Consider the following 139,137-nt stretch of genomic DNA (forward strand, 5'->3'; position numbering starts at 1 on the left):
GAAAACCTGCAGACCCCAGCCCAGCCAGGCCTGCCGAGGGTCCCTCTTTCCTTTCTTACCCTCGATGCTACATAATCCAGCTCATAAGAGTACTCTTTCTGGGGTTTACTTGTGAGGGTAAGTAGATAACATGTATATACAAATTCAGAAGTGTGCATCAGTGAGAAAGTGACAGGGAGTGCCTCAGTCAGGCTTTCCCTCAGGAAGGAGGCCGCAGGCCTTGGGGTCAGGAATGGGGTTTGAGGAACGCCTCAAGATGGCCAAAGGCTTTGATAGCAGAGGCGTTGGGCGGCGGTGTGACCAAAGGCACAGGGGTGGGGATGTGCCAGGCTTGTTTGGGAGAGAGTGAGGAGGCTGTCCAGGGATCGGGCTGTGGGGCTGCATGGAGCAGAAGCATGTGAGCTGAGGATGGGAAGGTGGACAAGACAGGCTAAAGAGCTGGGGTTTCGTTCAGGGAAAAAGTTCTGTTCCTGATCAGGGCCCAACACTGGTCATTGGGCCTCGCTGAACCACATCAACCTCCTAGGGCAGGGCCTCCAGGCCACTTGTGGCCCTCTAGGTCCTCAAGTGTGGCCCTTTGACTGAATTCAAACTAAACAGAACAAATCCCCTTAATCAAAGGATTTGTTCTGTAAAACTTGGGCTTTAGCAAAAGGCTGCACTTAAGGACCTAGAGGGCCACATGTGACCTCGAGGCCACAGGTTCCCTACCCCTGCTCTAGAGATTCCAGTTCCCTGAACTTAACTAGGGGACCTTGTCATCTGGCCCCAGGGCTTTCTCTTTTCATTGCTTTAGAAATATTCACCTGTCACTGAGTCTGTCCCCTGACCTTACAGGTCCCAAGCAGACTCAGTTTCTTGGGCTCAGGGATCTCTACCCCTTCTCTGGTTAACCTTGCCCTTTCCCCTGCTGCCACCCCTGGAACAAGGTGCCCTGGTCCAGCCTCCACTCCTTTCCTCTTACTACCTACCCCTGTCTCTACACAAGGCATACCACAAGGACTTGGTTGTTTGTTTTTGTTTTTTTTTAAGATTTATTTACAAGGGAAATTAGAGAACATACAAATTCAGAAATAATACACTGGGATAGGTGATTAGGAATGTACATAATGGAAAATGACCTAGTTCCAGGCTGGGTGGTGCCGAAACTTTCCTATCTATTGTATCGAGCTCAAGTTCCCCAAGTCTGGTATGGCCTGTGGTTCTCTCTAAGCCTGAATTCTCTAGTAGCCCTCCAGAGAACGGTGTTTTCCACCCCTGAATTGGGGATTCACCCCCCGGGCAGTCCTGGAGCTACTCTCAGCCAGTCAGGAAGCCTCCTGACGGAAGCCACTGGCTCAGGGCTTTCTGCTCATGTTCCTCTCTAATCTGATCACTGTCTATCTCCCTCATTCCCTTCCCTCTGAGCAAGACAGAGAAAGGAGCCTATTCCCATCACTTAAAAAAGTCAGAATAATGGGGCCCAGTACATAGTGAGAGGCAGTTTGGTCCAGTGGCTAGAACAGAGTTAGGGCTCTGATATAGAATGGCTCTGCTACCCTGAGCAGGTCACTCGTCCTTAGAGCCCCAGGCAGCTAAGACTTAAATTGTAGACAAGGTGCTGACCTTCAATTAGATCTTCCTTGTCCATTCTTTGTCTTTGGATCCCTCATACTTAGCACGGTACCTGGCTCATAGCAAGTGTTTAATAAATGCTTACCTGTTCCACATTGGTAGAGGGAGTTCCTGTCTTGCCATACTCATGCATCCAGGTCTCTTTAAAAAAATGCATGGGTCATCTGCAGGGCTCCCAAATGACAATCTTGTTTAAGAGGCTGTGTGGTATTGGAAGAGGCTGGGAAAAAAACAAACCAGAGACCTGGCTTTGAGTAAGCGTGTGACCCTGGGCTAATCACTCGAGCTCCTTGTGACTCTGTTTCCTCCCCTGTAAAATGAGGGGAGAAACTGATTCATTATCAACCTATCGGTATTGTGGGGAAAACCCCTTGTAAGCCACAAAGCGCCATAGAAATGTGAGCTCTTACTGTTATTACAAGTGGGACATGATTAGGCCTGTGCATTATTAGGAAGATTACTCTGGCATCAGTGTGAAGGATGGGTCTGAGCAGGGAGAGGCTGGAGGCAAGGAGACCAGTGAAGAGTCTATTGTAATAGTCCAGGGGAGAGGTAAGGAGGGCCCATGTTAGGGTGGGGGCCGTGAGAATGGAGGGGAGGGATGGAAAAGATACTGCAGAGATAGAATCAGTGGGACTTGGCAAGTGCTTGGCTGTGGGAGGTGAGAGAGGAGGGGTCAGACCCTGAAGTTTCAGGCCTGGGTAGCTAAGAGGAGGTACAATGGACAAAAAGAAGGAGGGGAGCTACCACGTTTATCTGGGAAGATAAATTTGGTTTTGAACCTGTTGAGTTTGTGGTACTAGGGACATCCAGTGTCTTTCAGACAGAACAGAGCTCAGAGAAAGGTAGGGCAGGTGCTACAAATTTGACTGGCATCTGGGTAGAAGTGATAGTTGAAGCCATAGGAGTGGATGAAATCACCAAGGGAGAAAGTGTTGGGAGAGAAATAAAGATGCCTGAAGGCAGCACCCAGGAAAAATGCTTGGGAATTAAGAGAATGAGGAAAGACTGGAGAGACAGTGGAAGAAAGGTGAGCCAGGTGGAGGCCACAGGAAACCCAGGGTCAGAGGGAATGTGGGACAATCCAGCAGCCCCCAGGGTTGAACAGGGTTAGTCTCCTAGGCCCTGATTCCCCCTGCTAGGACCTAGAAGGAGGTGTCCTCCCTCCCTGGCTCACCAGATCTTGCCTCTTGCAGCCTGGGGCCCCATTTCCCAGCCCCCTGGCCAAAATTCCTGCTCTGAATCACAGGAGATCAGAGTGGGAAGGGGCCATAGAGACCAAGCCATCCCTGGACAAGTATTCTGTTTACAGCATCCCCAGAAATGGTCATCATACTTTGAAGACTTCTGAGGAGCAGGCTGCTCCCTCTTAAGGTATCCTTAGGAGCTTTCCCTTCCCCCAGACGCCTTCTGCCTGGTGTTCTCGTTATGCCCTCTGGAACTACTCTTATCTGCCTTTCACATGATGGCACTTCCACTGGCCTCTCCCCTGAGTCTCCTCCAGGCTAAATCCCTCCAGGTCCTCCCCTCCAGACGACTCTTAGGTCTTTCTCTGGAATGTATTTTTAGGGACTTTTAAATCCCAGGCAAGAAATCAGAGCATTTGAAGGGACACTTGTAGAATTTCTTTTCCACCAGGTGAAGGTTGGGACTTTGGAAGGAAAAGAAAGACATAAGAATTGAAAAGTTGAAGATATCTATCTATCTTCATATCTATATATGGTGACAAATGATGTATGTGTGTATACATATATACAAAAATGAATATGTGTGTGTGTGTGCGCGTGCACGTGCGCGCACATGTCTATGTATGGTGGCAAATGAGATTAATTTTTCTGGACCATGGCTTAGGATACCAGAATGATGGGCTCTTCTTGACCAAGAATGTATTTGGCTGGAGACTTGCCAATACTCAGGTAAAAGTGTAAACTTGATTCCTATGAAGGACACCAGATAGGGCACGGGAAGAAGATTGGAGGCAGACAAGGTGCCTCATGAGGAAATAACTCAAGAGAGTTGAGAGCAAGGCCGCAGATGTCTATTCCTTAAGGACACCAGTTATGAAGTTTCCAAATATCAAAAGATGATGATTTAATCAGTGTGAACACACTGCACTGTCACCAACCTCTCAACCCACCATACCTTGGAAAAACATTTCAAGGGTTGCCATGGTCAAAAGAGGCCATTATCTATCTAGATGGAAATATAGATAGATAACTATAGATACAAAGATATTTAAATTTGTATATATAATCTATATAGTATATCTGTGTGTGTATATTTATACATGTACAGTCATACAAAATATTTCCATACTAGCCATATTGCAAAAGAACACAGACCAAAAAAATAAATAAAGTTAAATAAGTTTGTTCCGATCTGCATTCAGACTCCATCAGTTCTTTCTCTGGAGGTGGACAACATTTTTCATCATCCTTTGGAATTGTCTTGGATCACTATTTTTTGCTGAAAATAGCTAAGACTTAAAACATTTTTATCCTGGCAGGACCCACAAAAGCTTGTGGTCCATGGCCACAGCCTTCAGGAATCAGCATTCCTACTCCTTTACCAGGCACTGGAGGGAGAACCTTAATGGAAAAAAGGTTTAACACAAGGCTGTAAATCTGATCTCAGTACCACCAAGTCTTGGTGGGATGGAGTCATGAGTCTGGAGCACCGTGGAAGGGTATTCCTTATTCAAAAGAAACATCTAATTGAGGGTACCCGAGAGTAGCACTGTATATCAGGACCGACACCCAAGTGGAAATCTATAAACCTGCCAGGAGAAATGCAATGGAGAGAGTGCAGGTGAGGTTCAAGAAAACAGGTGATGTCACTTTTGGAGTGTACACAGAAGAGGAGGGATGGGATGGTCTCCAAGAATGAAATTCTGTTGACACAAAATTGTGTCAACAGTGCTATGAAGAAGAGAGAATGATCTAAAGACACCAATGGGGCTCTTCAGAGAATGCTTGTTAGCTTTCAACGAGTGTGTACAGGGGATAGAAGGGAGCACAGTTAATTTCAGTGGAATACCAAAGCATGAAGGAGTTCTGTGCAAATACCTTCCTGAAGGTTAAAGCCTAAGAGGAGTGGAGGCTTATTGCTGAGCACACCAATTATCGTGGTGGGAACAATAAGGAAATAAAGGCCGATTCTTGGAGTGGATGGCGTAATGTTCACAAGTGAGAGAGGACAACCAACCAACCATTCAGTTCAGTCCAACTGAAGGACTAGGAGGGAGGCTATGATTTCTTGAATTTGGGGAACCTCCTCCAGCTTACACAGCATGCATGGCTCAGTAGATGAAGGAAGGAAATAAGCTTTTATTAAACACCTACTATGTACTAGGCACTATGCTAAATGCTTTATAGATACCTCATTTGATCCTCACAATACCCCTGGGAGTTAGGTGCTATGATTATCCCCATTTTACAGCCGAAGAAACTGAGACAAATAAGTGACTTGCCCAGGGTGACACAGCTAGTAAGTTTCTGAGGTTGACTTTGAACTCGGGACTCTTCTGATTCCAGGCCTGGTGCTCTGCCCATTGTACCACCAGATGCCCCATATGAGCCCTAGGTAATGTCTCCTGAACAGATGTGGAGTGACTTCTCAAGGGTCACATAGCTAGCAAATGTCTGAGGAAGGGTCTGATGTGGGTCTTCTCTTCCTAATTCCAAGTCCCACATCCTATCCCGTATGCCACAAGCATTTGTGTGACTTTTATGCGCATTATTATCCATTTGATTCTGGGCAAGTCACTTCTGTGCTTCACTTTATTCATCTGTAAAATGAAGAGGTTGGACAGACAGTCTCTAAGGTCCCTTCTAGCTCCTAGGATGCCGTGATAGGAAAACAATGAAAAACAATCCCTACCCTCAAGGAGCTTACATTCTCCTGAGCTTTACAACCTGTAAAGCGATGAGCAAATGGGATAGTTTGGGTAAGGACAGAGTGCTAGCGATTAGAAGCAGAGAAGGTTTGGTGATCACTGGGAGCCAGCACAGATTCATCCAGACCATGTCGTGCAACTGATCTAATTTCCTTTTTTGATAGGTACTAGGTTGGTAGAATTGGAGAATGAGGTAGACACAATGTATCTTGATTTTCACAAGGCATTTGGCTGTGTCATAGTATCCTTGTGGGTAAATACAAAGTAGGTTGGATGTGTGCTATTAGTGAGAGTACCAATGGGTTGAACTGGTCCTAAGGGGCATTGCTTAGTGAATTAGTGCTGACTCTCATAGAAGGAGGTGTCTGATGGTGTATTACAGGGCTATTTCCTTGTGGCCCTGTCTTGTGCAATATTGGATCACAGATTTAAAGCTCAGAGGTCATCAAATCCAACTTTTGCCACACGACACCCTTTTAGAGCTTCTTAAACTGTGGGTCTTGAATCCACCCCTTTCACTTTACAGGTAAGGAAACTGAGGCTCTGAAAGCTTAATTATCTTGCTCAGGGTTGTACAAATAGTATTTGGCAGAAATGAGATTCAAACCCAGCTGCTGTGACTTCAAATCCACTCTTTCCGCTATGCCATTATGGGAATGCTAAGGATAGTTGGGTGAACTCCCTATGAAGTAGCTTCCCTGATAATTCAGTGTTCAGGATTTGGTGCTTTCCTTGGACAGGACAGACTCTCCCTTTAGCAACTGTCAAAGCATGTAGAAGGCTCCCTCCATAGATGTTTCCTCCAAGCCAGTTACAGGATCAGTGAAATAGGGAAAGGCACCCAGACAGAAGAAAGAGGTACCTGCACCAGCCATTCCTGGCCTACAATCTTGTATCCAAAAGAGAGATCTATCTATGCTTTATAAGGTTATCTGGACACTGAGCAAATAGAAATGAACAAAATGGAATATCCTTAAACACCGTTCTTGGCTGCTATAAGTTTCTCCCCACTTTAAGCACTGTAACTGTCTGAGATTCCTTGTGGATCTAGAATTCAGGTTTAGAGATTAGAAGAAAAAGCCTTGTTCGAAGGTATAGATGGCTCCTAATATCCCTCCCATCATATGATAATAGATTTTGAGCTGGAAGGAAACTTAGAGACCACCTCATACAGTTCCTTCACTTTACAGATCAGTACCTGAAGTCCAGAAAAGTTGTGACTTGCCCAAGGTCACATAGTCTGCAATAGTAAAGGACAAAGCCAGGAATTAAATTCATGAATTGTGATTCTGAATCCAGTGTACCGTCCAGGACATCTTCAGATTTTCAGATGATGCAAAACCAGGAGGGACAGCTATTATTTTAGACATCAGATTCAGGATCCAGAGATATCTTAACACCTCCAAGCCTCAGTCTCTCCTCTTTAAAAGAGGGATTACAAGATTGAGAGGTAGCTGATAGCACCCATGCTACATTGGTACTCTTGAGGTGTCTGGAGAATTTAAGGAAGGCCCCTTGCATTTTGGCAGATACCCTCTGTCATACTTATGAGAGGACATGCATAAGATTAGAGGACTAGATGAATTTCAATCTACATCAAGCGAGAGAATACCCACATTGGTGAGATCACAGATCCGTGAGGAAAGCCCTTTGCAGACCTTAAAAGGCTTTATATAATGTGGGCTGGAATGATGAGCCTGTAACAGGATGAAATTACACAAGTTGGGAGGGGGGAAAGGAGATGTAGAGAGAAAACAGTTCATGTCAAAAGGACATGAGGCTATCAGTGGGCTGGAAGCACAAGATGAGCTGATGAAATGATATCCAGAAAAGCCAAATTCAATTAAGGATGTTGAGTCCAGAACAGAGAAGCTTTAGTTTTCTCTGTGATTATGGGACAGACTACAGAAGGAGTACTCTGTCGAGTTTTTGCTGCTACATTTTAGGAAGGATGTGACAAATTGGAGAGGGACCAGGAGAGGGAAGTGAGGAGACTCAAAGCCTTATCATGTGAAGACCACTTAGAAAATGTGGGTGGGGAAAGAAAAGACTCAGAGTGGTGTGGACATAGGAGCAAAGTATGATCAATAGCTTCAGATATTCAAAAGTCTCAGATTTGATATCTGGGTGCGGAGACTAGCACCAGGACTAATAGATGTGAATTCTAGATGAGGCAGACATCAATATAAAAAACTGTAAAACAGCTATCTAACAATGAACTAGGGCTAGGCTGTCCTTATCAATAATAAGCTCTTATTTTACTGCAGCTGTTCAAGCCAAGGCTGGATGTTGTGGAGGGGATTCCTGAATTAAATGAAAAGCTGACCTAGATGGCCATTACAATCCCACCTCCAAGAGTATGACTCTAGGACCAGAGTTAATGGCCATTGGGGGATTCCCGTATTTGAGTGAGGAAAGGAGAACCAGGACAGTGTGGTGTCTCAAAAAAAAAAAAAAGGGTGGGGGGACAGATGAGGACAGAAAAGATTCGGATTCCGAAAATTTGGAGGGAATATTTTGATGGGAACAGAACCCAGAATTCTGAGGGTTTCAGAAGCACATACTTCTGTACTTTCCAGCAATTTGGAAATTCAAGCCCATTTGGGAGACATTGAATGACAAAGACTCAGAAAACAGTCCCTGCCCTCAAGGAGATTACATTTTTCATGTAAACAGATGAGTATATAGTTGGTAATTGGCGGGGGATGGGGGGAGGGGAATCATGAAAGGCATCCAATAGCACACTAAATAAGTTTTATTCAGCTGGAATGTAGCAGAATCAAGGGAAGTTTGTTGGTTTGTTTTTTTTTTTTTTTTTTTGGCTAAGGGATACTGGGTATGTTGGTAGACTGAGGAGCCAGAGGGGAGGGAGACACTAATGATGCTAGAGAGAAAGGTCCCTGAGGATGCTTGAGTAGTTGGGATCACAGGTGGTAGGGGGGAGTTAATTCTGGCCATGAGAAGGGATGGATACCTTTTCCTTAGGGACAGGAAGGAAGGAGAAGTGGATGGTGAAAACACAGGAAGACTTTCATGTGTGGGAAAGGGAACTCGGGAGAGATGACCAGGACCTTTGTATTGTATGCAGTTCAGTTTCCTAATGGGGCAAAGGGTGGGTTGGAGATTTGAGGAAGGAAGGTTTGGAATGACCACCATGAGAATACCTGATGGAATTTATTAGTTGAGTAAAAGACTTGCTGAACAACCAGCCAGCCCTCCTCCCCTCTCTTGGGCCATAGGACTCCCTGCCTGTTCCATGTCTGTAAGGGAGTCTTTTTTGGATGGGTCAGGGAAAGCTATAGCCTCAGTGGGAGGGACAGAACCCATTAGGGGCCAGGGGAATTCTGGGAGCATGGATCAGAGCAGTAATTTCTAAGGCCAGACTGGAATCCTGAGGACAAACTAATCCGCTTAACTGGGCTATGGTCCAGAATGGTGGCAATGGCTTTGGAGGAAGGTGGAGGGCCCCCTCCAAATCCCCCTTAGGAATGATGTAGGGAGGGGAGAATGGAGGCTCTCCCCTCCAAATCCCCTTGGGAAATGGAGTGTGGGGGTGAAGGTAGAGCCCCACTCCCTTTAAAATCCTAGGGAATGGTGCTGGTGGGAGATGGAGGCCTTCCTCTTAAGCTCTCCCTTCTAAACGGTATGGAGGGAGAGAAGCCCGAGCATCAAGCACGCACTCCAAATTCACCCTTCCCTCATTGTCTGAGAGTCTGTATTGTTAAGAATTTGTGTAACACTTTATTATTACAAAGCATTTTCACAGACATTACTTCATTTGATCCCAACAGCATTCCTCTGGGGTAGACAGTAGAAGTGTTTATTGCCCCCATTTCACAGTTTAAAAAAAAAAAACCCTAAAGGTCAGGGCAGACTTGTCCATACTTGGGGTGGGCAGTTGGTGGCAGAAGTAGAATCAAACTCAGATCTCTTGCCTCTAAGTCCAATGATCGTTCCACTGCTCCCCATGACTCTAAAGGGATTCTGATATTTCTACTCCCCTGAGACCCCGGGGCCCTCCCAGATGCTGGTAGCTGGGTCTCAGTCGTTAATGACTGGGGCTAGTTAACCAACACCCATTTAATTAGACCTGGAAATTCTCCATTGTCAACCAGGCTCAAGGTGCCATGCACTTGGGTCTTATTTAGGGGATAATGATGTACAAGAAGGGGAAGGGGCTGCAGGCACTCTCATGGGGGAGATAAGTTCAGGAAGACTGAGATTTTGGGGGCCTGGGTCCTGAGGGAGAAAAGCAAGACCTACAAGAAGGTCAATTAGGGCTTAGATACCTGGGTCCCCCCTCCCCACAGCCCAGAGGAGCTGGGGGAGCCAGGCTGTCTGGGGGAGCTGCCCAGGCCTGTGGGGCCTGCCCTGTCCCAGGGAACAAGCCCCCGGGGGAGGGTTGGGGCTTCAATTAACTGGGCATCATGGGTGGAACCCCAGCAGGAGGCACCCAGCTGCCCTGCCATGCAGCCTAGCTCTGGGCTGGGTGTACCAGTCAGGTTAGTGTGGGGGTTGGAGGTCTGAGTGCTTGGGTCCTGGGAAGGGAGCAGTTCCAGGGTGGGGGGTAAGCACTTAGGTCCTTTTCTCTTTCACATAAAGATACACCCCTCTGGCTCTACTCAATCCTGTTCCCCCAGCTTTGTCCACAAGATCCAACTGCTAGATTGCAGCCATTAATGTCAGCATTAGGAAGAAAGCCCACAAGGGGAGGCTGGGGGTGGGGGAGCCAAGAGGCAGGACTCCACTAAGGGAGAAGACGCCATCTCGATTTCCTGTTGTTCATAGAATCACAGACCCAGAGTTGGAAGGGACCTTAGAGGTCATCTGGTCCAACCTCTCCATTTTGGAGATAAGGAACTGAGGCCAAGAGAGATTAAGTGACTTGTCCACAGTCACAAAGTGAACACGTGAGCTGAAATTTGAACTGCAAGTCCAACATTATCCACTATATTCAGGGCTTCTTAAGCTCTTTCCACTCTTGACCCCTTCAGTTTAAGAAGCACTGAACCACTGCCTCTAGGGATTTGAACCTGGGTCTTCTGGACTCTACCACTTTATCCACCATAACAGACTGCTTCTAGGGAAAAGCTCCTTAAGAAACAGCACCATTTGTAGGTCCTGGGCCCATGACTCTTGGGTGGTTTTCAGCAGAGCCACCTGGGGCTGGGAACAGGATTCTGGGACTCCCGGATTTCAGAAGCTCTTCCTTAAGGCAGGCTTTTCCACTCTTCCCCCCAGAGCTGTCTCCACTGGGCTCCCAGCCAGATTGAATTCTCCCTAGGTCATAAGGGACTGAATCCAGTAGCTGTCTAGGAAGCCCCTACACCTGAGTCTGGAGCATCTGAATATGTGTATCTGAAGCTACGTGTCCATGAAGATATTTACACGTGTCACAAACATGTGGATATACAGATTTGCGGTTTTATGAGATGCTATGTTCATACATGTACTGGTGCCTAGGCATCAGTTTGTCCTTTGTTGCTGAAAAGGGCATGGGAATCATTGTTGGTCTTCACGTGAAAAATGAGCACATAGGTGTGACTACTGGCAGCTACACACCAACCTGGCTCCAGTATATACACAGACAGGTAGAGGCCTGGCAGACAACTCCATTTAACTCCCCACAGTCCACTTCAACATGGATTTGCCTGACACACAGATTCAGAGCCCTGGAAAGGGTCAAGGACCACGAGTCCAAACTCCTTGTTTTACAGATGAAGAATCTTCCCGAGAGGCAGAGGGAATGGACTTGTTCAAGGTCACTGAGCAAGTTACAATCCGACCTAGACTAGAAGCCAGGCCTTCAGACTTTCATCCCAGACCTCCTTGAATTACAAACCCATCTACACACAAACACATCTCCCATGAACGGAGATACAACACAGGAGCCCTCCCCTACACATAGACACACCCCTTCCATGCACACAGGTCTCCCTCCCAAATTCACTCGGAGCCAGGCATACACCCTTTTCACGTACACACATACAGACCCACGCCCGGGTCTCATCTGTGTCCACACCCGCCTCCCCACACAGACACATCCACACGCTGGAACAACGCAAGCCCCAACACACCCCGATTTCCATCCCCACCTGCCTGCCTGCCGAGCACCCACCCACGAAAAGGCGGCCGGGCGCAGACCCAGCGGACAGACAGGCCTTCTTTGTGTGCGGAGTTCAGGTGCGCCCAGGAGCTGCACAATGGAGGCCTGTCTGTCAGTCTGTCTGAGGCTTAACCGCCGGGGGGTGGGGGTGGGGGCAAGAAGGCGGTGCCTCTCGGGGGTGTCCGGGAACCAGAAAGAACCACCCCTCATCCACACCCCCCTCTCCCCGCCACCGCTACACTGCACCCCAAGACGAGGGGAGACCCAGAGGATTCCCCTCTTAGACACGCCCCCCCATCAGACACCGATTAGGACACCCCGGGGAGCCTCTGCGCCCCGCGTCGGTCAATGAACTCGGCACCTACATCCGGGTGGCCTAGGTCTCCTCGGGATCTGGAAAGAGGGGGCTCGGCCGCCTGGGTCCTGGAGAGGGCGCGGGCGGGGGGCGGGGCGTACCTGAGGCCCGGCCCCCGGGGCGGGGCGGCGGCGGCCGCGGCGGGGCGGAGAGGGGGAGGGTTGTGGGGGGACGCTGCTGCACCTGGAGCCCGAAGCCCGGCAGCTGCGGCGGCGGCGGCAGCGGCGGCGGCAAAGGTGGCAGCGGCGGCTTGGCCCGGTGCTAGCCCAGCCTAGGGGAGCCGAGGCCGGTCCGGCGTGGCCGGGCCAGACCCGACAGCGCATCCCCGGCGCCGTCATGGTGGAGGCGGCGCCCGCCGGCTCCGGGCCGCTGCGGAAAACCTTCCTGGTGCCCGAGATCAAGCCCCTGGATCAGTATGACTTCCCGCGGGCCAAGACGGCCGCCAGCCTGGCCTGGGTGCTGCGGGCCGCCTTCGGGGGCGCAGGTAGCGCGGGCCGCCGGGGCTGGGGGGAGACGGCCGGGCCGGGGCCGGGGCGCGGCAGGTGCGGGGGGCGGGGCTCGGGCTCCGGACCCCGCGGGGAAGCGCCGGGGCCCCCGGGGAACAATGGCCGGCCTGGGGAGGGGGATGCGGGGCAGCTGCCGGCTCCCAGCAGCCGCCGCCGCCGCCCGCTTTGTGCGCTCTGGCCGCCGCCTCTGCTCGGGGGGAGGGGCAGGGGACTCCTGGGTTCCCGGGGGCTCGGGGGCTCCTTCTCCGCCTCTTCGTCCTCCTCTCCCTTCCCTGTCCCCGGCTGCGTCCCCTCCCCCTGCTCCCTCTCTATCTGCTTGGACTTTGCCTCCCCCGCCTGCGGCTGGAGCTGGGGCCAGGGAGGGGTTGGGGTGGAGGGAACCGGCCGTCCACCCTCCCAGGATCCAGGTGTTCGAGCCCCTGCCTCCTTACCCAGGACCCAGGTCTTATAATCCTGGTCACCCTACTTAGCATCTAGGCTTCTGAGTACCCCTTCCCACGCCACCCAACCCAACCCCACCCTTCCCTAAGCCATCCTCCCCAGGCCCTAGCCTTGGGAGAGTGAGGCCAAGATTCTGGTCTTTTTGCCTCCCCTGGTCTGTTCTGTCTTGTCCCCCTTTTATTTAAGTCTGATGTGGGGCTCTCTGACTCCTAGTGTGGGAATGTTCCCAACCAGGTGGCCTAGCAAGGACTGGACTTGGTACCCTCTGGGCTTGCTTAACTAGTCAGGGGCCTAGCCTTTCATCTCAACATGCTGACCCACATGGGACCCAGACCCTTACTCATTCACCCAGCTGCCCCCAGCCTCTCAGAAGGCAGGCCTGGTTTCCTTAGCTGAAGCCTTAACTCCTCCCCAGCCTCAGCTGCCCCTGGGAATACCCTCCCCTCTGAGGGTGGAGCTGGGAGCCCAATATCCTCACCTCCTCATGGCTGCCTGGGAGGGGAGGTGACCGGGGTTAATTAAACTTAGGCCTTTAAGAGCTCCACGGATGGGAGAGAGCCCGTGATCAGAGCAGGCATCATCCTTCCCATCAAAGCCAAGGGATATTCCCCCCCTCAAAGAGCTGCCCCAGCCCAGACCAACCTGTTCTGTGGGCGTTTGGGAGAGAGACAGACATAGTCGGTATGGATGGGATGGAATCCCAGCCCTTGTGTCCTCTCTCATCTTTCTCCCTCCACAGCTTCTGTTACCCATAAATCCCTTTGCCCCTTGCCTGCCTAGGCTCTCTTCAAAGGAAGAGGAAGTACCTTACAGGGACCCCAGAGTCTGGACTCCTAGGTTAGGCTCTTTCCTGGTTATCTGACCTCTAGCCAGGTCCGTTCTGCTCAAAGGAGTGAGGAGAGCCTCCTAATCTGAGTAGACAGCTAAGGTGGAATTGGAAACAGCCCTGAAATGAGAGTCAGGGACCTGGGGTCTAGTCCAGCCTGTGTCTCTAATTTGCTGTGTGACCTTGGACTGGTCCCTGACCCTCTCTGTACCTCATTCTCTCTATTGGTAAAAATGAGGGGATTAGTCTCTAAGACCTCTGGGTGCCCTTCCCTCTCTGACAGTCTGTGGTTCTGTGGCAGTTCTGAGACAGTGAAGTAGCTACAGTGGGGTAGGAGTCAGGAGACCTGCATTCAAGTTCACATTGTTCTCTGGATCAAATGAAAGAAAGCACATAATGCCTTTTGGGTTTGTAAGTTTTCACTGTCTCCAGAGACTGTGTGAGCAGGGGCCAGAGATGGGCAGGCAAGGAAACCCAGGTTCTGTTGATCCTTGGAAACAGAGACCGAATGACCAGAGTCCCTGAGGGCTGCAGAGCCGGGAGTAACATGGGTTTCAACCCTGCCTCTGACACTATGTGACCATGGGCAAGTCACTCAGCTTCTCTGAACCTTGGTTTCCTGATCTGTAAAAGGGGGGGGGGTGGTATAATTATACCTCTAGTTCTTAGCTTACAGAATTGTTGTGAAGATTGAATGAGATAATGTGTGGATTCCCAGAGGCTTCTCTCCAGCCAGTCTCTTTCCTCTCACCTCTCCCCCAGATATAAAAGCATCACCCATCTATCTGTCCTGGGCGTTAGCTTCTATGACCACTTCTCCCCAAGTGACCCCCAAATCTCCATGTCCAGCTGTCCCCCCTCTTCTGAGATCCCAACCCCAATCTCCATTTGCTTCCAGGCCATTCCTGCTTGGTTGTCCAAGAGACTGTTGAGAAATCTTAATCTCATCGTGCCCCAAAGGAGCTGTATCATCTTGACTTCACTGTTTCTGGCAGTGGCAACAACATTTACCCAGTCACCCATGTTCCAAACCTTAGGATGATTTTTTACTTTTTTCTTCCCCCTACCCCTTCAGTTAGTTACCAGAAACACGGCTCACTATTAATACTGACTTGAGGAAATATTGTCAAAGCCTGCTTGGTCTTTTTGCCTCTAGTGTCTCCCTTCTGCTATTCTTGCTCCACACAACCGCCAAAGTAGTTTTCCTATAAGCACAAAGCTTATAATGTCATTCCTCTGCTCCCAGATCCTAAGAGGGTCCCTATTACCTTCAGAAAAAAACATGCGTTCCCTTGCCTGGCATTCAAAGCTCCCCACAATCTGGCTTCAATCGACCTTTCTTGTTGTATTTCCTACTATACCCCTTCCTGTTTTCTGGGTCTCTGCCAGATTGGATGGCTGCTAGCAGTTCCTCAATCTCATCTCCCTCTCTTTTTTCTTTGTGTATGCCTGGAATACACTCCATCTTTATTTCTTCTTCTGGAAGTTCTACAAAACCTATCTTCCTGCCTCCTCAAACTTCTACCCCAGCCAAGCTCAAAGGGTTCTCTTTCTCCTCTAATTTTCCTAGAACACTTTCTCTAAATCTCCCTGCTTTGTCCCTGTTGTAGTTCAGTCCGTTCCATCATGTCTGACTTTCTCTGATGCCATTTGGGGTTTTCTTGGCAAAGATATTGGTTTGCTATTTCCTTCTCCAGCTCATTTGACAGATGAGGAAACTGAGGCAAACATGGTGAAGTGACTTGCCTGGGGTCATACAGCTAGTAAGTGCCTGAGGCCAGATTTGATGTTTTCTTGGCAAAGATACTGGAGTGGTTTGCCATTTCCTTCTTCAGCTCATTTGACAGGTGAGGAAACTGAGGCAAACAGGGTGAAATGACTTGCCCAGGGTCACACAGTAAGTCTCTGAGGATGGATTTGAACTCCTGACTCCAGGCCTGGTACACTGCGCCACTAGCTGCCATACCCTTATCCTAAGAGGTATACCTTAGAGGTTTCCAAAACCCTTTGCACATGTTCATATTTGTGCCTCACAACAAACTTGGAAGGCAGAAACAACAGGCACTTTCTTCCCTATTTTATATGAGAGGAGGCTGGGACTCAGAGAGGCTGGTGTGAGAGGCATGGTCAGACCCTGATGTATAAGATCTAATGTTGTTTCCAGTGCACTCCTCTCCTTCAGCAGTTTATTGTCCTGAGGAGAATGTAGACTCCTTGAGGCCTGGGGCCAGAGCACAGACCTTTGGCATCTCTAGCACCAAGCACAGGGTCTGGTACAGAGTACGTGCTTTTAAAAAGTTTGAACTGAATGTGGATAGCTTTTTGGTGTCCATAAAAATGCTCTGTAAACTCGATTCCATCGACAAATGCTTCTTAAGCACCTACTATGTGCCCAACATACAGCCAGACATTGGGGATGTGCCAGTGAAAGCCAATTCCTGCTCCCACAGAGTTTAAATCCAGCCTCAGACACTCAGTAACTGGGCAAATCATTTAGCCTGCACCTCAGTTTCCTTATCTGTAAAATGGGAATGATAATAACCCCTACCTCCCAGGGTTGTTGAGGCTCAAATGAGATAATATTTGTAAAGCATCTTGCAGACCTCAAGGTGCTGCATGAAAGCTAACCATCATTACAGGGGTTAAGAGCAAATGTCTAATTCAACAAGTCAAGTCAACAAGCATTTTAAAAGTACTTACTGTGTGTTATGTACAGTACTATGCTAAGCTCTGGAGATACAAAGAAAGGAAAAACAGTGCCTTCCCTCAAGGAGCTCACAGTCTAATGGGGGAGACAATATGGACATGACCCTTTACTTACAAGATATCTACAGAGTAGATTAAAAGTATATTAGAGGGGAAGGCACTGGGAAGTCAGGGGGATAGGACTAGGAAAGGCAGCTTGCAAAAGGTGGGATTTAATCTGTCTTAACAGAAGCTGGGGAGGCTAGGTGTCAGAGGTGAGGAGAATACTCCAGACAAGAGGGATTGTCAGTGAAAAGGAGCAGAGTTGGAATATGGCGGTGTTGCCCATGAGGAATGGTGAGGGTTCAAGGTGGCTAGATCTGAGGGTCTGTGGAGGGGAGTAAAATGTAAGAAGATTAGAAAGTTAGAAAGGGCCCAGGTGGTGTTAAATGGATGTTAAATGTCAGAAGGTTTTATTAAAGTCAGAGGACTGCATGAGTATTGTGGAAGGGTTATACATAATGATACATGTGTGGCCTAGGTTGAATTGCTCGACTTCTTAGGGAGGGTGGGTGGGAAGGGAAGAGGGGAGAGAATTTGGAACTCAAAGTTTTAAAATCAGATGTTCAAAAACAAAAAAAGTTTTTGCATGCAACTAAAAAATAATATACACAGGCAATGGGGCGTAGAAATTTATCTTGACCTACAAGAAAGGAAGGGAAAAGGGGATGAGAGGGGAGGGGAGTGATAGAGGGGAGGGCTGACTGGGGAACAGGGCAACCAGAATATAAGCCATCTTGGAGTGGGGGGGAGGGTAGAAATGGGGAGAAAATTTGTAATTCAAACTGTTGTGAAAATCAATGCTGAAAACCAAATATGTTAAATAAATAAATTTAAATTAAAGTCAGAGGACTTCATTGGGTGGGTTGGCTTGGGGTGATGTGTTCAGTTTGCTCTTTAGAGAGACCAATTTGACAGCCCAGTGGAGGATGGACTGGAATGGATAGAGGCTTGAGGGAGGGACACCAAGAAAGCAGGCTACCTCAATAGTCCAGGCTGGAGGTGATCAGGGCCAGTACCAGGGTGGTGAGAGCGTCAGAGGAGAGAGGCAAGCATAGGTGAGACGTTACAAAGGTGAAATCGATAGATTGGCCGTGGAGGGCAAGGAAGAGTGAGGAGTCATGCAGGACACCGAGGTTAGGAGCCTGGGGCTCTGGGAAGATGGGGGAAGGGCTTAGGGAGAAAGAGAATAAGTGCAACTTTAGACAACAAGAAAGTGGAATGTGTCTGTGTATGTGTTTTCCCCCCTTTGACAGGACATAAGCTCCTTGTGGGCAGGACCTGTTTTTTTATTTGGTCGTCCACAGTAGACAATAAATGTTTTTCGAATTCAGTTGAGGTTAGAAGAGGGAGGCCCTCTGACGTGGGAGGAACCTGGGACAGCTGCATGAAGGAGGTGGTATCTGAGCTGGGCCTTGAAGGACCAGTAGGATTTCAACAGGTGGAGATGAGCAGGGCAGGGTAAGGCAGAGTCCTTGGCAAGGGAGACAGTTTGAACAAAGATTTAGAAGCATTGAGGCCAATAGAGAGTTGGACCTGGAGCCGGGAAGACCTGAGTTCAAATCATACCTCAGATACTTACTAGCTGTGTGGCCTTGAACTTCTTAAAGAGGCCTATTCACTGAATGGGCATTACCTCACTCAAAGTGAGAACCTGAAAAGGCCTTAGCCTGAAAGGGCCAGGGTCTCCCAATGCATCCTGGACCGTCTCAAATCAAAGTCAACTGCAAGTCACATCATCATCTCCCTGATGTCATGGCTGTCTTTCAGAACAAAGGACAAACACAAGATGAGCCATTTAACCTCTCTTTGCCTCAGCCTTCTTATCTGTAAAATGGGGATGATAATGGCACCTACCTCCTAGGGTGGTTGTGAGGTTCAAGTGAGACAGCATATGAAAAGTGCTTTATGAACCTCAAAGTATTATTGTTTATGTTAGCTAGTATTAAGCAGGGCGTATTGGGGTATGTTCAGGGGAGGCAGGCATCCTGTCCCGTTTATCTGGAGTATATATAGAGTAAGTCAAGTCAACAGACATTTATTAAACACTGACTCTGTGCAGGGCACTATGCTAGGGATGCAAAGAAAGGCAGAAGACAGTCCCTGTCCTCAGCGCTCTCACAGTCTGATGGGGGTGACAGTACACAAACAGCTGTGTACAGACAGGACCAACTGGCCATAATCTCTGAGGGAAGGTGCTGGGCTTAAGGGGCTGGGGCTGGGAAAGGCTTCCCGATGAATGTGGGGTTTTAGCTGGGACTTTAAAGGAAGCCAGGAGGTGGGGATGAGGAGGGAGCGAATCCAAAGCATGGCGGACAGCCAGAGAAAATGCCCAGATTGGGGAGCTGGAACATCTTGTAAGAGTCGTGGAGAGAGGATATCAGTCACTGATCAAAGAGTACGTGGCAGGGGGTGGGGGAGGAGGCGTGTGGTATGAGGCAGGAGAAGACTAGAAAGGTAGGAGTGGGTCAGGTTATTAAGGGCTTTAAGAGCCAATCAGAGGTTTTAGATTGGATTCTGGAGGTCATTTAGGGAGCCGCTGGAGTTTTATCAAGTATGGGGGTGACATGGTTGAACTGGGTCTTTGGCAGACGTCTTAAATTCAACATGTCCAAAACTGAACTTGAGTTAATGATGTCTTCTCCCCAAACCTTGCCCACCCCTCTTTTCTAAACGTCCCTACTACTGTCAAAGGCAACCACCATCTTCTCGGTCTCAGCTCCATACTCTGTCGAAGTCCCCACATCCAATCTGTTGCCAAATTGTGTCCCTTTGACCTCTGTGACATCTCTCCTGTATCCCTCCTGTGACACTGCCACCAGTCTGGTGCAGACCCCCATTGCCTTATGCCCTCTGGGGTCTCCCTGCCTCAACCGTCTCCCCACTCCAGTCCTTGGAGCTACATGACGGCTGGAGACATTTCTTAAACAAACTCTGCGTCTTCCTCCGCTCTGAGTGAGGTACCTGGCATACATACAGTCAGTGTTTGTTGTGTGAATAATAATCCACACTTTTACAGGGCTTTCCAAAGCATATCCTTCACAACCACCTTTTGAGGCTGTAGTAGTATTTCCCTCGTTTCATAGATGGGGAAACCGAGGCAGACAGACATAGTGAGGGCAACGAGTCATGCTTGAGTTCACGTAGCCTAACTTTATGAGGAGGGTTATTTCCACCCCTGTTTTTACATAAAAGGAAACTTAACCCCGGTTCACACAGCTAGTGTCAGAGTCTGGATTTGAACTCAGATCTTCCCTATTCCAAATCCAGCTGTCTCCCCACTCTCCATGTTGTATACATGAGCAAATATTGAAGCTGGGATTCCTTTCTCCAGTGACAAGAATACATGAAGGGTCTGATGATTCTAGGCCGTAGAAATGAGGCTTTGAAGAGTTTGGGCTTTATCTTTTGCCTATAATAATAATAATAATTTGGCTCTCACAACAACCCTGGGAGGTAGGTGCTATTAATTTTACAGATGAGGAAACTGAGGCAGACAGTTAAGCGATTACTCCTCCCAATGGTTAAGATCTGGGTTCAAATCCAGGCTCTGACACTTGTTGTGTAAGGAGCAGTACAGGGCCAGGATCTCATCTGATTCTTACAACAGCCCTTTGAGGGAGAGAAATGAGGCCTACGAGGGCAAGTGGTTTCCCTAAGGTTATATGGTAGAGCTAAGCAGTTTCACTCACACACGCATACACACGTCAATTCAAGATTTTCTCTACCACCACCCCGCCCCCAGTCTCCTCTTGTGTCCAGACTTCATCCACCTCTGCCAGGGTTATTAATTATTGCAACAGTCTCTTAACCAAACCCTCTACCATTTGTTCTTCCTGGGTCCTTCTCGGGCTCAGCATAGGGCCACAACCTACTTCCCTCTTCCCTGCTTAGAGCAGCTTCAGTGCCCTGACTTGGGTTTGGCCCAGATACCAAAGGAGTGAGATCTCAAAGGCTGGGGAAACCTGTCCTTGCTCCCTGCCCTATCTTCTCCTACCACACCTAGGCTCAACCTGCAGCCCTCGTTCCTCCAGTCCTCTCCTTGGGGATTCTCATTTCCAGATTCCTGCTCCAGGAAGTCCTCCAAGACTGACCATGCCACTGGGCAGGCCTCTGAGAAGCCCGTTGTGCACGGGACAGGAGAGGGGGTTCTGGGTCAAGGCTACGGTCACAGATTGTGTCTTTTTCCACAGAACATGTGCCTCCGGAGTTGTGGGAGCCTTTCTACACAGATCAGTATGCCCAGGAGCATGTGAAGCCTCCGGTGACGCGGCTGCTTCTCTCGGCCGAGCTGTACTGCCGGGCCTGGCGACTTGCACTGCCCCAGCTAGAGGCCCCACCTGGCCCTGCTGCCCTCTTAACGATGTTGGCCCGACGGGGTCTGACCCCGACACTGCCTGATCGGCCTGTTCGGGAGGCTGACCTGCGACACCAGCCCATCCTGATGGTGAGGCCCTGAATGCTTCCCCTTGTCATTCGATTTGTTCCCTGCTATCTCCTGTGAGCTGCTGGGAGGGGGCAGCAGCTGCTTCTTCCCGAAGCCCCACTGGTCTCTTTTTTCTGCAGAGTGCCCACTTGGCTGTGATTGATGCCCTCATGACAGCCTTCGCCTCAGAGTGGACTGCATCCCTGCCTGTCCCTACAGCCCCGGGCAGCTGGGAGCACAAGCTGCTTCTCTGGGTGGACTCGGTAGGCAGAGAAAGCTGTGGGAATGGGGGCAGGGGGATTACTGGAATGACTTGAAGAGCCTGCTGGGGTGACCCCAGCCTGAGGTCTGAGAGTCCCTTGTTGATCCTCCCAGGACCAAGGTCTAGACTTTCTGCCAGGCCCCTTAAAAGATCCTCCTTAGAGCCAAAGCCTAGACAGCCTCTCACTGCCCTTTCTTGCCCCTCCCAGACCATGCGTCGACTCCAGGAGATGACAGAACGGGAAGCAGCTCAGAGAACCCCTGTACCCCCAGCGGACAGTGCTGCCCAGCCCTCGGTGAGGCCTGGCAGGTGGGGTGGGAGTAGGTGGCTGGGGCCTGGGCAACCTGTACCCCGACATCCTGGGGCCAGGCTGTCCCTCTGCCTCCTCTTTGGGGCTAGGGCTGGGGCAAGGCAGGGCTGGGCTGTGACTTTCTCTGTATCTCTCTGTCTCTGTCCCTGCACTGCCGCATTCTCCTCCTCTCTGTCCCTCTCTGCGCCTCAGTGTCCCACCCGCTGGTACTGGAAGCTCGTTCCCGTAAGTGGGTGCGCCTGGCCCCCAGCTCCATCCTATCCCTGCACCCTGACCTGTGAACAGAGGATCTGCGGCCCTGGGGAAGGTGGAAGGGGCGCATCCTCTGGTGGGGAGGGGGGTCAGGGTAGGGAAACCTGGAAACTCATCCCCCAAGAAAGAAGTCAGGGTGTCTCAGATCCTCTGTTCACATTGGCCTCCGCAGCCCTGAGGGCCCCCTGGGGGAGGTGTCCTGCTGCATGCTCTTGCTGCCCTGCCTGCTTCTCCTGGGCTCCCTCCGTCTCCACCCCAAGATGCCAGAGCTGGGGGGGTCAACAGGTCTCACTGAGGCCCAGACCTTGCAAACGGCTCAGGGCTGACCAGAGGACAAGCCTCTTGCTTGTCTCTAAGGTCTGAGCCGGGGGCTGAGGGAAGCCCAGAGAAGAGGGGGAGAGGCCAGAAAGCCCTAAGGCAGAGTAAGGAATGGGGCTCCCCTCCTAGGAATGACCATGGTGATCTGCTAATGAGCCCTCAAGGATGTCCCAGGGAGTGGGGCTGGTTTGGGGGTGGGGGAGCCCTCGGCAGACAGGATGAGGTCAGGACCCCCTTTCCCCTCTGGCCTGGAGCCTGTGTCCCGCTGCGGCCCCCCGCGCTGACGCCCCCTCCTCTCCGCCCCCTCAGCACGCCGTTGCCTTCTGTTTGAAGGAGTCAGGGAGCAAACCCCCTGTGGTAACGTATCTCCCACCTCTGTCCTTCCTGCTTTTTGCTCCCCCTGTCACTGCTCTTGTTCCCCCCAGGCCAGGCTGGGCTGGCTCCCACCAGCTGTCCAGAGCTTGAGGGCCCCTCCTGCTCTGTGCTCGCTCCTCCTTGCTCTCGGGGCCCCTCAGTCCTCCTTTCGGCTGCATGTTGCTCCCTCTCCCCATAGCCTCAAGGACTCACGCACCTGGCCTCCCTGCACCGGCTGCATGCTCTCCAACTCTAGCTGATCTGGGACCACTGACCTCTGACCTCTTCCTTTTGCCCCACAGATCCGGTACCGGAAGGACCGGGCCGTGGCCCGCAGGGCCCCCTGTTTCCCTGTGGTGTCAGGTCTGCAGGACCTGGCCAGCGGAGCTGCCCTAGCTGCCATCATCCACTGCTACTGCCCCCAGCTGCTGAGGCTTGAGGGTGAGTGGGCAGAGCACCATGCCCTGGACTCAGACTGGGAGAGGGCCCAGGCAGGACTCTCCAGACCCAGGCATCTCTGTCCCTGGCTAACCTCAGAACCCAAACAATCAGCAAGAATTTATTAAGTGCCTCCTTGGGGTGGCTAGGTGGTACCATAGTGCATAGAGCACTGGACCTGGAGTTGGGAAGACTCCTCTTCCTAAGTTCAAATCCATCCTCAGACACTTAACTAGCTGTGTCACCCTGGCCAAGTCACTTTACCCTGTTTGCCTCAGTTTCCTCATCTGTCAAATGAACTGGAGAAGGGAAATGGCAAACCACTCCAGTGTCTCTGCCAAGAAAACCCCTAATGGGGTCACAAAAAGTTGGACACGACTGAAACAATTGAACAAAACAAGTACCTCCTATGTGCCAGGCATAGTATGGGAGATACAAAGAAAAAAATAAGTAGTCCCTGGCCTTGAGGAGCTTACGTTCTAATGGGGAGACAATGCGTGTGTGTATGTGTGTGTGTGTGTGTGTGTGTGTGTGTGTGTGTGTACACACACACACACACACACACACACACACACATCTATATTAGCAGAGAGAGAGAGAGAGAGAGAATGAACAGATACCAGCTAAAGAGAAGGCACTTGTGAGGGGCTGGGGGTGGGGGACAGAAGGCAAACTCTCTGTCTGGGCCCCCTCTCCCAGGTATCTTGGCAATCAGGTGCTCCTTCCTATCTTCCTGCAGACGTATGCCTGAAGGACACCATGTCTGTGGCAGACAGTCTATACAACCTACAACTGGTCCAGGACTTCTGTGCTGCCCGCTTGCCAGGGGGCTGCCCCTTGGCTCTGGAGGACTTGCTCTATGTGCCCCCCCTCCTCAAGGTGACCCTGGTGTTCAGGACCCCACCGGAGCCCGAAGGCTAAGCTGGGGCCAGGGGAAGAGGGATAAGGATTCCTGGGTCCCCAGGGGATCCACAGAGGGACAGCAACAGCAGCATCATGACCCCTCCCCCTCTCAGCCTGTATCTCCCTGCCTTTCCCCACTCCAAGAACATCCAGAACAGCCACTAGGCTGTAAAGGGCCTGGAGATCATGTCATATGAGGTTGATGGAATTGGAGATATTTATCCTAGAGACTAGATGGCTGGTCCCTGGGGGTGTGGGAGAGGGGGAGGATGGACATGAGAGCTGTCTTTAGTATCAAAGGGCTCGAAAAGGATGTGGTTTTTTTATGCCTGGCCCCCGAAGGCAGAACTAGGAGGAAATGGTAGAAGGCTGCATTGAGACTCAGAAGGAAAACCTTTGTAAGAATGAGAGTCATCCTTAAGTGGAGCAATGGTGGTCTTGGGAGGTAGTGAGCTCCCCCTCACAGGAGTTTCTCACGTAAACGCTGATTGGTTACTTGCTGGGCTTGTTGCGGAGGGATTTTTGTTGCCCCTTCCAAATTCTCGACTTTGGTGTCTCTCGGTCCCTAGACTAACGTGGCTGTGCTGCTAGCTGAGCTGTTTCTTTGCTTTGAAGTGTTGAAGCCAGATTTCGTGAGGCCCAAGGAGCTGCCAGATGGACGAGGTGAGGCTGGAGCGGGGACTGGGACAGGGAGGCAGAGTGGGGAGGTGGGGGAGGGCCTAAGAGCTGCTGTGATGTAGCTGGGTGGTGCAGTGGCTACAGCATTGGACCTGGAGTCAGGAAGCCTGAATTTGAGTCCTGTCCCAAATACCCCGTAGCTGTATGATCCCTGAGCAAGTTACTGAGTCTCTTTGCCTGTTTCCCCGTGTGTAAAGTGGGGATAGTAACAGCACCTACTTCTCAGGGTTGTCGGGAAGATAAAGTGAAGCACTTTGCAAACCTTACGTACTACCTAAACACTGGCTGTTGCTGTTGCTTTTGGTGGCGGTGGTAGGTGAGGCCAGGGAACTGAGGCATCTGAGTAGGGTGAACTGTGTGGGAGTACTCCGTAGAGTGAGGCTAGGGCTCAGGCTGAGGCTGGCTGTCCTCTTCAGGCTGTGGCCCCACATTCCCTTCATCTTTGTCTCAGGTTCCTCTCCTGGGGTCAGTGAAGCTTCTACCCCACCGAGTGGCAATGGAGCCAGGTACGGCCTCCTCCCCACACCAGATCCCCTGGTGGCTCCTCAGGTCCATCTGTCCCCTCCTACCTGTCCTTCCCTCTGTTCTGTTCCCCTCCCCCTTGGCCACTGGATGCCCCTTGGAGGCTTGGGATGGAGCCCGTAGGTCCTGTTGCTCTGGGTTTTGGGGGATGGTGGGGGCAGGGAATGCAGTGCATGGGTTGATTGCATTTCCTTCCTACCTGCAGCTCCCCTGTTTTCAATTTCCGGCACCCACTTCTGTCTCCAGGAGGGCCACAGTCCCCACTCCGTAGCTCATCAGGTGAGAAGGAGCTAGGTGGGGGTGGGAGGAGAGGGTCAACCTGCTTTCTGTTTCCCTGCCCCTCCCGTGTTGTTTCTTAGTCCTAAGGAAGTAGCTGGAGCTGACCTCTGACTCCCCACAGGTTCCTTACAGTCATCACCCTCCATGACTCACATAGAGGCTTTTGGGAAGGCCTGGAACCGGCAGCTCAGGTGAGGAGTCCGGGCCAAGAGGCCTGGGGGTGGGGTCATGGCAGCTTAGGGCTGGAGGGGAGAGGGTGTGGAGGAACAGAGCTCAGGTGCCTAGTTCTCTAGCCCCTTGGTCCTTTTCTCTCTAGGGCCCCAATTTTCCTTCTCCATCTATTGGTGGTCAGTGGGCCACTGCCTCCCTCAGCCCCATCAGGTCCCTCGGTTCATTGGCCAGACTGTGATGATAGTCACTTGGTCTTAATGAATAATGGGCCTTTTGGGAAGTCCACTGGTTGTGGCAAGGCCTCATTCTGTCCCATGTTTGTGGGCTCTTAGCTGCCCCTGCCCCTTAGCTGGGCTGATTTTCTTGAGGGTCCAGTAGTGTTTAATGCCTGTCTCTTGGTCAGTTTCTGGTGCTCTAGTAGCTCTACCTGGCAGCTCTGACCCCAGCACTCAAAGGAAAGGTGTAGGCTTCAGGCCTGCCACTGATTCCTGAGAGCCTCCAAGAGCAGGGTTGGGGGAGGTTCCCTAGCCAAGGGCCAGAGCCAAACATTGGAGAGGGAGTGACTGGGGGGCCGTGGGGTGGGCCAGGGGTTCAAGGCTAGAGTCTTAGCCCCCGTCTGGCCCTCCCCAGCCGCCCCCTGTCCCAGGCTGTATCCTTCAGCACTCCCTTTGGCCTGGACAGCGACGTGGATGTGGTCATGGGTGACCCAGTACTGTTACGCTCTGCCAGTTCTGATAGCCTGGGTCCCCCAAGGGCTTCAGCGTCGCAGCCTCCCCCAGAGCCAGCCCCGGAGCCTGGGGACCTCCCTACCATAGAAGAAGCCCTGCAGATCATCCATAGTGCTGAGCCCCGCCTGCTCCCGGATGGTGCCGCTGATGGAGGCTTCTATCTCCATTCCCCCGAGGGACCCTCAAAACCTACCCTGTCTTCATCCTACCCATCTGAGACCCCAAAACCTCCTGCTTACTACCCCCATCCAGAGGGGGCCCCCAAAGCCTCAAAACCACCCTTGGCTTCACCCTACCCACCTGGAGAGGCCTCTAAAACAGTCCCACCTGAGGGGCCCCCAGCCACACCTACCCAGTCTGAAGTGCGCATGACAAGCTTTGCAGAAAGGAAGAAGCAGCTGGTGAAGCCGGAAGGTCGGGGTGGGGAGGAGGCTGGGGCAGGGGGCCTTCCTGAGGCCCCTCCAGAGGCTCTGAGCACAGAGATGAGTGAACTGGGGGCAAGACTGGAGGAAAAACGCCGAGCTATTGAGGCTCAGAAACGGCGCATTGAGGCCATCTTTGCCAAGCACCGGCAGAGGCTGGGCAAGAGCGCCTTCCTACAGGTGCAGAGGCGAGAGGCTGGCATTGAGAGCGATGGGGACGGTGTCGATGGGGACAATGGCTCTGGTGCACAAGTGGCCGAAGGCTCCCCAGGCTCAGGGCCTGGTGAGAGGCCAGCCGGTGAGGGCCGTGGAGAGCCTTCCGAAAGGCCCAAGATGGTGACCTTTTCCCCGGAGGTGGGGTCTGGCCGACTTTCAGAGGAGGGCCTGGGGGACTATAACCGGGCGGTCAGTAAGCTGAGTGCGGCCCTGAGCTCTTTGCAGAGGGATATGCAGCGGCTCACGGACCAGCAGCAGCGGCTCCTGCGGGAGCCTGAGCACCCTGGGCCTGGCCCACCTGCCGCTGCTTGGATCATTCCTGGACCTGCTGGGCCTCGGGCTCCCTCCCCAGCCCCGGCTCGCCGCGCCCCACCCCCTCGGTCACCCCAGCCACCCCCACGCCGAGCCTCTGTCCCTGCTTCGACCCCAGCTCCCCGTAGCCCCAAACACGCCCGGCCCGCAGAGCTGCGGCTGGCACCCTTGACTCGGGTACTGACTCCACCGCATGATGTGGACACTCTTCCCCACCTGCGCAAGTTTTCACCATCCCAGGTGCCTGTTCAGACCCGTTCATCTATCCTCTTTGATGAGGATCAGCCTGGCCCTGGGCCTTCAAAGCCAGAGCCCGAGCCCGGACCCAAGCCAGGAGAGGTTCCTGCTGAGCCCCTCGGAGGGGCTGCCACCCCATCTGGCCGGCCAGGGCTCATTGAGATCCCACTGGGGAGTCTGGACAGTGATGGGGATGGGAGCCCCCCTGGAGGGGAAGACTCTCTGGAGGAGGCTGTGAATGGAGAGCCACGGACTGGCCTGGGTTTCTTCTATAAGGTGAGATGGAGGGAGCTCAGGGGTTGGTGCCTGGCCCAGGGTAAGAGTGGTTGGGAAGATGGATGGATGTTTTCTACAGGATGAGGAGAAGCCAGAAGATGAGATGGCACAGAAGCGGGCTAGTCTGTTAGAGCGGCAGCAGCGGCGGGCAGATGAGGCGCGGAGGCGGAAACAGTGGCTTGAGGTGGAGAAGGAGCAGAAGAAGGAGGAAGCCGCCCGGTGAGCCTTGACTGGGTTACTGGCCTATCTCAGCCCACTCTGGAAAGGAACCTGCCCTGGGGGTCAGGCTGCAGGGAACCTAGTCAGCTCCCTGACTTGGCCGCTGGCCCTGGGCCTTTCTTCCTTCCCCCTTTTCAGTTCTCTGATTCTCCAGCCCCCACTTGGGGACTCATTTTGCCTCCGGGCCCTCTCTGAGCTTGGCTGGGTCCTGTGTCACCAGTCCCTCCTGTCCCTTCTCTGCTTGTCTGCCCCTTTCCACCTCTTGTTGCTTATTTCTAGAATCTGTCTTCCCATCCTCTGGACCCCATAAGTCCATTTTCCAGGGCTTATTCAAAAGAAAAAAAGTTCAGTATGTAGTTTCAGAAATAACTTACCCAGGAGAAGGGGCTAGATGTATATACTAAAGAAATCTACTGTCTCAGGTGAGGCGATTCTAAGCCTTCTAAGCTATTCTGCATAGCCAGGTTGCAATGGCTTCTCATAATTCTAATTCACCCTTGCCCAGCTGGGAACCCTTATCTCTCAGTGATGTGTAAGAGCCCTGGATTTGGAGTCTCAGGACCTGGATTCAAATCCTGACTCTGACACTTAGTTGTCTGTGGGACCTTGGGTGAATCACTTAACTATTCTGAGCCTTGGTTTCCTCATATGGCTGAGTTAGACTAGGGGATAGGAAAAACTTCCTAACAAGCGGTGCTATTCAAAAGTGATTGGATTCCTCTTGCTTGCTTTGAGTCTCCAGGCAGAGTCAAGATGACTGCTTTTAGGATATGTTGTGGAGGTATCCTTGTTCATTAGCTAAGTGGCTCAGTGCTGGTCCCAGAGTCAGGAAGACCTGAATTCAAAACCAGCTTCAGATAACTCAATAACTGTGTGACCCTGGGCAAGTCACTTGACCTTTATCTTAGTTTCTTCACCTCTAAAATGGGGATGATAAGAGCACCTGCCTCCCAGCGTGGCTGGGAGGATCAAACAAGACATTTGTAAGTGCTTAGCACAGTACCTGGCACATAGTAAGTGTATATAAATGCTAGCTACCTTTGTTACTGTTAGCTGTTATTATAGCTAAATAAATGGACCCTGAGGTCCTTTCCTACTGTGTGACCGACATGTAAGATTCCTTTCAGCTTTAATCTTACAGCTCTTTCGTCATTGCCTGACCCTATCAAATCAGTTGGGGACTGGCCTTCTTGGGGTGCACTGGATCAAGCTCATTGGTCCATTCCACACATTCATAGCTCCCTTCTGGCCAATCTGGAAGCCTCTTCGTGGTGTGGTGGGCTTAGGGGTGCTTTGCCCACACCCCTACCTAATTTTCGATCCACTGCTCCTCAAAGGGGACACAGACGGTATAAATTTCCTGGGTTACTCCTCTCAAATGAGAATCATTTAGTTTGACATGCACATGCTCACCAAGGACAGGTCCATTCTTTACGCCCACCTCTCATTTCTTGCTCTGGGCTGCTGTGTTTTCCCTCAGGTTGGCCCAGGAGGAGAGGGCCCGAGTTGGGGCTGGGGCCAGCCTTGAAGAAGAGGGCCCAGCCCGGAGAGGGGACTTTACAAGACAAGAATATGAGAGGCGGGCACAGCTAAAGTTGATGGATGACCTGGACAAAGTACTCCGACCTCGAGGGGCAGGGGGAGGGCCTGGAAGAGGGGGTGCCCGTCGGCCGCCTCGACCTCGATCTGGCTGCTGCGATGACTCGGCTCTAGGCCGCAGTCCCCGAGGTCTCTTGGGTAAGGGGGAGCATGGACAAGTCAGTGATGGTGGTGGGGGTTGCCAAGGGAAGAAAATAAGACTGAGGATCATACTTCTTATTTCTCCCACCAGGGTCCCGACTTAGCAAAGTTTACTCCCAGTCCACCCTGTCCCTTTCTACTGTGGCCAATGATTCTTCCAACAACCTTGGGGTAAAAAGGCCCACATCCAGGTAAATTTACACTCCTCCCCCACTGCTCCCCACCCAAACCTACCCAATCTGAGTCTGTGTATCACTGTGTCTGGTTGTCCGTGTATATGTTTCAAGTGTGACTGTGTGTGTGTATCCCAGCAGGCAGGTGGTCTGCTCACTGGTTGGGTTAGCATCCTTACAGACAAAAGAGTTCAACCTTGGGAAAGCTAAATTCACACTGGGGTTTTGTTTTTAAACCAGTTATTCTCTGTACAATTGGGGCAAATTCACACAATTCTAGAATGGGTTATTCAAAGGATGGTTTATGAGCATTTAGAAATAGAAGCACGGGCTCATCATGAACAAGTCATGCTAGATGACCCCTCCCCCCCAGCCCCCATTTCTTTGACCAGACTGATAGATCAGGGAAACGTGATGCCATTCCTGAGGACAAAATGGAAACACTGGGCAGGATAATAGTAAAGTTAACACTATTCACAGCTGTTGAATTTCTAGATGTAAAGGGTAGTGATTAATGTGTCGATGTCCACTTGGAGGGCAGACAAGAAGTGGGGAGATGTGCACATGCTCTTGGCATCCCTATTGTCTGGCTCAGAGTAGGCAGTTAATGAATGTCTGTTTGGTTGAATTGATGACCATACCTTTCAAGGATCATTTGAAGGAGCTAGGGGTGTTTAGCCTCGAGAAAAGAAAACTTAGTGGGGAAAGGATTATGGTCCTCAAGTAATTGTAGGGACATCAGAGGGTAGAACTATAAGCAAAGAGAGGCTGAGGGATAAATTTAGGCTTAATATAAGTAAGAACTTGCCAACTATGTCAAAGGACTTCTATTTCAAGAGGTCTTTGAGCAGAGGCTGAATGAACAACACGCGTTGAGAATTCGATAGGGCAGTTGGACGAGATGGCTTCTAAGGTTCCTTCTAAATCTGGGATTCTGTGAATCAAGGAGACTAGAGAAGGGACCATATGCCAGGCTTCCCAGGAGTAAGAGGCATCTGGAAGACCTCCTTCCCCACTGAAGTGACATCCCTTTCTCTTCAGGGCCCCTTCTCCATCAGGCCTGATGTCCCCCAGTCGCCTGTTGGGTAACCGAGATCGAGACTGGGAAAATGGGAGTACTGCCTCATCACCGGCCTCTGTCCCAGAATACACAGGTAAGGCCTTGGCTGGGCCCTCATGGGAAAAGGGAATGAATGGAGACAGGATGGTGGCAAGGGTGGGGTCCCGAAGGGGCAGGCTAGGAACCTCTAGCTCTCCAGGGCGTGTAGCACATGTGTAGTGGGAAGAATCACTGGACCCTCAGAATCAGGCGACCTGTCTGGGTTTGAATCCTGATTCAGATCCTTCTCTGGCCTCCGTTTCTTCATGTGTAGAATGAGGGTAAGGATGTTGTTGGGTAGTTACACTACTTACCTCACAGGTCTGCTTTGCTGGCATTTTCCAAAGGTGAGTTTGAGCTGCTCATGCTCTTTTTCTGATTATAACTTCCTTCTCCCCCTCACGCCCCAGGCCCCAAGCTGTACAAGGAACCCAGCGCCAAGTCCAACAAGTACATCATCCACAATGCATTGGCCCACTGTTGCCTTGCTGGCAAGGTCAATGAATCTCACAAGAACCGCATCCTGGAGGTGAGGCCAGGGCTGGGCCCATGGTATCCCTATAGAAATCTCCATCCAGTCTGCTTTAAGCCCAGTTCCCCTCTTCTCGCCCAACTCATTGCTCCTCCCAAGGTTCCACTTCTCTTGTTTATAAGGCTCCAATATCCCTGATTCCTCCCCTCCCTCTCTCCCCACCCCCACCATCAGCCTTGTCCTAACAACTCATCCTGATCCCAGGAAATCGAGAAGAGCAAAGCCAACCACTTCCTGATCCTCTTCCGGGACTCAAGCTGCCAGTTTCGGGCCCTGTACACGTTCTCTGGGGAGACAGAAGAGATGTCACGCTTGGCTGGCTATGGCCCCCGAACCATCACCAAGTCCATGGTTGAAGGGATCTACAAGTACAACTCAGACCGGAAACGCTTCACACAGATTCCCGCCAAGACCATGTCCATGAGCGTGGATGCCATCACCATCCAGGGCCACTTCTGGCAGACCAAGAAGCCCAGTACCCCAAAGAAGCCCAGCACCCCTAAATAGCCCAGACTTTTCCTGCCTGGCACTATAAGGCCTGGACTCTAAGGCCCCAGAGCGAGCCAGGGGGCTTCTATCCCCAAGGGCAGCGCTCTAGAGGGATGGGGGAGGCCCTCTACTGAGGTGAGGGGGTGCTTTATACCACCCTATCCCAACCTGGGCTCTTCTCTCCTCCCTGGTTAGGAGACTGAGGGCAGGAAGGGGGTTTCAGCTCTTGCCTCAGCCCCCTCCTCAGCCCTCTCCCCATCTGCATGTTTCTTCTATCCCAGCGCCTCTTGGAGGCAATGTCTTTGTTCCCTGTTACCCCACCCCAGCCACCTCTTGCCTGGACAGATCTTAGTCCCCACTGTTGGGGGGCTCCCAATTTCCAAGCCTTTGGAAAGCCAGTTTCTAAATTCTGGCATGAGCCAGGGTTGGATTCCAAAGGGGACTGGACCTGCATTCGACTTTTTTTTTTGGAGGGGGTATTGGGGATTGGTTTCCTTACTCCCCAGGCCCCGAGGTTCTCTTCTTCCCTGGAAGACTCTGAAGGGAGTCTCTTCATCTTTGTCCTGTCCTGCTGTGGGGAGGGGGAAGCTGGGAGCTTCAGGGACTCAGGGCTCAGCTCAACAACCCCCTGCCCCTGTCTGTCCTCCCCACCTTGAATAAAATAATTTAAAGAGATGTTCTTGACCCCTTCCTCCTCTAGGAAGGGGTGGTTGGAAGCTGAGGGAGGGAGGCTGGGAGGAAGGGCAGGCTCAGGGCTCCCAAGCTGAGCATCTGGACCAGAACCTATATAGGAATCCCTCCAGCCTCCATACTAAGGCCCTCCAGTTATGGGGAACCTCCAATATTTCCATGGCAGCTTATTCCTAAATCTTTCCTTATATTGAGCCAGAATTTCCTCTCCTTGCTTCTCCCAGCTCTTCCTTCTGAGGTCTTCTGATCAAAGTGAGCAAGTCTCTCAAAGTGACAGTTCTTCTAATCCCTGGAGGGGCTGTCAGAGCCCCAAGTCAGTTTTCTCCAGGTCAGAGGTCCCCAGTTCCTCCGAGGGTTTCTCATATCATGGTCTCTAGGCCCCTGGCCACCATTCACTTCAGAATCTTCTCCACTTTGTCAGTATCCATCCTAAAACAGGGTACCCAGGGATGCTCCTACCTGCATTCCTAAGGGCAGTAGTCCAGCCATCTCTCTGGTTCTGGACCCCACCCTCTCTTCTAACACAGCCTCTCCATTGGCTCTGTCTCAGATCCCAACTCATACTGACCTCGAAGTGCCCTAAAGCTCCCAGATCTTCAAACCAACTCTTGTCAAGCCACACCTCCCCTGTCCTGTTTTTGCCATTGATTTTTTGAACCCAGAGGACTTACTCAATTTTTATCTAATTAGATCCAGTCCATTGTAGCCCATTAAGTTATTTTTAGGTCCTGTCAGCTAATGTGTTAGCTGTGTCTCTGTCCTTGAGTTGGTCTGAGCTGGGACGCTTCCTGCCCACCCCTCTTCCCTCTAGCTGGCTATTTGCACAGTAAGATAGCTATTACCCATGGAGAAGTGATAGAGTGGGAGGGCCTCTAAAGAGAAGGGTTTGGCTATCCAAGAAATGCTTTCTGGAGAAGGTCGCTACAGAGTAGTGAAATATCTTGAGCCAATGAGGGAACAAACTATCATGAGGAATGAGGACAGAGAAAGTGACTGGACCTAGGCTACAGTCCAAAGAGCCTTGAATGCCAGCTTGGGTTAGACCTTGATCTTGTAGGCCATGGAAAACCTAGGAGAGATGGCCAGAACTGGGAGTGCTTATTGCGCAGGAAGGACTGGAAAAGGACAAGTCTGGAGGACAGTTGAGATTATTACAATAGACCAGACCAGTGAATGAAACCTGGCTTGGAGTAGAGTTGGCTTCAGCTGACCCTTGGGGCAGCTGAAGCGCCTGGCCTAGCCTCCAAAGGAGGCCCCATTTTTTTTGTGGGGCAGATGGTCTGGGTTTACCCTACAGAGGACTCATGTATGTAGTGTGCTCAGGCACTGGCCCAGGGGGAGTATTGGGGCGGGGGGGGGGGGGGGGGGGGGAAGCTGTCTGCTTCCTGCTCCCTAGCGCTCAGGGCCAGGAACCGGCTCTACAAGGTGGGGGGTTGGGCCATGTACTTTGGCCGCTGTTCTGCTACGTAGCCCAATCCCAGCTGGGAGGAGGTGGGCCTGGGCCCTGGCCAGCAAGCACTGCCACATGGCTGGTAACTCCCAGCATGCCCCAGCTAGGCAGGTGGATGTGTCATAAGGACCTCTCTCCAGAAAGCAAGAATTGGATGTGTTTACATGTGTTTGCATATAACAGGACAGCTGCCAGAAGTACAAACATAAAGAATTTATTGTGGGTGATTGGGCTCAGTCTTCTTTCAGGCTTCCGAAGACGGTGGCTGGCACGCTCTGCTGCTCCAGGGGCACCTCTGGGGAAGGAAGGGGGGAAGGTGAAACTCGGTCATTCCCAGGGACAGGGCTCCGTGCGTTGATCAGCCTCCTCCCCTCCGCCACTCACCATTGGGCTGCAGCTCCTCCTCCTCTTCCTCCTCCTCCTCCCCTATCTCAATCTCCTCGGGGTTGGCCTGCTGGGCCAGTTCAGCCAGCTCAGTGCGGGACGCGTCACTCCTGGGGAAATGAGAAGCTGGCCTTCAGCTCCTTGCCCCACCCTAAGGCTGACATTCCTGAGGGCCATAAATACTGCCCTAGCTAGACCCAGCTCACCCTCCCAGACTCAAGGTGCCCTGGTGCCCACCTGACAAAGAGGATCTTGCCCTGTGAGCGGGAAGGCTGGTCCCGCTCTGCCTCTGCTGCCAGCTGCTCTGCTCGGTGCTCCAGCAGCTTCATGTCGTCCATCCCACTCTGTCCAGGGGCAAGGTCAGACACTAGGGCCAAGGGGAGAGAGGCGAGTCAGGCCCTGGGAAGGGGACCAGTTCAGACCCCTGGTGGTGAACACCAGCCATGGAGTCTGCAGGCTGGACTCACCGGTGCCTGTGGCATTGCTGTACACCTTCAGCATCTGCGAGGCCATGAAGTTGACTTGTGTGTTGTATGTGGCTTGAACGCTTCGCCGGATCCGAAGCATCTCACGGATGGTGTCTTCATTCCCATGGCGGATCTCAAAGTCCTTCCACGTTTGCCAGAATGTTCCTGTTGTCTGAGTGTTAGCAAAGGGAAGATGGTTAGGGAGAGCTCTTTACACCCCAGCATGCTTGTCCTGTCCCCATCCTCAGCTGAGCCTTGGGCCCCATACCCGAGGATCGCAGATCTGAGAGCAGAAGCTATAGATGGCGCGGGCTCGGTCAATCTCCCCCAGTTTACATTCCATGTCAGCAAAACGAAGACACATTTCTCGTGCATGCTCATCTGACAGCACCTGAAATCCAGAGAAGAGAGTGGAGTCTGAAGGGACTACTGAGATACTTATTCCAACCCAACCCCATGCCCCAAAGCTCCCTTTGCAAGGCATATTACACTAAGTACTGCATCCCTCGGTCACTTTCATGTCCTCCCACGAGCCACCCAAGCTTTCAACCTCTTCCCAAAATTGCAGATGGAAAGAGCTGTTTCTTCTTGCCAAGGATGCCAGCTATAGGACGCCTTGTACAGTCTGAGCCCAACGCCCAACTGGGGGCTGGCTTGAGCACAAGGCCCAGTTAACATGCCACTGACCAGCCTGGGCTCTACTGCTTTTAACAACTTCATCATTCCACTTCCCCCTCTCGGAGGTGTGCACATCCCCTAAAACCTGTGGCTAGACTCGGTGGGGCCTGGGCAATAGGAAGCGGGTCAATGTTTGGCCACTGGGCTGAGCAGAGAGAGGAAAGGGTGGGCTCAGAGGACGAGGCAGGAGCTGTGCCTGCTTGCAGGACTGATCAGTCTGCAGTGTGAGCAGGGGGAAAAAGCAGCATCATAGAATCCTCGGATTGGAACCTGGATAGGACTTTAGAGATGACGCAGTGCAAGCCTCTCATTCTGTAGATGGGGAAAGTGAGCAAGCAGAGGAGGGGATGGAGAGGACCCGATGGAGAGGCCCCAGGGAAGGACACCAAGAGCAAGGTGTGGCCCAGGTGTTCCTTCATGGCTCCCCTGCTCCGATTGCTCTCTCCTGGGTTGGCGCCCCACTCTGCCTGACTCCAATCTTCACCCTCTAGCCCCTGCCCAATCTGTCACCTCGATGGCTTTCTGGTAGATGCTGCGGGTGTGGGTGACACCGTAGATCTCGGCGGCACGTTTGATGTAGATGTTGAACATTTCATGCTGCTGGGAGGGCTCCACAGCACGGGTGGCACGCTCATACACGGCCATGGCATGGCGGGCCAGCCCCCACTCTTCCTCTAGCCGGGCATACAACAGGTAGAGAGCTGGGGGGAAGGGGGGAGGGTAACGAGACTGTCATGGCCCAGAACTGCTCAGAGAACACTTTTGTTGCCCCTTCCCACAAACCTACACTGCCCCCATCTCCATCTTGGCCTCCCCTCACCTGGAGCCCCTCCCCCAGTCCTGAAGGGCTCTCTCACTTTTGGCATATTTGGGGGGGCAGCCATCCAGTGCCTGCTCGAACAGGTCCCGGGCCCGCTCCAGCTTGCGGCCTCCATAACGGGCGATAAACTTGGTCAGGTATGTGCTCCAGATATCTGACACATTGGGCCACTTAAACAGTGAGATGCCCCGCTCATAGGCCTAGAATGGAAGGGGAGACATGGAGCTTGCCCCCAGAACATGCTGGCACACATGTGACAGAAGCCAGTGGACTGAGTGCCTCACACCCCCATTCCCAGCTTTCCTGGTTCTTTGCTCACCACACCCTGTCAGGCACTGAAGAAAAAGGCTCAGGGAGGAGAAGCCTGCCTGGGTCCCCAAGCACTCAGGGTGAGCTGGGGGCCTGCAATCAAACCCGGGTTCTTGTGACACCAAATTCTGTGCTCCCTGCCTCAGCTTTCTCATCTGTAAAATGGCCATAATCCTTCTCTCTCTCATGCAATGTCAGAAATCTTGGAGTCCATCTAGTCTAACCCATACCTGAATGAGGACATCCCTTCTGACACATCTGACTGAAGTATGCCTTGCCTCTCCTTGAAGACCTCTGGGGAGGAAGACCTCTGAGGAAGCCCATTTTGTATAGTTCTAATTGCTGAGAAATTTGTCTTTCTGTCAGGCCTAAATCTGCCTCTTTGTACCTCCCCCCACTGCTCCTCATTCCACCTCTGGGACCAAAGAGAACACGTCTAATCTGTTTTCCACATGACAGCCCTCACATGCAGATTGCTATCACATCCCCTGAGGGACTCTCCAGGCTGGTGACACATCCCAAATTCTTCCCTCCGCCTCCTTCATCGGGGTGTCTCCAGGGCCTAGAGCTGTACCCGGTCCATCAGAGACACTGAACACGTTGCTTCTTGAACTGAAGTGACTGTGACATGACCAGGAGGTTCCTCCCCTCCTCCCGGCCTCTTTCCTGTGAGGGAAGCCCTTTGCGAACTTGTCTAGAAATGGGAGCTATCCACCCCCACCCCGTGAACTTTCCAAGGGGCCCAGACTCACCTTGAAGCTTTCCTCAAAGTAGCTGTGCTCCTCCAGGAACATGGCATAATTGATGACGATCTGCGGGGTGGCGATGCGTAGGTCCAGGATCCGCTCATACACGGCCTTGGTGGACTGCACACAGGAATGGGGACGAAATCATGGTTAAGGCTCATTGAGGCACATGGGATGGGGGGGAAGGAGGCACCATCTCTCCTAATGCAGGCCCAACCCATTGCCTGGACCCCTCCTCTGCTCTTCCCATTTGGAGGTACGGTACTCTGGGTGTGCCTCATCTCCCTATGGGCAGGGACTGGCTGGGATTGATTTCACCTCATGGGGACCAGCACAAAGTAGGTGCTTGATCAATGATCTAACAGTCATTAAGAGTCCACTGGGTGACAGCCCTGCACTTGAACTGGGAGAGCAACCAGGCTGTGAGAGGACACTACCCATGCCCTCGCTGAGCGACCTAGGTGGGGCGGGGGAAGGGAGCTAAGGCTCACAAAGATACCCAGAACCCAGTTTCAGAGCTTCCCAAATGCTGTGGTCTCTGAGACCTCTCGTCCTGTGGCCCTCACATCCCTGACATGCACTCCTCCAGGTTCCACCACTGAAGTGGAATTGCTGCTTTGGGATGGCTGTTCTTACCTGGACCTCAAACCTGCAGCTCTGAGCCTTACTCAAGGCTCCTAGTTCTGTCTCTTGGCGGACACAAGTGCACCTGAAGGGTGCAAACGAGGTGCGGTGTGAGGTCTAAAAGTTGTTACAAACTGGGGCTCAGGGAAGGTCTGGGAGCAAACTGGGGGCAGGGAGACTCACAAGGTGAGGGAAGGAAGGGAGGCCATTCCTGTTTGCTGAAGAAAAAATGCAGTGAATCCGGAGCCTGTGTCAGGGGGTTTTTGGAGGCTCCCTGGGGCCTGGCTGGGGAGAAGGCTGGGGGCAGGGGAGCACTCACCTGGAAGGTACCCAGACTTTCCTCAAGGTCAGCCAGCATAGACCACACCTTCAAGGACTTGTAGACACGATTCTGCACAGGCTCAGATCCATCAAAGTACTCGGCCCGGCGGGCAGGCAGGGCAGTTGCCTTCTGCAGGGGACAAGAGGACACATTCTGTGTCACTATCAGCCCCCGGCACTCCTTTGGCCACCCCCACAACGTGAGGGATCCTGCCCTCCCTGTCCCCGGGGCCTTTACTCGGCCCTGTACACACACCCGCAGCAGCCGCAGGGCCTGGTCATAGTTGTCATGTCTCAGCTCCATCTCGCCGTACTCACACCACACGCTGGCCAAATCCTCCACCTGTTTGAAGTTCACTTTGGTGGCCTTCTCTAGGATGGTGCGGGCCTAGGAAGGCAAGAAGAGTCACCCAGAGGCTTCAGACTGGACCCAGGCTACCCCATAGCCTCCCCAGCCTTCCCCCTCCTCCCCCCACGGCTCACATCATCCAGCTGCCCGTTATCCTCATAGAACTTGGCAAAGGCGACCCACAGTGTGTGGGGTTTGCCTGTGGCCTTGAAGGGATCCACGGTCTGCACAGCCTCTGTGTATGTGTTGATGACCTGCAAGAGGCAGAAGACAGGCCTTGGCTACATGCCTGGGGAGGCAGGCTTGTGTGGAACAAGGAGGTTGGGGGTGCTGAGGAGGGACTGGCAGGGAGGAAGAGAGGAAGGGGAGAGGCTCTGGGTTGGGAAGGACACGGCAGGGGTGTGTGTGTGGGGGGGGAGTGGGGACAGGCAGGGGGAGAGGAAAGGGAGAGGCTCCGGGTTGGTAAGGCTGGGGGGGTGGGGTAGGCAGGCAGAAGGGTTTGCCTCACACCTCTCTGGGCCGGCCCTGATGTAGTGCCACTCGCTTGTGCCACTCATGGACGTGGTGGGGGTTCTGGCGCAGCAGAACGCTATTGAGGAGGAGAGGCCGGCGGCTGATGAGTTGCTCAAAGCGTGCCAAACGTAGCTCCAGGTCCACGTCATCTGAGGCAGAAGCAGCAACAGTTATGGACCCATGGGAAGACGAAGAGTCCCTCCAAGGTGTCCCCACCACAGACCGCACAGCCTGGCCCCTCCAAAGTGCCCCCACTCCCCTGAATGCACAGACTGGCTCCTACGAGGTACCCCTACTCCAGACTGCACAGCCTGGCCCCCTGAGGTGCCCCCACTCCAGATTGCACAGCCTGGCCCCTCTGAAGTGCCCCCACTCCAGACTGCATAGCCTAGCCCCTCCAAGGTACCCCCACTCTATACTGCAGCCTTGCCCCTCTGAGGTGCCCCCCCCCCAACTGCACAGCCTGGCCCCTCCGAGGTGCCCCTACTCCCCAGACCGCATGGTCCAGCTCCTCCAGGATGTCTCTACCCCATCCCCTCCCCACGGACTGCACAGCTCAGCCTCTGGCTCCACACATCTCCCCCACCCTCACCTTCTTCCTCCCTCCCTAGCTCTGAAGTTGTCTCCATCTTGGCCGCAATCATGCTCTCCTCAAACTGGGCATAGCTGTCAAAGACCTGCGTGAAGTCTCGTACAGTCATTACCGTCTGGATCGCCTCCTCATACACATCACGGGCCTGAGACACAGAGAATCATGAGGAGCACAGCCCTCACAACTGGCCCCTCCTTGGACATCCTCTGCTCATCTTGGGCAGTGCCCATCTCCGATAGTGCCCAGTGCTGGGACAGGGAGGGGCCAGTGAAGAGCCTTGTTTCTAACACTGACACATTTTGTGACCCTGAGGAAGTCATCTTCCACATCTGTACAACATGGATAATATTATATCTCCTAGGGCTTTTGTGAAGGGAATACTACAGAAAACTTGAAAGTTAAATAAATGTTTAATAATTGGAAAAGTTAATTGACAAAATGCTATTCAATCCTATCAGCATTCATTAAGTGCCTGTGTACAAGGCACAAAAGACTTAAAGGCAAAGTGAAAACCAGTTCCTGCCCTCGAAGAGCTAGCATTTTATCGGAGAAGGGAGATACAACATGGAAGTAGACAAAAGCCTACATGACCACTGGAGGTAAAGGAGGGAGAGAACACCAACCAATGGCGCCAGGAAGGCCTTCCCCTGAAAGGTGGTCCGTGAGCCCCTGAGAGGAAGAAGCCAGGAAGGGGGATACCCAGGTAGGGGGCACAGATGCAAGAAGCATGGGATCTCAAAGGTGGGCAACAGCACATGGGCCAGTCTGGCTGAACAAACAGTAGGATGGGGAGAGGTGTGAAATAGGCCTGGAAAGGCAGGCCTGGAGTGGACTAGGAAGGCTTTAAAAGCCAAGCTAAAGCTCAGTTTATTTTGGAGACAACAGGGAGCCACAGGAGCTAGAGGGCGCTATGGTGCACAGAATGCTAGGCCGGGAGTCAGGAAGACCTGAGTTCGAATACAGCCTCAGATTCTTCCTAGTTGAGTAACCCTGAGCAAATCATTTAACCTATTTGCTGGAATTTCCTTGTCTGTAAAATGGGGATAATAGCACCTACCTACCTGCCAGGGCTGATGTGAGGATCGATGAGATAATAAATATTACGCACTCAGCATAGTGCCTGGCACACAGTAGGTGCTTAACTAACGTAAGCTATTCTCATTATTGAAGGTTCATGGGTAGAAGTGGCACGGTCAGACCTGTGCTTTAGGAAGATGACTCTGGCAGCCCATGAGCTCTTGGTGCAGAAGGGCACGTGTATGTCCCGGCCCAGTCCCAGTACCTTCTCGAAATGTCCACTTCGGATGTAGTAGTCGGCCAGCGAGCACCAGAGCTTGCCAAGCTGGTCAGTGAAGCGGGTGAGGCCTCCTCGGATGATGGCGCCCACATTTAAGGACTGCACTTTGTCAGGATTTTGGGAGATCAGGTCGCACAGTTCATGCCACAGCTGGAGAAAAAGAGGGGGAGGGGCTAAGCTCCATGGCCCCTGTAGCTCCCTTGGCCCTTGCTTGGAACTTGGGAGGGGCTTGCGTGTCGGTGACTGTGAAGTGATGTCAGTGTACGTGACTGCAGAACCAAGAAGGCAGCAGGGTGTCATGGAAAGATCACCAGATCTGGAATCACAGGAGGACCTGGATTCAAAGCCTGGCTCTGCTACTTATTACCTAGGTGATCGCAGACTGCCTCTTCTCTTCTCTGGGCCTCAGTTTCCCCATCTGCAAAGTGAGGGGTTGAACCAGATGACCAGCTCTGGATCACGGCAATCCCATGACCATGTGTGACTGTGTGGCTGTGTAAGCAAATGTGTGGTGAGGGCAAGGTTCAGGTCGTTGGGGCCTCCTGGGAGCTCTGAAGGGGCTGGGGGCTGGGGAGGGCTGGAGCCTGACCTGGTAGTTTGACTTTCCTTCCTTGGAGACAAATCTTTCATCATTGACTACAGTTGCCAGGCGCTGAGCTGCCTCATCCAGCCGGTCGATGGAGCGCAGGTACTCAATGTACTCCTCTGCGCTCTCAGGGCTCAGCTGGGGAACCCCCAACAAAGAAAGCGGTCAGTGCTCCCCCATCCTCAAGATGCCCTTGTACTTTCCCTCTCTAGTGCCCATTTTGTGCCAGGGAGCTTCGCCTGGGGGCCAGGGGGCACAGGGCAGGAAATCTTATAGCTGCATGATCTGCTGTCCACTCCCCTGGAACCCCGTGCGTGGCTCACCTTGAGGAAGCGGCGGTACACACGAACTGCGGTCTCAGGCAGAGGGTGGGAACGTACGAAGCGAAGATAGAGGGGCCAGATGCGTGAGTGCTGAGTGATGGGCAGAGCCCTCAGGGCACGGTCAAAGGTGCGCCGGGTCCGAGTGATGCGTCCCTGCTCCATCAAGAACTGGCAGTAATCCAACCACAGACGCGGCATCTGGAGCAGGGAGAAGGCAGAAGTCCCTTTGTGCTCCACCTCCCTACCCCTGGATGCCTCAGATCCCTTCTGCCCGAGCCTGGTCACCAAGTGCTCACCTTGTGCATGAAGACCAAGGCCCGCTCGTGGCAGTTGTTGACATCCTCGTAGGCAGGGTCGGTCACGCAGCGACGCTTCACCTGGGCCCGACGGGCTTTCAGGTAGTGGTACCATAGCTTGTAACTGGGCAATAGGAGAGGAAACATGCTTGTGAAAATGTCACAGCCTTTTCCTTTTCTTTGCCCAAGCTCCACTTTCCCGTAATGAGGTGCCCCATGGGGGAAGGAGAGGGAGGGGAAGCTGGAGACTGGGAGAGCCCCTCACCTCCCAGGCAGCTCCTTGAGGGCTCGCTCATACAGCAGATTGAGTACTGCCTGCGAGGCACTCTGCTTGAACTCGATGTACCGAAACCAACACTTGACAGAGAAAGGGTTGCGAAGGATTTCCTCCTCATACTGCAAATCCTCCTCTTCCTAGGGAGACAAGGGGCCAGAGTGTCTCAAGCAAGCCAGGCCTCCTCCTTTCCAATCCCATCACTTTGAATCCCCCAAATCTCCCCCACCCCACCCTGATTCCCACCCCCAGAAGGCTGGTCTCCCTCTCACTGAGGCAACTGTGCCACAGTGGAGTCAGGAGACCCGGGGTAAAATCCTACCTTTTACACTTCTTATGTGACCCTAGGCAAACCACTTCTTGTTTCTGGGCCTCAGGGGATCAGACGTGTGTCTTCCCATTTCAGAGCCGCATTTCAAGCACCCAAGTGGTTTACTCCTCTCTGAGCAAGCACCCAGCTTACAGGTCATTGGCAAAAGTGGCACACTCAGGTTTGATGGCAGGAAAAACTTTCTAATAACTGGGACTATCTCAAAGCGGAACGAGCCACCCCTGAAGGGAGTGGGTCCCCCCTTATTTGAAGTCTTCATGCAATGGCTAGGTGATCACCCATTAAGCCTGATGTAGAAGGAATTCTTGTTCAGGTACGGGTTGGATTAGAAAGCCATTCAAGTCCCTTCCAACTCTGAGACAGTTTGTTTGTGTCTTTGGACAGAAGCTCTTGTATGCCTGGTTCTGGGGTCTGTATGGTAAAGCAATCTTCCGATTCTAAATCCAGCAATACCTCGCTTCCCCATGTTACCCAGTCTCTGCATCTGGCTCAGTGTCCCTTAGAAACACCCCCAACATCCTCTCTTTTCTCTCCATCCTCACTTGTCATAGCAACAGCCTTTTCCTTGGCTCCACCTCCCACTGTTCTGCCAGACTGCCAAGGGCTTGCATTCCAGAGCCATCTCTGATCCAATCCAATTCACCCCATGTTTATTAAATACCTACTAGAGCCACTGACACAAAGTTTAAGTAATCACAGAATCTTATAGCAGGAAGGACCTCAAAGGGCATCCAGTCCACGTACTTACAATAACAGCTAACATTTCTAAAGCATTTGCTATGTGCCAGGTACCATGCTATAATGATAACGGTAACAATAATAGATAACATTCATAGAACACTTACTATGTGCCAGGAACTGTGCCAAGCACTCTACAACTGTTATGTCTTTTTTTTGATTCTCACAACAATTGGGAAGTAGATGCTATTATCACCCCTATTTACAGATGAGCAAACTGAGGCAAACAGAATTTAAGTGATTTGCCCAGAATCACACAACTAGAAGTGTCTGAGGTTGGATTTGAACTCAGGCCTTCCTGACTCCACCTTCAGAGCTCTATCCCCCCAAATGACCATGCTGCCTCCACCTGAAGATGTCCAATGATGGGGAACTAAGAAGCTCCCGGGACAGCTCTAACTGTAAGTTATTAAGTTTCTAACCTCAAAACTACATCCACTTCTTTTAAATCCACTTTTAAATACATCCACTGCTCTTTATTCTACCTCCTGGGTCCAAACAGGAAAAAAAACCTGAATCTTTCTCTACAAGTTTTTCACATAGTTACCATGATATAACTTTGTCCTAGCCCTTGCGTTGTTTACAATTTAAGAGAAAGGCATGAACCCAGTACATTACAGTAGATAATATTACTGAGTAAGTGCAGCAGAGAGAGTACAAGGCCCTGCAAAGTCTGGAAGGGTGTCACTGGCTCAAGGACAGGAGACTTAGGAAAGCTTCCCGAAGGAGAGGGCAGACGCACTGGGCTTTAAAGGGAAGCCAGAAATTCAACAGGTGAAGAAGGGGACACAGAGCATCGCAGGCACCGGGAGCAGGAGGTGGCACAAAGGCAGAACATGGGTCATACCCAAGGCACAGACCCTGGTCTAGTTTGGCAGCCCCATGTTTCAAAACGGGAATAATATGTTTGGAAAGAGGCTAGATCGTGGCAAGGCTGGAATGCCAAGCAAAGGAGTCTAGTTTTACTGGGGAGGCCACAGACGTAAGATTTCTGAGCAAATCTCAGCATCTGCGTAAGAAATAGAGTACCCTGGAGATGGGAAGCGCATTGAGGGGCTGATCCTTTTCTCTGCTCCGCTCAAGAACCTGCAATGGCTCGCTACGGCTCACCCTGAATCTGAACCACTCCCTTTGCCCCCCGACTATGTCTCTCACGAATAGCGCAAGGAGAAGAGCATCCAGGCTGATCCCAGGGAACACAGCCTCCACCTTCGCCCACTCCCAGGTTAGCGGAGGCTCTTTCCTGCGCCTGCGCACTCTCCCAGGCTCCCGAGTCGCGCCTGCGCACTCCTCGCCTCTGTCGGGATGGCGTCTTCCCATCCCAGGTTTCGGAGCCCTCCCGCCACGCCGTGGAGCCCACCGCATCTGTACGCTCCTCCGGCTCGTACTCACAAAGAAGAGGTCGGGCCTCTCAGGCCGAGCCTTCAGCTTTGCCTCCGCTGGGGCTGCATCCCCAATCTCCGGCATCCCCCCGTCTTCTACCGCCGCATTCACCAGCCCTTACACTGTGATCCCGCCTCCATCCGTCCTAGAGCCGTTCCTCATTGGCCAGATGCAGCCCACTTCCGTGCCCTCCCTCAGAACAACTTCCGCCTGTTCAGGCCTGGGGAAGAGGCGGAACACCCTCTCCATAGCTCGCTTCCGCTTTGAGCCGCTCCGGCCAATAGGCTCCAGCATCCAGGCTCGAGCTTTAGCCAATGAATGTGCGTGTTGCTGCGGAGTCTGGCTTTGGGCGGATGTGGCTTCAGAGACTGGCGGAAGCAACCGTCGGACCCAACAGGATGGGGGTGAAGCTGGAGGTCTTTCGGGTCAGTGCTGGGAGCCGGGGCCGTGTGGGACAGTCTTTGTCGGGGTCCGTGTCGGGGGCAGGTAGGGGCCTTTGGGGACGGAATTTAGAGGCTGAACAAGAATCCCCTGTTGACACCTCCCAAACACACACCCCCATTCTTTGACTGCCCCTTCCCCGTCTCCTGGTTAGGCAGCGTTGCGCGATGTGGACCTTAAAGCTGCCTCTTCAGAATCCTTCCGAGGCTCTTTAGTTTGCCACTGGGGCTTTTCGCGTGACAGCCCTTCGCACACTTGAACCCAGCAGCCCTCTTCTCTCCCCAATCTACTTCTGCTCTCCCCAGCTTTCTCTTCTCCCGGCTAAACACCCCGAGTTCCTTCAACCAACCTTCGAGTGATAGGAACTCAGGAACCTTCACCTTGGGGTCACCTTCCTCTTGTCACTCCGTGATCTTAAACTGTGGTGCCCAGAGCTGAACAGACTCCAAATTGACAACTGATCTATGGTGATGATGACGACGACCACGATGATGTATTTATATAGTGCTTTAACGGTTTGCAAAGTACATTACAAGTATCTTATTTTATTCTTACGAGGAAGGGAGCAAGCATCTATTAAGCGCCTAATATGTGCTAAGTGCTTTGCAAATAGTAGCTCATTTAATCAACAATTCTGGGGTGCAGGTGCTGTTTTTTACCCTCTTTTTACAGATGAAGAAACAGACTTAGGGAGGTTAAGCGACTTGCCCAGGGTCATAGTAAGTGTCTGAGGTGGGATTTGTGCCCTGAGTCCACTCTAAAGACTGCACTAGGAGACAGTGGTATTATCACCTCCTTATTTTGGAAACTAAGATGGGGATTGTGCTAGATCTGTGATTTCATAGGTATAGGAAGCCCCCAGGAGGGGCTCCTATCATTGCTGGTCAGCACCTTCTCATTGATCTGTGATCACAGAGAGTGGCATTGCATGGACAGATTAAATGATTTACCCAGGGTCACTCAGTCAGCATGTGTTAAAGGCTGAACTTGAATCCACATCTTCCCAGCTCCAAAGCTAACTTTCTGTCCACTGTACCTCACTCTCTCTCACCTTATTTCTTTAACTCTCTTAACATCTTCCCAGGATGGTATTAGTTTTTTTTTTTTTTGATGACTACATCCTACTACTAACTTATATTAAGTTCACTAAACACATCTAGTTTTTTTTCCTCAAACTTCCATTGAGTTCAACCTCATCCTATGCTTGTGAAGCTGAATATTTTTTTAACCCAAGTCTAAGACTTTACATTTGTCCATATTGAATTTTATCTTATGAGGCTTAGCTCAGTGTTCTTGCATGTCAAGATCTTTTTGGATCCTAACCTTGTCATATAGTATTTTAACTATTCTTATCTAGTTCTCAGTTATGTGTCATCTACAAACTTGATGAGCATGCTATCTGTTCCTTTATTCAAGTATTTAGTTAAAAATGCTGACTAGCCCAGAGTGTAGCATAGGTCCTTGGGCCACTCAGGCCACTTCACCGAGACCTTGTTTATTGACATTGAACCCCTAATGACTACTCTTTGAGTCTAGTCTTTCAACTAGTTTTAAATCTATCTGAGTGTATTATAGGGCAGCTAAATGGCACAGTGGTTGGAATGCTGGACCTAGACTTAGGAAGACTCCTCTTCCTGAGTTCAAATCTGGCCTCGGACACATACTAGCTATGTGACCCTGGGCAAGTCATTTAACTCTGGTTGCCTCAGTTTCTTTATCTGTTAAATGAGCTGGAGAAGGAAATGGCAAACCACTCCATTATTTTTGCCAAGAAAACCCCAAATATGGTCGCAAGGAGTTGGATATAACTGATCAACAACATATTGTATTATAGTCTAGTCCATGTCTTCCCATGTTTTCCACAAGAATAGGATAAGATACTTTATGAGATACTTTGTTAAGATCCAAGTTAACTATATTTACAATTTAAGCTATTAATAACTCTTTCAGAAAAGAAAATAAAGTTAGTCTGGTCTGACCTGTCCTTGATGAAACTGAATTGGCTCTTTTTAATCACTGCTTCCTTTTCTGGGTGGTTCCTAACCATCCTTTCACCGTTGCATTTTAGAATTTCCCCAAGAATTGAAGTCAAGCTTAGCAGCTTATAATTTACAGGTTTTCTTCTCTTCCTTGATGAAAAGTGGCTTTTTGAACTTGTTAGGGGATGTTATGTAGGGGAATCCTGTTAAGGTATGAGCTGAGCTGGATTTATTCTGAGGTTCTTGCCAGCTCCAAGATTCTTGGTTTTGAATAGTCTAGAAGTCTGGAAGGGAGTAAATAAGATAAGTTTGGAAAGGCAGAATGACCCAAGAGCGGAGAGGGTCTTTCTTGTCAAGCAGAGTAGTTTGAGCTTTACTTGGTATCTTCGGTAGCAGATCTGTGTGGAAGGAGGATTATTCCAAAAGTGTTGTGAAGGATAGTTTAGAGGCAGGGAAAGAATGGAATCTGAAATTCAATTCAGTTCTACAAGTATTTACTGAATACCTGCTGAGTACATGCTAGTTGGTGCTAGGATACAAAGACAAGGATAATCCAGTGCCTGCCTTCAAGCAGGGAGCAGGATAGATAAGGAAATACAAAATGTGTACAGTAACAATGGGCAGCATTAATAATTGGAGGAAGCAGGAAAGTTCTGGAGGTGGTGACGCTTGAGCCAAGCACTGAAGGAAGATGGGGATGTTGAGGTACAGAGGAGATGGCAGAATCTTCCAGGTGTGGGAGATGTGGAAAGAGGAGACAGAATTTCATTCGTGGGGAGCATCAACTAGACCAGGATGGCTGGAGGGTAAAGTGGGTGAGGGGGAATAATGTGAAAGGTTATAATATGGACATTTGAAGGGAGACATTAGAGCCAGATTGGGGAGAGCTTCAAATGCCAAACAGAAGAGTTAGGATTTTATCCCAGGAACAATAGGGAGCCACTCACGCTTTTTCAGCTTGGGGAGTTTCAGTGGTTCCCTGTTGATTCTGAAACAATATGGTATAGTGCATAAAGAGCTAGATTCAGAGATAGGCAGACCTGGGTTCAAGTCTAGCCTCAGTTACTAGCTGTATGGCGTGGGGCAAATCACTTCTCTGGGTGGGTGCCCTATGCTTTAAGAATATGAAGCTGGTAACTACGTGGAGGATGGATTGTAGGGGAGGAGATTGGAGGCAAGGAGGCCAATTAGGAGGCTATTGCAGTAGTTCAGCAGAAGGCAATGAAGGACTTGCCAGGGTGGTGGAAGTGTGAGCAGAAAGAAAGGAATAATATTAACAATAATAATAATGATAACTGACACTAACATAGGGCTTACTACGTGCAAGGCACTGTGCTAAGTGCTTTTCAGTTATTATCTCAATGTATCCTCACAGCAATCCTGAGAGGTAGGTGCTGTTATCCCCATTTTACAGTTGAGGAAACTGAGGCTGAGAGTACATGACTTGCCCAGGATCACACAGCTAAGAAGTGTTTGAGGTCAAATTTGAACTCAGGTCTTTCTGACTCCAGCCCTGGCACTGTGTTCCCTGTATCAGGTAGCTGCCTCATGTTGCAATCAACAGGAAGTGGTGAGGTAAATAGTTAAATGTAATCCCAAAGAAATTTATATTCTATTAAGGTTACTTTGTATCTATCCTCTATATGGATCTTGTATATATCTCTTTATGCACATGTTTTCCCCTTACATGACATTAGAAGGTAAGCTTCATGAGGGCAGGGGCGATTTTCACTTTGTTTTTATTCCCAGTACTTAGTACAGTGCTGGCGCATAGTGGGTGTTTAATAAAGGCTGGTGGATTGATGCAGTGGAAAAGGCACTCAACTCACAGATAAAAAACACCCAAGCTCAGATCCTAGCTCTGTCACCATCTTTCTGACCTTGGGCAATGATGATTGACAAATTTCACTTTAGTCTTTGCCAAGTGCTGTTGGGACACTTGCCCTGTGAGGTGAGTAATGTGATTATCATTGTGCGTATTTTTCAGAGGAGGAGATCGAGGTTCTGACAGCCTTCGTGACTTTGCCTGTGATGAGCCACAAAACCTTAGTTTCCTCCTCTGTAAAATTCAGCTAATTTGCACCACGGGGTTATTGTGATCAAGGGCTTGATAGGCTTTAATTTGTTGTTGTTCAGTTGTTTCAGTTGTGTCTGACTGAAGTTTGGAGTTTTCTTGGCAAAGGTACCAGGGTGGTTTACCATCTCCTTCTCCAGCTTATTTTACAGATGAGGAAACTGAGGCAAACAGGGTGAAGTGACTTGCTCTGGGTCATACAGCTAGTGAGTGTCTGAGATCAGATTTGAACTCAGGTCTTCCTGACTCCAGGCCTGGTGCTCTATCTACTGCACCACTTCACTGCTTTTGGTAGACTTTAAAACGCTGTAGAAGTATGAGCTTCTGTCGTCATTAAGGAAGATTGTTCTGGCAATGGTAGAAAGGTCTTTCTCGGGAGAATGAGAGTGATAAGAGCTGTTTGGTTATTGTAGTTGTTCAGGTGGGACTGGGCTGGAGCAGTGTCAGTGAGACCAGAAAAGGGAGGAGGAAGATTCTTTCTAAGTGTATGGCAGAGATGGAATCAATAGGACTTGGGATCTGATTGTATATTTGAGGTAAGTGAAAGGAAGGGTCAGAGAGAGCCCCCAGGTTATGGACTTGAGAAACTGAGAGAATAGCTAATACTGGCCAGTGCCCCAGAGAAGTAATGAAGTCCCAAAAAAAGGTGGGAGGGAAGATAGTAAGGTAAATTTTAAACATGTCAAATTTGGTGTGCCGGCTGGACATGCAGGTGGCAATGTCCTTAAGGCAGCTGGAAAGGTGGGTCTGGAGCTCAGAGCTAGAGTTGCAGATTTAGGGATCATCTGCATAGGGGAAGTAGTTGAAGTCTTGGAGTGAATGAGATTGCCAAAGAAGAAAGCCCAGGACGGATCCTTGGGAGAAACCCCATTAAGAGGTTTTGTAAAGTGAAGAGAAAGAAAAAAGTGATCAAAGAGGCAGGAGAATCCAGAGGGTGTAGAGTTGTCCCAGCCCTGCTGGACCTCAATTTCCCCATGTGTAAAATAAAGGAGGTTGGACCAGGTGGCCTCTGAAGTCTTCCAGCTCTAAAGCTGGGACCCTGGGGTCTCTGGAGCAGCCAAAGCTCTGTAACCTGGGGTCCCGGATAGATTTCTGGGTGTGGTGAATTTGGACCCCCCTGACATTTTTATTTTTGCTATTTTCCCTCCCCACTATTTTAATTTCCTTCAGTGATTTAAATGCATTGTTCTGAGAAGGGCTTCATATGTTTCACTAGACTGCTAGAAGGCATCATGGCACAAAATGGTTAAGACCTCTTGGTGTATAGGTCAAAAACACCACCTAGAGAAGACAAGGAGGAAAGGGACTGAGAAGAGTCCATTGGTGACTGTGGAGAGGGCCATTTCAGGAGAGTGGTGGGGGTCACACTGAACTGCATAGGGGTTCACTTCACCACATTTGAGGTGCCTGTTGTGTGCTAGGCTCTGAGCACAGCCCTGGGGATAAAAAGGCAAAAACAATGTCCCTGCCCTCTTGAGGTGTGTGTGTGTGTGTGTGTGTGTGTGTGTGTGTGTGTGTGTGTGTGTGTGTGTGTGTGTCTTCTACACAGATAATTAGAGAGGGAGAGGGAGTCAAGAAAGGCTGCAGGGAGAGATGGTAAAGACTTGGAGGAACTCAGCCTAGGTATATTCCAAAGGGCTTTTATTTCTCAAAATATATTTGTGGCTGAAGATATATTTTTAAAAACTAGTAAGAACAAGAAATTTCATAAGCATAGTCCAACATGGCTTTAAAAGGCTAAAGATAAATTTCAATTACGTGGAAAATAATGTAGCAAACTGATTTCTAAAGTGAAAAATGGTGATTTAAGATTTTACTTTCCAAAATAGGAAAATCCATGTTTCAGTCTGAAATTCTTCAAAATGAGCATGGTTTTATATACAGTTGTTCATTAATCTTGAGAAGTGATGTCTAAGCTAGCTGTGTGCTTCCTAGTTGGCGTGCCATGGAGGCAAGTCCAGGGCCACTCAATCTCCCCCGCCATGGGGGAATGATTATTATTATCATTTTTAAAAATTTCATTCTCGTTTGAATGAAAGACTTCTGTAGGTGACTTTGAAGCAGTGAGGAGACGTGCCCTTCATTCTCTGTCCCTTTATAGATGATGCTGTATCTCACCTTCCCAGTGGCCATGTTCTGGGTCTCTAACCAGGCTGAATATTTTGAGGAATACGTCATCCAGCGCAAGGTATTCCAGGGGCTCAGGAAAGAGATGTGCCCCACTGGGGAGAGAATATACCTCGCTGTCCACATTCTGTGGCCTCAGAAGCCAAGGCTTCCCCAGATGATGGTTGTACCTAGTGGGGCATTGAGGTCCCCTTGGATTGGGAGTCTGGCTCTGCTTTTTACTTACCGTATGGCTTTCCCACTCTTGCCATTTCTACAACGAGAGGGCTGATTCCTTGATGTCTGAGGTCCTTTCTAGCTTTGATATTCAGTGCCAATCACACCCTCCACCATGTTCATCTAAGTAGCAGTAAGGACCAGAGGCAAGATGTAGCAAGAGCTCCCCATGGGAGGGTTGGGGGTCCTGAGAGGGCTCCTTTGCCTAGACGGGGACGCTGTTCTTCCTTTCTCTCCTCGCTCTGCAGGGGTAGGAGTGGGGGATGCCAAGCCTGTTCCTGGTTCTCTCCCTCTTCTCCAGTAACAACTTCTCTTTTTGCAGCGGGAGATCTTCCCTCCGGAGCGAGAAGACCAGGTGAAGCCTTGACTCTCCCCCATCATATGTGGGGAGAGGAATGATTGGATTGGGATGGCAGTGGGAAATATCTCTAGGGTCTGTCTCTGCCCTCACTTGGGGTAGGTGAAAGCCTAGTTTCAGGTAAGAATTCCTGCACTCAGACTCCTACTGTGGGCTCAGGAAAAGCTGGAGTACCCTTAGGAAGGAACAGGTGAGAGACAGGTTCTGGGTATGGAAGGCCATAGCCTAGGAAGGAGCACCCAGCCCATGGGGGTTGGAGGGGTTTGGCTGGGGGTTCTACTCTTCTCCCCCCCTGCCAAATATTCCACATTGGAGTTGGGCTGGGTTCTAGGGATTCTGGGCCAAGGATATAACTGTGTATTGTCTTCTGACATTCTGCCCCAACCCGCATTAGCGTCAGGAGCTAGAAGACTTCAAGGAGCGAATGCGGAAGCAGCGTGAGGAGAGGTTACTCCGAACTGCTGAGCAGTGACTTGGGATTTATCTGGAAATCAGTGCGCCCCTGTCTCTCCCCTCAAAGCCTGGCTGCTGCACAGCAGATGTAGAGGGTTGGGAGGTAGGACTCTTCCAAGGGGCCTCCTTCCATCCCTGCCTTCTGATGAGGAACTCTGGAGGCCACATCCCCCCCTGCTCAGCCGCTGGTTCCCCCATGGACCTGGAGAAGTTTTATGGCCTCGAGATCTCTCTTGCCCTGGACTGGCTTGTCAAATGCATGACTCAGACTCACAGTAACCCCATGCCCTTCCCCATTTTGGTCCCTGCCTTTCAGGATCTACCCGGGAGCCATTCAGGGATCAGTATCTGATTCCAGAGAGAGTTGAGAGTGAGCCATATAGTCTTCCACCCTAATTCTTTAATCCAATGACAATAACAACTCAGTCTGACCCCTCACTCAGTGTATGTGAAAGCCTTTTATTTGGTGATGTGGGACTGGTAGGGTGCGGGAGCCAAGTCAGGCTCTAGCCCTCAGGGGCCAGTGGTTTGGGGATGGGGGCTGCTATTCCTTCGGAAGCTGAGGGCAGACGGGTCTTGAGGAACCAGTAGGGGATGGTGGCTGCGATTCCCAGCTCCTTGCTGTACCCCATCCTGTAGGGACAAGGAGAAGGACCAGTTTAAGGGGTGCTCCTCTGGGAAGCAGAGGCACGTCTGATCTGGCAGGGGCCATAGAGAGTCTAGTCCCCTCATTTTACATGTTGGGAAATTGATGCCTACAGAGAAATGAGGACTTGCCCAAGGTTATGTATTTGGGTCGTGACTTCCAGAGCTCTTTCTGCTCTGCCATCCTGCCTCCCAGGCCCACTTTCCTCCTGGTCCAGCCTCAGTAAAAGCAGAAACAAGCAGGAACCTTTCCTCCTAGAACAGGACTTTGCTATTGTGTCTGCATGATTGAGGAAGGCAGTGAAGCCTCTTCCTTGCCCCTCCGGGTCTTCTGAACCTGAGAGAAACCCCCAGCTTGGAAATTGATTAATGGCTTCATGGGAAGGAGGGATAAGGGCGTGGGGACTGAAGTAGAGGCTAATGAATGGAGTTGAGGGAAATGTCTTGGTTCTTGGGGTCCAGGATGTCTGGTTTCTGTCCCCAGAGAGTCCCCTTCTGTGGGACTGGGATGCCCATGGTTAAGAGTGGGAAGACCAGAGATTAAGAGGTGGAGGAGAGGAAGTAGAGTCCCCCAGCACCCCCCCCAAACCAAACCAAATGCCTTTCCCATTCTTCCTTCCCAGAGTTCAGGGGCTGAACTGCTGAATGCATTTAGGACCTGGGCAGTCTGCTTCCCAGCTTTCCCCCTGCCAACTCAAGAACATGCTTTCCCTTCCCAGTCGCCCTCATGGGGTAGCCCTGTACCTTAGGGGCCACAGACTGGAAACCAGGCAGGTAGTTGATGCTGACACGTTGGTCATCCATACGACGTCCCTGGGTGTGGGCCACCATGTCCATCAGGTTATCCATCTCCGGAGGAGCAATGGGGCTAGGGCTGGGGCTACGGCTTCGGCTACTCTCTGGGGGAAGAGGACAAAAGGGGGGCAGGATAGAGACTTTGGGTTCAGGTGTGAGTGCTCTGTGGGATGTTGGGACCAGCTGCAACAGCTCCAGCTGTGGAGGGAGTCTGGGAAGGCAGATGCCTGGGGTGGGCTGGGAGAAGGAGACCAAAAGCCTGTTGAGGTGCCCAGAGCACCCCAGTCATGCAGGAAATAAACCTGGAGCCTTGGAGAAACACACAAGAACCTTATTCTAATTATAAGAGGGCTCCCTGGGCACACAGTTACACAAATTCACACTCATAGGAATGGACACAGATACATTTGCATGCATCCAAGTTCATGTGATACAGACTTTCACCCTTCTGGATCCACTCACTGTTGGGAGGCCCCTGGCCTGGCTCAGTCTGCAGGGGGCAGCGCTGCTCCTCCATCCGAGCACCCTGGACGTGGCTTAGCAGGTTGAAGAATCCATCCTCCTCTGGGGTCCCTGCCTGAGGCAGTGAGGACTGAGGTTAGCCCTGGCACCAGCATCCTCCAGTCCTGAGAGCCTTCTCTCCACTAGGGCTCCTAGATCTAGTGCCAGAAGGGGCCTCAGAGGCCATTGGGTTCAACCCCCTCATTTTTCAGATGAGGAAACTCAGGCACAGAGAGGTTAGGTGATATCCAAGGTCCCAGTAGTGTCTGAGTCAAGATTTGACCCTATGTCTCCCTGATCCTTCCTGGCTGTTTTTATTCCACCTCCCTGCCAAACCTCTTGACTTCTGACATTACGTGGGATCACATGGGGAGATGGAGCTGAGAGCTCTTCTTGTGTCCTCCTCCCCCCATTAGACCAGAGGAGTCTCTGGTGCTTCTCCTACTGCCCCCTGCCCCAGCTTTGCTTACTTTCCCTGCTACCCTCCGCCCAAAATGAGGAGGGTTTCAGAGCACCTCCGTCACACCCACCATGCTCCACAGGTCTTGGCCTAGCCCCCAGCCCCTTTCTCTGCGTTCCAGGTTCTGGGCTCTTGCTCTTCATTCCTTTCCCAAGTCTAGGTTTCTAGTTCTCTCCCAGGTCTATGAGGGAGGGCAGGGATACCTTTTTGCCTCCACCTCCATAAACAAGAAAGAAAACGCTTTTTTCCTCCCCTACCCTAGTGATGATGGTTGGTGACCCTCTGCCACCCTGCCCATCTTACCATGCTCTGAAGCTTCACTGCCTGCTCTCTGGCATGAGAATCCGGTGTGAATGATATAAATGGCCTGCCATCCTGCACTGTCCCCACTCCTACCTCTGCCCCCAGGGACCCCCAAATCAGGATAGTTCTGGCTACAGCCATGTGGCTGCAGCTGGCTCTGGGGAGAGGCATCTGTTTAGAGCTAACTCCAATGGCCTAGTTCAGGCTGAAGGAAGTGTTTGGGAACAAGTTACTCCCTTGGAAGAGTCAAACTCTACCCCCTCCCCTGTTCCTGGATTGCCTCTGCACCCCCTCCCCATGACTTTGTGGCCCTTTCACCTTAACTAGGGCCTTGCACCCAGGTATTCCTTTCCATCCTCCTCCCTCCCCCTCAAACTGGAAACTGGGTCATTGGCCTCCTTTTTGGCTCTGAGCCTTTGGAGACGCTAGCCTTGTTAATGAGATACCTGCTAATTAGAGTTATGTTAGTACAATGGGAGATCTGAGATGTGTCAGGACTTGGAGATCACGAGGGAGCCAGGTGGGGTGGGAAAATGGGGGAGCTGCTCTGGTGTCTGCCTCCTAGGCTACGAATCCCCCAGACCCTCCTGACCAGAATGGGGTCCCCTGTTTACCTCACTGGGAGGACTTGAATCTGCTTCTTTCTCCTCTTTGTCCTCCAGCTCAGCCATCAGACTGGATCCCTAGGTGATCCCTCACTAGACCCCTTTCTCCCTGTAGTGTATTCCCGCTTCTGCTGAGTTCTGCCTCCAGACCCACTGCAGATGCCTGATTCCAGCTCCTACTGTTGCTCTTGGCATCTGGAATAGGACTTTTAAAGGGTGGGGGAACACCCACGATCCTCCACCAAGCCCCAAATCCTAGACTCCATCTGGGAGTCCCCCCCTCTCCATCTGCTCCCACCCAGACTAAGCCCCATAAAGATCATCCAGATAATTGTTTTCGTGGAACTACACTGGGTGCTGGGTGGGGGTGGGGTGCCCAGGCCTCCTCCCTCTCCCCCAACTTCATCTCACTCCCAGGGTTCTGGCCCTCCCTTGATCACAACATATGATTTCCACATTCTTGACCTGTAGCTCTCCTCCCAATCTCACCTGTGCCATGCACACTGCAGAGTCATAGGATCCATACCCTTCCCCCTACCCCAACAACTCTCACCTGGGCCAGCTGGGTCTGGGAGCAGGCATACTGAAGGTTCAAGGTAGGGTCTCCCAGACAACTGGGGGGCAGGGCTCCATAGGGAGAGGCCAAGCGGCAGAGAGCACGGAGAAGGCAGAGACCACGGAGCCCACGGCTTTGGCCCCTTGGGCGGTACTCATAACCTGTCTGTAGGGGAGAGGGGCTAGAGACCATGCTCCTCACTTCACCAGAGGCCTCCCCAGCCTCAGCTCTCCTAACTGGTACCTGGGAATTCATCCTTTCTGGATAGCTAGGGATCAGGACCTTCTCACAAAGCGCCTTTTTTGTTGTGTGAGGAGATTTGGGAGTCAAGGCATCCTCCCTTGCTTCATGGCTCCCCACTCACCACCCCAAACAATGTCTCCTCTCTCTTCTGTCCACTTGTCCAAAGATGTGGATGGACCTGTCTGGCCAGACTGGTATTGGTTGGCTCAGTCAGTCTCCTTGGTAATGTTTCCTCAGGGAATGGGATTATTGTCCTCCCAGGAGGGGTCTTTACCTCCTTACATACCCACAAGGGCCTTATTACCAGCTCTACATAGCCTTTGGGTCCAGGCTTTGGGGTGGTTACTACAGTAACACTCTCCATCTGGGGCCAGATTTGGCTAGGGGAGGAGCAGGAGCTGGAGGTTTTATTCTCCCCAAGATCCCCACCCCTGGTCTTCAAAATCTCATTCCCCAAATTCCCCCATTTAGAACTGGAGTCGGGGTGGGGAGTGAAGTCTTGGATCAGATCCCTCCATAGAAAAAGGGGTTCATGAATGATGTCTTAGAGTGTTGGAGGTGATGTTAGGGAAGAGCAGTACGTCGTGACCCTTTCATTGTCTACATCATTTTTTGACACAAGTTTCCTGGGGATGGAGAAACATGATACATAATCATGGCCTGCCCCCAATACACACACACTCCTCCCAGGTGACAAATTCCTCCATCTCCCCCCATTCTGGTGATACCATGGCAGGTGTCTGGAGTTCTGACCACACTGATCCCTCCTCAGGAGAGAGGAGGTTTTGGAGCCCCCACCGTAAGGGGGTTAGAATGTGTGACTGTGTTTCTATATGTGTCATAAACTAGGAGGGACCTGAATATCTTATTCAATCCCCTCATTTTAAGGAGGAGGAAACAGCCCCAGAGAGTGGCAAGGGGCTTATCTGTGCATATAATACATGCATCCCTGTGTTCTTTGCCTATGTAAGCATTCACTAGTGAATGTAGAACTGTGCCACTGTGTCTGTCCTTGAGCCAGTGTGGCCTCAAGAGGCAGTAGAACTAATGAAGCTTGCTATCTGCTTCCTAACAGAGAGATAATCGACTCGGGGCAGAATGAGAATTTTTTTGGATGTGGCCAACGAGCGAATTAGTTTTGCTTGGCTGCATATTTGTTACAAGGGTTTTGTTTTGTTTTTCCCAATGGGAAGGTGGTGGTGGAGGGTGAAGAAATGAGTTTGTTAATTGAAAAAAAAAAACCCTTTTTTTTTTTAAAGGAGGAAGTACAGTGGGACGACTATAGTATTGGGGCTGGAGTCAGGAAGAGCTAGGTTTGCCTTCCACCTGTGACACGCACCTGCTGTATGACTCTGGGCGAGTCTCTTAATGTCCTTAAACTAATAAGAGGATTGGGGGGTGTTTGAGTACCGGCAATACGGGGTTTGTATGTGTGTTTGTGTAGGGGTGGAAGGGCACAGTAACTCTACTGGCAGAGTGGAGAGAGTTGGTTGCAATCAGGAAGATATGGACCCTAGTCTTGCCTCAGCCGAATAGCGGCTGCGTGACCCTGGCCCAATCCCCAAGCCTCTCATTTCTCGAGGCAACTCTCTGACTGTAATAATTACGAACTTTCAGGTAGCACCCGTAAGGTTTCCAAGTGGCAGATTCCCTATACCAATGAAATCAGCGAGGAAAGAAAGGAGGGAATGGGGGAGGGAGGAAGGAAGAACAGACCTAACTAACCGGGTTGATACTCACCAGCTGGGTTATGCGACCCATGGAGAAGTCATTGGTCTCTTCTGAGCCAGTAGCGATAATAGCGGTTGCAAACTTTGACGCCCTTTGTAAATGACGTATTATCAGGTGAATTTGTGACTGTCTCTGTATGCGTGTGAGCCCCTGGGTACTCAAGCATCTTTTTGTGTAATTAATATAATCCTAGTAATCGCTAACGCATAGCGCCTTAAGGTTTGCGAAGTACTTTACAGATAACTCACAACTCTGGGAGGTAGGCGCTGTTATTATCCCCATATTACGGATGGGAAAACTATTAACAGGAGTGTTAGCTATAACGGACACGAGTGCTGCAGGCGCCACGGAGCCCCGGCCCATCTTTCCTTGTCACTTTCCCACCTTCCCCAACCGGACTCCGGGAGAAGAAACTGATTTAGAGCGGGGAGCTAGGGAGCTGGGTCAGGTGGTTGGGGCGTGCCCAGGTGAGGGAAGAGGCCAGGCCAGGTGGGAAGGGGCGTGGTCTCCCGCGATGACGTTGCCAGAGGCCCCGCCCTTTCTTGGGCAGACCCGGAAGCGGTGGCCCCAGGGGGAAGATGGCGCCCTCGGGGCTGAAGGCGGTGGTGGGGGAGAGTGAGTACTGTCCCTTGTCCCAGTGGGGAGTGGGGCTGAGAGCCTGGACACCTGGGTCCTTGGGAAGGGAGGGAGGGTGACTGGGAGCCTGGACACCTGGCTCCCTGGAGGAGAGTGGCTGGAAACCTGGGGCAGGAGGTGGGTGGGCACCTGTACCCTGGTTCCCCCAGGAGGGGGGGGGGGCTAGGAGCTTGGGATGCCTTGGTCCCTGAGGGGGCGGGGCTCGGAGTCTGGGCACTTGAGTCCTTAGGGGAGGGGACTTCAGACCTTAGACCCTGGTGGGGGGCTGGGTCCCCTGGGAGGGGGATGGGAGGTTTGTACATAATAGGCACTTAATAAATGCTTATTGAATGAATGAGGGGACTGAGAGATTATACCCAGGGTCTCTGCCTAGCTTGGGGCTGGGAGTCAGATGCCTGGATCCTTTGGGTAGGGCGAGGAATCTAGACGCTTGGGTGGGTGTTAGGGTCACTTACTGGGGGAGTCAGGATCTCTGGGTTCCTGCATTTCTAGGAGCGGGGGGATTTTGGGATTCTGGAAGTCTAGACAATTGAATATGAGAAGAGGCCAGAACAGGAGGTCTATATACTTTGGTGCCCCTCCGCACCTAAACCCGCCCCCCCCCCCAGTCTGTTATTTAATATCCAGTTAGTTGTAAGTGCTTTGGGATCTTCACTGGAGAGAGTGGTGTCCGGAAGCAGAAACTGGGCCCCACCCCTGGTCATCAGGAGGGGGAAGGAGCAGTTCTGTCCTGTGTTTTCCCACCCTTGGCGGGTTGTTTTGGTTTCAGCTGTTTCCTTCAGTAGTGATAAGGTAGTGGTGATAAAGGGCTAGGCCTCCCTCTTAGAGCACTCTTTGACCCTGGCCTGGCCCTTGATTTGGCCTCTTCCTCTTCCCAGGCTTTCAGAGAAGTGACCATCCCTTGGTGGGACTTACAGGTTATCCAATCCAATCTTTGACTGTTTTGCACAGATAGGGAAACTGAGGCCTAGAGTCATGCTCAAAGTCACGATTTGAATTCAGAGGCACAGCTGAAATTAAAATGTAGGTCTCCCGATTCCCATACCCCGTACTTTTTCCACATAGGTCTGGGGAACTGGGGTGGGAGATTGTAATGGGGATGGACTCAGTCCTACCCCTTTGCCCAGCCCTAAGTGGACAAAGGCTTCTGGCCAGAAGCATAGCTTTGCCTGAGGCAAGGTATAGGGAAAAGAAGGCTTAGGATGGCAGAGACACTGCTTGTCCCAGGTCTCTGGGAAGAAGAGGCACCCCCTGAGCCAGCCTTTCCATCCTCTCCCCTTTCAGAGATCCTGAGTGGGGTTATTCGAAGTGTCAAGAAGAATGGAGAGTGGAAGGTAGGATCCTGGGAGTTGGGATATCTGGATTCCCTGGAGCCCTTTAAGGTCACACAGCTCTTACTCTAGGTCACATAGGCATGACTTCTTGGACAGGACCTTCAGTGGGGGCTCACAAGGAGCCAAAGGGGAGAATGGAATGGTCTCTGTGCCTCTTGAGTTGGGTGAGCAGAAGGCCAAAGGCACTGGTAGTTGGAGGCTGGTGTTCCTGGAATTAGAGTTAGGCTATGGGAAGTTAGTGGTTTCATGGTTGCTGCAGCAGTCATAATTGGTACTTTGGGCAAATTCATTTGGGGGTAACTCAGAGTGGCAAAAAGGGTGACCTGAGCCCTGTTTCCCTAACTTTCACTGACCCATCACCTTGCCACCCTCCCTTCTCTGATCCACCTTTCCCTTGCCACCCCTTCTGGGGGGAGGTACAGAGGGCAGAGGACCCTGAGAAATAGGGGTGGCATTCACTACAGTGGGGATGGGGGGATGTGCCCCTCCAGTGGCACTACCCTAGTTAAAGCTCTGTGCCGTAGGTCCTCGTCATGGACCGCCCCAGCATGCGGATCCTGTCTTCCTGCTGTAAGATGTCAGACATTCTAGCAGAGGGCATCACCAGTGAGTATCCTGGACAGTCCAGAGCATGGCTCACAAATAATTGGGAAGTCTCTCCCAGGTCACCAGGCAGTGACTCTCCTCTAGGTCATCAGTGGATCAGGGCTTGGGGGATGGGGGTAGGTGATGGGGAGTTGGCCTCTTGTCCCTGGTGGCCTCCCTGTGATCTTCCATGTTGTGTTGTTCCATCTCCTGTTACGTCGCTTGGTGTGGTGCCATGGATGGATGCCCAGTTGTGGAGGATATTAACAAGCGCAGAGAACCCATCCCCAGCTTGGAAGCCATTTACCTTTTGAGCCCATGTGAGAAGGTAAAGGCCACTGAGCTGGAAAGTCCTTGGGCTGAGTGCTTTCTCTCCTGTCTCTGGGATTTGAGCCAGAGCGAGTGACTCTCGCATTTCTCCCAGTCTGTCCAGGCTCTGATCAATGACTTCCGGGGAACCCCTACCTTTACCTACAAAGCTGCCCACATCTTCTTCACAGACAGTGAGTGACAGGGACAAGGGCTTTGAGGAGAAGAAACGGGAATGAGTTCTAGGGGTTGGGTGAGGATGGCTGCTCTGACCCTCCTTGTCCTGTTTCCTCTGCCACCCAGCCTGTCCTGAGCCCCTTTTCCTCGAACTGGGCCGATCAAGGCTGGCCAAGGCTGTGAAGACGCTGAAGGAGATTCACTTGGCTTTCCTTCCCTATGAGTCCCAGGTGGGGCTCAGCCCTGGGAAGATGGTGATAAGGGGTCTACAGGATAAAGTGGGGGAAGGGCAGAGCCAGAAGACCTGCACCATCAGGAGGGGCGGGGGAAGCTGGAAGGATGCCATGGGGAATGGAGGTCAGGGTTACCCAGCAGTCAGAGGTGTCCACCAGGCTCTACACCTCTACCCCTTGACCTCCTAGGTATTTTCCTTGGATGCGGCCCATAGTACTTATAATTTGTACTGCCCCTTCCGGGCCAACGCAAGGATCCGGCAACTGGAGAGCTTGGCCCAGCAGATCGCTACACTCTGTGCCACCCTGCACGAGTACCCTGCTATTCGCTACCGAAGGTGTGACTTCTTGATCCCAGACCCTGCCGTTCTTTTCCCTACTCCTGGGGTAGGACTGTAAGGCCTCTCCTGATCCTTCTTGAATCTCCCAGGCTTCTTCTCAAGCCCCTTGTCCCCCAGGTCCTCCCTTCAACCTTTTCCTTCATTTCCTGCCGTACTCCCCACTCTCCTGCCATCATCTTCCATCCCATACCATCATGCCACACTGGAGTCCTGCCCCTTCTGCCCCCAATCCCTGGTCCTGGCTCTGATACCTTGCCCCCATCTTCCCTGATCAGCCCAAACATACTTGGTGGAGCAAACGACAGGCTTTGGGACAGGCCTCCTCCTTTCTTGGCCCAGCTCTGTAGTGATGAAAGTTTTGGGGTACCCCGTTCCTCAGCCTGGATCCCTTTTCCCTCCCCTCCATTTCCCCTACCTGTGTCTCCTACATTTTTTTAAATGTATTTATTTCTACAAGCATTTATTTATTATCTTCTACCTCAATTGAACAATCAAAAGAAAGAGAACCCTCATACTAAACGGGCATAGTCCAGCAAAGCAAGTTCCCACATTAGCTGTGTCCAAAAATGTGTGTCTCCTTCTGTGCCTTAAGTCTATTTCTCCTCTTGCAGGAAGTGAGTGGTGTGTTTTATCATCAGTCCTCAGAACTGGTTGGTCATTGCATTGGCCAGAATTTTCAAGTCTCTCAAACTTGTGTTTCTAAATGGTGTTGCTGTCATTGTATAAATTGTTTTCCAGTTCTGCACCTTTCACTCTGTATCAGTTCATAGATTTCTTCCCAGTTTCCTTGGAAACTATCCCTGTGGTCATTTCTTACGGCACAACATTATCCAGTACCCCTGACCTTTTCACAGGGGGTCTGAGGACACTGCCCAGCTTGCCCACGCCGTCCTTGCCAAGCTCAATGCCTTCAAAGCGGACGATCCCAGCCTGGGGGAGGTGAGAGCCAACCCGAGCAGGGGGGCTGGGGTGGGGGAGGCGGATGGGACTTTTCTGGGGCTTACCCCTTTTCTCCCACCATCTCTGTTGCCAGGGTCCTGAGAAGATGAGGTCCCAGCTGCTGATTGTGGACCGGGGCTCAGACCCTGTGTCCCCTCTGCTGCATGAGCTCACTTTCCAGGCCATGGCCTATGACCTTCTGGACATCCAGCAGGATACCTACAGGTGGGAATGAGGGAGTGGCAGCAGCAGCCTCTGGGGGAGGGACGCAGGGGGAGGACCAGGCCCGTCCCCCAGAACGTTCCGTGTTCAGGAGCCGACTGCGTCCTGTCCTTCCAGGTACGAGACAACGGGCCTGAGTGAGACCCGGGAGAAGTCAGTGCTCCTGGATGAGGATGATGAGCTGTGGGTGGAACTGAGGCACATGCACATTGCGGATGTGTCCAGGTAGGTCCCTTTAGGGTGTGAGAGGGCCTGGGGTCGAACCCAGGCTGCCCTACCTGCATGAGATAATGAAAAGACCACTGGATCTGAGGTCAAGTACCTGTATTCACCCCCTGGCTCTGTAACCTTGGGCTAACACTCGGGGCCTCAGTTTCCCCATTTGTTAGACTTGACTCTTCAAGTCCCTTCCAGCTTTAAATCTATGAACCTATTACTTTTGCATGCACCATTCCCGGTCCTCATCTGCCAAGCCAACCAGTCCGCCCCCATCATGCTTGTTCCTTTTTCATGTCCTCACTGCCCTTCTTGACACCTTCAGGAGGGTCACAGAGCTGCTGAAGACCTTCTGTGAGAGCAAAAGACTGACCACAGATAAGGTGAGCAGGATTCTTGTTTGTCTGGGGCTTGGGCCAGGTTGAGTGGAAGAGGAAAGAGAACAGACTTATGGGGAGGAAGATCTGGGTTTGGGACATGATGGCAAGGTGAATCCCTTGAGTGTTGGTGGCAATGTTAGGGGAGGAGTCAGCCCTGGGGGACAGGTGGCAGGGTGCTGGGTTGTGGAGATCTGAGGGTGTAGGAGGGGCTTTGAGTGATGGTGGTTGGGGTGAGTTTGAGTGGGTTGGGCCTCTGGGGAGCTAGGATTGGGTGAAGGGAGCATAGACCTAGGAGAGGCTCTTGAGGGTTGGGGATGGGACCAGTTTGGGTGGACTGAGCCTTAGAGTATTTGGGGATGGGGATGGGGCTGGGTTGGGTGACTAGGCCTAAGGTATTGGGGTGATGTTCAGCTTATTAGGGGCGTAGGGGCAGGTTAGAGAGCCTGAGCCCCACTGTTCTCCTCCCTCTCCTTCCTCTCAAGGCCAACATAAAAGACCTCTCCCACATCCTGAAAAAGATGCCCCAATATCAGAAGGAACTGAACAAGGTGAGGGGAGCCCAGAGCCCACTGGGCAGGTGTACTTTGGGGACTCTCCTGAGCTGGTTGAGTAAAGGGGCCAGGTATCCCACCTTCTTCCCAGCTTGGGCCAGACTCCTACTGGCTCCTTCTCTGCCACCTAGTCATTCAACAAGCATTTATTAAGCCCTCACTGTATGCTAAGTGCTAGGGATACAACGAAAGGCAAAACATAGCCTTTGCTCTCAAGGATCTCACAGTTTGTTAGGGGAGACAGTTTGTAAACAACTCCACACAGACAATCTGAGATTACCATACAGGTAATCTGAGAGGGAAACTCGGCACAAATTTCTCCTCAAGGTGGAGGAGTCTTTGAGCTGAGTCTTGAAGTCAGCCTGGGGGAAGCTGCTAGGCAGGGGTGAGGAGGGAGAGCGTGTCAAGCATGGGAGACCTCCAGTGCAAAGGCAGGACTGTGGGAGGTGGAGCATTTCACTGGAGGCTGACACTTTAGGTCAGCAGGGCTAGATCTCAGGGTTTGTGGAGAGGAAGAAGCCTCATGGGAAGAAGGGGCTAGGTTATGTTGTGGAGCGCCCTCCAGGAGACTTGATCTTTGATTTCCAGTACTCGACACACCTGAACTTGGCTGATGACTGCATGAAGCACTTCAAGGGCACCGTGGAGAAGCTCTGCAGCATTGAGCAGGTGGAGGGCCCTCAGCTCTGGAGGGTTCAGGGCTTAGCTTAGCAGGGGTGGGGAACCCTCGGCCTCAAGGCCACATGTGGCCCTCTAGGTCCTCAAGCGTGGCCCTTTGACTGAATCCAAACTTCACAGAACAAACCCCCTAAGCCTTAGGACCTGGATGCAGGGGCTCAGAGCTCCAGGGGTGCCAGGCCTAATGTATGCCCAGGCTCAGGGGATGCCCAGGGATCCCGAGGCTCCTGGGTCATGTGGGCCCCACGATGGTGGCTGAGCCCTTGCCTCTGGCCCCGGCTCCCCAGGACCTGGCTTTGGGCACAGATGCAGAGGGGGAGAAGATCAAGGATGCCATGAAGCTGATTGTCCCTGTGCTGTTGGACACTGGGGTCCCCCAGTATGACAAGATCCGTATTCTTCTACTCTACATCTTGCTTCGGAATGGTATGAGCGTGGGTGGGGAGTGGGGCCTTAGTCACTGCCCACTGACCCCTCATTCACCCCTGATCCCCTCTTCTCGGGGTACCTGGGGACATGTTGTATGTTTAAACATATGTGTAAACATATACATGTGTGGTGCTGTGCCCATCCCCAGGAGTAACCGAGGAGAACCTGGCCAAGCTCATCCAACATGCCAATGTGCAGGCACACAGCAACCTCATCCGAAATCTGGAGCAACTCGGGGCCACGGTTACCATTGCCACGGTATGGGGCCAGGAGGGATGGCCACAGTCATTGCTGACCCCTGGCATGGAGCTTATCCTTAGTGTGAGTGGGGGAGGAGGGGGAGGGTGTGTCATCTCTCACCCTGGAAGCCAGCCTGGGAGCAGGAGCAATAGAGGGAGACATAGTGGCGGGGAGCTTGCCAAGTTATTGGCTCAGTCTCATCTTCTTGAGGCCCCAGCCTCTCCCATATCTCCCCTCTCCTCTATCCTGTCTCTGGGCTCAGCCTCTTGTCCTTCTCTGTCTCTCTTTCTGTCTGTCTTTCTAGCCTGGCCTGCTTTGCTGCCTGGGGAGGTGTTCTCCCCCCACCTCCCCTTCTGGCCCTGTCCATGACCCCCTCCCCTCCATCCCCTGCCCCAGGGCTCCGGGGCCCCTAACCGAGGAGAACGAAAGGAGAGGTTGGAGCCAACCTACCAGCTATCCCGCTGGACACCCGTCATCAAGGATGTGATGGAGGTGAGAGGGAGGGTGTTAATCCTGTGATCGTCAGTCACCTCTGAACCTCCCCCAGCCTCCCTAAACTCTGGCCTTCTGCTTCCCTATTTCTCTGCCCTGCCCTTTCCCAACCCCCCACCCTCCTCCCACGTTCCCACCCCTCTCCCATTCACCTCCCCTGGCCCCCTAAGCCACAGCTAGGCTTAATGGCAAATCCCTCATTATGGGCATTATCCTGGCATCTGATCTGTGATCCCTGGGAGGGGAGAACAAGAGGAGCCTCCTCTGGAGGAGGTGGGGTGATGAAGGACACTCTGAGCCTGTGTGTGTGTGTGTGCTCCCTTTCTAGGATGCCGTGGAGGACAAGCTGGACCGGAAACTATGGCCCTTTGTGTCTGACCCTGCCCCTACCTCCAGCTCCCAGACTGCTGTCAGGTGAGGCCTGGGGGGAACTGTCATTTGCCATCAGCCAAGGCAGGGTCCTTGTGAAGCCTCTTGGGGTAGGAGGAGGGAGAGGGCTTGATCCTCCCCTGATTCAGTCCCTTACTGTCCTTCTCAGCGCCCGCTTTGGTCACTGGCACAAGAACAAAACTTCAGTGGAGTCTTCCCGGGCTGGGCCCCGACTCTTGGTTTACATACTGGGTGGTGTGGCTATGTCTGAGATGCGGGCAGCCTATGAGGTGACCCGGGCCACCGAAGGAAAGTGGGAGGTGCTCATTGGTGAGTTGGGGCTAGTTCAAGTGCCTGAAGACCTGGAGGAGTTAGAGGTGGGGGCAGGATGCCTGGATCCCTGAGAGATGTGGGGGCTAGAGCCTGGGCAACACCATCTGGGGTGGGGGGGTGGGGTGGGGAGGGGCTAGAACCTGGATCCCCAAGGGAAATGGGCTGGGACATCTGCTACCTGAGTCTGGAAGACATAGAAAGCTCCACCTAATCTTTCTGTACCTGTCAGGTTCTTCCCACATCCTCACTCCCACCCAGTTCCTGAATGACCTCAAGAGTCTGGACCAGAAGCTGGAGGACATCCCCATGCCTTGAGTCCGGAGCAGCTTGATGCATTCCCTTCCCCTGCACCCCACAGGCAATAAAATCCCCTCAACCCTCAGTCTTACCTCACCCCCTCTCTGGGTCACCTTCTTCCTGCGTCCAGATCTTCATAGCAGGCCCTGACCTCAATGAGCCTTCACCATTGGAGCAGAGGAGTGAGGGAACCAGGTGTGTGCATCCTTTGATGGCTCTGTGACCTCACCCACATGGGCACTCCCTCCAGGATCCCAGCCCATTGGCACCTTCTTAGTCTGTGTGGCTCTTGTCCCTGTCTCCTGTTCGAGGCAGCATCCATCCAACAGACTGGCAGTCTTCCTTGAGTTCTTTTCACATTCTGTGGGTACCAGCCTCATGATCAGATGTTCCTCTGCCATCCCTCAGTCTCACTATCGGGCTGGTCCGTTTCCTTTTCTAATCATGTGCATGGAGAGGATGGTTTTGGCTGTGGAGTGAAGGTTAGATTGGAAGGGAAAGCCATGGAAGTTGGAAGACAGTCTGGGCGGGTGGTAATGAGCGCCTGGATGAATGGTAGTGTTGGCCACTGGTGTCCCCCTTTTGGGCCTCTGTGGGCTCCTTATAAAGAAAGTAAAGGATTTTTCCCTAGATTAGGGGCTCTTCACTTAGGGTCTGTGGATAGATTTTCAGGATCTCTGTGAACTTCAGTGGGAAAAAATTACGTCTTTATTTCAATATAATTGGTTTCCTTTGTAATCCTATGTATTTTGTTTAATGCATTTAAAAACATGGTTCTGAGAAGGGAGGGGTCCATATGTTTCACCAGACGTATTGCCAGAGGAGTCTGGGATGTAGAAAAGGTTAAGATGTCCTGCCCTAGATGGTCACTTCCCAACTCCCACATGCTGCCACGACTTCCCTTCCCTTCTGCCCCAGGTTCACAACAACACCTTGATCCTGTCCTTCCATTAGGGGCAGGGATAAGGCACATACTCATATGAATATAGCTTAGGCAATGGGCATGTCTGGATCTCCCAGATGTTTATAAAGCTTAGTCTTTGCTAACGTGCTCTGGTTACAAAGATTAAGACCAAGATGGTCCCTGCCCTCAAGTAACCTGGCCAATTCACTTCCCCGTCTTGGGTGAGGTTCTCCTTATCTGTACAATGAAGGGGTTGCATCCAGCTCTGGATCGATAGTCCTATGGGTGGCAGTGTCCTGAGCGTTTTCCTAAACATTAGGAGGGTTACCTTGGCTCCAAGGGGAGAAGGGCAAAGGGGAGACCCATACGAGTTAAAGGTGATGGGGAGGGCCATGAGAGTGGGACCGAGAAAAGAGGATCAGTCTCTGTAGTGTGGAGGTCAAGTGGAAGTGATCGGATGTGGGGGAGGAACGAGTCAGAAGATGGCAGTTTTTTGAACCTGGGTGATAGGATGGTGGCATCATCGGTGGCAATAGGGAAGTCATGAGGACAAGCTTCTTCATTTAAGGGGAAAGATATGAGTGCCATTTTGGACGTGTTAAATTTGAGTTACTAGTGAGACATATGGGTCTGGAGTTGGGGGAGGGGAAGAGGGCTAGAACTGGATAGAATGTGTAGAGAGGAGGACCGTGAGCAGACCCCAGAGGGAAACAGCCCCATTAAGGAGGGGTAAGGAAGAAGATGAGGACTGGGCGTGGTGGGCTGGAGAGATCACCGGCTTTGTAGTCGGAGCCTGGCCTCCTGACTTGGACTTTTTGGCCCTGATCAAGTTGCTTCCTCTTTGGTCCTTCATATGTAACATACTGGCCCCTCAGATTTCCTCACATAACAGGATGAGGTGGGTCCAGATGATCTCTAAGGAAGCTCTTTCCCAATGTAAATCTATGATTCTTTTTTGAAAATTTTTTTCCACTTAATAGTATTTTCTTTTTTCCAATTACATGTAACGATAGTTTTCAATATGTACTTTCATAAGATTTTGAGCTCCAGATTTTTTTCTTTCTCCCTCTCCCCACTCCCGCCCAAGACACTAAGCAATCTGATACAGGCTATCCATGTACAATCATATTAAACATGCTTCCACATTAATCATGTTATGAAAGAAGAATCAGCAAAAGGGGAAAACCATGAGAAAGAAAAAAACCAAAAAAAGGGAAAACAGTGTGCTTCCATCTGCATTCATACTCTATCAGTCCTTTCTCTGGAGGTGGACGGCATTTTCCATCATGAGTCTTTTGGAATTGTCTTGGATCATTGTGTGGCTGAGAAGAGCCAAGTCTATCAAAGTTGATAGGATTCTATATTTCAATAAAGTAGGCAGAGAAGGAACAGTCAGAGAGGTAGGAAAGCCAAGTAAGCGGTCCAGGGACTTGGAAGCATCTAGGTAGAGGAGGCTGTCATCAATGTTAAAAACTACAGAAGGGTTCAGGGAGATGAGGACTGAGAACAGGGCCCTGGATTTGGCAATGAGGACTTTGTTGACTGTTGGGCGAGAGGTGGGGATGGAAACCAGCTTTCAGGGAGTGAGGAGTGGTGATAAAGGTGGGGTTAGACAAACTAGAAGATTTTGGTCAGAGGACAGAGCTGGGGTAGAGGGCAGAGTTATAACTAATGGAGTTTGCCCCAGAATGCCAGGACTTCACAGGTGCTGACTGAACGTGCACTCCAGCTGCAAACAAGTGAGTTTAGTTGCTAGTTGGCAAAGTTTATTGGGTAGCTAGGAGGCACAGTGGCTAGAGTGTCAGGCCTGGAGTCAGGAAGACTCATCTTCTTGAGTCCAAATCTGGTCTCAGTCACTAGCTGTGTGATCCTGGGCAAGTCACTTAATCTTGTTTGCCTCAGTTTCCTCATCTGTAAAGTAGGCTGGAGAAGGAAATGGCAAACCACTCCAGTATCTTCGCCAAGAAAACTGAGTTGTATACCACAACAAAACTGACCAACAACAAAACCTTATTAGTTAAAATTGGAAGCTACCAGATGCTGCTGCCTACTTCCTCTCTCCAGCTGTTGCCCTCCCAGTAACCACCTCCCTTCCTCTTTGAGGCAGAGTGTCCTCACTTTCCTGAGGTCACCGTACCCTTCCCCCAATTTAGTTTATCTTAAAAGGCTGACTTTAGGGTGTTATTTAGGGAGAAGGAGAGGGTTGCTGCTATGTTTTGTAAAGCTTGCCTTAGACTTAAGAAAATGGTAGTTATGGCTCACCAAGAAGGAAGTAGGAAAGACCAGTGGGAAAAAGCGGGTGAAGAAAGCAGCCGTGGGGCAAGGGTAGGAGTGGCCAGCCCCAAGACAGTTGTGGGTTAATGCTTGGGCAGGTGGGTGACTAGTCCTGGGGCAAAGTTTGGATAATTGGGCCCTGAGGCCCTACTAAGCAGGGTGATCCTGGTTGCAAAGTACCTTACAATGATCATCTCATGGGATCCTCACAAGCAACCCTGGCAGTTAAGTGCTAGTATCATCTCCATTTTACAGTCAAGGAAGCAGAGGCAGGCAGGTTAAGTGACTTGTCCAGGGTCATACAGCTGGTAAGTGGCTGAGGCTGGATTTGAACTCAGGTCTTCTTGACTCCAGGCCCAGAGTTCTATCCACTGTGCCACCTAGCTGATAACCAAGAGAAAAAGAGAAAGAAGCAAAAAATTTACTTCAGCAAAACCAACCCCAAGACCAATCAAGTCCCATGGTTTATGGAATATTTGATGTCCATAGTCCCTCAAAGGCCTTTTCAAGCCTTTCGAGCTTTCCAACTTGGGAATGACACTGCCACAATTGTGTGCCTAAAGAAGATTGCTCTGGCAGTTGGGAGAAGGATCAGTTGGATCAGGGGAGAGATGGGAGGCAGAAGACCCCTTAAGATGCCAATCCAGTCATCCAGGGGAGAGGAGATGAGAGCCTGAGCTAAAGCTGTGGCTTTATGAGTGAAGAGAAGGGGACGATGTGAGCAGGGAGAAGGGAGTCCAGGGGAGTGAGGTGGTTGTGAAGCCTGGTGGCTGGAGGCAGCAGGGTGGTGCCCTCAGAAGAAATAGGGAAGTTGAGGGGAAAGATGGTGACATCAATTTCACACATGCTGAGTTTGAGAACCCCAGTGGGTGTGGAGGGTCCAGTAGGCATCATTCATGGATGTTGGACTTCTCAGCGTAGATTTGAGAGCTGATTCTAGGGGTCTGGGAGATGTCTTCGTAGAGGTGATAACTGAACCTGTGAGTTGAGGAGATACCCAAGGGACTGTAGCCTATACTCCTCCTTAAGAAAGCACATTTTCCCATTGTGCATGGAAGAATCTTGTGACTCCTAGGTGGAGCAGTGGATAGAGAAGACACACAAAGACCTGAATTCAAATCCTGCCTCAGACGCTTAACAACTGTTTGACCCTGGGGAAGCCTCCGTTAACCTCTCTGTGCTTCAGTTTCCTCATCTGTAAAGTGAGAGTGATAATAATCTGCTTCACAGGGTCACCGTGAGGTTCAGATGGGCTGACGTCCATGAAGTGCTTTGCAGACCTTGAAGCTTTATGTAAATGCTAATTTTTTTTTTAATTTTTAAAATTTTTTATTAAATTTATTTATTTATTTTTAGTTTTCGAAATGCACTTTTGTAAGATTCTGAGTTCTAAATTTTTCCTCTTCCCTCTCCACCCCCTCCCCAAGACAGCATGCGATCTGATATGGGTATGTATACATGAACAATCGTAATATGTTTCCACATTAGTCACATTGTAAAAGAAGCATCAGAACAAAAGGGAAAAACCACAAGGAAGGAAAAAAAAAGTGAAAATAGACTCCGTAGTTCTTTCTATGGATGTGGATAGCATATACGTGCTCATTATTCCCTTGTACTGTGGGCAGCTCATCCCGGGGACCGAGGTCACAGGGTCACCTACCACCTGCAATCAGTTGCTAAGTCCTTGTGATTCTCCCTTCACTACATCTATCCCATCCCCCTCCTCTCCAGTCTCACAGCCACTGCCTTAGTTCGGCCCACATCACTTAGGGAGGCACAGCCACCCGGGCCCTGGACAGAGAGACCTGCCAGAGCTGGGCCGTAGAAGTGGAGATTGCACGGCCAGTTGGTGAGCAGGGATTCTGGGAAGAAGATCAGGATGTCTCCTGACACTGACCTTTCTGAATTGCCCACGATCCAGGCAGGGTTTAGCAAGTCAGTGTATTTCCACCACTGTGTGGCCAAAAGCTGGGGAGTGGGCAAGGAGATGTCATCTTTGCCTGCCAAGGCCTTCTGGAAGCATGAAGATGAAATGTGTGAGTGGCCACCTCATCCATTAAGGAGGTGGCCACCATTGCAGGGGATTCAGATTCCCGACCCTTTTACCTGAGCAGAAAGTAGTCACTTGGGGAGTCTCAGGAACATTTTATTTTCTCTCTCCCATGTGGCAAAGATAGACCCAATCTGCATTTCCTTGAAAGTCACGTGGAATGAAGAAGGAGACTCAGGCTACACCTAAGCCGTTTTAGGATATCTTTATTGGAGTAATGGGTGGGGGAGATAGTAACTAGAGTTGTGATAATTTTATGATATAGGCAAATGAGTCATTTACATTTTGAAAACTAGCCTGAGTGTGGAGGGATCTGGGCCAAGGTGAGGGGAGTGGGGGGTGGAGGCAGGTCCTTGCTGTAGTTAGGCAGCTTCCTAAACCACCTGCAGGCACAGCATTGGTCTTTCTTCTAAGCACCCCTCCTATCAGACAGGTGGCTACATATTCCCTCCATACATTTACACGTAGAGATCAAGACAGGAAAGAGGAGGGTACAGGCACCAGTCTTGGGAGACAACCATACTTTTCTGGGAGGGAGATAGATGATGAACTAGCAAAGAAAACGGAGGAGTGGTCAGGTAGGAAGAGGATCAGCCAGTCAACAAGCATTTATTAAGCCCCTTCTATGTGCCAGGCACTGTGTTAAGCAGTGAGGATACAAAAAAATAATAATAATTTAAAAAAAAAGCAGTTCCTACCCTTAAAGAGCCCCCGGTCTGAGGGGGAGGACAACATGCAAAACAGCTATGTATAAACAAGATATATGCAGAGCAAATTGGAGGTCATCTCAGTGGGCGGATAGCAATGGAGGGGATTGGGCAAAGCTTCTGCTACTTGGTGGATTCCTGGCAAAGACAGGGAAGAGCAAGGCCAAGAACCCAATAAATACACCTTGTATTTATATATTATTATATATTCTTCATGAGGTCATTTTGAGGAACGCTCTTTGTCTACCATAAAGCACTATTTAAATGGAAATTTTAGTTCTTCAAAGGAAGGGAAAGGGAATAAGCATTTATTAAGCACCTACTATATACTGGGCAGGGTGGTAAGTGCTTTTTTTTTTAAGAGTTGTGATTTTGTTTTTATTTTTTTTGTTATTTAGTATTTTATTTTCCCTCAATTACATATAAAAACAATATTTAGCATTCATTTTTAAAATTTTGAGTCCCAAATTCTCTCCCTTCCTCCTTTCCAACCACCTTCATTGAGAAGGCAAGCAATTTGACATAGGTTATGTGTGGGATGAAGAACGCTTACCAATTAAAAAAGTTAATTTTTAATAAGGAGCCATCTCAGGGTGGGAACAGAAATACAATTTTATTTAATTCTCTCGAGAATAGGGTGTCCTCTGCCAGAACAGATCTAGCAAGGGGAGTCCCGTACAAGGGGCAAAGCACCAATAATTATACCTAACACAAGAGAATTCCCACCCACCTCTGACCCTTGTCACCACTGACTGGGAGGTGGGCTTACAATCTGAGCATGAAAAACTAGACAGAACCGGGAAATCAAGGCACAGAAACTCCAATTCCCATTCCCTTAGTTCATGATTACAACTGAGGTGACATCTATAAATCTGAAGAAGGACAATAGGATAAGGGGAGGGGGAGACCCTCTCCATTCTTCTACAGTACTTTTACAGTAAAGGAAAGCAGGTCACAGTGACCCTATTCATACTGAGCAAATCTTTGATACAGAACCAGAAGAAAGAACAAAAAGTTTCAGGGTAAACTTTGCCAGAGGCTGAGCTATCAGACTCTCACAGCCTCACACCCTATTTCTTGATTTTTAAACATTTCTAAATATAGATATGAATAGACATAGATATATATTTATACATATATATTCCCTGTGAAGTCTTCACATTTTGTTTTCTCATTGCCTCACACAGTTATACATGTATAGTCCTGCAAAACATATTTACATATCAGTCCTATTGTGAAAGAAAACAGGCAAAAAAAACCCCTCAAGAAAAGTAAAGACAATTTTTAAAAAGTATATTTCACTCTGTATTCAAACACCATCAGTTCTTTCTCTGGGGGTAGATATCATCTTTTATCATAAATCCTTCAGAGTTGTCTTGGATCATTGTATTGCTGAGAATAGCTGTCATTCGCAGCTGATCATTGTACAAAAACTCTTACTTTGTACACAATACATGTTACTTTGTGTCAGCTTGTATAAGAATTTCCAAGTTTTTCTTTTCTTTTTTAAAAAATGTATATTTAATTCATTTATTTTCAGTTTTCAACATTCACTTCCATAAGTTTTTGAATTTTCTCCCCCTCCCTCCTCCCTCCTTCCCCAAGATGGCATGTAATCTGACATGGGCTCTACACAACACATTCCTATTAAACACATTTTCACATTAGTCATATTGCAGAGAAGTACAATAATGAATGGGAGAAGCCATGAGAAATAAAACAAAACAAAAGAGAAAATAGTATGCTTCGGTCTGCATTCAGACTCCCTAGTTCTTTCTCTGGATGTGGATGGCATTTTCCATCATGAGTCCTTTGGAATTGTCTTTGATCTTTGTATTGCTGAAAAGGGCTAAGTCTATCAAAATCAGTCCTCTCCCACTGCGGCTGCTACTGTGTACAATGTTCTCTTGGTTCTGCTCCCCTCACCCAGCATCAGTTCATACATGTCTTTCTAGGTTTTACCAAAGTCTGCCTGCTCATCATTTCTTATAGCACAATAGGATTCCATTACATTCATATACCACACCTTGTTCAGCCACTCTCCAATTAATGGGCATCCCCTCTATTTTCAGTCCTTGGCCACCACAAAAAGCTGCTGTAAATATTTTTGTACATGTGGGTGCTAAGTGATTTTATAAATATTATTTCATTTGATCTTCACAACAACTCTGCAAGGTAGGTGCTATTATCTCTATTGTACAGTTGAGGAAACTGAGGCAGAGATTAAGTGACTTGCACAGGGTCACACCATTAAGTAAATGTCCAAGGCCTCTTTTGAACTCTGCTCTCTACAGCACCAACAACTGCCTCTATTTCAAGAATCTGAGGATTTAGCAGGGTGGGCTACCTGTGGGAAAAGCAGGTCAAAACCCTTCCAAGTTTAGGTAGCTGGTATTTGGGAGGTGCTATGAACGGAAACCAAACCAAACAAAAACCCAAACCCAAATCCCTTCCCTGAGGCCAATCTCTGAAGAGAGGCCCAGCCTCAGACAAGACACTGTACTTGAAGCCTTTCGAGATTGGTAGGACACCAATGAGGCAGCTTTCACGATAATAAATGGAACACAGTAATGGCAAAAGGGTGATACAAAGAGAAGGAAAGGATCGGCCCCCAGCCTGGCGGGGGCAGGGCCTAAAATGGACCTCCAGGGGTGGGGAGGATGTGGATGATTGGGGTGGGGAAGGTCATTTCAGGAATGGGACAAAATGAGAAATGTCAGAGTGGAACGGCCCATGCTCCCTCCTCCTCTCTGTCCAATCTGTTGGCACACCTTGTCGATTCCATCCCCTCGACACCTTGTGGACTTGTCCTTTCCTCTCCCCTCACACAGCCCCACCCTAGGCCAGGCCCTCATCACTTTCCTTCTGGGTTGTTTCAGTGGCCTCCTGATGGGTGTTCTCACCTCCAGTTTCTTCCTTCTCCAGTCCATCCTACACACAGCTGCCAAAATGATGCTCTTAAAGCCCAGGTCTGACCACATCACTACCATGTCCTTGAAACTTCAGTACTGCCCCACCACCTTCAGGATAAAGCACAAACTCCTCTGTTTGGTATTTAAAGCTCTCCAGCTTCTCTTTCCAAGAGAGATACACATTACTCCTCCTTATGTACCCTCTACTCCAGCCAAACTGTCCTATTGGTTGTCACTGACATTCCATCTCCTGATTCCATACCTTTGCACAGGCTGTGTCCACTCCTTGCCTCCAAATCTTGAAACCCCTAGCATCCTTTAAGGTTTAGCTCAGGTACCACCTTCTTGAAAGGACCTTTCCTGCTTTCCCCAGTTGTTAGTGCATCCAAATCAACCAATCATTCAATTAACAAGCACTTACTGAGGACTTATGTGTTAGGCACTGTGATAATCACTGAGGATTCAAAGAAAGGCAAAAGACAGTCCCTGCCCTCAAGAAGTTTACAATCTAATGGGGGAGATGACATGCAAACAACTGTGTACAAACAATCTACACTTATCCCTTCCACATCATGACTTTCCCCTTTGTGGTTTCCATATATCAAGGATTGGCATAAGAAATTAAATAGAAATTTTTTTGGAGTTTTGCAGAAGCTGCAGACTACATGCAAAGGCCAGCAGATGATGCAGAAAAAGTTTAGAAACTCAGAAATGCATAAAATAAATGTACAGTACTGTATAATATCAACCTAAGTTTTATAATTCCAGATTGTGGGGGCATCCTGCCCCTAACCCCTGCGATGTGGAAGGGATAACTGCATATACAACGGAAACTGGAGATAATCTCAGAGGAAAGACATTAACAGAGTCTTGAAAGAAGCCAAGGAAACCAGAAGGCCAAGGCGAGAAAGGAGGGAATTCCAGGCATAGAGATGGTAAAAATTGGGAGATAGAGAGGGAGTCTTATGTAAGAAATAGTGAGAGGGGCCAGGCTCACAGAGTACATTAGAAGGGAGTAAGGTATGAGGAGACTGGAAAGGCAGGAAAGGGCCAGGTTATAAAGGTCTTTAAATGCCCAAACAGAGAATTTTTTGTTTGATCCTGAAGGTAATAGGGAGTTTAATTTGGATAAATAAACTGGAGTTTAATTTGAATGGAGATTTGGAGCACGGTGGTAGACTGGGAGGGATGGAAGAGAGAGGAGACTTGGTCTTGCATTTTAGAAGATCTTTTTGGACAGTTGAGAACAGGATGAACTAGACTGAGGAGAGACTTGAGACAAGGAGACTGACATTACAAAGCCCCAAATCATTGAGCCCTAGATCGAGTGTTTGAAGGGATCTCAGAAATTATGTAATGGTAAGCAAAATGGGACTTTTCACTGTGCTTTGTTTGAATGGGGCAGGTACGGTGGGATCTTTCTTGTCTTGGAGTGTTTCTCAGCACTAAGACAATTGAGAGTCACTGAATTGTATATGATGTAGTGCTGCTAGTTGGAGCTTTCCTACACTCTTGGTGTTAGTGATTTCTCACGCTCTAAATGGTGAGCCTTGAGCCCCCCAGGGCCCTGAGACGGGTATATAAGATCCGAAGTTGGTGTTTGACTTTTGGGGGTATGTTCACTGAAAGAATGTGGATGATGAGACTCTGGGCAAGCTGTTGAACCTGCCCCCCCACCCCCGCCCCAGCTTTGTAACCCAGATAGATGTTGGTGCTTCTCCAGTAACTATGAATTGTGATTTGATCAGACAAGGTCTGTCTGTTGATGTTTGTAATTTCTGTTTGTATTTGCCTTGAAGTTCAGGGGGCTGATCTTTTTCCCCAGAACTAAGTGAATGATATGTGTACGTTTGATTAAACTGAGATTGTTAACCCCTTAAAGTCGCTTTCCTTAGAAAAGCAGATCAAAGAACCTGTGTTGGCAGCCCTCCTCTGTGCTGGTGTTGTTGGTCTTCCTTACACAGCCACAGTAGCTAATAGCAACATTGTTGCTACAGTTGTCCAGTCCAACTTCTACATGTTACATATGGAGAAACTGAGGCCCAGAAAAGTGAACTGATTTCCTCAGGATGGTGCAGCTAGTGCGTGTCTGAGGTCAAAACTGAACTTAGATCTTCTCGACTTGACCTGTTCTACCTAGATGTCTTACTTGTCTTTCTAGTTTGTATGTATCCTTTCTTTGTATATGTCTTTTATTTGAGAGAAAGCATGCTATTGGATAGATAACAAGCCTTGGAGCCTAGAAGATCTGGGTTCAAGTCTCTCTTTTGCTATAAACTGGCTGTGTGATCCTATTGTATCATTGACCTCTCAGAGCTCTAGGCAACTCTCCAAGCTTGGTCTGAGGACCTCTAAGGGATTCCCTGAATTCTTTCAGGGTCGTCCATGAGGTCAAAACTATTTTCATAATTTTGACAAATGGTCAACTGCTGGGCCCTAGCTGATAGAAGTGATTCCATGTTTGATTACTGATTGACTTCTGATTATATCAGGAAGTTCTTATGTACCCAATGTGTGGAATGAAAGACCCTCACCAATTAAATTTATAATAAGGAGCCATCTCAGGGTGGGAACAGAAATAAATTTTATTCCATTCTCGAGAATAGGGCGTACTCTGCTAGGGCACAGAGCAGAACCAGCAAAGGAGGCAGAGTACAAGGAGCAAAGCACCAGTAATTATACCTAATACAAGAGAATTCCCACCCACCTCTGACCCTTGTCACCATTGACTGGGAGGTGGGCTTACAATCTGAGCATGAAAGCTAGACAAAGAACCGGGAAATTGAGGCACAGAAACTCCAATTCCCATTCCCTTAGTTAATGATTCCAACTGAGGTAACATCTATAAAGCTGAAGAAGGATAATAGGATAAGGGGAGGGGGAGACCCTCTCCATTCTTCTACAGTACTTTTACAGTAAAGGAAAACAGGTCACAGTGACCCTATCCTTACTGAGCAAACCTTTAAACCAGAACCAGAAGAAAGAACAAAAAGTTTCAGGGTAAACTTTCCCAGAGGCCGAGCCACCAGACTCTCATGGCCTCAGAATTTTTTTCACTTCCTCTACTTCTTGGTTTTTTAAGCATTTCTTTGTATAGATATAGATATATATTTATACATATCTTACCTGTGAAGTCTTAACATTTTATTTACCTCACACACCAACAACTGACTTGGTTGTTTTGCAACTTGGTTGTTGCAACTGACTTGGTTAGCTACATTTAGGGTTAGGAATGCAAGGTTAGCAAACTTCACCTAAGCCAGGTATATATGATTAACAAACTTTACCAATTATAGTGTCCTTGCAGTTGATAGGGGAGAGTGGCAGTCCAGACTACCCACCAATTGACTGCCCCTAAGACTTCCCTGGCGCAACTAGGCCTGGAGTTGGGAAGACTCATCTTCCTAAATTTAAATCTGGCCTCAGATACTTACTAGCTGTGCGACCCTAGAGAAGTCACTTAACCTTGTTTGCCTCAGTTTCCTCATCTGTAAAATGAGTTAGAGAAGGAAATGGCAAACCACCCCTGTGACTTTGCCAAGAAAACCTTGAATGGAGTAACAGAGAGTCAGACACAACTGAAACAACTGCGCAAAACAAAACAAAAGATTTCCTTCCCACCTAGTCTCTGTGAATCTGCCCTGCAACAGCAATCAGATTGAAGGGCAGAGACCCAGGATATCGGAGTTCTCAATTGGGGTACACATTCCATGGATTAACCAAGCCACGAGGTACTATTGTTTCCCAATGGGGCTGTAGGTCGACGGAGCCACACACTTTTGTGCCTGTGAGTAATAAACAGCCTGACCTGGGATCCTCCTGGCTCTTATTTTCCTTCTTGGTCACACTAATAATACTGACATTCCAATCTCTAATACTATAAATATTGCTGCATCTAACCCACATTAACAAAAGCTCTTTCTAGAGGCAGATGGTATTCAGTAGTTTTTCAGCATGTAAAGGAGTCCTGAGGACAAGAAGTTTGAGAATTGCTCATGATTCTAAATTGCAAGGAAGGTGCTGACCTGACTTGGTGGTGGAAATTGCCTCATCTGGGAGGACTCTATGTTAATGAAACCACAGGTTTGGTCTCTATCCCTACATGTGCCCTTTGCTGATCTGGGACCTTGTTGCAATCCCGAGCCAAATCCCATCCCTACCCATTGAATGTAACCTTCTTGAAAGCCAGATGGTTCTATGCAAAGAGTATTGACATTGGAGTCAAGAGAACCGGAGTTCAAATCCTGCCTCTGATACCTATTATCCAGGGCAAGCCTCTTGGCTTCAGTTTCTTCTTCTGTAAAATGAGGGGGTTGGATTGGATGGCCTCTGAGGTCCTTTCCAGCTCTCATCTATGATCCCATGTCTGTAGGGCAGTGCCTGATTCAGTAATTGCTTACTAACTGCTTGTTTGATTATTAGTTGTTGTTTAATTGTGCCTGACTCTTTGTGACCCTGTGGACCCTTACGTGCCAATGCTGCCTGTGGAGTTTTCTTGACAAAGATACTGGAGTGGTTTGCCATTTTCTTCTCCAGCTCATTTTACAAATGAGGAAACTGAGGCAATCAGGGTGAAGTGGCTTGCCCAGGGTCACAACCTAGTAAGTGTCTGAGGTTGGATTTGAACTCAGATCTTAGTGACACCCAGCCCAGTTCTCTATCTAACTCTAGCATCCATCTGGGAAAAAAAATAATAATGATAGCTGTCATTTATATATCACTTTAAAGCTATCATCTATGTAGCACTTTAAAGTTTGCAAAGCTGCCTCTTGGTTATTGATTGGATAGAGTGAAATAGGGTGTAGAGGGCAGAAAGGCTATGAACGTCAACCTACTCTGTCATAGGGGTGTGGGAGTGGGTGGACAGGTGGCTGGGGCGTTGGGGTCAAGAGGACTGAGTACTAAAGTTATAGAGTCAGTTCATCCCAAAGGCGGGGCAGGTCAAGGTCACCTTCCTGCCTCAGGGCCCTGATTGCTCTCCCCCCTCCCCACCTTCCCAGTCCTATCTCAGCTTCAGTCCCTGCAGCAGGTGCTTTTGACCAGGTAGTAGGAGACTGCCCACATTGGTTGAAGGGAAGAAACAACTGATTGATCTTCAGCTCTCCCACAAGGGGAAGTAAAGGAAAGAAGGTGTACTTCTGTGACAGGATGGCTCATTTGCCCAGAGGATTCCTTAATGGTAGGATTTCAGGCAGTGTCATTTGGGGGAGAGAAGTGTTAGGGCACTGGGTGCCCTCCTGGGCTCCCAAAGCACTCCCTGCCCCAGGGAGACACTCCATGATCCAGCCAAGCTCTGCCTTCCCCCCAGCCTTTGGCTCTGGGGTATTGGGAAACTAAGGTCCTAGAGCCAAAATCGGAAGCCTCACTTGCCCAAGACAGGAAACCACAGTCAGCACTTCTTCTACTGGGTGGTGGAGGAAGGTGGGGAGGGACTGGGGGTGGGGAAGAGGAGAGGGAGGAGCATACGCTGGGGACATAGAGGGGCTGTCATCCCAGAGTCTGGCAGATTATCATCAGCACCTTCTTCTCAACTCTGCTCAAAGGTGAGAGATGCCTCCCTCCCCCGCCTCCCCCTGCCAAAGCTCCAGGGGCCCCATCTCTGGAAACTGTTATATTAACTTTCTTAGAAAGAACCCAGATGTTCCAGCCCCTGTCCCACATCCAGTGAGGGCTTTGCTCAGTGGCCAAGTAAGCTTGTTTTCATTGGGATAGCTGATTTTGAATTTTCCTTCTCCCCAAGAGCCAGTGAGATGAAGACTTCCTCTATCTGCCTCTTCCTCATCTTCCTCATCCTTCCTGGGCACATGATCCTAGGGCAGGATGGCTGTCTTCTAGATGAGCTCTTAAACAAGAAGATCGAGGAGCAGGCCAGTTCCTATGGTACCACTCCAACCTTGACCTTATCCCAAACCTACACCTGACCCACCTCCTGATCCAGCTCTGGCCCCTTGCCCCAAATCAGTCCCAAACTAACCTGAACTGGAACCTAACACTTTGCCTGACCTGTCAGGATCACCTTGCCTGATCTTCCTCTGACTACTGGTCCCAGAGCCCATTGGAGTAGGTTCCAATGGGGACAGGAGGGGACTCAGCAACAGAAACATGGGAAGGTCTGAGAGCTCCCTGGCTGGCGCCAGAGGGGAAGCATCCTGGTCCAGGAGAAGGCTGGACAGGAATCTTACAGCCTTTCTCTTCTTTGTAATGGTTCAGTTCTGGCTGCCCTTGTCAAGTCTCAAATGACCTGTTCCAGTGTTACCTCTCGGGGTGCTCTAGCCACCTGCCCCTCAGGTAAGTCTGGAACCTAGTGTTCTGTTGTTGTTGTTTTTGGAGGGGGGGAAGGCAGGGCCATTAAGGTTAAGTGACTTGCCCAAGGTCACACAGCTGGTAAGTACGTCCAGAATGTGAGGCCAGATTTGAACTCTGTTCCTCCTGACTCCAGGGCTGGTGCTCTACTCAGTGCAACACCTAGCATCCCCTGGAACCTAGTGGTCTGGCCCCAACTTCCCCTCCCCCAGGCCTCTGGGATTCCCTCCCCATAGGACCCTAGTGTCCAGCCCCAGCCTCCTATTCCTCCAGGACCCTGATGTGAAAGCCTCAATTTCCCTCCCCCTGCCTGGACTACAGAGTCCAAACTCCAGGCTCTCTTTCCCTTCCTTCTCTACCCAGGACCCCAGTGTCCAAGCCTCAGTTTCTCTTCTCCTCAGGGTCCATTGTCACAGCCTGTTCATGTGGTAAAGCATGTGGCTCCTGGGATGTTCGTGAGCCCATCACTTGTCACTGTCAATGTGCTGGAATAGACTGGACTAGTGCCCGCTGCTGCCGGTTTTGAGGTCCACAATGAGCCAAGACAGAGCCTTCTCTTGCTTTCTTCCCACCAAATCCTTTCTGAGTCTGGCCTTCTCCCAGGAGTCAAAGCTGGAGGTTAAATAAATGTGGCATGTGGTCAGAGTGTCCTGAGTGATTGTCTAGGGGCAGGATGGGGCCGGCCCAAATTTCTGCCCGGCCCTCTCCCTCTCTACGAGGATGTTTCTGAAGGGACTGGCAAGTAGAGTCTGAGCCTGGATACCTGGGTCTTTGGGAGAGGACCTTGGCAGGTAGGTGTTTGTCTGGGAGCACTCTAGGAAATCCCCATTTCCTGCCCCCCAATTCCAAGGGAGAAGTCTGTAGTTGGGGTGATGGATTCCAGAGAGGGTGGGGATAGGGAGTTGTCTATGACCTCATGAGAAGGAATATATGGAGGCTGAGCCCGGCTTAGGGTTAACTGGAAGTCTTCCGTTCCCTTTGGCCCCACCCACCAGAGAACGTGTCCATCACCAAAGTGATTTTTCTTCTACTCTGTGTTCAATTTACTTACTGTCCACCTGGGCAGTTCATGTGTAAGTTGGTCAACTTTAAGGTACCAGGCTTGGGGCTGGACTTCTGGGTCCTGTACACAGGAAAACTGAGGGCTGGACATACAGGCCTTATGGGAGAGCATAGGATGGAGGAGATGATGAAAGAAAGGAAGAACTTCTGGTGGGACCAGTCCCAGCCCAACTGCTCAGCCCATGTGACAATTTAATCTTGACTATGTTGGTTTCTCTTCTCTCCCTCAGCTCCCTGGCTTCTCCTGCACTGCCCTTGCCCCATCACCCTGGGCTCCTTAGGTTGGTCCCTGTCTTTTCCCTCCCCTCCTGACACTGAAGCACTGTAGCCCTAGAAAGTTCCCCAGGGTCCCAGGGAACCTCCCAGGCCTGGTGTCCAAAGGTCACAATGTTAAGGAGCCCCAGTGTCCTCATTCTTCATGGTTTCATTGTTATTAGTCTCTCCCTAGTCCCAACAAAAGTTCTCTCTTCTCCTTGGAACGCCTACAGGGCTCAGCCTGACCTCCTTCAGCATCTTCAGAACTCAAATAGTTAGGGCCCTGCTCACCCCTCCTCTTGGTTAAAATTTCCCTGTCTTTACCCCCCATTTCCCAAAGGGAGATGGGTTCTCTCAGAACCATTGACGGATTTTGGGAACTGAAAGATCTGTGCCCTGGGTAAAGGTCTGTGCCTTGGATCAAGGTCTATGTCCTGGTTGGATCTTCCATGCCCCTGGATGACAATCCTTCTTTCCCTGGTTTGATCTCTCTGCTGTCATCCATGCAAATGACTGAGGGGCAGAGATGAGAGAGGGAGAGTACAGTAAGAGGCACACACTATGTTGCCAAGATGTACACACACACACACACACACACACACACACTATATATATATATATATATATATATATATATATATATATATATATATATATATATATATATATATATTAGTCCCACTCTATACATGCGCATATGTGTATGTATATATATGTGTTCATAGTTATATGCACAGAAATTGGAAACCTGGTTCCATATGCTCCATAGTTCTACATACAGAACTATGCACTTTCCCAGATGCCCCTCCCCATTCTATGCTGTCCCTGGTGCTGAAGTTGCTGGGGGGAGAGGATGAAGAAGAAGGATCAACACCTAGGATTGGGTACAGTCTCCTGCCCCTGCAGGTTTGGCTTCACCCGCTTGTATGGCTTCTCCCTTCATATCCAACAAGACCAATAAACACCCAGGAGTCATCAGCCCCTCAAACTTCTCCTACCCCATTTCCCTAACCTAAACTGTTGAACACCCCAGCATGGGAGGATAGACATGAGTACATGGGATAGGGAAGAGAGAAATCAAGGACGGGGAAGCTGGTGGAGGTGGGGTGCATAAGGATAGAGTCCTAGAATATGGACTGAAGGCAGAAGGACCCAGGTCACTGGGACCAAGGGCAGGAGCGAGTCAGTGGGAAACAGAAGTGCAGGTTCCCATAAGAGAGAAGGGCTGAGTCTATTGAGACCAGGGACAGAAGGATCCAGGACACATGGATTAAGGACAGACTAGATAGAGGCAAGCAAAAGGATAGGGCCCTGGAAGATAGAGAGAATGAAGAGAGAGGGAAGCAGCATGAAGCAGTGGAAAGAGCCCTGGTCTAGAGTCAGAGCCCAGGTTCAAATACCAACTTTCCCACATTCTACTTGTATGACCTTTGGCAAAAGTCACTTCACAGCTTTGCCCTCAGATTCTTCCTCTAAGTCTCTTCCAGAGCTATGATCTTATGACCTTGGGGTAGGGGAACGGAAAGATAGGAACAGACATGTATTTTAGAGGGAAGTGTGTGGCCAAGGGATCTTTCCCCTACCCCTTTTCATCCTGCCTCTTGGAGAATGATTTCCATGCTGTAGAGTGGACTTTGGTCATAGGCTATGTATGGCCTCACCATGATACTGGAGAATGCCACCAGTCCTACTCAAAGCTGCTTGACTCATTCCCCTTGTCTCCACTATGGTGCTTGGTGGGGGACAGAGGTATATTTGGGGGTACCACCTCAAAAAAGAAAAAGCTGACCATACCAGGCTATTTGCTTTGTTTAATGCCAGCTGTGGAAAAGTACATTGTCAATTAACTAATTCATTAACCAGCTAGGGAAGGTAGTGTGTGCATGTGTATACACACAACATACACACAACCACATACACACAACTATATACACACACATGCATACACTACCTTCCCTACCTGGTTAATGAATTAGTTATATATATACACACACACATATATATATACATATATATATGTCTATATCTATTTCTATTTCTATATCTATATCTATATCTATATCCATATATCTGGTAGTATATATTTTGATTCGGGGTGGGGAGTGGGGTTGTGCCCCAGGTGTCAGAGACCAAGCTGAGGCAGAAAAACTCATGTACTTATATGATATCTCTTAAGAATGAATGAATGCTGAGTCTGTGAGGAGACTGGACAGTTGTCAGGGGATCAGGGACTGGAGATTAGATCTCTGAGTCCCTAAAGGTGGTAGCACCTGGGGTGTAGATGCCTAGATTTCAACTTACTCCAAAGTTCTTGATATCCTCCCCACCCCCACCTTGGTTGTCACTGAAACTATTCTGCTATTCCATCTTCCTAGCTTCCTTCTAGTGTCAGTTAAAGTCTTACCTTCTGCAAGAAGTTTTTCCTACTTCTTCTTAATTTTAGTACCTCCTCTCTGAGATTATCCCCAGTTTATTCTGTCTATATCTTGTTTGTACGTTAGATTTCCTGACTGACTGTGATGTCTTTGAGAGCAGGGCCTGTTTGTTGTTCGTCTTTCTTTGTATCTCTAAAGCTAACCACAGTGCCTGGCACATAGTAGGTGCTTAATAAATGTACGTTGACTGACTTCACTTTACCCACTGCCCACTCTTTTTACTCACTGGATGGTTCTTTGACCAGTTCATGTGCAAGTTTGTCATCTCATAGGTGCTAGGCTAGGGACTGATCCTTGGGTCCTGTTTGCAGGAGGACTGTGGGTCAGATGCCTGGGTCTTGGGAGGGGAACAGCTATTGAAAGACAGGACCCTAGGTAGGACCAGTCCTGCCCCTTTGGCCTAAATGACAGTCCAGTTTTGACACTGATGCTTGATACTTACAACATAAAAACATGAGACACTGGAGAGGTGGAGTCAAGATGGCAGAGTGTAAGGTCATAACTGCCAAACCTCTCCCCCAAACCTCTTATACAAAATGACCACAGAAAATGCCAAACTGCATTCTGAGTGGGGAAGACATGAGAAAGTAATAGTGAATATTTTTCCAGCCCTGGGTACTTGAGAGAAACATGGGCAAAACAGGGGGAGAGAGAAAGAGAGATTGAGAGAGAGAGAGGTCTGCAGACGTTGGGGTGGGCTTTGGGACAGCAGCAGTGAGAACAGCCAAATGCCCAGGGATGGTAAGGGAACTGACTGACACCTGGTCAGAAAGAGATCCCAGGGGACCCCTGTACTAGAACTGGTTACGAGATCAACTGCCATCAGGCAGCTCTGTTACCCATTACCCAGTTCTAGGTCACAGTTACAGGGTGGTTGAAGTCACAAGGAAGCAGGGGCCCTACCTGTGTAAAGAGCAAAGTTCAGACCAAGAGGAAAGCAACCAGACCTCTCCTCAGATTATACCACATTGGAAACAACAAAAACTTACAGGCCCCCAGAATGAACTATGAAAGCACCAAAAAGACTAAAACACAAAAGCTCAGGCTACTCATTCCTCCTCTCCTGCACCCCTACTCCCAACTCTAACATAAAGTCTAAAGTCAAGAAATAGGCCGCAAAAATGAATGAACAACAACAACAAAAAGAATCTGACCAGAAAAAGTTGCTGCGGTGATAGGAAAGTTCAAGGCACAAACTCAGAAGACAATGACCTGAAAACATCTATAAACAAAGTCTCAAATTATACATAAGCCCAATAAGAATTCCTAGAAGAACTAAAGAGATTGTTGTTTTTGAAAAACAACAAAAAAGATTTTAAAAGTCAAATTAAGAGTGGTAGATGAAAAATTGAGGAAGAGCTATGCAAGAAATCTATTAAAAGAGAAGAAAAATACTGAAGAAAAAAGAAGCATAAAAATCTTTTACAGTAGAGTGGGAAATGGTAGGGTGGTGATGGGCAATGCATGGTCCCTACTTTCATCAGAACTGGCTCAAAAGAGGGAATAACCTAAATACTCAGCTGGGTATAAAAATCTATCTTACCCTACAGGAAAGTAGAAGGGGAGGGGAGCAGAAGAAGGGAGGACTATTTGGAGGAGGTAGTGGTCAGAAACAAAACACTTTTGAGGAGGAACAGGGTGAAAGGAGAGAAAGAAAAGGATAAAGGGGGAGGGGAGAAAGCAGGATGGAGGGAAATACACAGTTAGGATTCATAACTATGAATGTGAATGGTTTTAACTCACCCATAAAATAAACAGATAGCAGAGTGGATTAAAAACCAGAATCCTACAATATGTAGTTTACAAGAAACATATATGAAGCAGAGAGACACACACGCAGAGTAAAGGCAAAAGGCTGAAGCAGAATCTATTATGCTTCAGCTGAAGTAAAACAAAGCAGGGGTAACAATCGTGACCTCAGACAAGCAAAAGCAAAAATAGATCTAATGAAAAGAGATAAGCAGGGAAAATGGTTGGTTGGTTGGTTATTGTCCTTTGTTCTTGAAGAGGACCAAAATGACACCACTATGCTAGAGTTGATACGGTGTGCTGACTGTGGCTTATCAGAATGTTCTATCACAAGTTGGGCACAAATAGTCCATGTGAACATTTGGGGTGGATTCTCTAAATTTGTGCATCTCATGTTTCTTTTTAGCTACTTCAATTCTGCTTTGCTCATAGAGCACAGCACTTTCTCTGAGGTGGGCATGCCATGCTGAGTGGTCCTGTGCCAGTGTCTCTCATGTCACAAATCAATTCTAAATTTCTTAAGAGAGATTTTGAGAGTGTCATTGTGTTTCTTCTTCTGACTATCATGTGAATGCCCTGTGTGAGTTCTCCATAAAATAGTCTTTGTGGCAAGCATATGTTTTGCATTCAAACAATGTGGCCAGCCCATTGGAGTTGTGATCTCTGAAGTAGAATTTGAATGGTTGGCAGTTTAGTTTGAGAAAAGACCTCAGTGTTTGGCATCTTAACCTGCCAGGTGATCTTCGTAATCTTCTTAAGATGATTCAGATGGAAACGATTCAGTTTCCTGGCATGGCACTGATAGATTGTCCAACTTTCACAGGCATAATGTCAGCACAATGGCTCTGTAGACCTTCAGTTTGGTATGCAGTCTAATACCTCTTCTCTCCCACACTTTCCTTTGGAGCCTCCAAAACACTGAGCTAGCTCTGGCAATGCATGTGTCGGAATTTTTGGATTGGTTCACTGCTCTACCAACAGCATTTCAATGTATCTATTTTCCCACATCTCCTCCAGCAATTGTCATTTTCTTTTTCTGTCAGCATTTATAGAAATGTTGATGATATCCATGGGTTTTTTTCATATGCTGCAACTTTGCTGAAGTTGTTAATTGTTTCATCTAGTTTTTTAGTTGACTCTCTAGGGTTCTCTAAGTATACCATCATATCATCTGCAAAAAATGATAGTTTTGTTTCCTTTTACCTATTCTTATTCCTTCCATTTCTTTTTCTCATTTATAAAGCTATAGCTAGCATTTCTAGTACAATATTTACCATAAAGCAATAAAAATTACAGTAATAAAAGGCCTTTGAAGCATAGAATAAAAATTAATTGGAAACTAAATAACATAATCCTGAAGAATGAGTGTGTCAAAGGATAAATCACGAAACAATTAATAATTTCATTAAAAATAATGACAATAATGAGACAACATATCAAAATTTATGGGATGCAGCCAAAGCAGTACTTAGGGGGGAATCTTTATCTCTAACCACATCAGTAAAAGAAAGAACAGATGGACAAATTGGATAGGCAACTAAAAAACAAACCACCTAATTCTGGTGGGTGACATATGTTTTGGTTTGGCACTAAAGCATCAGGGGCTTTGGGATGGTGAAGCAACCCCTTTATTGGCCATTGAGCCAGGATGAGTTGTCCCTCAGTAGATTTTATTTTATTTTATTTTTTGGAAGGGGGAGGCAAGGCAATTGGGGCTAAGTGACTTGCCCAAGGTCACACAGCCAATAAGTGTCAAGTGTCTGAGGTCAGGTCCAACTGACTTCAGGGCCTGTGCTCTATTCATTTTGCCACCTAGCTGCCCCACCCCCTCAGCAGATTTTTAAAGGGATAGAAAGACCCTTGTTCTTTCCTTCCTCTCTCCTGAAAGCGTGACATGGAATTCTCTTTCTCTAAGACTATCCATGAAGAGGAGTTGTAGGGATCATGGACATCTCCATGACAATTCTCTTGGCTCATCTTTCACTTGTAAGGTCAATCTTATCCCTTCTCAGCATAGGTTCAAAGAATTTACTCTCTTACTCCAAATATGATTTAAATATACTTTGCTGCTGATTAACTTTTTTCTTTTCATCATCAACAAAAATGAATATTTCTGTATATAAAGAACAAAAAAGAGGGTTGTATGTGAAACCATGAAGTTCTCAAATACAGATTTGGTTTTTTGGAATTTTTTTTTTGAGGGGGGAAGGCAGGGCAATTGGGGTTAAGTGACTTGCCCAAGGTCACACAGCTAGTGTGTTGAGTGTCTGAGGCTGGATTTGAACTCAGGTCCTCCTGTTTCCAGGGCCGGTGCTCTACTCACTGTGCCACCTAGCTGCCCCTACAGCTTTGGTTTTAATGAATATATTAGACTTAACCCAGCAGTAACAATAACACATTGCCTTGCTTGTCTGCATCTTCTTATGAAGTTCTTTGTGCTTTTTAAAAAGTATGTTTTTATGTGTCTTAGATACTTTTTTCTTTTCTTTTTTTGACATCACGATCACTAATCACCTGCCCCTTTACTACAACCCTCCAAGTAAATACCCTCCCCTGTAACACAGAGTTATAGCCAAGCAAAACAATTCACCCATGGGCCACGTCTACCTTGTACCCATCTTGCCTTTTTCTGGCTGCTCTCTATTCATGGGATGCTCCTCCACCTCACTTCCACTCCTTAGAATTCCTACCTTCCTTCAAGGCTCAGCTCAAGACCCCATCTCTGCAGGAGGCCTTTCCCAGCCTCCCCAGCTAGCTAGGAAGGGGTGGAGAACCTTTGGCCTCACGGCCACATGTGGCCCTCTAGGTCCTCAAGGGCAGTCCTTTGACTGAATCCAAACTTCCCAGAACAAATCCCCTCAATAAAAGAATTTGTTCTGTAAAACTTGGACTTAGTCGAAAGGCTGCATCTGAGGACCTACAGAGCCACAAGTGGCCTCGAGACCATAGGTTCCCCACTAGAGCCTTCCTCTGTGAGGTTACCCTCTACCTGTTTTATATGTATCTATTTACTTACTTAACAAGAAAAAAGGTCTTGCCTCCCTCATGTAAATGGGTTAAGCTTGCCCCTAGTTTCCAATAGGTAAGATTTTTTTTAATTTAATTTTTTTAATGAACAAAAATCTATTGTATCTCCCTCTTGCCCTGCCCACCTCCCACACTGGAAAAAAAGGAAAAAGAAAAAAAAGACTCTTGCAATAAATATGCACCATCAGGCAAAAAAGAATTCTTACATTAGCCATGTCTAAAAAAGGGTAAGTTTCATCTTGCACTGAGTCTGTTACCTCTCTGTCAGGAAGTGGGTTAACACATTTCTTCATCAGTCCTCTGGAACTGTAGTGTGTCAGCTAGGTGTTGTAAGGGGTACAGCACTGGACCTGTAGTCAGGAAGACATGAATTCAAATCCCATCTTAGAAACTTACTAGCTGTGACCCTGCGTAAATAACTTAACTTTTGCCTGCCTCAGTTTCCCCACCTATAAGATGGAGATAATAATAGCATCTATCTTTTGGGGTTGTTGTGAGGATCAAATGACATAATATTTGTAGAGGGCCTTGCGAATCTTTAAAGGCTATATGAATACTGGCTATTGTTATCGCTCAGTGTTCTTAAGTCTTCCAAAGCTGTGTGTTGTTATTGTCTGCTAAATTGTTCTCTTGGTTCCTATGGGTAAGTTGCACGTGGACGGGTCTCCTTGGGAAATATGTTAAATAATTCTATAGGAGATTGTAATATGAAATGCTGATAACAGGTACAAGGACTGAGTAAGAGAGACTCGTTCTGGAGAGATCTTTACCTATTTATTGGTGAGCTGTTACTGAATGGGATAGGGAAGTAAAGAGGAGGGCAATCCAGGTTCTTACCAGAATGCTCTTTGGATTTTCCCTCTTCTTTCTGGGCAGCCCACAAAATATCTCTATTTTAGGAGATTATGGCTCATTTTGGATTAGAAATCTCTCTGTTTACAGTTATCACCTTAAAGTGGCAAAAGAATAATATGATTATAGAGTGACCCCACTGGGTTTGTGAATTATACCCCAGGCTGTACATTAATTAGTATTTTACTACTCTCTACTCTCTTCCCCAGACTAGGCGTGGGATGTGCCCCCTGCCTTTTCCCCCCTCTACGTTCTCCTTCCTTCCCATTAGCCATCACCACAGACAACATTGACCACACAATCAGGATTAGTAGATACTAGTTTCTTCATTTAACAGTGGGAATAAATGGCATGAAGGGAATGAACAGAGGAGCAGTGGGTCAGGGAACAGTCTGGGAATTTGCAGGCAATAAGGGACCCTGGCAACTGCAGAAGAAAACTCCTAGAGAGAGGAAGGGCTGTTGCTTCCTTTTCTACCCAGAGTCCCAATGAGAACTCACTGGTTCCAATGAACTCAACATAAACTTCATGGTAGCAGCAGCCATACCACCTTTCAGAGTCTTTGCAGGAAAGCTCAGGGAAACACAGATCAAGGTCAGTTAAGTGCTCCACCAGAGAAGGAGATGGAGGATAGAATGCCAAACTCTCCCCTGATTGACCCTGCTTCTTCTCCTTTCTCCCAGGATTCTCTGTGAACATTCCCAGACAATCCATTCCTATAATGTCAATAGCTAGTGGATTTTGGGAAAGCAATCTCATTTCTGTTGGCATTCTGATTTGGTTTACTTTGATACGTTGTTGCCCAATTAGAATGTAAGCTCCTTGATGTCAGGGATTGTGTTTTTGCCTTTTTTTGTATCCCTAGAACTTAGCACGGTGCCTGGCACTTAGCACAGTACCTCACACATAGTAAGCACTTACTAAATGCTTGTTTTATTGATTGAAATACACATCTCATTGTGCATCACTTTCTGCCGAAAGGTACGAGGCATATTTCACCATTAGTAGTCTAGAATCGTGATTGGTCATTTCGTTGACCAGAGTTCTTAGCTTTTCATACTTGTTTTCCTTTACATAATTGTTATCATTTTATAAATTGTTCTCTTGGTTCTGTAAACAGTTATTGTTGTTGTTGTTCAGCGTATCCAACTCTTTTTGAACCCATTTTTGGGGTTTTCTTGGCAAAGATACTGGAGTTAGTTTGTCATTTCCTTCTCAAGTTCATTTTGCAGATGGGGAAACTGAGGCAAACAAGGTTAAGAGACTTGCCCAGGGTCACACAGCTAGTAAGTGTCTGAGACCAGATTTGAATTCATGAAGATGAGTCTTTCTGATTCCAAGCTCAGCCCTCCATTCACTGTGCCACCTAGCTGCCCAAATGGTTCTTAAGCACCTACTATGTACCAGGCACTGTGCTAAGTGCTTGGGATGCAAAGAAAGGAAAAAAACCCAAACTCCCCACAGCAAAAAAAACAAAAAACAAAAACAAAAACAAAAACAAAAACCCCAAAACGAACCAGCCCCTGCTCTCAAGGAACTCACAGTCTAACGTAGAAGATGTAAATAACTATAGAGCCAGTATAAATTGGAGATAATCACCAGAAGGAAGGCATTAATATTAAGGTGGATTGGGAAAGACTTCTTGTAGAAGGTAAGATTTTAGCTGGCACTTGAAAGAATCCAAGGGAGCCCAGAGGCAGAAATGAGGAGGGAGAGTATTCCAGGTATGGCGGAACAGGCAGTGCAAATGCCTGGAGCTTTGGGATGGAGTGTCTTGTGTGAGGAAGCAAGGAGGCCAGTGTCACTGGAACAAAAAGTAAGTGAAGGGGAGGGGGTATAAGAAGGCTGGAAGGGAAGAAGAGGTCAGGTTGTAAAGGTTTTAAAAGCCAGAGGATTTTATATTTGATCCTGGAGATGATAGGGAGACACCGGAGTTTATTGACTAGTGAGATCAAACGGTCAGCCCTGTACTTTAGAGAGATCACTTTGGCAGCTGATGGAGGATGAGTTGGAGTTGGAAGAGACTTGAGGCAAGGAGACCAACCTATTGCAATAATTCAGGTGTTAGGTGATGAAGATCTAAGGAGAGAAGAGGGAAGTATTTGAGAGATATTAGGAAGGTAATATCAGCAGGCCTTGGCAACAGATATGGAAGAGGAGGTGAGAATGAGGAGTCAAAGATGACATCTGGTTTGCAAGCCCAGGTACCTGGGAGTATGGTGGTACCCTGCATAGTAGTAGGGAAGCTAGGGATGGGAGAGGGTTTGGGGCAAAAGATAGAGTTATGTTTAGGATACTGTTGAGTTTAAGATGTCTACAGGACACATCCAGTAGTAGATGTATGATCAAAGGTTGAAGATGGGGAGTGTGGAGGTCATCAAAGAGGTCAGGGCTAGAAAAGTAGATATGAGAATTACTGGCATAGAGATGATATGGGAGCTGACGAGAACAGCAGCAGTGTGGAGGGAGAAGAGAAGACTATCTAGGGTAGAGCCCTGTGGGACACTGACCATTAATAGGCATGACCTGGATGAAGATCCAATAAAGGAGACTGAGAAGGAGAGGTCAGATATGGTAGGAGGAGAACCAGGAGAGGATAGTGTCCCAAAACCTAGAGAGAAGAGAATATTAAGAAGAAGAGAGTGATCGATAGTATCAAAGGCTACAGAGAGGTCAAGAAGGATAAAGACTGAGAAGAGGCCGGCTGATTTGGCAATTAAGTGATCGTTAGTAATTTGAGAGAGAGGAGAATGACAAGGTCAGAAGATTGTAGAGAGTTAAGAAGAGAGTGAGTGGAAAGGCAGTGGTTGCATTGATTATAGAGGGCCACCTCCAAGAGTTTAGCAACAAGCTATGGGATGGATCAAGCAAAGGTTTTTTTTGAAGATGGGGGAGACACGGGAAAGTCTATACCTGGTACAGAAGCACCCAGTAGAGGGAGAGATTGAAGGTAAGTGAAAAAGTGGGGATGAGCTAGGGGGCAAACAGTTGGAGATCAGATAGAATAGGATTACTTGTGCATGTAGAGGGGTTGACCTTGGCAAAGAAAAGGACTGCTTCATTGTGTGAGATGAGGGTGAAGGAGGAGATAGTGGGAGAAGGCATGTGGGTGATATGAAATCAGGAGCAGGGAGAAGAGGGAGCTCTTGGCAAATGACCGCAATTTTTTCAGTGAAATATGAAGCAAGGTTCTCAGCTGAGAGGGCTGGGGGAGGAGAGTCATGGGGGCCTTAAAGAATGATGAAAAGGTTTGTAAAGGCCACTGTGGTGAGTAGGATAATGAGTCAATTAGGAAAGTGTAAAAGGATTGCTGCATTGAGGGCCCAGTTGAGATTATGTCTTAATTGAGGTTATACAATTGTAAAGCCAATCTGTAAGTGAAAGATTTTTCCCCTGAATAGGCCTCAGGTGGGGCCAAAAAAGGGAGGCCTGATTAGAGGAAGGCCCACATCTTTGTGGTGGTGACCAGGGATTAAAGACTCTTCTTACACCCTTAATAGACCTCAGGTGGGGCCAACAAAGGGAGGCCTGATTAGAGGCAGGCCCATACCCTTTCACTAACTAGATTGAGGCCCCAGGCTCCACACCTTTTTGCTAAGTAGGCTCTGAGCCCTCAGGGCCCTGAACAGGGTACAAGAGCTCTGAGGTTGGTGTTTTTTGCCTTTGAGGGCACACTCATTAGAAGAATGTTGGTGATGAGACTCTGGGTAAGCCATTGAAGCAGCTCCCCTGGCTTTGAAAACTCAGATGTTTGTGTTTCTCTCTGGTAACTATGTATTGCCGTGGATAGACTGATTTGTGTTTATTTGCTCTGTTTATATAATGTATGCTTGCAATTTCTGTTTGTATTCTCTCTGAAAGTTCAGGGTGCTGGCTTTTCCCCCTGAACTAAGTGAATGGTATATGTATGTTTGATTAAAGTGAGATTGTTAATCCCTTAAAGTTGCTTTCCTTAGAAAAGCAGATCAAAGAACCTGTGCTAACAGCCCTCCTGTGTGCTTTTGTTGCTGGTCTTGTTACTAGTCTTTCACTTTGTCAGCAGCTGCTAGCAGCATTGTTGTTATAGTAACATATGTTTGTGGCGTAGTTAGGTGGCACATTGGATAGAAAGCTGGGTCAGAAAGACTCAATTTCCTGAGTTCAATTCTGGTTTCAGACCCTCACTATCTATGTGACCCTGGGCTTCACTCTGTTTTTCTCAGCTTCCCCATCTGTAAAATGAGCTGGAGAAGGAATGGCAAACCACTCTGGTATCTCTGCCAAGAAAACCCCAAATGGGGTCATGAAGAGTTGAACATGATTGAAAAAAGATTGAACATTTACAATAAGCATACATTTGTAGTAGATGCAGTCAGTATAGCTCTGTGATTTTCTCCAGCTTCATGGAGCAGCACATGAGTAGGAGTGAAGGCAACGGATGATGGGAATAATCCAGAGTTGAGGCTTCTCAGATCTTCAGTAGGATAAGATGGCAAGGGACTTGAGAGAAGACAGAATTGAGTTGAACTGGTTCTACAGCTGATCAAGATAGGGAAGGGAAGAGAGTATAGGGTGTGTAAGGGTAAAGGCCATAGAAAGAACTAAGGGGCCAAGAGATTGGAGGTCATGGTGAGGGAGAAGAACAAGGTTTGGGGTTCTAAGGCAGAGGGAGGGATGGAATGACAGCAAATTGTAATCAGACAATGGGAATTTCCAAGTTCATAAATATGAAAATGGTGCATTTGTGGGTGATGGCAAGATCAAGGCTATGACCATCTTTGTGTAGCTGAGATAGAGTGGAGGAGTAGGTCAAAGGAACTAAGTAAGGTGAGGAACTGGGAGGTAAAGCTGTTTGAGGGAGTACTGATAGGGATTGAAATCTCTTAGTACAGGACTTCTTAAACTTTTTCCATTAGCTATCCCTTCAGTACTTCTTATACTGTGGGTCAAGACTGTATGAGGGAAGGAGTGGGGAAGAAGAGAAAGACTGTAAGGCAGGCACTGAATTCACTGAGGAAAGTAGAGGGGGCGTGTCCTGAAGTGGGGTAGACAATAGCTACCAGAATTTTGATTGGGTGGTAGACATAGATTGAATGAACCTCAAAGAAGGAGGAGTCATTAAGTGATAGAGGGAGGAAGAGAGCCTGGAAATGGGGAGGAAGAAATATTCTAACTCCTGCAATTCAACCAGTGATGGAAAGGATCACTAGAAAGGCTGGTCATCAAGAGGCAGCCTGATCTCAGTGAGAGTCATAAGATGAAAGGAATGGGAAAGGAAAAGGAAAAGATTTAAGATGAAAGCAAATTTATTACCAATGCTCTGAGTATGCCAGAGGGCACAGTGGAAAGGGTGGTAGCTTTAGAGTGTGATATTGGAAGGGCATTCAGATTGAGGGGGATGGGAATAAAGGAGTGGATAGTAGGGGGTGGAGAATGCGGTTTGTATTATGACAGTTAGGAGTTCATGATCACTGAGATGGGGAGGGTTTGACTGGGTGGGAGTTTATTAGTGCTAGAAGAAATGGGCAGGTCAACTGATGGGAAATTTCAAAAATAACTTTAATATAATTTCTTTAATCTGTGGGTATATAGTTAGGGGCATATGAAAGTTGCCTTCAAGTATTTGAAGGACTTTGTGTTTGTAGGACCTTGAACTGGTTTCTTTCCTTCTGTGGGACTCGGTTTTCTCATCTGTGAAATGAGAGGGTTGAACTCTCAAACAATTTCTAAGGTACTTTCTAGCTCTATATTATATGATCCCTTGTGCCTGTAGGATTTATTCTGCTTGGCTCCAGGGGCAGAACCAGGAACAATGAGGGAAAATTGTAGAGAGGCAGATAAATAACTTTTTAGCTCTTAAGGCTATCCCAAAGTGCTTTGAAAAGAAGTAAGTTCCCCAACCCCCTCATTAGAGTCTGCAGAGTCCCTTGTCTGGGATGCTGTAGAGGGTCTCCTGTTCAGGTAGAGAAGCCTTGGAGGCTTCTTTTTGGCCCTGAGAGTCTAAGCTCTTCTTTCTTTTCCTCCTCCTCCCCAGTAGACATCCTGAAAGATTGCTCCATCCATCCTCTGACACCATCTCCTGTGACTGTGTGGGTGGGGAGCATGAGTAGGACAGGCAGGGAAGATCAGTTGATGCCAGGACCATGGAAGGAACAGAGGATATTTATGTAAATCAAGGGTTGGCCCCCAAGAAGAGGGCCAAGAAGAAAGAGGCTCCAGCAGGTAGCACTGGTGGGCGAAAGTAGGGGTGGTGGTGGTAAGGACTGGGGAAGTCTCCTTGAAGGATGTGCCTCTGAAGGGACAGGGAGGGGGGAACTGAAGGCCAGGAGTCTGGACCCTTGCCATCCTTCAGGGTGTATCTGTCTGTCATTCCCTTCTCAATATACCTCTATTGGTTACATTCAGGTACCCAGAAACCTTCCCTTTAGCCTGCTCTAATCTAAGCCTCTGGTTCATTTCTTCCAGAGTCTGGGAGTAAGATGGGTCCCAGTATGCCAGAGAGAAGGTATTTTAGGTAGGAGAGATTTGAGGCTTGACGGGGAAAGAGAGAGGAGGGTTCTGAAAGTCATGCTGCCTATGGTCCTTTAAAAAAATTTATATTCTGAACTTAAAAAACACCAAATAAAATGAACATTTCTATATACAAAGCAGAACAGAAAAAAGAGGATTGTTCATGAAACCCCAAATTCCCGTTATGTACCATTTGCTTTTCCTTTTAAGTATATAGTGAAGTCAACATGTAACTTTCAAAGCTGTCCTGCTTGTCAGTGTTTTCTTCTGGCTTTCCTTCTGTTCTCTCCTGTGCATTTAAAAATGCTGCAATTAACCACTTTTTCTATTTGGTAACTCTGTTGCTAGTGCCCCTCTTGCCTTCAATTCCCCCCAAAAAGGAAAAAAATAAATCCTCATAACAAATATACACAGTCAAGCAAACCAAATTCATTTGTTGGTTGTGTCTGAAAATGTATGTTGTTCTATATCGTGAGGCCATCACTTCTGTGTCAGGCAGTGTGCTTCATTAGTGAAGCTTCCAAATCTTGGTGGGATGCCCAGGTTCTTCAAGTGGATGACAAGTGGGGCCTGGTGCTGAGAAACAGGATGCCTTGGTTCTTTGAACCTTTGAAGCCCTTGTCTGGTCCCTCCAGGTGGCCCAAGATTTAGAGAGGAGGATGAATCTGACTATGAGAACATCTCTGTGGCAAGGAACCAGAATGGTGCTCTGGAGCAACAATCAATGTCTATCCAGTGGGGTAAGGACTGTTCTTGCCCCTTGTCTCACTTCCCCCACAGCTCGGCTGGTCTCTAACTCAGGCTCAGCTAAGAGAGATGACTCATCATGGGAGGGACAATACTGGTTAGGGTTGTAGGCAAAAATAAAATAGCCCCTGCCCTCAGGGAGCTTATATTCTACTGGGGTGGGGGGGAACATAGCTACAGACTTCCTATGTTTTGTATTTATGTGTGTGTGTACATGTTGTTTCCTCAGTAGAATGTAAGGTCCTTTAGGTCACAGAATATTTTGTTTTTGTTTTGTATCCCCAGGACCAAGCTCAGGCCTTAGAACATAGTAAGTAGTTGCTCAACAGATACATATTTAAAGAATGTAAATAATACAAAAATAATTTCTGAGAGCAAGGGCACTAGCAGCTGGGGTGGGGGTGGGGGATCAGGAAAGGCCTGATGTAGGAGGAGGTGGCATTTGAACTGAGCTTTGGAGGGAAGCTAGGAATTCTGAGAGGTAGAAGTGAGGAAGGGAGTGTGCTCCTGGCATAGGGGATAGCCTATGCAAAGGCATAGAGACTGGAGAGAGAATGTCCTGGACAAACATCAAGTTGAGCTGGAATGTAGAATGCAGGAAGGGGAGGAATGTATGATAAACCTGGGTAGGCTGGAGCCAGATTATAAAGGGAGTTTAGACAGAGGAGTTTAGATTTGGTCTTGGAGGTAATAGGGAGCCCTTGAAACTTCTTGAGCTTGGGCTGGGGGTGGGGTGGTGGGGTGGGGTTGGTTAACATGATCAGATTGGTACTTTAGGAAAAACCACTTGGGTAGCTATGTGGGGGATGAATAGAATAGGGAAAGAAGTGAGTCAGGGAAAGCAACTAGGAGGCTATTGGTATAGCCCAGGGAGGGGTGATAAAACCCTGAACTAAATCAGCAGACAGGTGAGCAGAGAGGAGGAATGTGGGAGATGTGAAGCTAAGTACTAAGCATTGGTGATACAAATATGAAAAGAGAAAGTTCCTGACCTCAAGGAGCACATTTAGCAGCTTACTTACTCACAGCTTCTTAAGGTCATCTTAAGGAAATCCCCTTCAAGTATGGTATACTGATAAACAGAAGTATGTACAGAACATTTTTACATAGGCATACATTTACATATACACACACATATATACATATACATACATATGCATACATGTATATATATGTGTGTGTATATATACATTTACATACATATGCATACATACATACATATATATATAGATATAGATATGTGTGTGTGTGTGTGTGTGTGTGTGTGTGTGTGTGTGTGTGTCTTTGTGCCTAACAGTAGCCATCTCCAGGGTGGGGGGAGAAGAAAAAAATTTACATGATAATTCTGTTGTGTATTTGAAAGGAATAGCGGGTTGTCCATGGTAGATTCACAGTTTCATGTGCAATCATCTTTTTTATTGTACTGTTATGGAAACACTTGTTTTATTCCATAAATTAAAAATAAAACTTAATGATGTTTAAAAAAAAGTATGGTGCACCTTTTCTGCTGGTTTCTTTGTAAAGCCTTGAATCTGCTTCCCTCAAATCCTCCAGTGGGTTCTTGGCTCCAGCTAGTGAGGTCTGGTTGGTTACAATGATGGAGGACAGCTATGAATGATGAGGAGGGGCTAGGGAGGGGCCCAAGTCTGGGGATGAGAAGGAGGCATCCTTTTTTCCTCTCCTTCCCCTCCCACCTTCCCAAGCACTTTCTGCTCAGGGCTTAGGCTGGAATACTCTCTCCTGGCTTGTTGTTCACTTGTTGGCAAAAGTGGTTCAGTCCAGATGTCACTCAACTAGGTCTTTCTCATCCTCAGCCTCTGCTGCTTCAGCTCCAAGCAATTCCTCAGGACTCTCCTTAGTGCACAGATCTATCCTGTGTCTTTACCTCCTCCTGGCCCTGAATTTCCTGCTGTGCATTATCCTGTTGTCTCTGGTGGTGGTGAAAGGTGAGTGTGAGGTGGGGGAGGGGTGGCAAAGGGGAGGGTGGAGAGGGGAGGAGTATGGCCTCACACCCCCATACCTGCTTGGGTACCTAGGCCTGGGGTCTTCTCTATTCCATCATTTCCTCCAGTCCAGACCCGCCCCCCCCATCCTATCCAGACCTCATACTACACTTACCTGATTCTGGCTCATACCTTCTCCGGGGCCCTAACTACTGCCCCCAAGGTGAGCCTCTGCCTGTGCCCTCCAACCCTTTACCCTCTCTAATTCTTGTCCTCCCTTTTCTTTCTCACTTTCCTTCTTTCTGTCTCTTTCTCATTCTCTTTCTAATTCTTTCTCACTTTCTATTTCTTTCTCCCTCTGTCTCCATGCTTTAATGTTTCTATCCCCATTTCTCTATCTCTATTTCCCTACCCCACTACCCTTATTCCTTCACCTCTTCCCCCGACCAGCTCTGGGCTGAATCCCAGGCTTACTCTCTCTCTTTTTTTTCTCCCCAGGCTCTGATTTTTCCGAGGAGCTGATGAGTGTGAAGAGTGAACTGTGGAATGGTGAGGTGGAGGAATTGGGGGGTGAGAGTGGGAATTGTGAGTCTAGGAGAGACACAGGGGAGCTGTGGGAAAAAGTCAGCCCTGAGCAGGGGGCCAGTCTCCAGGCACCTGAGAAAAAGAGGGGAAGGGTCAGTGAAACACCTCCCTCCTTTCCCTCTTGGACTTTCTTTTTCTAAAAAATTTTCTCTCTCTCTGTCTCTCCTCCTCTGTATCTCTGTCTCTCCTCTATGTTTTTCCTCTCTTTTTCTTTCTCTTATTTCCTATAACAATGCTAACATTTCTATGAAACATGATTCGCAAAATATTTTACATTGAGTTTCTCATTTGATCTTTATGTATTTCAAATTTATTTATCTGTGTATATGTTGCCTTCCCACAGCTAGAATGTAAGCCCCTGAGGGTAGGGATTATCTGTTTTGGTCTTCATATCCTCATTGGCTAGCACAGTGCCTACCACTTAGCAGGGACTTAAATATTTGTTGAATGAATGAATGAATGTCTCTTTTTGGATCTCTCAGTCTCTAGCATCCTCCAGGAGGAGCAGGATAATGCACAGCAACTGGAGACTAAGATCAGTAAAATAAAGGCAATCAGTGAAGCCTCGGATAAGATGGTGAAACAAATTAAAAATGGTACTTCCTCTCTCTCAGCACCCAGTGCTGGGTGAGGGTGAAGGTGGGGGATGGGGTGGGTCTGGTGGGACTGCCTGTTTCTGATTAGGGGAGACATAATGGGTCCCAGAGGTTAGGGGGAAAAGGAGGGCCTTGACTAGGGTAATGGGTCTCTGGCAGAGACATCTCTGGGAGAGGTATATCTCTGGAATAGATGGCTTTGGGAGAGATATCTCTGAAGGGCTCTATCTGGCTCTAGGGTCTTCTCTCCATCATTTCCTTCTCTTCTGCAGACCTGTCGAGCCAGAACCAGATCCTGAATCGTTTGAGTAGTGAAGTGGAAAAACTGGAGAAGGCTCAAAAATCAGGTTAAGTGGGCAAAAATCCCTTATGTGGGGGCAGGGGTGGGGTGGTGGTGTTGTGTTGGGGGAGGGGTGTGTTAAAGGAGAGGGGGTGCAGAGGAAGGAGGTACAGGAGATGACTCCTAAGGGCGTATAATGGAGAGCCTATCTGATCTTGTGTCTTCCTCCCTCCCAGGACCAAGTCCTACCCATTCAACTGGCTAAAGATCTGCCTTTCGTTTGGAAGACTGGGCCTGCCCTAAAGCTTGGGGAGGCCAGATCTCTCTGGCCTCAGTTTCCCTACTGTGATCTGGGTGTGTTTGGGTACTTTGGAACAGTATGTAATGTGATTTAAGATTCTTAAAGAAAAAGAGAAAAGTCAGATTCTGGAAATCACTCCCTCTCCTGTCAGTGTGTGCTCTCCCAAGTTCATGTCTATGAGTGTGCCTCAGTGTGTATATTTATATTGGGTATGTCCATGTGTGTCTTTCTGTGTCTGAGGATTTACAAGTAGGGATGAGTGTGTAGGAGAGCAGGGTAGAGGCCACCTCTAGGTATAAGATGATGCTGGTTGGTCCCAGAAGTCTGCTTTATACCAATGTACTTGCCTCTTAGGTAGGCACTGGAGGAAGAAAAGACAGATGGATGAATACCAATGCCCAGGGGTTTCTTGGTAGCTCAATGGAGCCCTTGCTTTCCAGTGGCTTGACTCAGATTTTAAAATTTTCTTTTAAATTTTTTTATTTATATATTTTGTTCTTATATCATCCTAACATCCCAATAATATTTCCCCTGCACCCAAACTTGGCTTAGATGTCTATGTACATCTTACATTTTAAAATGTAAAATCATTAACATACAATATTTTCTTTTTGGTCTGGACCTTTGATTTCATTGGTGAGGGGAATTCTTCAGTGAGGAAACTCCCTCTATTAATGCAAACAGACAACACACATATTACAGTTTCCAGGCTATTGACTAATGGCTAGACTAATGACTAGAAGACACAGAGGACAATGGAGAGCCTATAATATATAACCAGCGAGGAACTCTGAAGGAGACCAGGTTTAAATGATATCACCCAAGAGAGAATGGCCTGGTCCTGTGGCAAGGGCAGGGGAGGACAGATGGAGGCCTGCTGTGCTCAGCAGGTACCTTTGTGATACCTTCCTCAAAGGCCTCCAGAAAGTTGGATGAACCCATGAAGGGAGGAGGAGGGAATTCTAGGCACTGTACTAAGTGCTTTATTCTCGAGGTAGGTGCTATTGTGTTTCCCATTTTACATTTGGGGAAACTGAGGCAAACAGTGGTTAAGAGACTTGCCCAAGGACATATAGCTAGTAAGTGTCAGAGGTTGGATTTGAACTCAGGTCTTCCTGACTCCAGGCTCAACATACTGTCCATTGCACTGGCTAGCTAGCTGCCTTATCTAAGCTATTAACTAAACTGTTATGCAAAGTCTGAAGTCAATTATAACCATGGAATTTTGTCTGTTACTGTTTCAACAATCTGGCTAGCAGCTGTTGTGGGGGTGTAAGATCTACCAACAGCCGGCACCCAGAAAGCTGCCAAAGCACAGGTTCTTTTGATCTGCTTAACTAAGGAAAGCAAGGTTAAGGGGTTGACAGGCTTACTTTAATTCAGCATACAAATATCATTCACTTAGTTCAGGGGAAGAGACCAGAACACTGAACTTCAGAGCAAATTACAAAAATCAACAGACAGACCAAATACAAATTCATAGTTACCAACATCTAGGTTCAGCCCGGGAGCTCAGAACAAGGGCTGGCCCAGAGTCATTCGCCACCACTGCTGTGGGAAAGAGCTCCAAGGAAGAGGAGGCCAAATTCGGGTTTTATACCTTTTTCAGCGTCAGGGGTGAGTCACACATGCGACTCACCCATGTGACCTAAAATTGTCACAAAGAAGTGACTTAAACCCACACGGTCTAAGAGCCTCTGATGTCCCAAGCCTATCACTCAAACTCATGCATAAAACTAGGCCCTCCCCTGTGTTAGCCCCACCTTGGGCCCCACCTTAGTTGCCAATCCACACCCACATAGGTTTTACACCCAATAGGGGTTTGGGCCCTGGGGCTTAGCACTTAGTAAGACTCAATGAAATACACTGAATTACTCAAAGCAAACAAAAGCCAAACTCTTCAAGGGCACTTGTTGAACTAAGTGCTAAGGAGCCCATTTTGCTTACGAACACAGTTACTGAGAAAAGCATTGCGTGGCATAGGGCATGGACCACTGGACTTGAAGTCAGAAAGATCTGAGTTCAAATCCTGCCTCATACACTTATTGGTTTAGAGAGAGAGGTCTAAAATGGGCAGAATTTCCTAATGGCTTTGGAAATCTCACACAAGCCAATTTTTAGTTACAATTTATATCATCAGTGATAATAGCTAGCATTCATACTGTGCTTTGAGGCTTGCAAAACACTTCCCATATATTGCCTCATTTGAACCTCACAACAACCCTGGAAGCTAGGTGCTTTTATTATTCTTTATTTTTTTATTCTTTATTTATTCAATATTTACAGATGGGGCAGACAGAGTGGGGAAGCCACTTGCCCAGGATCACCCAGCTAATAAGCATCTGTGTATGAGGCCACCCCATGCTATCCTCAGCAACAGAGAATATTACATTGTCATAACTGAGCAAGACTTCAGAGTAAGTTTAGTTTATCCAACAGAACAATAGTCACTTAACCTCTGTTTGCCTCAGTTTCCTCAATTCTTTTTTTTAGGCAATTAGCATTAAGTGACTTGCCCAAGGTCACACAGCTATTAAGTGTCTAAGGCTGGATTTGAACTCAGGTCCTCTTGACTCCAGGGCTGGCGCTCTATCCACTGCACCCCCTTGTTGCCCTTCAGTTTCCTCAATCTAAAATGGGGATAATAAAAGCACCTCCCTCACAGGGTAGTTATGAGAATCAAATGAGATAATGTTTGTAAAGGGCTTAGCACAGTGCCTGGTACATGATTGGTTGGTTGGTTGTCGTCCTTCATTCTCAAAGAGGACCAAGATGACATCACTATGCTAGAGTCAAGTTTCAATGTGTCCGACTGTGGGACTGTGATTGATCAGACCAATATGAGCTTGGAATGCTCTACCATAGGTCCAGAGGTGTGAACATTTGGAGTGGATTCTCTAAATTTGCATATCCTGTGTTTCCTTTGAGCTGTTTCAATCCTGCTTTGCTCATAGAGCACAGCACAGTACCTTCTCTGATGTGGGCATGCCATTTTGAGCAGTCCTGTGCCAGTGTCTCCTATGTCACACAATCAATTCCAAAGTTCTTAAGAGAGACCTTGAGAGTGTTCTTGTATCGCTTCTTCTGACCACCAGGTGAACGCTTGCCCTGTGTGAGTTCTCCACAAAACAGTCTTTTTGGCTAGTGTACGTTTTGCATTTGAACAGCATGGGCCAGTCCATCGGAGTTGTGCTCTCTGAAGCAGAGTTTGAATGCTTGGCAGTTTAGTTAGAGTAAAGACCTCAGTGTCTGCTACCTTATCCTGCCAGGTGACCTTCAGAATCTCCCTAAGACAATTATGGTGATGTTTGGCACATAGTAGGTTCTATATAAATACTCATTCCCTTCCCTCTTAACATTTGGCCCACTGCTTCTCTTAGGTCATTACTCTAATCCTGTCAAGGGCTGGGGAAAGAGGCTTTTAAGTGGGTTAATCTAGGGTCCCTCGTCCTTCTTGGTCACATCCTAATTCTATCAGAAGTGGGGCTGAGAATTCCTTCCTGAACTTTTCATTAGATTTCCTCAACGGCAGTATGGTTTGGCCTTTGGGAAGAGGAAAAAGGGATTTAGTGTGAATCTTGGTTTTGGAAATGAGAGACTGGGGACATTTCTCATTCAGATGAGTCCAAAGGCTTTCAACAAGCATTTATTAAGCACCTAGGTGGTGCAATGGATAGAGTGCCTGCCATGGAGTCAGGAGGACCTGAGTTCAAATGTGGACTTCGGACACTTACTAGCTGTGTGACCTTGGGCAAGTCACTTTACCCTGTTTGCCTCAATTTCCTCACCTGTAAAATGAACTGGAGAAGGAAATGGCAAACCGCTCCAGTATCTCTGCCAAGAAAACCCAAAAAGGGGTCAGGAAGAGTCAGACGCAACTGCAAAATGACTAAATGATAACAATATATGCCAGGCACCATTCTAAGCTTTGAGGAGACCGAGAAAAGCAAAAGACAGTCCACACTCTCAAGGAGCTCACAGTCTAATGGGGGAACAACTACGTACAAACAAAATATAGCCAGCATAAATTGGAGCATAAATAATCAACAGAGGAAAGGCTTGAGCATTAAGGGGAAACAGGAAAGGTTTCTTGTAAAAGGTGGGATTTTATCTGAGACCTGAGGATAGTCAGGGAAGGTGAGAGGCAGAAATGAGGAAGGGGAGGGTTCCAGGATGGGAGCTAGTACATGAAACTGCCTGGAATCAGGAAATGGAATGTCTGGTGTGAGAAGCAGTGAGGAAAAGCAAGTGTGAGCTGGCAAATGTTTAACAACCAGCTCTCTGGGGGGAAAAAGTATCCATGACATACTTTTAAGTTTGATCTGTACTAGTGACATTTTTCCCCATGACTTTCTAAAGTTTAGACAATCAACAAAATGATAGATCAAGTCCTGATTTGTGGCTGTTTGCTAGTTTCTGAGGGGTAAATGTTTACACTGAAAATTTAACAATCAGCTGCCACCTGGCTCCAACATGCCCCTGGTAAGGAGGCCAGTGTCACTGAATTGTAGAGTATGTGGAGGGGGTGGTGGTGTGAAGAGTCAGAAGACTGGAAACGTAGAATGGGGCCAGGTTATGGAGGTCTTTAAAAGCCAAACAGGAGATTTTATATTTGACCCTAGAGGCAGTAGAGAGCCCCTGGAGTTCACTGAGGGGGAGACGGAGGTGAGGTGGTCAAACTTGTACTCTAAGAACAGTTTGATGGCTGAGTGGAAGACGGATTGGAGTGGGAAGAGACGAGGTAGGGATGCCAACCGGCCGGTTATTGCAATAGTCCAGGTATGAAGTGATACCCTGTACCAAGGTAGTGGGCAGCTAGGTGGCACACTGGATAGAGCACCAGGCCTGAAGTCAGGAAGACTCATGGTCTGAGTTCAAATCTAGCCTCAGACACTTACTAGCTATGTGACCTTGGGCAAGTCACTTAACCCTATTTGTCTCAGTTTCTTTATTTGTAAAATGAGTTGGAGAAGGAAATGGCAACATTTCTAGTATCTTAGCCAAGAAAGCCCCAAATGGGGTGATGAAAGGTGGACACGACTGAAACAACTGGACAAAAACAACACCAGGCTAGTAGCAGTGCCAGAGGAGAGGAGGGGGCTAGTAAGAGAGATGTCAGGAAGGCAAAATCACAGATTGAATATGAGGGCAAGAGAGAGTGAGTAGTTGACGAAAATACTTAGGTTGAGAGCCTAGGTGACTGGGAGGATGATGGTACCCTCTACAGTAGTTAGAAATTTAGGAAGGGGGAGAGATTAGGGGGAAAGATGAGTTCAGTTTTGAACCTGCTGAGTCTAAGATGTTTATGAGACATACAATTTGAGATGTTCAATAAACAGTGGGAGATCCAAAACTAGGGTCCGGGGGAGAGTTTGGGGCTGGACAAATAAATCTGAGAATCGTCTGCATAGAGATGACAGTTGAATCGTGGGAGCTAAAGAAATCCACATGAAGAAGAAACACTTCCTTAATATTTCTAAGGGATCCAGGGACCTTTGCCAGTTTCCACAAAGTGTTGGCATGGAATGAATGGTTTGAGATTTGCATTATTTGGAATTCCCAAATAGATAAAATCATAGTCCCAATGTAGTATTAAATGGAACAAAAAGATACGGCTGAAACCCACCACTTGTCTGGATTCCCAACTCAACCCGAAACTTCATTTTCACTAAAGTAATAACTGTTCCTCACAACACCATTCAGAGGAGGGTTAAGGGCCATTACCTCTCAATATAATAGTCATAAATGAGAGAAAGGGATGGATACGCCTTTTCAGTGAGTATTGACTCCACTCTGACTCCTTAGGTGTCGCTTCCTTCCTGATTGCCAAACCTTGGAGCCTGGAAATTGTCTTGGGCGGGGGGGGGGAAGGGATGGTTTCCTTCCATGTTGTCAATGTTTTCAACTCTCCCTCTATCTCCAAACTTCCCCCAAAGTCCATAGCACCAAGAATTCACACTGAAAACCTCCCACTCAGGCTACATCTTGGGATGAATTTGGGTTTTCTGTGTGTCTTGGCATCCTTGGCTTCCCTGGAAACATTGTAGATGCCACTGAGACAAGGGGAGTGTTTCTTGCTTCCATGTCATAGGCAGTGACTCCCATCCAGAGTCTCTTTATGGCAGGCTGACTGTCCCTAAGGTCTAAATCAAATGTGCCTCTCAGACATGGTGCACTTCAGGCCTCTTGTAAAAGTAGTCTGCTCCTTTAATGGTCCATTTGGCAATTCCCTCTGTAGACAATTCTTCCTGAACCCCTGCATTCTGGGTCCTTGCCTAGTGCCACCCAGGAAGAAATGACAGTGACATTTGAAAGAACCAATCAATTAATATTTATTAGGTACCTACTATGTGTCAGGACCCTATAGCAGGTGCTAGGGATACAAGTATAGAGAATGAAACAAGGGCAGCCCTTAAGGAGCTTCCATTCTAAAGGGTGTGTGTGTGTGTGTGTGTAGGTGGGGTGTGGAGATAAAACTGCCAAAGTGGCAGTCATAAGTGTGAGCATGTAGGGAGTGTATCTATAACTGTCCCTGAATGTGAGGAGGCTACAATTTCATGCCTTCCCCAGACCAAAAGCTGGGGCTGCCCTTTGGTGATGGTTCTGACCCAGCATGAGCAGCCCAGCTGTCTGTCTTAAGGAACATCGGCAGGATAATGGGATTCCCTTCACCTTATATATAATCTCCCACCCTTTGCTCTCCAGCTCTGGACCTCCCATTCTCCCACCCATCAAGAACCCAGTAAACTTCCAAAGCAGGGAAGGAAAAAACATTTATTAAGCACCTGCCAGGTACTGCGCTAAATGCTTTACAAATATTATCTCATTTTAACCATAAACAATAGGGAGATAGGTGTTATCATCCCATTTTACAGTTGAGAAAATTGAGTCAGACAGCATTTAAGTGACTTGCCTGAGGTTACATGGATAATAAGTGTCTGAGGCTGGATTTGAACTCAGGCCTCTCTGACTCTAGGCCCAGCTCTCTCTTTACTATACTACCTATCTGTTGCTAGATTTGTTACATTCCTGTAGGGATCTTTAGGTCCCTCTTTCTGTCTAGTTGCGTGACTATGGGCAGGTCGTTTATTCATTCATTGAAAGATAGCTTACAATAGTATATAAAGTACTGGACTTAGAGTTAGGAAGACCTGAGCTTGAATTCTGCTTCTGACCCTTCCTAGCCCTGTGATCACGGGCAAGTTATTTAACCCCTCTTAGCCTCAGTTTCCTTACCTGTAAAATGGGGAGAAGAATAACACCTGCCTCCCAGAGTGGTTATAAAGATCAAATGCGATAACATACGTAAAGGATGTTGCAAATTTTAGGGCATGTAAATGTTCTCTATGTTACTTACTTGTATTGAATGAGTGGGGTGTGTGTGTGCGCGCGCGCACACATGCCTCAGTTTGGAAGAGGTTCAGGGAGGGGTGGAGGAAAAAAAACCCTAAGATTGTGCCCTTACAGCTTATAAGGAGAGATTGGTGGGGACGCCCTGGCTCCTTTCCCCTATTTCTACTATTTCCAAAAACAGCAGACTGTCCCAGTACCACACACAATTTACTTGAAGAGAATGGGTTGTAGTACATAGTTTGGCCATCAGATGGCACTGTGGCTACCCATCTGTATGCTGCTCCCCCACTCCTCATTGCTTGTGTTTTCTTCAGAGCTGGCTATTGTCTGGTCTGAACCCAGGTCCAAAAGAAATCTAGCTCTTATGTTCTGGAATAAGCCCCATGGTTATCATAAATACGAAATCCTTCTCATCAGGTATTCATTTCCATGCCCCATTCCACTCATCAAACCTAGCAATTCCCTGTTTTTTTTTTCTTAAAAAAAGGAATTTTGTTGACATTATCTGTCTTTACATCTTCCTTTTTGAATACATCCTCTTTCCTCCCCTCCCCAGCAAACAATCCTTTGTAACAAAGAATAAAAAAGAAAGGGAGGAAAATGCAGTTCAGCAAAACTAACCAATGTATGTAATAATAGCAGTTGGCATATACATAGTACTTTGAGATTTGGGAAGCGCTTTATAAAAAAGTATCTCATTTGATCTTTTTGAGACAACCCTGGGAGATAAGTGTTATTATTATCTCTATTTTTACAGATGGGGAAACTGAGTCAGACAGCGGTTAAATGACTTGCCCAGAGTGTCACAGTAAGTATCTTAGGCAGGATGTCAACTCACCAGCACTTTTGGACTCCAGGTTGGGTGTTCTATTCATGGCACTACACAGCTGCCCCTTATCTAGACATCACCTGAGTATGACAGTATATATAATTTGTTCATTTCTGATGGCCACGTGATTTATTCTTATAATCAGGTATCATAAAAACCCAAACAATAGTAAAACCAAGACTTGTAAATTGCAATATGTGGTATTGTGAAGTTTGGGTTGGTTCCCCTTTTTGCCACCCTTCTGCCCAGTCAGTCTGGGAGGGTAGCAAAAATGAAAATGATTGGGTAAGCTTCCTGTTTTATGATGTATATTTTATTTTTGTCCCCAATTACATGTAAAAACAATTTTTAACATTGTTTTAAAAAAATTTTGAGTTCCAAATTTTCTCCCTTCCTCCCTTCCTGTCCTCTTTCATTGAGAAGACAAACAATTTGATACATTCTATAACTGTGCTGTCATGCAAAACATATTCCCACATCAGTCATGTTGTAAAAGAAAACACAGACCAAAAAACCCCCAACGAACCAAGAAAAATAAAGAAAAAGTGTGCTTCGATCTGCATTCAGATGCCTTCATTTCTTTCTCTGGAGGTGGATAGCATTTTTCATCATAAATGAATTGGGTAAGTTCCAAACCAAGAAAAGGTTTCCTCGGCAAATGCCCTGAAGAAATAGGAGGGGGAAAAGATGATAAGCTCAAGTTTTCCTTGACCTCACCAGGTCACTGGATCTTAGTTTTGGTCTGATCAAGTCCACACTCTACTCTTGGGCTTGCCAGCTCTCAGTCCCTCCCCACCCCCCGCCCCACCCCATGGTCTTTCATTATGGCATAGGGCCATGAAAGTCCTCAAAGAGTGAGTGACTTCAGTTTTCCTTATACTTTTCCCCTTTGGCAGTTCTGGCAAGGCTTGGACTGGCAGAGAAGGTGGGGCTGCTGATTTCACCACCATGGCCAATGGCGCATGGCTTGGGGGGAAGCTCTGCCACCCCCTCTTCTTGGCACACACTCTCCTCTTCCTCTCCCTCTCTGGCTATCTTTCTCAATCCATCTCCCATTTCCCCTTTCCCCCTATTGTCTCTCCCCCCGTCCCAACTTCAACCTCTTCCTAATTACTTTAAATATGCCCAAGTCTCATGCAACAAGTTTCACCACACTCTGCCCTCCCTTCAAGCTCTCATCCTATATCCCTCCTCCCTCTCTTGGCTAAAGTCCTTCAAAGAGTTGTCTACATATTCATTGCCTCCATGTCCTCTCCTCTTACTCACTCCCCAAACCTTTGCAATTTGGCTTCTGACTTCATCCATCACTCATCTGAAACTGCTCTCTCCAAATTTTACCAGCTATCTCGTAACTACTCAATCTTTTCTCAGACTTCATCTTTTTCACTCCTCTGTTGCATTTAACACTGTTGACTACTCTCTCCTTCTTTTTCCGGGCCTCAGTTTCTTTCTCTGTAAAATCTTTTTTTTAAAAGATGATCTGCATCATATGGTGCTCTTTATTGAGATGCTTTTGGTGGCTGCAGCATACACTAAGGCACTTTTCTTATATAAAAAATGGGTGAGGCTTTAATTAATTTCTCTGTGAATCTTTATAATAAAATTTATATTATCTATTTCCTATGACTGTTGGGAAGAAAGCATTTTATATATTGCATTTCATTTTTGAAAATGTGAACTTTAGTTGTAATTATGATTATTCAATGTAGAGGAGGTTTTCCAGTATAACCCTCCTTATTTTACAGATGAGGAAACTGAGCCACAGGACTGTCAAAGGATCACAGGATCATAGATATAGAGCTAGACCTGGGCGTTGTTTCCTTCTCTGTAAAATCTTGATGATAAAATTTATGCTATCTACTTTCCTGGACTGTTGTGAAAAAAGGACTTTATAAATTTTGTTTCATTCTTGAAATGTGAACTCTGGCTGATTTATTATTATTATTATTATTAGTAGTAGTAGTAGTAGAGAACCTCAGAGACCATCTAGCCCAATACCCCATTCCCCAACAGATAAGTAGCCAACAATGAAGAGTTCTCAAAAGAATTTCAAACTTTTAACAACCATAAGAAAGACAAGTCCAAATTGTGAATAATGAGAGAAATGCAAATTAAAGACAACTCTGAAATTTCATCTCTCACCCATGATATGGACAAAGACATAAAAGCTGGGAATAGTCAATATTGGAGTGGGTAGAAATTTGGATACACCAATACATTTTGGGTGGAGCTCAGAAGAGGGAAAGGTTAGAGGGAAGTAGAGATCGGAAAAGTGAAACGATCTAACATTCTGGAAAGCAATGTGGAATTCTGCTAAGAAGGTGACTAAAGTGTCATACCCCTTGATCCAGAGGTACCACTGCCAAGCATATACCCCAAGACAGTCAAAATTAGTATAATTAGGGAATTTCCCTCAACCTCTCTCTTCATCTGCTGGATTAGGACATGTACCCTGGAATTGAGCATGCATCTTGAGCCCATATTTTAGACAGGATCCTTGCTAAAGGGCATTGCTAAAGACCAGAGGTGTCTGGTTGGTTCCAATGTGTTGCCCTTCCCTCTTGTAAAAGAGAATTGTCAACTAAGCAGCAAGACATTAAAGGGAAAGACAGCTTCTCTCATTTTCTTCTTTCTTTTGAAATATGAATTCGGATATTGACATCTCTCCTTTTGGACTTCCCAAGGGAGGTTGAGATTTTTTTTATTCCCCTCCCTGTTTTCTCTGGTAGCAATGGCACCTGCCCTGTCCATGATCTAGCTTAGACAAACCTGGGACCATTCTTTGAGTCTCTGTCTCTTCTGCTTTCCCTGAGCATAGAAAACCTGAAAAAGATTTTCCTAGCCTTGGTCGTAAATTTGTGTTTGAGAGTTTGGGATCCCCTGGGTCTAGCACCTAGACCAGCAGGAAGTCACCTAGATGATGACCTCCATGCCAGTTTGGCTGCTGAGGTGAAGCTAAATACCGGCTCAATAGTCCCCCAAAATGTTTCAATGTTTCACCATTTTAGAAATGAATGGAACTTCAACCTTGTTTAAGATTATAAGTTATGGATTACTGTGTCAAAGTATTTGTCAATGCATGCTGAGTCTTTTGTAGTGGAGGAAATACATAGGTGTACTGTTCTCAGTCAATTTTGTTCATTGAGTACTTTCCTAGAAGGAATTTAATTAATCCTTTTTGGGGAGAGTCCATACATGAACAAAACTTAAGTTTTTGCTTAAGAGGTTCCTTGTAGAATTCTACTCTGAGGTAGATACAAAATGAGCCAGAGTGAAAAAATAAGTCTGACTCCTCCCTCTATAGCCAGGATCCCCTAGGTCTATACCTGATCTACATAAGCCCAGAGCTGGGCTGCTATTAGTGGGAGAGAGTGAACCCTGGAGCAGTTGTTAGAATAGTAAGAAATATTTACAGTAGCACTTGTGATTGTAACAAAGGAGTGGAAACAAAGTAGATCAGTTGGGGAATGACTGAACAAATTGTGGTATATGAAGGTAGTGGGATATTGCTGCACTGTAAGAAATTAAAAATATGATGAATTCAAAGAGAAGATAGTGAAGACATACAAACTGATGCAGAGCGAAGAAAGCAGAAACAGGAAAAAGTATACACAACGACTACAACACCTAAGTGAATGAAAAGTACAAAATATTCCAAGCTGAATATTATGTAATTGTAGACACCAAGCTTGGCCCTGGAGAAGAGTTAAGAGAATTTAACTCCTTCTCTTCCTTGCAGAGACAGGGCGAGGGTAGAGTAGGGTAGGGAGACTATGGATGTGGGGTATTGTATATACCATAAAACTTGGTTAATGTATCAGTTAGTTTTATTGAACTTTTTTTTCTCTTCTTTTTTTTTTATTAAAGAGGTGGCTTACTGAGGGAGTAGGGGAAGCTATATTAAGAAATCTTAATTTCTTGTAAAAACAAGAGATATCAATAAAAAAGGAAAGGACTGTGTAAATGGAAACAACCCCCCACCTCCCAAGAGATTCAACTTGATTATTGTTCCCATAACTATTTATCTAATTATTAACCTTATTCCAAAGAAGAGGACCTCCATTTGGGAGGGAGGGTGCTGGTTGGCCAGCTTTCATTCCTCTTTTACCTCTGCTTCTGACTTTCCAACATATGCCATCATGTCTCAACTGCAATCTTACTTTGGAACTTCCCTCAGTGACTGGGGTGTCCTTATCATGGATATACTGGAGTATTCATCTACCTTTGTGGCCTTCTCTTCCAGGAACATCCCTCCACCACGAAGGGTCCTTTCTCCTATTGGTGAATTCATCCTGGGCCTCCATTTTGTGGAAGAGTCCAGGCTGGCCAGTCTTCATTTCACTTCTAGCTTTGCTTCTGACTTTCTGGACTTCAACACTATGCCCCCATGTGGACATCCCTGCCCTTTTCAGCTTCTTTTTGTGTTATTTCCCCCCATTAGAATGTAAGCTCCTTGAGGGCAGGGAAAAATCTATTGAGAAGTGATAGAGACTTCAAAAGACCAGCACGGAAAAGAAGCTGATCCTAAAATAGGGACAGAGGCAGGAACTATAATAAGGTATCCGAAGGCCCTGGACTGACAGCTATTGTGAATCCTTTTGAATTGATGGGTTGGAGGAGGAGGCAAATCTCTCTCATTGTTCCTTCACTGCTTTCTCTTGTTATAGTCTGTAATTCAAAGATGGGGTCCAGCACACATATGTCCCTTCCCTTGTTTCTTTCCATGAGATATGGTTGCAAGATGTCCTAGAATTTCCCAAGGTAACCCTCAAAAGCTTAGAGTGCATAAAGGAAGAAGTTTAGAAGATGATCAGAGATAGATGGCTCCATGTAGGACAGTGTGTCTAAATTTTCTTTAGTTTTTCTTATATTCAATAAACCTTGTGATCATATTATAGTAGATACTTGAAGCGGGAGCTTTATAGTAAAAGAGGAGAAGTTTAGGTATCTGTAGGATGAGTCCTCTGGTGGCCAGTGGAGATAATGCAGTATTTTAGGATGGCAATCCATACACATCCCCCTCATGATTCTGACAAACTGTTGTGATGGTGGCTCAAGTAGAGTGCCATCTGGTGGGTAACATAGACCTCACATTTCCTCCCTAGATCACCCAGTGTCAGGATACCTTTCTGTAGGTCACATGGGCTTCATGGTAGCCACATGAGCCAACGGAACCTCAAGGGTCACACAAAGTAATTTCAGGGGGCAGTTTTGTAAGGGGGACATGCATTAGAAAAGTCTTCACACATTTCTTTGTTGATATTATGAAAGTTATATTTGATTTTCTTCATTTCCCTCTCTATACTCTCTCCTTCAGCAACCTCATTCGCTCCCATGGCTTCAAATGTCATCTTTATGCATATAAGTACATAACTAGAACACAGTGCCAGCTAATTAGAGGGCACTACTATCCTCTAGTTCAACACTATCTAGATAAGAATAAAAGTCAGTCTTGGAATCATCTTTGACTCTTTTTTCTCCTTCACTCCTGCATCCAATTAGCTGCCAAGTCCTGAAGATTTATCTCTTCTCAAATCCATCCCCTTCTCACCACTCACTTTGTCACTATTTTAGTATAGGCCTTTAAAACTTCTCAGCTGGACTGGTTTCTGTATCTCTAGTCATTCTCCCTCAATAATCCATCCCTTATATAACATTTATAGTCTTCATATGGCATAGGGCTGGTCATGTTGCTCCCTGACTCAAAATGTCTTCTGTGGTTCCCTATTGGCTTTAGGATAAGAAACAAAATCTTTAGGTTGGCATTGAAAGCCCTTCACAATCTGGCTATGACCTATCCTTCTAGTCTTATCTTTCATTAATTTCTGTGACATGCTTGACATACCTTTCAGACTAGAGTACTAGTACCTCCCCAACTTGGTATTTTTTCTCCTGTCTCATAGACTGTCCTCCCCATGCTTGAAATGCACTCCTTCCTCTCCTCTGTCTCTCAATATCCTCAAATTCCTTTAAGGCTTAGATCAGGGGCCACCTCCTCCATGAAGCCTTTCTGATGCTACAGTTAAAAATTTTTTTCTTTCTCCTCAAATTTTCCTAGTATATTTTTGTCTAAATCTCTTTTATGACTCGTCACACTCAAATCTGTACTTTACTTACAGGTATACATATCATATATTCCAATAGAATGTATGTTTCTTGAGAGCAGGAACTATGCCATCTTTAAAAAGAGTATTATATGAAAAATATGACTTATTCTATAATGTTCTCCATTGTGTTAAATCCCTGGATTATATTAGGAATAGTGAAACAGTGTGAAAAAAAGTTTTGAGAATATGAGACATCAGAACACTGTATAAACACTTGTTTCTACTCAAACTTATTCAAAATTGGAATTTGTAAATACCAATTTCAAATTCTACTTCTGGCTAATCTCTTCTGGTTTTGTGGTGATTGCACTTTGTCACTTGCTATTTTATTGATTTTATTTTCTGTTGTCTTCTTAATCAGATTAGTTCTAGGCTTATTTTATTAGTCTTTCAAAAGAATCAACTTTTACCTTTATTTATAATTTCTATAATTTTTTGTTTTCCAATTCGTCCTCTAATTTTTAATACCTTCTCTTTTATATTTATTTTAGTTTTGTTTAATTGTTGGCTTTCTAATTTAAAAAATGTATATTTGGTTCATTAATTCTCTCTTTTGTTTTATTTTTTGGTTTTTTGGCAGGGCGATTGGGGTTAAGTGACTTGCCTAAGGGCACACAGCTAGTACATGTGTCAAATGTCTGAGGCCAGATTTGAACTCAGGTCCTCCTGACTCCAGGGCCAGTGCTCTACTCACTGCACCACCTAGCTGCCCCTCTTTTGTTTTATTAATGCATGTTTGTAAATATATAATTTTACCCCTGAGAACTGCTTTAGCTGTATTCCAGAAATTTTATGTTGTTTTTAACATAATTAATTTGTTTAACATGCTTATTAATTGTTGCTGTGATATGTTCTTTGACCTACTCATTATTTAGGACTTTGTTGTTAAGAATCTGAGTCTGTGTCTTTAATTTGTGGTTCTTGAACCAATGACTTTTTATTTTTGTGGTCTATAAAGGATGTATTTACTATTTCTGCCATTTTACACTTGTTTGCAATATCCCTGTGGTCTAATATATGGTCAATTTTTGTAAAAGTTCCATATGGTGCCGAGAAATACACATATTCTTTTGCAGTCCCATTTAGAAGATAACATTTTTAAGCTCCAGTTTCTCTAATAATTTGTTCAGTTCCATATTGTCATCTTTTTTTTTTTTGTTGTTTTTGTCTTTGCTTTCTGTTAGACTTATTCAAAACCGAGCAAGGGACATTGAAGTATCCTGCCACTATTGTGTTACCGTCTATGTCTTTTTGTATCTCTGTTAATATTTCTTTTGTGAATTTGGATGCTAAGGCATTTGGAGCACATATATTTATTACTGATATTGGCTTATTGTCTGTGATTCCTTTCTGCATAGTTTCCTTGTTCATCCTTTTTTATTTTTTGAACATTTGTTTTTGCTTCGTTAGATAACCTGATTGCAATTCCTGAATTTTTGTATTCACTTGATGCACAGTAAAATTTTCCCTAATCCCTCAGTTTTATTTTGTGTATGTCTTTGTTTTTTAATGTGTTTTTTGAAAGCAGCATATTGTAAGGTTTTGTGTTTTTATCTGACATGTCAGTTTTCCATTTTACTGAATTGTTTAATCCATTCACATTTAAAGTTATGAGTTAGGTTTACATTTTCCTTCATTTATCTCTAATTGGGTATTTTTTAAAGTTATGATTTCCCCCCTTCTTTTGTAAACACAGTACTATGTCTCTTTGCTTACTTTATATATATATTTTAAGTGGACTTATTCCCAGGGGCTATCTTTCCCTCACTCCTGAGCCCCTCCTTCCATCTTTTACCCTTTTCCTTTGAAATTTTGCTTATTAGTTCCTTTTTCTCTCTTGCTTCATCTGGTTATTTAATTCTTCCCCTCTTTCTTTTTATTCCTTAGTTAAGTAGGTTCATTTCTCCTCTCCTCCCCTTTAAATAGTTTTCATTAGTTTTTAAAATGTCTTTTTTTTTTTTTGGTACTTGTTTTCAGAGAGAATTTCTCTCTCTCACTTCTTTATCAATCTCTTTCTGTCTAGTCTACACCTCATTCTTTGGTTTGTGATCCCTATATAGTCCTTTTTGATTCTCTAAATTCCTACTTGATTCTCTAGTCCTTCTCGATTCTATACATTCCTCATGGAGTCAATACTTCTGAGGTATCTATTCTGGGCTCTCCCCACGATTCAGTTTCTGTCACTGCCTTATAGAGTTTGTCCCCTGGATTCCCCTTTTACATTGTGCCTCATTCCCAGAAAAATGCCAATTCCTGCGGGTAATAGAAACGACATTGCCCCTGGCAGGACCCCTACCCCCGCATTCCTGATTATGCAGCCTACCGCTACCTATACCTTCTCCCTGATCACCTTCCTTTCCTATTTTCCTCTACATCTCTTTCCTTGGTTCCTTCCCTGTGCCCCCATGTACCTCCAGGAGTTCCAACTCCACCCCCTCCTAAGGCAGAATGAGTGATATTTTCAAGCACCAAATACCTGCAGACAACATCTAGGACAAAGTCCCTGTCTCACTTTACATAACATTTTTCTTCATCCGTAGGAGATTCATCAGTGCAACCCCCACCCAATATCAAAACAAGATCTCCCTCTTTTTACTCCCCATTTCAATCCTTTCCCCCTTTTCCTCACTCATTCCCCTTTAGTTCTTCTCTTCCTGGGAGACCACAGGGTTACCTTCCTCTAATTGCTAGCCCTTAATATGACCAGGGCATATTACATGTTCCCCTCTATCATACTCCTTCCCTCCCCATTTCTATGAAGCTTCCCATTTTGTAAAGTAGTCTCACAAAAACATTGATTCACCTGTAGGCAAAGTGTTGCAAGGTTCTGTCCATAACGCCCCAGGCCTGCCTCTCCATCATTACCTCCACCTTATTTCTGCCTTCATCTCTGTCTCCTTGTATAAATTTAGAACAAAGTCTCTTCTTGGTCTCTTCGCTGTCATCCTGTTCCTGTTGCTGTCCATGACTGCTTTTTAATTCATTCTTCCTGCCTTTCTTCCTGTTGCCTGGGGTGGTCAAGAGGCAAATAATTTCTTCAGTTCTGGTTTTCTTTCTAAGAATGTTTCAAATGCCTTTTTATTACTGAACATCCATCTTTTTTTCAGTTAAGATTAAGCTCAGATTTGCAGGGTAGGTCACCTTGAAGAATTTGTTGTTTTTGAATTGAATTGTTAAATTTAACTACTGTATATCTTGGGAGTTTGCTGCCTTGGGTTTTTTTTCTGGAGGTGATCTGTGCATTCTTTAAATTAGTATTTAATTTTCTGTGTTCAGAGTTCTGGACAGTTTTCTTGTATTATTTTTTGCTTTATGAGTTTCAGGTTTTCTGACTATGTTCTTCTGGAAGAGATATAATTCTTAGTTTATCTCTTCTCACTTGTCTTCAAGATCAATGTTTTGCTTGAACAGAGAACTATATTATTTTAATGTTATTGCTTTTTTCTTCTTTCCTTTTAGATTGCTGTTTATTTCTATGTATTTGTATTCCCAATCAACTGTCCTCTCTTTTGTTTTTTAGGTGAGGCTTGACATAGCTGATTCAAGGTTTTCTGTTTTACTAACTATTTCTACTGTGTGGGCTATAAATTCTGCTCTCATACTTCTCATTTGTCTTTTAAAACACTAAGGAACAGTATGTTATAGTACCATGTTCCCTTAAATTCCACAGGATCCTCTATTTCGTCAAGTGTTGTCATTTTCCTTTATTTTGCAGTATTTATTTATAGATGCCTGAGCTCACTGACTAGATCTGGAGAAGATATTTCCTTCTGCTGTTTCCCCTGTTGAATAATCTGCTTATGCGCAAGGTCTTTGAGGTTTTTTCCTCCTGAAATCTTTGGTAATTTAAATTCCCCCTCTTATTTTCTCCTATCATTCTTTTTCTGACTCCCTCCCCTCCGATGGTGGTTTCCTTGGAGGATGGATTTCAAAATGTCTTAGCCTCCTCCCAGACTGGGTAATTCATGGTTTACCAGCCTAAGTCTCTGTCTCAAGTAACTTTTGTTGGGACAGAACTGGCCTCAGTTGGATGCTGGGCTCTTTTCTTCATTCTTAGTGGAATGCCATAAAGACCCCTCCAGTACCTGCCCTCCCTAACCCATCCCATGGTATCTTGTTCCACTCCCACTGTTTCTCTATTCTCTAGCTTGGCGCTGGTGCTATTGCAAGTTAGGGTGATTTTTGTCCTTTGGAATTTGGAAATTCAAAGCTCTGGTGGTGGTGATGGTGGAGTGATTGGGCTGTGAGGGTAACTTCTATTTCAAGCCCAGATATGTGTCCTACTCCTTTCCCTCTGTTTTTCTGCTCTCCTGAGGAGATCTTTTGCAGCATAGAATGCTGCCAAGGCCTCAGCAAATATCTGCAATTTAGAGTTTGGATCTCATGGCACTGGAAATAGGGAGGAAAGGCTGAGGTGTGAGGTAGTATGCTGTTGCAAGCCTGTGGGTTAGCCTGGGTAGTGCAGCCTTGCTGACAGTAGGATGGCAGGAAGTTGGGGAGCTGAGTGACCTCAAGTTAGGTGTTAGCTCATGGGGTTTTTAATTTGGGGAGGTTTCTGGTATCATGCAGACAGCTGAAGTTGCTTTATCTTTGGCATGTAATTTCTGTTTTGAAGAAGTTTGAGAGGTCATGAGTATTAAAAAAAGTCTAGTTTTCTATCTTATTGGTCACATGACCTAGAAGTCCTAAAACTGTCATAATAAAGGAGAAAATGACTATTATTTAAATTTAGATGGTGATGTCCAATAACATTATACATGGTTAAACTTTAAGGCAAATACTGAACAAATGTTAATACTATACCAAATTAAAGGATCCATGATTGTTGATATGGAAATCTCTCCAGAGTGCATGTGACTCTTATTCTAATCTTTTTTGACATAATTGCTGCAGGCAATACCAGCATTCCTGTACGACAGAGATGCCAAAAATATTGCTTTTGTTCATTTCCTGCTTTGAGATAGCTTAATTCAGGGGCCATAGTGATGAGACAGTTTGCAAATCCTCAGATCCCACTAAACTCATCCAAATCTGTTCCAAAAGAGCTCATTCAAGGTCATAGTAAGTTCAAGGAAGCATGAAATCATGGACAGGAATGTATTTCTTTTTCTATGTTTAAAGTTTTATGTTACATGCATGTATACAGATAAGCACATAGATGTTTGTATATATCTTAATCATTCACTTAAGTCTGAGTTTGCAGTTTTGGCATATAGGTGACCTTCAGTTCTTGAAGGCAGGCTTTTTATCAGGTTAGAAAGACTTGAAAGTATGGATAACTTTATGCCTCTTATTCAAAAACTAGTGAAGACAGGTTTAAAGTGGTTTATCACTAGCCATCAAGTGATAAATTTGAGGGGCATAGAAACTGATGAAGTTTGTCTGCTGTGGTTGTAATCTGTGTCATCAACAAGTCAAAAAGCACTTATTGTTGTTGAATCTGTCCGACTCTTTGTCAGAAAACCCTTTGGAGTTTTCTTGTCAAAGATACAAGAATGGGTTGCCATTTCCTTCTCAAGCTCTAGCTGAGGCAAACAGGGTTAAGTGACTTGTGGAGGGTCACACAACTAGTGAGTGTTTGAGGCCAGATTTGAATTCAGGTCCTATGCACTAAGTAGGGGGACCCCACAAAAGTCAAAAAGATAGTCTTTGCTTTCAAGGAGTCCAGAATCTATTGGAGGAGATAACAACTATTTATAAACAAGATGTAGACAGGAAAAATGGGAGATAATCAATGGAGTGATGGCACTAATATTAAGGGGATGAATAAAGTATTCTTGTAAGGGTAGGATTTTCGTCAATGAAGGGAGTCCTTATCCAATGAAATCAGAGATCGAAGAAAATCGAAAAAAATTTTTAGCCAATATATATAGCCATGTAGCCATGACCTAGCCATGAACATGGAAATCTACTAAATTCATTATCAGTACCTTGCTCTGATCAATGTGATGGGCTTCTGTTACATAACTTTCTTTTTAAAAAAAGTAGAAAAAGGAAAGGGAGTTTAAATTTGTCATAGGTCTTGTCCTTTTAAACTGACATTATGATTGGAGACAGCTTAAGGATCTTATTAACTTTTGCCAAGATGATAAATTCTGGTTGCATAGTTTTTATAATTCTAAAACTTAGACATTACTTTTCAGACAATATTAATAAATTATATATCCCATGATTTGCTTATCTCTATAAATATTTAGATAATAATAATAGTAAATGATAATGTCTCAAGAGGAGATAAAACTTATTTCAATTGTTTTTGAAATAATGAAAATTTGGAAAACTTACTTCTGGGGATTTTTTATATAGGAGAAACATATACAACAAACTTGCTTCTAAAAAATTAGAGGACATTTTTTTTCTTCTTGAGACTGGGTTAGAAGAGCAGGAGACAATCGATGCTGCTTGACATGGACTCTCTAATCTGATGCATTTCTGATCTGGGCTGGTTTACCCCTACTTAAGCAGTCAGGTAGATAGATCTCTAAGACTTCTTTCTGCTTTTTTTTTAAATAATTTTTTTATTCCACTTTTTATTTTTGGAGGGGGGAGGGCAAGGCATTTGGGGTTAAATGACTTGCCCAAGGTCACACAGCTAGTAAGTGTGTCAAGTGTCTGAGGCCAGATTTGAACTCAGGTGCTCCTGATTCCAGGGCTGGTGCTTTACTCTCTTTCTGCTTTTGATTCTGATTGCTTCAGGGCTCGCAAAAAAGGCTGCCTTGGGACTATGCTACTTATTATTATTATTAATATCATTTGTTATATTTAATATTTAATATATTTACTCTATTGTGGCACTTCAAAGATTTTTGATCTCATTTGAGTCTCACAACAACCATGTGAGGTAGGTTGTATTGATACCTCTATCTTGTAGATGGGGAAACTGAGGCAGATGATTTAAGTGACTTACCCAAAGTCACACACCTAGTGAGGTCTTCTTGACTCCAGGTCCAGTGCTTTACCTACTACATCACCTAGCTATAATGTTGATAAGGATAAGAATACTCACTTAGTGAAATGGACTTGTGATCTCACCAATATGAAAGTTCCTTCTGATGATGCAGTTTGGAACCCATCCAAGGCCTGACCATCCTGTGCACTTCTTGCCCATCTTCTCTCACGAGTTTTCCACTGGGGGTCCATCCAACTTGCTCCCCTTGGTACCCAAGGGTGATGTGGAACACTCTGTCTAGCTCTCCACTTATCACCTTTCCCTTTGGCATATTACCAGTCCATCTTTTTTTGTACCATAAATTTGTACCATAAATGATGACATGCCTTTTATTCTCATTCTTCTTTGAAGTCCTCCATTGGTCATACGTTGCAGCCTGCTCATATACACTGTCCATTTCTCCGCTGTCCTCCGCGTGACAATTTTTAATACTTCCAAGACTGTCATATTCTGTGTCTCACTGCCATACTGTAACACTGGTAAAACGCTGGAACCAAAGAGATGGTTCTTTGTTTCCATGAGAAGCTTGGGATCATTAAGAAGAGTTTTTACAATTTCCCAAAGGCAACTCATCCCGAACAGTAAATGGAGTGATTCATAAAAACTTATGAGCAACATTCTTAATAGATCTCACCACACCGAATATTCATCATCTCCAGACTACTTGGGATGAAAACCTTTCACAATACGGAGACCTTAAAGAGGAGATCAGAATCCTGTGGGAACAAGATAATTTCTCTGGGTCTCAGTTTCCTCATTTGTAAACTGAAGGGGAGGGCTGAACCAGATAGTCTCTTAGATCTCTTGTCATCCTGTCTGCAAGTGGAGTTAAGCTGAGGATGCTTTTGGTAAGCATACAGATGATGAATTTATATTCTAATACTTTTGTTAAGCTACAAAAAGTAATTATTTTATCCCTCTATGCAATAGTTTATAGAATATTAAATCGGAAAGAATGACAGTACATTGGTAGCTTGTCTGTTTCTCTCTGATCCCAATAACAAAAAGATGAAAAGAATAAGATGATGGTGATAATTGGCATGGGATGTAAACAGCTGGGCTCAAGACAGGGAAGGCTCTGCCTCCGACACATTCTTCCTGGTACATAGTAGAGACTTAATAAATACTAACCAGCTGCACAACAGGTGCTGATTTGCATCAGTAAAGGGAGTTTTCTCAAGGGGAGTTCACCCCACCAATGAAATTACAAATCTGTCCAAAAAAGTCATCTTGTCAGTTGGACAAACATTTATTAAGCTCCTACTATTTACCGGGTGTTGTGCTGGGTGCTGGGATCATGAAGTTAAAAATGATAGTCTCTACCCTCAAGGAGTTTATATACTACTAACAAAGGGATACACACACAGGTTATTATCGTTGTTATTAATAATCGTAGCTGACATACATACGTATGCATACATATACACATAAATTATGCGTGAGTGTGTGTGTGTGCGCGTGCGAGTATTTTCAAGATTTGCAAAGCCCTGTTATCCTGACAATGTGGCAAGTTGTACTACTGGTCACTGAAGGTACACTGCGGGAGGTGTGGTGTGAGAGAAAGCGTCTGCCTCGGGAATCAAGAGTACTGGGTTCAAATTGTGTCTCTGCTACTTGTTTTACCTTTCATATCATTAAACTTCCCTGGGTCTTAGTTTCCTTATTTGTTAAGTGTGTGTGTAGGTTGGACTAGATGGCCTCTGAGCTCTTTAAATATGATCATAATAACCAGAGTTCGGATTTCAAAAATGGCACGTATTTTTATAAAGCGCTTTCTTCGCAACAATCCCGGGAAACAGGTAACGGAAATTTTATTATCGAGACTTCGCAGAGAAGGAAACTGAGGCCCAGAAGGAAGCATGTGTCTAGACAGCTTTACATCGTGTTCCTATGGTCTTTTTATGTTTGAATGCTTCAGTTTCCTAAACGACCCCGGAGGTCGCTCTCCGGTACAAAACAGGATCTTAGAAAGAAAACGTCCCCGGCGCTTGCCCCGCCCCTTCACGCCTGCGCTCTCCCGTCAGGGCAGCTCCCTCTAGTACCCGTCCCCTCCTCTCATGCGCCTGCGCCCTCCGGTCCGGGTAATTCCTGCCGACACCCGCCCCCTCTCTCGGGTCTGGGCGGGTCTTGGCACGAGCTGACGGCTCCGTCTGCGCCTGCGCCCGCCGTGGTCTTTTACGGCCGCCGTAAAGAGGCTCTGCCTTCGGCTGCGGCTTGGAAGGGTTCGGTGAGTCTCCTCAGCCCCCGGCCCTCCTGTGCCCCCTGGACTCGTCCCTGTGCGAAGCCAGGCGGGGTTTCCCCGGCCCGGGAGCCGGAGTCTCGGGAGGCCGAGGCCTCGGGGCTCCCGGCCGGCCTGTGCTGTGCTGCTCGGGACGGCCGCTGCCCGTCTCTGGGCCCCCGCCTCACGCGGGCGATCTCCAAGCACCATTTGGGATTTCGGAGCCCCGGGCGTGGGGGGAGGGGCTGGAGGTGCGGGTGGGGTCATGTCCCGTGTCTAGGGGCACGTGGACAGTGCTACAGAGGTCACCATTCGATTTAGAGCAGGAAGGGACCTCCCAGAGCTCATTGAGCCCACCTCCCCTTATTTTACAGATGAAGAAACTGAGGCCCAGGAAGATTAAGGGACTTATCCAAGGTCACACAGGAAGGAAGTGGCGGGGTTAAGATTTGAATCTGGGACCTCCGTAGGGGTGGGGGTGAGTTGTAAGGGACATTCCAAGGGCCGAGGCGAGGAATGGATCTAGGCCAGGACGGGGGAACCCTGGACTTGAGGGGGGGGCGCTCTACCGAGACCCTGAAAATCAAGGGATGCAGTGACTTTCAGTCACAGAAAGCCTCTCCCCTCTCCTCCACCCTCTTCTCTGGAACCCCAGAGAGTTCAGATCCTTCGTCCTGACGTTTGCCGGCCGTGAGAGTCTAAGCAAGTCACTTAAACACTTGGTGCCTCAGCTTTCTCCTCTGTAAAGTGAAGATAAGAATAGCCCCTCCCCCCAGGGATGTTGCGAGGGTCAGATGAGATACTGTTCTGTAAACTCCGGGGCAAACCTTAAATGCTCCTGTTATTATGGTGGTTATTTATTAGGCCTTCAAGGACTTGTGATTGATCCTGAACTGGGCCAATGTTATTTGAGCTTATTATCAAAACCTTTGTCATGGAGATCAGGTCTTTTGTAGAGATTATCTGGAGCTGGAAGAAGAGTCGTTCCCATTGTCTTTGAGCCTCCTCATGTTTAGTTAGGTTGGTCCTTGGTCCTCTAACTTTGGATGGATCCAATATATGGGATGATCCGTATTGTCCCATTACTGATGAAATTGAAACGGAGTTAATTTGTTAACTCTTGGTTCAGATGCCCAGGGTCACATGCGAGGAAGCATCTGAGGCAGCGTTGGATATTGAGTCTTCTTAACTCCACACCACCTTGTACTTTTTGGGGGGGGGGGGGGAAGGCAGGGCAGTTGGGGTTAAGTGACTTGCCCAAGGTCACACAGCTAGTAAGTGTGTCAAGTGTCTGAGGTCGGATTTGAACTCAGGTCCTCCTGACTAAACGGCCGGTGCTCTACTCGCGCCGCCTAGCTGCCCCGACACCCTGTACTCTTTGCACCGTGTCACCTACAGGACAGAGAATGAAACAGGCCCAGAAAGATGTATGTGGTTAGGTAGTGGTTTGTATGGGAATTTAAGTGAACTGAAAGCTCAGCTTGAGGCAACAGTCTGACTGGACTGAGTTCGTTGAGAGGCCTGTGGTCCAGAATTCAGTTCAGTTCAAATCCATGCAATAAACATTTATTAAACATCTACTATATGCCCGAGGCTGGAGAAACAAAGACAAAAAAGGATATAATCCTGCTCTAGTCAGTCCATAGCTATAGTACTGTATCCCCAATATTTTGGGGCCACTTTTTAGGAAAGACATGGGCAGGTTGGCCAAAGCTAGTTCTGGAGGCTTCCCCCTAAGGTGACCCTATTTGATCTTATTCCTAGCACTCTAAGTGCCTCCCACTGATACAATTACAGATTGTTGTAACAAGTGGGAGCATGTCCAGAGAAAGTGACCATGGCAGTGAGGGAACTAGAGGAAGGAGCTGGCCCTGTTTGACCTGGAAAAGAGAAGACTTGGGATTGGTGGAATGCTTGGCTTTGAGCATATGAAGAGATAGCATGAGGTGGTGGGTGGAGAGTTGGGATCAAATCCAAGGAGACCAGCCTTGTTCCGATCTGGCATTCAGTACTAGCTCTGAGATCCTGGGTCAGTCATCTCCCCATCTGTGTGCCTTAGTACTAAGTCCAAGGCTGGTGAAGGGCTTGGATTAAATCCAAAGAGACCAGCCTTGTTCAGATCTGGCCTCCAGTACTAGCTGTGTGATCCTGGGTCAGTCATCTCCCCCCTGAGTGCCTTACTACTAAGTCCAAGGCTTAGATGACCTAGTCTATGATTCTGTGAAAGGGACTTGTTCTAGGTCACATAGGGGGTTAATGGTAGAATTGGAGCTAGAATGCAGACATCTGACTCCCTGCTCAGGGCTCTTACGCTATTGCTTCTTCCCCCCAAGGTTATTCCCACAGCCTAGAGGTCATGGATGCACGATTCACAAGGGGCAAGTCGGCCATCTTGGAGCGGTCACTAGTGAGGCCCAAGACGGAGGTGAGCCTGAGTGCCTTCTCCCTGCTGTTCTCGGAGCTGGTTCAGTATTGCCAGAATCGTGTGTACTCCGTGGCAGAGCTGCAGGCACGGCTGGCAGAACTGGGTCAGCAGGTAGGCGCCCGAGTGCTGGATGGCCTGGCCACTCGGGAGAAGGGCGGCCGACGGGAGACCCGGGTCCTGGGTGCACTGCTCTTTGTCAAGGGGGCAGTGTGGCGGGCGCTCTTTGGCAAGGAGGCAGACAAGCTGGAACAAGCCAATGATGATGACAAAACCTACTACATCATCGAGCGTGAGCCGCTCATCAACACCTACATCTCCGTGCCCAAGGAGAACAGCACGCTCAACTGTGCCAGCTTCACAGCAGGTGTGGTTGAAGCTGTACTCACCCACAGTGGCTTCCCTGCCAAAGTCACTGCCCACTGGCACAAGGGTACCACGCTCATGATCAAGTTCGACGAGGCTGTCATTGCCCGGGACCGCGCCCTGGATGGCCGCTGAACTGAGGACAGACTAGGGAATGAGAGGGCCAGGCCCTTCTTTGTATTTTGAGCCATGGCCCTTTGTACTCCTGGATTGTTCCCGTTGTCAGATGAGCAACCTTCTCTCTGCCCACCTGCCCCCAGTCTACTACGATGTGAACCCTCATCACTTCTTCTGACTCTTGACTCTCTGTGTTCAGTCACCAGGCCTTGTCCGTCTATAGGTTCTGGTGTTGGGAAGTATATTCCCTGGCATACTCAGGGACAAGGGGCTCAGGTTCCTCTAGGCTTGATCAGGCTAACCTCCACAGTCTGGGTTTGGCCTGTTTTTATTTTTTAATTTTTTGTGTCATCTCCTGCATGGTATGGGGATGAGTGGGGGTGGCAAGAGGGGAGGGTCTGGTTCCTGTCACCTGGGTTTTCTTAACCCTTGACTCTTCTCTGCCTGTTTTCTTGGGGACTCAGTGTAGGGGCTTCTGTATATTATCAGTTGAGGAAGAATCAGTGACACTAGCCGTTTCCCTTGAAGAAACTCTGCAATCCTCTTGTCCAGACCCTCTAGGGAATATTCTAGGGGTTATCAGTTTGGAGGATCTCATGGCTTTATATCTGCTTCCTGTGGTGGTTGGGGGGGGGTCCCACATGGTTCTGTCCCATGACACACTGGCTAGGGACCGGAAACTGAGCTGTCCCAATGGTTCTTACTTCTGCTTGAGTAGGGGTAGTTCCTTGATCAGCCCCAAACCTGGCCTTTTAGTAGCTATTCTACAGTCAGAAGTAGAAGGTTTGGGTTTCCATCCCAGTTCTAGGGAAGGTGTACGGTCAGATGTTTAATCTCTTTCTCACCCCAGGATTCCTCTGTCCTTTCTCAGTTCCTGCCCCTTTTCCCCTCACCCACCTGAGTCTTGGGTGATAGTACAGTCCTCATAATTTATTTTGGGGCTCTGAGGACAGTGAATTGCTGCTAGAACAGTGTGATGTACATTAAAACTAAGTGTTCCCGGAGATGTTGTCCTTTTCTTTCTTTGGTCACCTCACCTGGAGCAGAGCTTGCCATGCCTCCCATGGCTCCTGTCTTCTCTTCTCTTCCTGCCCTCCTCTGCGTTCTCGGATACTTCGTTGCCTGAGCTTGCAGGGATGCAGTTACAGCCCAGATTCCAAGTGGTCATGGGCTATGTGGGTGGGAAGAGGGGTTCAACCACCTCTTGTGCTTATCATCTCCCCAGCTCTGGGTGTTATAGTTGGTTTGCCTTGGGGAGTAGATGGTTAGGGATGTGAGCTTGGCCCCGCAGTCTGGGCCTGCCCCTGCCATCTTCATTTCACAAAACCTTTTTGGGATGCCCTCTTTGTGATGCCAAGCTTAGCACCATTTGGGGAGAGCCATTTAGGCTGAAGCTTGGTCTTCTCAAAGTTTGTTGGCTGAGTAAGTAGACAGAAGACATAGGGCCTTCTGCTGTCTGTATTGTAGTCACGTCCAGGAAGCAGTCTGGGAGCTCATGAGTTGGAGGAGCTAGGTTTGAATCCTCACTCTGTTCTTTTCTGTCTGTGATTTTGGACCAATCCCCTTCCCTCTCTGGACCTCCCTTTATTCAGGAAAATGAAGGGATTGGACTAGATGATCTCTGAGGCCCTATCCAACTTTACATCCTGTGACTCATTAGCGTTATGTTTATGCTTCATTTCCCAAACTAATTGTGTGTTTAGTGAAGAGGGCAGGCCTGGATTAAAGACTCCATTTGTCACTTAAAAAGCTCTCAGAAGTAGAAGTGGACTTGAAATACCATCTACACTTAAAGAAACTCTGAAACTATAGTTTCCCAAGGAACGCCTCTCCCCACCATCCTGCAATAGAAGTTGTCCTTGTAACAAAGAAATTTAATTAATCAAAACAAATCAACACTTTGGCTGTGTCTGACAAATTATGTTTCATTCTATACCTATAGTCCACCACCTCTCTACCAGAGGAGGGAGAGATGTCTCATTATTAATGCGTTGAAGTCTAGCTTTCCTGGTTTGTCGAGGTGATTCAATTCAGTTCAGCTCAATAAGCATTTATTAAACGTTTATTAAAAATCTTCTTTGTGCCAGGTACTGTGATAAGCTTGGCACAAAAACAAACGAGGAATAACCTTTGCCCTTAGGGAGCTTACAATCAGCCTGGTGGGGGGGGGTGGGGGTGATAGAATGGAGGAAACAACAGGTATACCGGTAATTAAATACAAAGTGTATACAAAAGTGCAAGACAATTTTTTTTCCCCAGGGTGGGGGGAACCCAAACAACTGGGTGAACCTGGAAAAACCTCTTATAGGAGGTGCCACTGGAGCAGAGCCTTAAAGGGATCTATCGATTTTAAGAGGTGGAGGTATGGAGAAAATGTTCTAGGCCACCTGTAGAAAGGTAAGGAAAAGGAGGTGGGGTGCCAGAAGGCCAGTTTTACAGGAGTATAATGCGTGAGAGGGTGTAATGAGAACTCAGTCTGAAAAGGGAGGTTGGAGGTAGATTGTGAAGGGTCTGTATTTGATCCTAGAAGCAGTAGGGAGCAGTCGATGCTTTTTGAGCAGGCAGTGACATGGTCAGATCTGGGCCTTAGCGTTTATTCTGTTTGCTGTCGTTTGGAAGATGGGCTGGGGCAACGAGAGACTTGTTTGGAGGCTGTTGGAAGTGGTTGAGGAGAGAGGGGATGAGGGCCTGAGTTAGGGGGGTAGCTTTGAGTGGGGAGAAGGGATCAGATGTGAAGGATGGTACTTAAGTAGGATTAGCAAGACTTGGTAATTGATTAAATGTGAGGGGTGAGGGTGCATGAAGGATCGAGAATGACTTCCATTTGTGAGCCTGTATGCCTGGAAGTTTGATGGTGCTCTGGACAGAAGGAGGGGAATTAGAAGAAGAGGTGGGTGGGCTTAAGGGGAAAGATCAATTCAGTTCAGGACTTGCTGAGTTTGAGATTGTGATGGGTCATTAAGGTTGGGGGATACCCCTGTGGGGTTAGGATTGGAGCTCAGGAGGTAGATGAGAACTTAATAGGTAGATATGGGAGCCATGTGCATGTAGATAATAGTAGAACTTATTGGAACTGATGAGACAAAAATTTAGATAGTGGGTAGTGAGAAAGGAGAAGAGGGCGATCGAGGTGAGGACAGATCCCTGGGATACAGAGTTCTGATGCCTTTGGTCCTTTTTCCTTTACCTACTTACTCACTTTTATTCTCTTGGTTCTCTTCCCTTCTAACTACATCATCTCATGCAAGTCTTCTCAGATTTCTCCAAATTCTTCATTTTTTCTCTTACAGCACAAAAATATTCAGTTGCATTCACATACTGTGGTTTGTTCAGCCATACCTTAGTTGATGGGCACCTACTTTTTCTAGAATTTGCTGCCATAAAAATTACCCTTATAATTAAATACTTTGGTATATTTAGGACCTTTTCCTCTGAGACCATCTAGTCCAACTCCACATGGAAAACAACCCCAGAGAGGGAAAGCATGCTTGTACATCAAGTCAGTTGGCAGCATGGCGGTTAGACCTGGTGTGTTGAGTCTTGACTGTCACTCACCTACTTTGTGGCCTGGGGCCCTTTGTAGGCCTTATTTTCCCTCTTTACAAAATGAGGAATTTGGATTCGCTGATCTCTAAGCCCCTTCTAGTGTTAGTTTCTGTGACTGCCACTAGTTAATGGCTTTATTTCCATTGGCATGTTTGAATGACCCAAGTCTTTTGTTTTGCCCCAAGCAGTTACTCATGGCTAGTTTTCCCACAGCCAAGGGGGATGCCACCCATTGCTTATAGAGTCCAAGGGCTCTTGCACCTCCTCTTGGCCTTATGCCAGTGAGTCATCTTGAAGACTGAATGGGGAACAGGAGAGGATAGTACTTCCAAGCTGAGGATTAGGTCCTTATGGGCCTGTGGGGAAGGTCCCCTGCATCAGCATGAACATAGACAGCTTGGAAGGATCTCCAGTCAGTAGTTCAGTCAGATTGTGGTCCTTTCTGACAGCTCCTGTTCTCTGGATGTGTCTGGGCAGCTGGGGGCCTGAGGAGTAAGGGAGCCAAGGCCTGTTAATGAAATCCCAGCCCTGAGTTTCTCATTAGAGAGGGTACTGTACACTGCACACAGGATGTCCTTGATGAACGTTTGTTGAATCATTGAGCTGAGGAGATTTCAGGATAAAACAACAGGAGGCTTTTGTTGTCAATAGATGCAGAAATGAGACTAGTTTGTACTGGGAATGTGCTACATTCTGGGGCTGGGAGGAGAAAGGGTCAGCACTTCATCTGGGCAAAAACAAGCCTGGGAAAGTAGTCACGAGAGTTCAAGGTTTGGCCAGGGGGGCCAGGGGAGGGCCAAGCAGCTCTTCTGTGATCAGTCCTGGAAGAGTTCCCAGAGAAGCTGTCACTAATTCTTTAAGTGATGAGGGAGGGACAAGGGCAGCAGTTTGTTAGTGAGTTAGGCCAGACTCTACCTGCACTGTCATGATGGGAAGGTCCCATACAGAGCGCTGCATTACAAGATTTGGAACCAGAAGGGGCCTTTGAGAGCCTTCTGGCCAACCTCATTTTTATACAAGAGGAAACTGAGGGTCAGAGGAGAGAGACTTGTACAGCAAGGCTCTGGTGGACCCTGGCAGGCTGCCCTGGCTAGCAGGCCAAAGGGCTTGTGAGCTTCTGAATCATATGCATTTTTGGGGCAGGGAGGTCACAGACTGACAGGACCTGGGCCAAACTAGTGCAAAAGGGATCTGCACAGGCTTTGGGGAGAAAGCCTTGGGTCTGGAGTCAGAAGAACTGGGCTCCAACCTCAGCCCTGCCACTTATTTCTACCTGTAGATCCTGAGTGAATCACTTCTCTCTGGGCCACGTTTTCCCCAAATGTAAGATGAGGAGATTCAACTGATTGATCTGTAAGGGCTTATCCATCTCCAAATCCTATGGGAGGCAGATAATTGACTATTCTCTCTATATATATTTGCTCTTTCAAGCCTCCTGAAGACACCAGGGACCAGGATTTGATGATAACCCCAGAAAACCTGCAGCCTCTTGTGTGTCTAGGAGAGGAACTGAGGGATGGAGAGCAAAAGTGAGACTTGGGGAATGAGGTCTGGTGGGGTGGGGGTGAGGTCAGGTGGGGACCTTGGGATGTGGCTTATCAAAGAGCTAGATTTGGCTGTGGTTCAGGTGGGTTTGCAGTCCTAGACCCTTAGTGTGCCATAGGCTGGGCTAGAAGCCTTAGTGCTCCCATCTATAAATGGGGTGGCTGCTTTTGAACCTAGGTCTGAGCCTGGTCAGATCAGAATCAGAGGTCGTGAGGGAAACCCAGGAAGCTTCTGGTTGCAGAAGAACTGAGAAAAAATCTCTAGCTTCTCAGGTCAGTGGTGGGCTGCTGTTGACCTGGCCTGTGAACACAATTCTTCCTTGAGAGAAGAAGAGTGTGAAGTTGACCTCATTCTTTGACCCACTGGGGCAGAGTGGGAGGAAGGGAAGCATCAGGACAAAGTCAGCCTTCCCTGGCATGCCTTGGAAACTCTATCCAAGAGTCTTTGGTGGGTGAGGAAGCAGGTAAGAGTGTGAATATCTGGACATCTTGGGATGGAAGGCCGAGAGTTTAGGGAAGGTTGGGACTGGAGGTCTGGCCTTTCCTTCAACCTCAGGGAAAGTGGGTGCTAGGAGGGGGGTTGTCATTCTTTCCCAGCTCAGGGAAGGGACTAGAGTCTGGGGTTGGGGGTTTGAGTCCTAGTGCAGGAGTAGGAAGGCCTGGAATAGGACAAAGAGCCAAGAGAATGGGAGGGCCAGAAGCTGGGACAGGATACAGGATCAGGGACATAAGGTTTCAAGTCTGGGATTAGGAGGGGAATTCCTTCCTGTTCCTTCTTGAGGAGAAATGAGAAACCTTTTGACCCTGCTATGTCAGGGCCAAAGCTGGGTGCTAGCCTTAGGTTGTAGGCCTTGGGTCATGGTCAGTGGTCAGCACGTTGCTAGCTTCTCACAGATCCAGCCATCCTGTTGCCCCCGGCAGTAGGCATCATTCCAACGGCCATTGTTGGCACGCATCAACACGCAGTCCTCCCCCTGACCCTGGTTGTTGGGCTCCCCTGGGCTCCAGTTGCTGAAATGCAGATAATTTCCAGAGGGGGAGGGGGAGAGGGAAATTGAGATTCTGTAATTGCCCTATGGGCCCTGGCTTTTAGCTTCCACTCCATCCCACTTCCTTGGATCTTCTCCCAACTCACCTGTAGCTCAGGGGACTCCCATCCACCCATAAAAACTCTCCTTCTATGTCCAGGTCTCGGAGGCCAATCCAGGAACTCTTCTTGTTGGCCTTCTGGGTTAGGAAGGCCTGAAGAAAGGTCAAGCAATTGGTTAGAGCCCCCAAGAGTAAGGGCCAGGATGTCTGAGTCCCCAGGCTTGCCTCCCTTGGGACCCATCACTTCCTGGGGTATCAGACATCCTTTTTACAGACCCCCTCAATCTTTTCCCCTAAGCAGAGCCATTTCATTCTAACCCCATCAGTCTAGTCCCCTGAAAAGGGAGGGAAGCATCCCTGGAGCTTCTCAGGGCTAGGCCCTTAATCCCTACTAAAACCCTTTACATTCGAGAAGAAGCCTATCCTGGAGCCTGCTGTGGTCACTCAGCTTCCCTTTTTCAGCTCAGCTCAGCCCACCTTCAGTTTTAGGCCCTGAGATGTCCTACCTGCTCCTCTTTGCTTTTGATGCTGACCAGCCGGCCCGTGAGGTTGATGCAGGCAAACTTTGCCTGGGACCATGTCTTAGGCTCGTTCCCAAAAAAGTAGCATTTTTTCTGGAACAGTTGCCAGTTTTCTGGGCAATTTGTGCAGATAGAGCCTATAGCAAGAGAAAGAGGCAAGCAAAGGGGTCAGGGCATAGAAAACTTCCAGCCACCACTCATGGCCACCTTCAGGATTTTTCTTGTGAGCAAATGGAGCCTAAGATAAGGAAAGAAGCACAGAATCTTATAATTGGAAAGGATCTTGGAGGCCATCGTGACTCTCATCACATCACTCCCATCACTGCTGTTGATCGCCATTAACATCCTCATCTCCACTGTCATTGCCATTCTCACCATCGCCATCATTACCATTATCACCTCCACCATCACAATAGTCACTATTAATGTCACCACCACCATCACTGTCATCATCAACCTAATCACTGCCACCATCATCATTGTCTTTATTACCTTCACTACCACCACTTCCACCAGGTGGCTAGGTGGTGCGGTGGATAGAGAGCTGGCTCTGAAGTCAGGAAGATTTGAGTTCAAATCCAGCCTCAGATACTTACTAGCTGTGTGACCCTGGGTAAATCACTCTGTTTGCCTCGACTGTAAAATGGGGATAATAGGACCTACCTCCCAGAATTGTTATGAGGATCAAGTGAGATAATATTTGTAAAGGGCTTAGGACAGTGCCTGGCACATAGTATGCCCTTGTTCCCTTCTCCCCTTCCACCATCACCAACAGTCACTACCACTACTACCCCATCATTGTTTAATATCGCTGTTAGCATCACTGATGCCATTATCATTATAACTGCCATTATCACCACCACTGTCATTGTCAACATCACCAGAGGTGTCACCATCATCACCACCACTGCCAATTCCATTATCACCAACATCACAACCACTGACTTCATCATCTTCACCATTGTTTCCAATAATAGCACCACATCATCCTTTCAATCTCTTTACCATCATCAATATCACCATCACCAGCATCACCAGCACTCCTCCACCATATCATGATCCATTGTCTCTATTAACATCACCACCATCAGCATCATCATCGCCAACATCATCATGACTATGAGTACCACCAACATCATCAATCTTTGTTCTCAGTTTCTCACCCTGGGTTGGCATGGCTGTGTGGTCTTCTTCAAGCCTGTCCAGTCCTTGGGAGAGCTGAGAAGCAGTGGAGTTTGGGGAGGGGGAAGAGGGGAGAACTGTCCGTCCTAGGCAGAGGAGCCATCACCACCGTTACTATTCTCACCATCATCACCAGCAACTACTACCATCATCACTAAAGTATTAAGTGTGGATGACTTAGTTTGGACAGTGGCTGGACAACCCCTTGTTGGGTAAACTGTAGAAGTGATCCCTGTCTTGAGAAGGAGTTTGGATTAGAAACATTGGAAGGTTCTACCCTTGGGGTCTGAGACTGGGATCTATGAGAGAAGAGGAGAGCAGGGGAAGGTGTGGTAGAAAATGAAAAAGGAAGATAGAAGTGGTAACACAGAAACTATTGCTGAATCCAGAAAGGCTGAAGGGTGGAGATGAAGCTTTGGCCCCACTCACCAGGTTCCAGGGAGTCTGTTGGGTCTGATTATTCAGCTTTGAGGAAAGGGCTACATGGAGGAGTAAAAGGGAACTGAATGGGGAAAGCTTGGAGGGGAAGATCCAGCCCTCACCATTTGCCCTTTGGAATTCAGTCCAAAGCTTCTCGATCTCTTCCTGCAGTTTTCCCCGAGCCTGAATAGCCGCGTTCTTCTCATTCAGCACTGCAGATATTGGGGACATTGGGGATGGGAGAGCAGCATTTAGTATTGACATCTTTCTGGGATCAAGGTCATCTCTCCACTCTTCCTTCACTCTTTTCTGTCCCCTTCCTTCAGGACTTGGTTCTGTGTTCCCACAGGCCTCTATTCCTGCAACCCTCCTCCTTTATCCCCAGCTTCTTACCCTGGGACTTGAAGGCTGTTCTCTCTTCTTCAAGTCTGTCCAGTTGTTGATAAATCTGAGAAGCTGGGGTGGGGGAGGGGAAGAGGGGAAAACTGTCCATTTTAGGCAAAGGGATAATCCATGAAACCACCATCCCCTTAGGACCTCCATCCCTCATATCCTTGACAACCTCCTCTCATATTCCTCCTCTCCAAGGGCTCCCTCCCATGTATCTTACGTTCCTTAGGATCCTCATTTCTCATGTCTGTTGCTCCTCATCTTTTGTGTTCCCCCAGCCACTATATTATCCATTCCCCTATTTGACATCCCCCGTATCTCTAAGCCCTGAGATCTTAAGGCTATCTGTTCAGCTGGTAGTTCCCTCAGGGTCTTGGAAAACTGACTTTTGAAGAACAGGGTTGGTTTGTGGGGGCAAACTTTCCCTTCTGCGCAGAAGGTCTTTGAGTTTCCCTGTCCCCATTTCCTTGCCCTGTGATCCTCTGTGCAGCCTAGGGGCCACCACAGGTGAACTCCTAAACACATTTCTCTGGATTGATTCATGCTTCCTCCCTTCTCCAGGGCTGATGCCTCTGGGCCTCTGCTATTCTACACCTTTGCCCCACTCCATTGAGAGACTGAACCAGCTCAGAGGCTGGTGCCAGACTCTGGGGCCCAAAGGCATAAATTCGTGATCAAGGAGTCTTGGAGAAAGCTCAGGTGTTCACCTTTGCTACCAAGGAAGGCAAAGATCCTTCATACTTTGTCCTCAGCAAAAGGCTGCCCTCCCATTGTGGAACTTTCTCACCTTTAGATTTCAGGGTTGTTTGGTCTTCCTGGAGTTTGTTCAGGGCCTTGGAGAGCTGAGGGACTTCAAGGGAAAGTGAGAACAAGGTTGGTCTTGGGGATGGATGCTACCTCCAGAACAGAGGGTCTGTCTGCAGTCCTAGTTCCCATCCAGGGCCAGGGATTTGGAAGGGAGCTCATAGTCTGTCTCTTGAACAGAACTCACTCTGCCACCTCTATCTCCAATAAGTGGTCATTTCATCTCTGGTGGAAGATCTCTAGAGGGCTTCTAAGGGTAGCCCATTTCAGGTTTGGGACAAGCATGTTTGTTAGGAAACTTTTCCTTATAGCGAGTCTAAATTTGCCTCTTTGTAATTTCTAGCTTCCACTACTGGTTCTGCCTTCTGGGGTCAAGCAGAATATGTCTCTTCTCTCTCTTTGACAACTCTGCAAATGCTTGAAGACAGCTCTCAATTTCCCTCTTCTCTTCACTACATTAGATATCCCTGCTTGCTTCAACTAAGCCTCACAGGCATGAACTGAGGCTCTCTGCTATCCTTGCTGCTCTCTGAGACAATTTCCAGA

The 139,137-nt window shown here is 47.8% G+C and overlaps 8 protein-coding genes across 9 annotated transcripts in view; 5 read left to right on the forward strand and 3 right to left on the reverse strand.

Moving 5' to 3' along the window:
- The first annotated feature begins 12,199 nt into the window (after positions 1–12,199).
- Positions 12,200–32,509, forward strand: CAMSAP3 (calmodulin regulated spectrin associated protein family member 3). Its single transcript, XM_036740815.1, has 17 exons — positions 12,200–12,454; positions 20,682–20,935; positions 21,055–21,177; positions 21,385–21,471; positions 22,713–22,851; positions 23,588–23,727; positions 24,321–24,414; positions 24,881–24,935; positions 25,157–25,230; positions 25,352–25,421; positions 26,032–27,592; positions 27,672–27,811; positions 29,292–29,548; positions 29,643–29,742; positions 30,766–30,878; positions 31,234–31,352; positions 31,560–32,509. Exons 1-17 carry the CDS (start codon positions 12,307–12,309, stop codon positions 31,860–31,862), a joined length of 3,777 nt encoding a protein of 1,258 aa, XP_036596710.1. The 5' UTR covers positions 12,200–12,306; the 3' UTR covers positions 31,863–32,509.
- Positions 32,510–34,182: 1,673 nt separating this feature from the next.
- XAB2 (XPA binding protein 2) lies at positions 34,183–45,287 on the reverse strand. The gene is made up of 19 exons (XM_036741244.1): positions 45,025–45,287; positions 42,555–42,703; positions 42,290–42,413; positions 41,994–42,191; positions 41,674–41,808; positions 41,070–41,234; positions 39,788–39,932; positions 39,193–39,344; positions 38,817–38,936; positions 38,590–38,721; positions 38,332–38,463; positions 37,395–37,508; positions 36,371–36,533; positions 36,024–36,214; positions 35,104–35,226; positions 34,836–35,007; positions 34,606–34,735; positions 34,369–34,478; positions 34,183–34,279 (listed from the first exon to the last, which is right to left on the reverse strand). Exons 1-19 carry the CDS (start codon positions 45,097–45,099, stop codon positions 34,218–34,220), a joined length of 2,592 nt encoding a protein of 863 aa, XP_036597139.1. The 5' UTR covers positions 45,100–45,287; the 3' UTR covers positions 34,183–34,217.
- An 83-nt stretch (positions 45,288–45,370) lies between these two features.
- Positions 45,371–53,102, forward strand: LOC118851137 (protein PET100 homolog, mitochondrial). Its single transcript, XM_036760670.1, has 4 exons — positions 45,371–45,440; positions 51,611–51,697; positions 52,175–52,207; positions 52,605–53,102. The coding sequence occupies exons 1-4, from the start codon at positions 45,414–45,416 to the stop codon at positions 52,680–52,682; spliced, it is 225 nt and encodes a 74-aa protein (XP_036616565.1). The 5' UTR covers positions 45,371–45,413; the 3' UTR covers positions 52,683–53,102.
- Positions 53,103–53,176: 74 nt separating this feature from the next.
- PCP2 (Purkinje cell protein 2) lies at positions 53,177–58,532 on the reverse strand. The gene is made up of 5 exons (XM_036760675.1): positions 58,512–58,532; positions 56,526–56,693; positions 54,566–54,680; positions 54,053–54,207; positions 53,177–53,296 (listed from the first exon to the last, which is right to left on the reverse strand). Exons 1-5 carry the CDS (start codon positions 58,530–58,532, stop codon positions 53,177–53,179), a joined length of 579 nt encoding a protein of 192 aa, XP_036616570.1.
- Positions 58,533–59,052: 520 nt separating this feature from the next.
- LOC118851159 (syntaxin-binding protein 2) lies at positions 59,053–83,056 on the forward strand. Of its 2 annotated transcripts, XM_036760688.1 has the most exons (21): positions 59,060–59,117; positions 60,423–60,472; positions 60,997–61,078; positions 61,309–61,385; positions 61,482–61,560; positions 61,670–61,773; positions 61,966–62,114; positions 62,972–63,056; positions 63,151–63,281; positions 63,396–63,503; positions 63,820–63,877; positions 64,357–64,422; positions 65,014–65,094; positions 65,391–65,529; positions 65,681–65,790; positions 66,169–66,264; positions 66,593–66,678; positions 66,803–66,967; positions 81,851–81,990; positions 82,321–82,398; positions 82,815–83,056. In XM_036760688.1, the coding sequence occupies exons 1-21, from the start codon at positions 59,081–59,083 to the stop codon at positions 82,937–82,939; spliced, it is 2,046 nt and encodes a 681-aa protein (XP_036616583.1). In that variant the 5' UTR covers positions 59,060–59,080; the 3' UTR covers positions 82,940–83,056. The 2 variants fall into 2 exon arrangements, with proteins under 2 accessions (XP_036616578.1, XP_036616583.1); XM_036760683.1 differs by lacking the exons at positions 81,851–81,990; positions 82,321–82,398; positions 82,815–83,056 and adding an exon at positions 67,196–67,359 and having other exon boundaries at positions 59,053–59,117; positions 66,803–66,963.
- A 14,859-nt stretch (positions 83,057–97,915) lies between these two features.
- On the forward strand, positions 97,916–102,698 carry MCEMP1 (mast cell expressed membrane protein 1). Its single transcript, XM_036753784.1, has 7 exons — positions 97,916–97,994; positions 98,918–99,022; positions 100,844–100,975; positions 101,471–101,521; positions 102,040–102,153; positions 102,426–102,500; positions 102,670–102,698. The coding sequence occupies exons 1-7, from the start codon at positions 97,916–97,918 to the stop codon at positions 102,696–102,698; spliced, it is 585 nt and encodes a 194-aa protein (XP_036609679.1).
- Positions 102,699–126,126: 23,428 nt separating this feature from the next.
- Positions 126,127–130,099, forward strand: TRAPPC5 (trafficking protein particle complex 5). Its single transcript, XM_036754077.1, has 2 exons — positions 126,127–126,199; positions 128,524–130,099. Exon 2 carries the CDS (start codon positions 128,547–128,549, stop codon positions 129,111–129,113), a length of 567 nt encoding a protein of 188 aa, XP_036609972.1. The 5' UTR covers positions 126,127–126,199; positions 128,524–128,546; the 3' UTR covers positions 129,114–130,099.
- A 3,113-nt stretch (positions 130,100–133,212) lies between these two features.
- FCER2 (Fc fragment of IgE receptor II) overlaps positions 133,213–139,137 on the reverse strand; it is a 10,709-nt gene continuing 4,784 nt past the window's right edge. Inside the window, exons 5-11 of the mRNA XM_036754085.1 lie at positions 138,575–138,637; positions 137,791–137,853; positions 137,520–137,609; positions 136,959–137,063; positions 135,781–135,932; positions 135,321–135,427; positions 133,213–135,196 (exon numbers count right to left, since the gene is read on the reverse strand). Coding sequence (XP_036609980.1) covers positions 135,055–135,196; positions 135,321–135,427; positions 135,781–135,932; positions 136,959–137,063; positions 137,520–137,609; positions 137,791–137,853; positions 138,575–138,637 — 722 coding nt within the window. The 3' untranslated portion in view covers positions 133,213–135,054. The remainder of the gene's footprint in view (positions 135,197–135,320; positions 135,428–135,780; positions 135,933–136,958; positions 137,064–137,519; positions 137,610–137,790; positions 137,854–138,574; positions 138,638–139,137) is intronic.

The sequence above is a fragment of the Trichosurus vulpecula genome, chromosome 1 (assembly GCF_011100635.1).
Source record: "Trichosurus vulpecula isolate mTriVul1 chromosome 1, mTriVul1.pri, whole genome shotgun sequence".
NCBI classification, from domain to species: domain Eukaryota; kingdom Metazoa; phylum Chordata; class Mammalia; order Diprotodontia; family Phalangeridae; genus Trichosurus; species Trichosurus vulpecula.

Coding starts and splice junctions, on each gene's coding strand:
- CAMSAP3 (XM_036740815.1), top strand. CDS start 12,307: ATGGTGGAGGCGGCGCCCGCCGGCTCCGGGCCGCTGCGGAAAACCTTC. Junction 20,936..21,054: donor GACACCAGCCCATCCTGATG/GTGAGGCCCTGA, acceptor TTTTTTCTGCAG/AGTGCCCACTTGGCTGTGAT. Junction 27,812..29,291: donor AAGAAGGAGGAAGCCGCCCG/GTGAGCCTTGAC, acceptor GTTTTCCCTCAG/GTTGGCCCAGGAGGAGAGGG.
- XAB2 (XM_036741244.1), bottom strand. CDS start 45,099: ATGCCGGAGATTGGGGATGCAGCCCCAGCGGAGGCAAAGCTGAAGGCT. Junction 38,464..38,589: donor AGGCCCTGCGGCTGCTGCGG/GTGTGTGTACAG, acceptor TGTCCCCTGCAG/AAGGCAACTGCCCTGCCTGC. Junction 34,736..34,835: donor CAGCAATGCCACAGGCACCG/GTGAGTCCAGCC, acceptor CCTTGGCCCTAG/TGTCTGACCTTGCCCCTGGA.
- LOC118851137 (XM_036760670.1), top strand. CDS start 45,414: ATGGGGGTGAAGCTGGAGGTCTTTCGG. Junction 51,698..52,174: donor AATACGTCATCCAGCGCAAG/GTATTCCAGGGG, acceptor CTCTTTTTGCAG/CGGGAGATCTTCCCTCCGGA. Junction 52,208..52,604: donor CTCCGGAGCGAGAAGACCAG/GTGAAGCCTTGA, acceptor AACCCGCATTAG/CGTCAGGAGCTAGAAGACTT.
- PCP2 (XM_036760675.1), bottom strand. CDS start 58,532: ATGGGTCGCATAACCCAGCTG. Junction 56,694..58,511: donor TGGGTCGCATAACCCAGCTG/GTGAGTATCAAC, acceptor TCTCCCCTACAG/ACAGGTTATGAGTACCGCCC. Junction 54,681..56,525: donor CCCAGACCCAGCTGGCCCAG/GTGAGAGTTGTT, acceptor TCACTGCCTCAG/GCAGGGACCCCAGAGGAGGA.
- LOC118851159 (XM_036760688.1), top strand. CDS start 59,081: ATGGCGCCCTCGGGGCTGAAGGCGGTGGTGGGGGAGA. Junction 61,561..61,669: donor CCACATCTTCTTCACAGACA/GTGAGTGACAGG, acceptor TCTGCCACCCAG/CCTGTCCTGAGCCCCTTTTC. Junction 82,399..82,814: donor TCTAGCCACCTGCCCCTCAG/GTAAGTCTGGAA, acceptor TCTTCTCCTCAG/GGTCCATTGTCACAGCCTGT.
- MCEMP1 (XM_036753784.1), top strand. CDS start 97,916: ATGGAAGGAACAGAGGATATTTATGTAAATCAAGGGTTGGCCCCCAAG. Junction 99,023..100,843: donor ATCAATGTCTATCCAGTGGG/GTAAGGACTGTT, acceptor TCTCATCCTCAG/CCTCTGCTGCTTCAGCTCCA. Junction 100,976..101,470: donor GTCTCTGGTGGTGGTGAAAG/GTGAGTGTGAGG, acceptor TTTTCTCCCCAG/GCTCTGATTTTTCCGAGGAG.
- TRAPPC5 (XM_036754077.1), top strand. CDS start 128,547: ATGGATGCACGATTCACAAGGGGCAAGTCGGCCATCTTGGAGCGGTCA.